The sequence below is a fragment of the Artemia sp. Qi Xiang Cuo genome, chromosome 1 (genome assembly GCF_049724085.1).
Source record: "Artemia sp. Qi Xiang Cuo chromosome 1, ASM4972408v1, whole genome shotgun sequence".
NCBI lineage: Eukaryota > Metazoa > Arthropoda > Branchiopoda > Anostraca > Artemiidae > Artemia > Artemia sp. Qi Xiang Cuo.
This window is the reverse complement of record NC_142794.1, coordinates 52,383,380-52,519,442: the sequence shown is the minus strand read 5'-3', so window position 1 is coordinate 52,519,442 and position 136,063 is coordinate 52,383,380. Positions and strand designations below refer to the sequence as shown.

General features: G+C 35.7%; 2 protein-coding genes across 3 annotated transcripts; both read left to right on the top strand.

Annotated features, from left to right (window-relative positions):
* Positions 1 to 25,908: 25,908 nt before the first annotated feature.
* Positions 25,909 to 85,754, top strand: LOC148956455 (sialin-like). Its single transcript, XM_089108306.1, has 8 exons — positions 25,909 to 26,074; positions 45,232 to 45,446; positions 50,885 to 51,118; positions 57,453 to 57,540; positions 59,651 to 59,880; positions 62,292 to 62,441; positions 72,460 to 72,748; positions 85,214 to 85,754. The coding sequence occupies exons 1-8, from the start codon at positions 26,071 to 26,073 to the stop codon at positions 85,468 to 85,470; spliced, it is 1,467 nt and encodes a 488-aa protein (XP_088964432.1). The 5' UTR covers positions 25,909 to 26,070; the 3' UTR covers positions 85,471 to 85,754.
* Positions 85,755 to 98,528: 12,774 nt separating this feature from the next.
* LOC148956454 (uncharacterized) lies at positions 98,529 to 125,818 on the top strand. 2 transcript variants are annotated; one of them, XM_089095394.1, is made up of 3 exons: positions 98,529 to 98,644; positions 99,204 to 99,356; positions 124,656 to 125,818. In XM_089095394.1, the coding sequence occupies exons 2-3, from the start codon at positions 99,332 to 99,334 to the stop codon at positions 125,789 to 125,791; spliced, it is 1,161 nt and encodes a 386-aa protein (XP_088951520.1). In that variant the 5' UTR covers positions 98,529 to 98,644; positions 99,204 to 99,331; the 3' UTR covers positions 125,792 to 125,818. The 2 variants fall into 2 exon arrangements, with proteins under 2 accessions (XP_088951520.1, XP_088951511.1); XM_089095385.1 differs by lacking the exons at positions 98,529 to 98,644; positions 99,204 to 99,356 and adding an exon at positions 114,940 to 115,012.
* Positions 125,819 to 136,063: the final 10,245 nt, after the last annotated feature.

The following is a 136,063-nucleotide window of genomic DNA, read 5'->3' as shown; positions in this document are numbered from 1 at the left end:
TTACATTTTCATGATTTTTCAAAGCTCATTTTGAATTTCTTTCGTTGAAAAGCAAGAGTTGGAATATTTCACTATTGTTTGGTTATGGTTTACCTTGTAACAGTTAAATTTTATTTATTTTTAAATTTAAATTTGAATTTATTTCGTTGAAATGCAAGAGTTGGAATATTTCAGTTGTGTCTGGTTGTGGTTTACCTTGTCAAAGTTACATTTTCTTTATTTTTCAAAGTTCATTTTGAATTTCTTTCGTTGAAATGCAAGAGTTAGAATATTCAGTCGTGCTTGGTTGTTGTTTACCTTATCACAGTTGCATTTTCCTGATTTTTAAAATTCATTTTTAATTTCTATAGGTTAAGTTAGGTTAGGTTAGCCTACAGACGCTTCACTTAGGTTAGCTTAGGTGAGGTGAGAGACTGGCAAAAAGTTAGGCGTATGATTAGGTTAGGTTAGATTAAGTTAGGTTAGGCTAAGTTCGGTTTGGCATGGTTAGCCGGACGACGCGGGCGGTCGTCGGCTCTCCTAGCCTCACCGCACTTCTCCGAACCTAACTTAATCTAACCTAACCTAATAATACACCTAACTTTTTGCCAGTCTCTCACCTCACCTAAGCTAACCTATGTGAAGCGTCTGTAGGCTAACCTAACCTAACTTAACCTATAGAAATTCAATATGAATTTGAAAAAATCAAGAAAATGCAACTGTGATAAGGTAAACCATAACCAAACACGACTGAAATACTCTAACTCTTGCATTTCAACGAAAGAAATTCAAAATGAACTTTGAAAAATCAAGAAAATGTAACTGTGACAAGGTAAACCATAACCAAACACTACTTAAATAATAAATCTATAGCTTTTCAACGAAATAAATTCAAATTTGATATTTAAAAAAAATAAAAATTAAAATTGAAAATGTAATACATAACCAAAAAATAGTGAAATATTCCAACTCTTGCTTTTCAACGAAAGAAATTCAAAATGAGCTTTGAAAAAACATGAAAATGTAACATGAATTTGAAAAATCAAGAAAATGTAACTGTGATAAGGTAAACCATAACCAAACACTACTGAAATATTCCAACTCTTTAATTTCAAAGAAATAAATTCAAACCGATAATCGAAAAATAAAGAAAATGTAGCTGTTACAAGGTAAACAAAAACCAAACACTACTGAAATGTTGCAAATATTGAATTTAATCTAAATAAATTAAAATTAACTTTGAGAAAACAATAAAATGTAACTGTGACAAGGTAAACCATAAGCAAACACTAGTGAAATATTCCAACTCTTGCTTTTCAACGAAAGAAATTCAAAATGATCTTTGAAAAATCATTAAAATGTAACTGTGACATGTTAAACCACATCAAAACAATACTGAAGTAGTCAAACTCTTGCATTTCAACTAAAGAAATTCAAAATGAACTTCGAGAAATCACGAAAATGTAACTGTGACTAGGTAAACCACGACCAAACACTACTGAAATATTCCAACTATTGCATTTCAACGAAAGAAATTCAAAATGAACTTTGAAAAATCAAGAAAATGTAACTGTGCCAAGGTAAACCGTGACAAAACGTTAGTTAAATAGTCCAACTATTAAATGTCAACGAAAGAAATTAAAAATAAAAATTGAAAAAACATGAGAATGTAACTGTGACAAGGTAAACCAAAACCAAACACTAATGAAATATTCAAACTCTTGAATTTCAACGAAAGAAATACAGATGAACTTTGTAAAATCATTAAAATGTAACTATGACAAGGTAAACCACAAGCAAACAATACTTAAATATTTCAACTCTTGAATTTCAGGTAAAGAAATTCAAAATGAACTTTGAAAAATCTAGAGAGTGTAACTTATGCAATGTCAACCACAAACACAAAATACTTAAATATTACATATCTTTCAACTAAAAGTCATATATTAATAATTAAATTTTAAATATAATGATAATTTAAATGTGACAAGGTAAACAACAACCAAACACTACTGAACTATTCCAACACTTGCTTTTCAACGAAAGAAATTCAAAATGAACTATGAAAAATCAATGAAATGTAAGAGTGACAAGTAATAACACAACCGAACTCTGCTGAAATATTCCAACTCTTTCATTTCAGCGAATGAAATTCAAAATGAACTTTGAAAAATCAAGAAAATGTAACTGTGACAAGGTAAACCACGACCAAACACTACTGAAATATTCCAACTCTTGCATTTCAACGAAAGGTAAACCACAACCAAACACTACTGAAATATTCCAACTCCTGCATTTCAACGAAAGAAATTTAAAATGAACTTTGTGAAATCAAGAAAATGTAACTTTGACAAGGTAAACCACAACCAAACACTACTGAAATATTCCAAATATTTCATTTCAACTAAATAAATTCAAAATGAAATTTTTTATATCTATTTAATTTTACAGTGTCAATTTAAAACAAAAACTGACTCTAGTTACATATTCCAACTCTTGCTTTTAAACGACATAAATTCAAAATGAACTTTGAAATATCAAGAAAATGTAACTGTGACAAGGTAAACCACGACCAAACACTACTGAAATATTCCAACTATTCCATTTCAATGTAAGAAATTCAAAATGAACTTTGAAAAATCAAGAAAATTTAACTGTGACAAGGTAAACCACAACCAAACACTACTGAAATATTCCAACACTTGCTTTTCAACGAAAGAAATTCCAAATGAACTTTGAAAAATCATGAAAATGTAACTGTGACAAGGTAAACAAAAACCAAACACTACTTAAATATTCAAACTCTTGCATTTAAAGTAAATAAATTAAATTGAACTTTTAAAAATCAAGAAAATGTAACTGTGACAAGGTAAACCAAAATCAAACACTACTGAAATATTCCAATTTTTGCATTTCAACGAAAGAAATTCAAAATGAACTTTGAAAAATCAAGAAAATGTAACTGTGACAAGGTAAACCACAACCAAACACTACTGAAATATTCCAACTCTTGCATTTCAACGAAAGAAATTCAAAAGGAACATTGAAAAATCATGAAAATGTAACTGTGACAAGGTATACCATAACCATACACTACTGAAATATTCCAACTCTTTAATTTCAACTAAATAAATTCAAAATGAACTTTGAAAAATCAATAAAATGTAACTGTGACATGGTAAACCACAACCAAACACTACTGAAATATTCCAACTCTTGCATTTCAATGAAAGAAATTCAGAATGAACTTTGAAAAATCAAGAAAATGTAACTGTGACAAGGTAAACCACAACCACACACTACTGAAATAGTAAAACTCTTGCATTTCATCTAAAGAAATTAAAAAAGACTTTGAACATTAACTAAAATTTAACTTTTACAAGTTATACCAAGACAAAACAATATTGAAATATTCCAACTATAGCACTTAAATGAGATAAATTCAAATGTCAATTTAAAAATACTGTAAAATTAAATTTTAACAGGTCAAAAATAAGCAAACACTACTGAAATAATCCAACTCTTGCATTTCAAGGAAAGAAATTCAAAATGAACTTTGAAAAATCAAGAAAATGTAACTGTGACAAGGTAAACCACAACCAAACACTACTGAAAAATAACAACAAGTGACATAAAAATAAAGAAAAACAAAATGAAAATTTAAAAATAAAGAACATGTAACTTTGACAAGGTAAACAACAACCAAACCCTACTTAAATATTACAACTATTTAATTACAACGAAAGAAATTCAAAATGAACTTTGAAAAATCAAGAAAATGTAACTGTTACATGTTAAACCACAACCGAACACTACTGAAATATTCCAACTCTTGCATTTCAATTAATGAAATTCAAAATGAACTTTGAAAAATCAAGAAAATGTAACTGTGACAAGGTAAACCATGACCAAACACTACTGAAATATTCCAACTCTTGCATTTCAACGAAAGAAATTCAAAATGAACTTTGAAAAATCAAGAAAATGTATCTGTGATAAGGTAAACCACAAACAAATACTACTGAAATATTCCAACTCTTGCATTTCAACGACAGAAATTCAGATTGTACTTTGTAAAATCACGAAAATGTAACTGTGACAAGGTAAACCACGAACAAACACTACTGAAATATTCCAACTCTTTCATTTCAGTGAAAGAAATTCAAAAAAAACTTTTAAAAATAAATAAGATTTAACTATGACAAGTTAATCTACAAAAACACACTACTGAAATAGTCCAACTCTTGCATTTCCATGTAAGATATTCAAATGAACTTTAAAAATCAAAGAACATGTGACTGTGACAAGGTACACCACAACACAACACTGCTGAAATATTCCGACTCTTGCATTTCAACGACAGAAATTCTAATTGAACTTTGTAAAATCACGAAAATGTAACTGTGACATGGTAAACCACGACCACACACTACTGAAATATTCAAACTATTACATTTCAAATAAAGAAATTCAAATTGAACATTAAAAAATGCAGAAGATGTAACTATGACAAGTTAAACCACAACCAAACACTACTGAAATATTCCAACTCTCGCTATTAAATGAAAGAAATTCAAAATTAAATTTGAAAAATCAATAAAATTTAACTGTGACAAGGTAAACCAAAACCATACACTACTGAAATATTCCAACTCTTGCATTTCAACGAAAGAAATTCAAATGAACTTTAAAAAATCAAGAAAATGTAACTGTGACAAGGTAAACCACAAGCAAACACTACTGAAATATTCCAACTCTTGCTTTTCAACGAGAGAAATTCATAATGAATATTTGAAAATCAAGAAAATGTAACTGTGACAAGGTAAACCAGAACCAAACACTACTGAAATATTCCAACTCTTGCATTTCAATGAAAGAAATTCAAAATGAACTTTGAAAAATCAAGAAAATGTAACTTTGACAAGTTAAACCATAACCATACACTGTTGAAATATTACAACTCTTGCATTTCAACGAAAGAAATTCAAAATGATAATTTAAAAATCAAGAAAATGTAACTGTGACAATTTAAACCAAAACCAAACACTATTGAAATATTCCAACTCTTTAATTTCAAAGAAAGAAATTCAAAATGAACTTTGAAAAATCATGAAATTGTAACTTTGACAAGGTAAACCACTACCAAACACTACTGAAATATTCCAACTCTTGCAGATCCACGAAATAAATTCAAAATCATCTTTAAACAATATCGAAATAGTAACTGTGTCACTGAAAAAAACAAACAAACACTACTGAAATATTACAAATCTTTCATTTCAATGAAAGAAATTCAAAATTGACTTTGAAAAAATCAAGAAAATGTAACTGTGACAAGGTAAACCACATCCAAACACTACTGAAATATTCCAACTCTTGCATTTCAGTGAAAGAAATTCTAAATAAACTTTGAAAAATCAGGAAAATGTAACTGTGACAAGGTAAACTACAACCAAACACTACTGTAATATTCCAACTCTTGCATTTCAACGAAAGAATTTCAACATGAACTGTGAAAAATCAAGAAAATGTAACTGAGACATGGTAAACCACAACTAAACAATACTGAAAAACAAAATGAACTTTGAAAAATCAATACAATGTAACTGTGACAATGTAAACCACAACCAAACACTACTGAAATATTCCAACTCTTGCATTTCAACGAAAGGAATTCAAAATGAAGTTTTAAAAATCAAGAAAATGTAACTGCGACATGGTAATCGACAACCAAACACTACTGAAATATACCAACTCATGCATTTCATTGATATAAATTCAAAATGAATTTGAAAAATCAAGAAAGTGTAACTGTGACAAGGTAAACCATAACCAAACACTACTGAAATATTCCAACTCTTGCATTTCAACGAAAGAAATTCAAAATGAACTTTGAAAAATCAGGAAAATGTAAATGTTACACCGAAAACAAAAAAAAAACACAAATGAAGAATAAAAAATAAATAAATAAATATAAATAAATAAAAATTGAACATTTAAAAATCAATAAAATGCAACTGTGACAAGTTAAACCACAACCAAACACTACTGAAATATTCCAAATCTTGAATTACAACTAAAGAAATTCATAATTAACTTTGAAAAATAAAGAATATTTAACTTTGACAATTTAAACCAAAACCAAAAACTACTGAAATATTCCAACTCTTTCATTTCCATTTATTAAATTAAAAATGAAATTTTACAAATAAAGAAAATGTAGCTGTGACAAGGAAAACAACAACCAAAAACTAGTGAAATATTCCAATTCTTGCATTTCAACGAAATACATTAAAATGAACTTTGAAAAATCAAGAAAATGTAACTGTGACAAGGTAAACCACAACCAAACACTACTGAAATATTCCAACTCTTGCATTTCAGTGAAAGAAATTCAAAATGAAGTTTGAAAAATCAGGCCTTTGGGGGTGTCGGGGAGACCTTTTTGGGGGGAGGGGCCGGGGGGAAGGGTCGTTCTGAGTCTCAATGCACAAAAAAAATATTAAAAAATGGGGCGGCGCATCCCTGTGGCGCATCCCTGCGGCGCCTCCCTGCAGCGCATCCCCTGCGGCGCTTTCCTGACCCGCGGCGCATCTCTGCGGCACATCCTGCGGCGCTTTCCTGGCCCACGGCACATCCCGGCGGCGCTTATCTGGTCTGGGGGACCTTTGGGGCCGGGGGAGGGCCTTTGGGGCATAGGGAGGACCTTTGGGGCACCGGGAGGGCCTTTGGGGCACAGGGAGGGCCTTTGGGGGGCGGGGGGGGGGCAGTTGGGTGCCTGGGGGACATTTGGGGACCGGTGGAGGGCCTTTGGGACTCCGTTGGTCCTTTGGGAGCTCGATGGGCCTTTGGGGGGCCCGGGGATGGCCTTTGGGGTCTGGGTGGGCCTTTGGGGGCTCCGGTGGCCCTTTGGGAGCTTGGGGGCCTTTGAGGACCGGGGGCTTCCTTCGGGGGTGGGGTGGGGCAGCGGAACTCTTTGGGGTTGGGGTAGAGGACCTCACAACACTGTTCAAATGGAACTTGTGTATTATAACGACCACAGAGTTTCACCCTCAAATTCTCTTCTAAAACCTTTCCTAAAATCTTCTTTCAAAATGTCTCTAACTGTTTCGCCAAAATAATCCCATAAAATGGATAAAACGCTTTCGCCCAAATAATCCCTAAACGCAATTTCAGCGTGTTCCTTTTGTTTGGCATCTCTGCGCTAACACATTTCGAATTTCTAGGAAACCCTTTCCTACGTTAATCTCTTCATCTCATAAATTTTCCTAGCTAAACTATTAGGGTTTCGTTAGAATATCAATTTATCTCTCCGACTTAAAGCTCCGTGAAGCCGTATTTAAAAATAGAATTTCTATCTCTTTAGACTCCCGCATAAGTCCAAGATAACAAGTGATGCCAATTATAATTCCTGACACTAAAGATCACTGAAGCCCTATTTAAAAATTGAATATTAATTTTTCTCTCTGACCTAAAGAACGTTTATCCCTCAGTCCTAAAGATTAAAGAAACCTTAATGTTTCTTAATTCTCCCCTTCGTGAATCAATAATTTCCCCTAGCGATTATGTAAATCAAGTTCTCAGGCCAGGCTAGCCAAACAATCTCATAGCATTCACGTCAAGCATGTCCATTCTCACTGACAATGAACAAACATAAAACAGGAACATAAATTGCTGTTGTCATCCTTAAATGTGAGGAAGTTCCTGTTTTTCCATTCTCACTGACAAAAACCATAAAAACTGACATAAATGTGAGAAAGATCCTGTTTTTCCAATTCTCACTGACAAAAACCATAAAACATCCATAATTTGATGTTGACATCCGTGAAAAACATCAAATAAATCGACCAACACACATAACCATCCATGAAAACAACCATAAATGTGACAAAATTCTTGTTTTTCCAAGTGAGAAAATTTCTGTTTTTCCATTCTCAGTGAGAAAACCATATCACAGACATGAATTGCTGTTGACGTACATAAATGTGACAAAGTTCCTTTTTTTCAAATTCTCACTGACAAAAACCATGAAAACAGACATAAATGTGAGAAAATTCATGTTTTTCAAATTCTCACTGACAAAACCCATAAAACATCCATAATTTGATGTTGACATCCGAGAAAAACATCAAATAAAATGACCAACACACATATCCCTCCATGAAAACAACCATAAATTCGACAAAATTCTTGTTTTTTCAAGTGAGAAAATTCCTGTTTTTTCATTCTCACTGAGAAAACCATAAACCACGTGGTCCTGTCACGAGTAGCACCCCCTCCTCTACTCTTATTTTCGACCATGCCGAACAAAATGGCTATCTCAAAATTTTGATCCGGTGACTTTGGGAAAAAAAAGTAGGGTTCTCTGATACGCTGAATATGATGGTGTGATTTGAATTAAGGTTCTATAACTTTTAGGGGGTCTTCCCTCCTTTTTTCGAAAATCAGCCAAGTTTTCTCAGGCGCGTAACCTTTGCTAGGTAGGACTAAAATTGATAGAACTTATATATTTGAAATCAGTATTAAAATCTCATTCTTTTGATGTATCTATTGGTATCAAAATTCTGTTTTCTACAGTTTCGGTTACCATTGAGCCGGGTCGCTCCTTACTTAGAGTTCGTTACCACGAACTGTTTGATTTGCTTTATTTTGTAATGAGATTAGGCCACGTTTGGTGATCTGTAATTCTATATCAGCTATAATGAGGGGGGGGGTGAGTCATTGTTTTCGTTGGGGTAGGGTAGATTCCTACAAAAGTACATTTTAATGGACAAACAGCTTACTCTTCATGAGGCTTCAGATAAATGTTGGAAGAGGTAAGGGGGAGCAGGAATTAATTAAAATGTTGCTTTATACACCTAATATGTTACATCCCCATATCTGCCAGCACAGAGGTTGAAAAGGCAAGGCAGGTTCTCATCAGCCCCGCCATGAAATTTCTTTGGGGTGGCAAATACTGCTAGCAACTTAGTTTTCAGCAATTTTAAATGGTAATATTTTCTTTTTCTATTTATATGAAGTACTTCAATGTATTCAAAAAACTGTACGTAATGTATTTATTGATAAGAAAATCCTATTGTAGAGGTTGTGATGGCTTCAGTTATGTAGATGATCAAAAGTCTCACAGAATTTCCATCCATGCAAGCAGTAATACTCCTTTTCAACCAACCGAAGTTCTTTAGTAGTAATATTAACAAGACTTTTCACCAAAATTACTATTCATCGCCGATTTTTCAAGTATGTTCAAATTTTATCCAAAATTAAAATTACAAATTTAAACGTAGGACGGTACTAATCAACGTATAATTATTGATTTACACATTTTAAAAGCAGTTAACCAGGTATTTAAGGGATCTTGGATAGGCCTGGGTATGATTTGGAAAACAATCAGAAATTAAATAAAAAAAAGATCTTTTCAACTGAAAACAAGGAACAGATTTGAAACCTATTTGAACAGATTATTCAAGTATTCTCCCGTATTGAATTTTTTTGCAATATAGCATAGAGAAGGTTGTTGATGATGGAAGTATTGTGAAATACACATCCGAGTTTTTTGCATCTGACTTATTCAAGGATGCAAAAAAGGATCTCTGGCAATTTGCTGCTCCTGGTGAAGAACCAAAGCGGAGAAGTGGAGATAAGGCGTCGTAAAGTCACATCAGCGATATGATTGAAAAGATGTGATTCTGTAAATAATCGCAAGTTGACTTGCCATGTTTTGTTATACGATCACCCAGGCACGTACGGAGGAATTTGTTTCGGGGGGGGGGCCAATTTGTTTCGGGGAGGGGCCAAATCCTTCAAACCCATTATTCTGTGAGAAAAATCAGAAAATTATGGGAAAATGAAAAAAAATCGTGAGATTTCGGGGGGGGGGTTCGGGCCCGGAGGCCCCCCTGCGTACGTCCATGCGATCACCTGTTGAAGTTCCAACTGTTCCAGCAACGGCCTATGCTGCTGTCACAAGTTCGCTGAAACGTGTTGAGAATCTTGTATTGACGCTATCTAATCGATTCGATTCGAACGAGACCAATTTCCCGCCGTTGGTGCCCCCTGGAGGTCTGCTCGTGATGCACACGTGACAGTCTCAGTCTCCAAGATTCCTGTTGGATTTAGTGATCCGTTCAAACGCAAAGAATTAATTGATAAGGTGAACAGAAATGAGTGTATCCCTTCAGTGAAGCCCTTAAAGGACAAGTGGCTTATTAATATTGAAAAAACTGCTGCCAGCGATTTTTGTGATTCGTTCAAATTTGTTATAAGCGGTTCCTCAACCAAAGTTCTGACTAAAAAACTTTTCGGTCTGGTTCGTGGAATTTCCTGTGGCTTTGAATTGTCTGAGATTGAAGCCTATCCTGGGGATCTTTCTGCAGTTTGTATCGGATCTTCGAGTTCGATTAAGCTAGAATTTGCCGAATCATTAACCAAAGCTCAAATTTTTAAAGATGGATTAAAAATTGGATATGAAATCTTTCGTGTCAACGAATTCAAAAGCCTGCCGAGATGTTGCTTTAAATGTCGATCTCCGTATCATGTGGAAGCTAATTGTCCAGAGAACTCGCCAAAGTGTGCTTGTTGCTCTGGGGAACACGTTTGTTCAGATTTGGAGCCGTGTACTATTACTCCGAAGTGTGCCAACTGCGGTGGCTCTCATGTATCATAGAGTTTCACTTGCCCGGTCATAAAAAGTTTCCTTGTTTCGAAAAATAAAAGTAATAAATGATGAAAGAAGACATTTCTTTTATTTCGTTTAATATTAATGGGACTCATCATAAGGAATCGGCCATTGATGAAATGCTCCAGAATCAGAACATAGTTTTTATCCAAGAGCATCTTCTAACTGACATCAGTATTAATTTTCTTAAACGAAGTAGTGATCATATTATCTTTCATACCATTGCCCGAGTTACCTGCAGCCGTCCGTCCGGAAGACTTGCAGGCATGTTTAAGAAACATTTGGAAATTTTTTCTCCAACTCTCCATGATTTTAATGATAGTTTTCTGGCTGTCAGATTGGGCAATGCACTTCTCATTAACCTGTATTTACCGTGTGACTATCGTACGGTAACCTCTACGAACACTTTCGCCAAATCCTGAGCAAAGCTAAAAGCTCTTTTAAATGACACCACTGCCAAAGGATTAGAGTTTTTAATCGTAGGTGATTTTAATGCTGACATCAAGTACTATTCGCCCCGATCCGACTCGCTGTTAAGTACTCTGCCCCCTCACATTCTTTCACATTAATCAGTAAATTATTCGTATATCCATAATTCTGGTAGTCTGTCAGATCTGGATCTCGTTGTTCATTCAAGTGGGCTGAAGCCATCTGCTGTTGAAGTGCTCGCTGATCAACAAGACTGTGACCACTTACCACTATCGTTCAAAGTTTCTTTGGACATTCAGCAAGTAAATGGTACAAAATGCAGACAAAATAAGTGGTTTACTGTCAGTGACTGGAAGAGGGGTGATATGGATCTATATTTATTTACATTGAGCAGTTTGTTAACATCGATCCGTGTTCCGTATTACCTTCTTCAGTGCTCTCTTTATGTTGAAAATAGAAAAGCTGAATTAAATGTTTATTATAACCAGATTGTGTCGTGTCTTAAACGTGCGGAAGAATTAAGTGTCCCGAAAAATAGAGTAAAAGTAAACACTCAGAAGCCGTTTTGGAATTCGGATCCTGATTTAAAAACTATTAAAAATAAAGCAAAGTTTTGGCTTCGGATTTGGGTTTGTTACGGTAGCCCTAAAAGAGACGTTGTATTTGAGATAAAGTAAAACACAAAATTAAAGTATAAGAAAAACCTTAGATCTGTTAGATATAAGGGCCTTAATTTTCCGATTTCACGCAAAGAGTGGACAGAGGTGATAACTCCGGAGAAGGTTGAAAATGATTCAGATTCCCATATTCCAGCGCAAACCTGGGCTAAATATTATTCTTCAGATTTTTCTAAGGTAAATTACTCTGTCCATTCTTACATTAGTAGGTTTGTTCATAAGTATTTGCTGCTTACAGTCTCACAGCATAATATCATTACTGTATCTCTATCGTCTGTCGAAACTGCAGTTAAAAAACTAAATCTTCATCTACTGACTGTGCTGGAATTTCCGCGCTTCACCTACAGCCTGATTGCGAACTCCAGATTTCGCACCTTCAGTTGGTTTTTCAAATCTTTTTAAGCTCGTCTCTGGTACCTGATAGCCTTCTGTGCGGGATAGTAACTTCAATTCTCAAAAAATGAGAATCCCGTCTTAATTGTTCTTCGTATCGACACATTACGGTATCTTGCAAGCTGAGCAAAGTATTAGAATATATTCTTCTTCCGCATCTTACTACTGGGACTGATTTTGGAGAGAACCAGCTTGGTTTTCAACCTGGTATTGGATTCAATTATGCTCATCGAATTCTTTCTTCTCTTCTTTTAGATGCCTCACGAAATAAACAATCTATTCACCTTTGTGCTCTTGACATTCCTAAAGATTTTGGTTCTGTTAACCATTTTCAGCCTTTTCACTCTCTTTTTACTAAAGGGATTAACCTTTCTATAATTTTCTTGCTGACGTACTGTTATTCATCATGTTTTCTTAATGTAAGAGTTAATGGTTCAGTTTTTGAAAAACAGATACTCTTCCGAAAAAAGGTCCGACAAGGAGGTGTTCTATCGCCTAACCTATTTAGAATTTGTATTTCTCAAGTTTTAAATAATATACCTCCAAGCTATTTTTATGGGTCATCTAATGTATCATATCTTGCATATGCTGATGATCTTCTTGCCATTAGCAGAAATAAAGATAGCCTTTCTAAATCTGTTAATTATATTTCTGAAGCATTTGTTCGGATTGGTCTATGTCTAAATGTTGATAAGTGGGAGTACCTTACTTTCGGCTCTTCCCTTTCTTCACCTTCGCCTCTTGCATGCAAATCGTTTTCTGTCCCTTCTGTCCAAGCTTTCAGATGGTTGGGCATTAATATTACTAAGAGTCTAAGATCTTTCCGGTCCCGGCTGATTTCTGATTCCAGGTTGAAGATTCATGTTGGTTACTCTAGGATTGTTGGAAACAGAGGAAAATATAATCGTAAAGCCTTATGTAAATTATATTCGATTTTTGTAATCATTCAGTTCCGAACCTTTCTGGTTTTTACCCTCTGTTAAAAAAGAAAGATATCTCTTTTTTGCGTGTCCAGTACTTTCGATTTTGTAAATTCCTTCTTTTTCTCCCTCATTGGTACCGCAATGGGAAGATAATGCCAAAATTCGGATTGAATGATATTTTCGGGAAAGTGGCCGTGTTGAGCAGAAAGCTGTCAGATAAATGGGAATGTTAAGCTGTCAGAATGTTGAGCGGGAAAGCTGTCAGATAGATGGCGGCAGATAAGAACTATCTGCCGCCGTTCCACGGTCTTGAGTGTATATTTTTTTTCGTAGTTTGTGTGTTTTTTTTTTTGTTTTTTCTTCTCTTGAGTGTAGCCTACATATTTTTTTGTGTCTTGAGTGTATATTCTTTTTTTCGTAGTTTGTTTTTTTTTCTTATATATTTCTCCACTATTTACCTTGTTGTCATTAGTGGATACAAAAATAAAATAAGTTATTCTTTGTATAAAGGGGGATGTGTCTTCCTTAGCTCCTTACTCTTTACTGTAAAGTTTGGCTTTTTTCCAAATTTCTTAAGAAAATTTGCAATTGAAAAAAGGATTTTTCAACGCACTAACAAACTTTTGTTTAATGAGCAAGGTGTTGAGAAGGGGGCAGTCCCCCTTATATATAGAGTAATTTATATTTTTTTGAAGTTTTAAACTTGCTCCTTACTTTAGTTGAAAAACGTTTTCTTTTGTTTAATTACATTTCATGAAACTTTAAAGTCTTATGAATATAATACTTTTGGTAACGCAGAAAACACGATCAACATTTCGATGATCTCTGTTTCGATTTTGATGGGCAATCAAACAGTCGTGGTAACGAACAGTATGTAAGGAGCGACCCGGCTCAGTAGTAACCAAAACTCTAAAAAACGGAATTTTGATACCAATAGAGATATCGAAAGAATTGGCTTATTATGCTGATTCCAAATATATAAGTTTCATTAAGTTTAGTCTTACCCATCAAAAGCTACGAGCCTGATAAAATTTGTCTGATTTTCGAAATAGGGGGAGGACCCCTTGAAGTCATAGAATTTTAGTTAAAATCACACCATCAGATTCAGCGTATCAATGAACCCTATTATAGAGATTTCAGGCTCATATCTGCAAAAACATATAATTTTTTTTTATTTTTGCCAGAAGAAAAATCATGGATGCGGGTTTATTTGTTTGTTTATTTTTTTTCCCAGGGATGATTGTTTCGCCCCAGTGGGCCTAGAACCTCGGAAGATGGCTCATTCTAACGGAAAAGAAAAGTTCTAGTGCCCTTTTTCAGAGACCAAAATATTGGAGGGCAACTAGGCCCCCTTCCACGCCACGTTTTTCCCAAAAGATAGATTTTTTATTCAGCATAGTTGAAAGGCCCATTAACAATGTCTTTGGAGAAAAAATGACCTCTACAGCCCGGGAAAGGTTTTTAAGTTATAAAATTTGTCCATTGTTTCATTTGTTATTGAGAAGTATGCTTACATTTTTCGGTGGGGAGGGGAGAACAGATTTTCTGCTGGGAGAATTTTCCATGGAGAGAGTAGTTTCCAGAGGGTAAACTTTTCGAGGGAAATATTACTCCGGGTGAATTTGCAAGAATTCACTTTCTCTTGACCGATTCAATTTTACGCGTGGAGATGTTAAGGGTAATTGTCCGGGATAAATTTTTGACAGGATGGAATTGTCCAGAGGACATTTATATGGGGAGGGAGATTCTTCTGTTGAGGTGGAGCCAGGTACTCTGGCGCTATTTAAAAAAACATCAGAAATTAAATAAAAAAACAAGTTTTTTCAACTGAAAGTAAGGATCAACATTAAAACTTAAAACGAACAGAAATTAATTGGCATATGAGGGGGTTACCCCCTCCTCTACCCCTCGCTCTTTACGCTAAAGTTAAAATTTTGTCCCAATTCTTTAAAAACGACTCCTGAAATACAAGGGTCGTTCGGCACTTTTTTAAAGTGCCGAAAAACTGTAGCATTAAGAGAAAGGTGTTTAGGATGGGGACAACCCCCCTCATATACGTAACTTCTGTCGGTTTTAGGTTTTAATGTTGCTCCTTACTTTTAGTTGCAAAACAAATTTTGTTATTTCTGATCGTTTTTTAAATAGCGCCAGAATACCTGGCTCCACTTCCACAGAAAAATCCCCCTCCCCATAGAAATATCCTCTGGACAATTTATTCATGTCGAAAATTTATCCTGGACATTTACCCTTAACATCTCCACGCGTAAAATTGAATCGGTAAAGAGAAATTGATTTTCTTTTTTTTTGCTCCAACCAATCATATAGAAAAAACGTTTGCGGAAAACTGGTTAGGGGTCACTCAGTCACAAATCAGAACTTATATTTTTCCTTATTGAGGGTCAAAATCTATTGCCAGGCAGTCAACAATGGGGCAACCCACATTTTTCCATGTTTTTTCCCTATTCTGCTATCTTTCCTTCGGTTTCCTTATTTACACTTTATAATCCCAAATTTACAAGGGGGGGATGGCCCTCCTCTATCCCCCCTGTCGGTGCCCATGAGGAACCGTGATTCATTTTTTAGATGGGGGGGGGGGTTGTAGATGCTTCAAATAACACAGTTTAATGCCTAAATAAGTAGTAACCTATCTAGTACTTCTAATTACACATACAATTACACATGAATTGCGCAAGGAAAACCCATGCCTGAGACATTAAACTTACGCGTGAACATTTTAAAAGTTGGCAAGGTTTTTTTTGATAAGAATTGCACAATGAATGTATCGTTTGACGTGGGCATTTTTTATGAACCAATCAGAGGCAGCGATTGTTATTCAATATACGATAACTTGATTTTTGGTTGGGGTTTAAATAAAAGAAATGGTTTTCATTTCAGTTCATATTAGCAACACAATTTAATTCAGAGAGACTAGTCCATTTGAGAAGATATTGGTAAAGAAAAAAAATGAGTGGAGAATCTACATTATTTGAGACTAAGTTAGAGCCGACCGTAGTAGTAACAATTAGTGAGTGCCCAATGTGATTGTTCAAATAAATTCTGGCTGTAGACTATACCTTTAATGGGACATTATGTATGCTAAATATATTATATCGTTAAGCAAGTTTGGGCAGTAGGAGCAGCTAATTTTGTCTGGAAAAGTGAATATTCTCCATATAAATAAACTTTAGTCAGTATTAGATGTCTTATCGAAATATATTGATGAGAACAAAATGCATCAGTGAATATTACTATTGTAATTATGTTCAATAAAATTGTTTCTAAATCAAAGGTATTTTTCTTTCTATAGTAGACTAGCGTATATTTTCTAAAGTATAAGAAATTCTGGTTAGTCTGAAATTGGTTGTGAGAGTGTTAGGACTCTAAAAAATTGATAGATTTGAGAAAGAGCGAATCTTGGGGAATCTAGTGTTTATGGAAAAACATTTGATTCTAGAAGACGATTTTCTAGAGCTGTCTATTCAAAGGAAGATGTTTTCTCAGGGAGTACTTGTCGATATAATGAAAACTGATTCTCCATCATTAGACTATTGTATGAAGTTTTTACGCCAGGTTCCAACTGCATTTACACAATTTATTGATATATTGATCACGACACGGCAAAATGATATTGTGGATATGCTTTTAAACATTAGTTTAGAAATTTAGAACTTTTTTCATGAAAAAGATGTTGCTCAAGGATGATTTACTCCTCTCTCTCTATCTCAGACAATTTTTGTCGTTGCTAGCTCAGATTCATTGTGGCAGTGAGAGTGTCAACACATGAAAAAATGATCCATACATGTCCGCTATGATTGTACACACCGTGCAGCTGGTCATCATGTGAGAATTGCAGAATGATTGATGAGTATGATGAAAAGTGTAGATTATGCAACCCGTGTAAATCGCATAGAGGATATGCTGTACAAATTAAAGATTGTAATTCATGTCTTGAAGAGGTGTGTGACTCATCCTAGAGGCCACCTATGCTCCAAATGTCACTATAAAACATGTAATTAGAATGAATAAGCATACCACGGCACAAATTTAAAGTATATTAACCGTGATTTTATGGTAGTACAATAAAATTGGTATCGTCGTGGTTTTAGATTGTTCTGGGACGAGGAGCCGGGTCAGCGACTCCGCTGCTCGGACGAACAAAGAATATATATTCTACGTACTTACTGTGATGATAATGAATCTAAGTATTATAAGCCTATAGGCTTTTATTTGGCGGTGACGGAAAGTGATTGAACACTTGAGGACACTGTTTGTGAAATTGCTTCAAATAAGCAAATTGAAACATGTTAATTCTATAGAATGAATGAGAATAGTATCATTGACTATACAAAGAGGTATGACAAGAGTGGAGTCACACTCTACTGTAGAAAATGTGAGCCTGACATTGCACTACATCAGGATCAGTACACTGTGAATTAAGATGATATATCTGCACTAGTTGTTGTCGACAAATACCTATACCTAGTAGAAGATGAAATCTAAAAAGTAGAAAAGTCGGTTTATCATGTATATAAATTTTTATTAATAAACAAATTGGAACTGTACATAAAAACAGCAAAGACATATTGCTTTCTAACGTTGATATCACACAAATTGTGTGCATCCCCCCTATATTTACTCCCTCTCGAAGTACTTTCCTGCAACGAATTATCATTATTGAAGATCTTACTCCTACTTTTGTTCCGAGCACAATCATCAATTTCTCACTTGCAAACCCAACACATTTTAGAATTTTTAATGGTCACTATGTCATCTGGTGATAAGAGCATAGGATAGTTTGTGTAAAGAAGGTGCAAAATTGCACCATTCACAGTTTTGATTAGACTGACCAATGCCGAGCGCATAAAGTCTTAAGCGTCACCCGACATCTCAACTACATCAAGCACTTGCATGGTATTATTAGAATCTCGTTGCGCGTGAGCGTAAGAGACCCCTATGGCTTCAGGTATTTTAAAACGATTTGAATTTAACGGATCTCACACGTCTGTCAGATTATCTTTGCATTGCAAAGGGATCTTATTGCTTTACAGGAGCTTGTTTTGGAAATTTTTAAAATATAAGATCGCTCTTTCTCCACTTACCATTTCCAGAACCTGGTATCCATGACGTTTACAGTGTTTCATGTGATTCTCTAACTCTAAGACAGTCCGTAACCTTGAAAGATATGTTGGACATTAATAACACACCACCTCACGGCTAACCTTCCCTTAAAACCCAACGAGTATCTTTCATCAGATTGAAACGACAAATTAAATCAGGGTCTGTGTTTGGAGGTCATAGAAGCCACACCCAATTTTCCACTGATTCAATTGAAGGAGCCCGCACTGGAAATAATACACCCTTCTTTTCGGAACGCTGACCCTCTTCAAATTTGGTTTCATGCTGTATCACCCTGACACCAATCTTTAAATATGCATTAACCCACTCAAAAGTATCTATTCCTTTTAGTATTATGGGAAATTGACAATCTAAACAATTAAAATCTACTTTGGGGAACTTTGAACCCTCCCTACCATTAACTACCATTTCATCAAACTTTGTCCTCGATGTATCTTTTTTAAGCGGTCTCTGTGCTGAAATCAAAAACGCATACTTGAAACACTGTAGCCTCATATCGAAATAGATTCATTGTATCTCCCGAGACCCTTCTAAATATGGCCGATAATTTGTAACTATAGCCCTCTCCCCATGTCCACCTCTTACAATAAAATCCTTTTTAAACCTACATATATTAACATTTAAACTTTCAATAAATAAAACCACCGACCCACAACCCCTTGTATAATAAAGCTTCAGCTTGATTCGAATAATACTAACCGAAATAAGAAAAACAATCTCGAAATTTGATAGAAGCAGGTAAATCTCCCACAAAACTGTTGGCCCGTACTTCGAATGGAGCTCATTTGCAATTTCATTTAAAAAAAATATTTGTAGTGCTATTGATGCTTTTAAACTGATCCCAACCCCCACGCCCCAATCTATTGTTAAAGAATTGCTTGAGTCTTATTATTATATGAATTTTTAATGGCCGAGGGTTCTGTTATTATATCCCCCGACACTAGAGAGTTGAAGGGGTCACCGAAATTTGCGCAGTGGACCTTTGTTTGGTGCAAGGCAGAGTTGGAAAGAAAAAAATCTGGAAGAGGGGATACTTGTGTTGCTGTTGTTGTTGTATTACTACTACTAGTACTAGCTATATCACTAAATGGAAATGTGGGGGGTGACACAGAATTGTCAATAGCACCACCATCCCCAGACATCTGATCGAGCCAACCTGTATTTACCTGTGTTGGAATTTCGTTATGAGGATCCAGTTCAGTCGCATTCGTAACACATCCGAACTGCCCATGAATAAAATTATCTGCCTCCTTCATGTCCTCAATCAGTTTAATATAACAAGTTAAATCGTCTAGGCTAACCATATCCCCAAAAACATTATTAGAAAAAACCCTATGCTACTCCATATTATCCAAAACTAATGTAGAGTCGTCACTGAACTCCGTTGGTGGTGATAGAATTGGTCCAGTAAATGCTGATGTCTCATCACTCAATGGCGGTGCTAAATCATTAATCTATAGAAAAAAGGTTTTATTTTCTATGTGAAATAAGCATTATTTCATAAAGAAAAATCATGTTCATTTTTTTCTATACCACCCATAAAACTCAATTCCTCCTAGAATTATTTAAACTAAATACTTTTTGCTTAAAGCATTATTTACAGAACAAATGCATAATAAATTACAAATTTTGTTAGTAAAATAGACACCAACACACAATAAAATAGTGAAAATCATTACGTTGTTATTGAATTTGCAATATTCATTATACTATCTCCATGAATTATCGGGTAGACAAAAAAATAAGCGGCGCATGCACCGCTCACACACATACACAAAGACACACGCACACACACAAACACACACACACACGCACATGCACACACACATACACACACACACGCACACACACACACACACACACACACATGCGCACACACGCTGAAATATTCTTACATGTTGAAATTATGTTTCTAGCCCCTATATATATATATATATATATATATATATATATATATATATATATATATATATATATATATATATATATATATATATATATATATATATATATATATATATATATATATATATATATATATATATATTCCATTAGCCTATAAGTAATTATGTCTCTGAAGTCAGATAGAAACGCGCTGCGGAAACAAATTATAGGACGTCAGAATTTCTACTTCAAAAATTCTTAATTTTCTCATAACTTTTGATGGATTAAGTTAAACGAAATGATTTAAAGATATTCAAAATCAGCATTAAAATACAATTCAGTTGATATGTACATTGAAAAAATTTCACCACCCGGATGAAACATAAGAAATATTGACTTGTATATATATGCCATTAAATCGTTACGTAGATATTGAATTTACACCATATCAATGAATTATAGAGTAAATGTAGCGTATGTCCCGCTCACACACACAAACACACAGATATAGGCACACACGCGCACATACAACAAAAATTATGCTAATATTGAGTTTTCAATATTCATTATAATGACTCCTTTAATTATCAAGTAGACACGGTGCATGCACCGCACACACACACAAACAAACACACAAACACCCGCACACGCACACACGCACACACACACACACACTGTTGAATTTGCAATATTCATTATACTATCTCCATGAATTATCGGGTAGACAGAAAAAAAAGCGGCGCATGCACCGCTCACACACTCCTTCAAATAGACTTGGGAAAAAGAATCATTAGCGAGAAATAATATTTGAAAACTCATATTTAAATTTGCAGCTTGCATGTTGAAAGTTGTAGGGGCCACATAATTCTCGCCTTGCATTGGTCGTGAAGGGCCCGGCAATGCTTGAGTAGGAGTGACCTCACAATCTTGTTCAGCAGCAGTAACGTTATGAGAAAGCCCATTTCCTCTTGAATTTTCTTCCAGGTTGCATAGTGGTCTGTATAGAGCTGACACTGGCATGAGAGGGTCCCGGCTGATCCAGAGAACTTGTAACAGAGCTAGCATATCTGATGATGGATGGTCTTGCAACTTGCATCGATGTGGTATCACCCCATCCAGGTCTTTTTTCGGGGGGAGAGTGATTGTAGGAATCTTCCTCCTCCTTTAAAAGGAAGAAAAATTTAGTAAGGAAATAATAATAACCTCCCTTTTACAGATAAATTGTCCTCTAAAGTTTATTCTGATGTTTGTAATGCTATAACTATAAGCACTTTAGAAATATTTAAAAAGAAAAGCTTTTAAAGTAAAATTTTGGAAAATTTTTAGTTTGGGGGAAGGGGGATTTCAAAAACATCTCCCCATAATATAATTTGACCTATAAAGTCAATTATGATATTTCTAGCACTCTATATCTATTAGCACTTTAGAAATATTTAAAAAAGCTTCTAAAATAAAATTTTGAGTTTGGGGGGAAGGGGGATTTCAAAAACATCTTGCCATAAAATAATTTGGCCTATAATGTCGATTCTGATATTTGTAGGAGTCTATGTCTTAGCGCTTTAGAAATATTAAAAAAAATACTTCTAAAGTAAAATTTTGGAAAATTTTGAGTTTGGGGGGAAGGGGGATTTAAAAACATCTCCCCATAATATAATTTGCCCTATAAAATCAATTCTGATATTTGTAACAGTTTAGAAATATTTAAAAAGGCTTCTAAAATAAAATTTTGAGTTTCGGGGGCAGGGGGATTTCAAAAACATCTTACCATAAAATAGCTTGGCCTATAAAGTCGATTCTGATATTTGTAGGAGTCTATGTCTTAGCACTTTACAAATATTTAAAAAAAAGCTTCTAAAGTAAAATTTTGGAAAATATTGAGTTTGGGGGGAAGGGGGATTTCAGAAACATCTTGCCATAAAATAGCTTGGCTTATAAAGCCAATTCTGATATTTGTAGGAGTCTATGTCTTAGCGCTTTATAAATATTTAAAAAGGCTTCTAAAATAAAATTTTGAGTTTGGGGGGCGGGGGGATTTCAAAAACATTTTGCCATAAAATAGCTTGGCCTATAAAGCCGATTCTGATATTTGTAGGAGTCTGTATCTTAGCGCTTTAGAAATATTTAAAAAAGCTTCTAAAGTAAAAGTTTGGAAAATTTTAGTTTGGGGGGAAGGGGGATTTCAAAAACATCTCCCCATAATATAATTTGCCCTATAAAATCAATTCTGATATTTGTAGCACTCTATATCTATTAGCACTTTAGAAATATTTAAAAAGGCTTCTAAAATAAAATTTTGAGTTTGGGGGGCAGGGGGATTTCAAAAACATCTTGCCATAAAATAGCTTGGCCTATAAAGTCGATTCTGATATTTGTAGGAGTCTATGTCTTAGCGCTTTAGAAATATTTAAAAAAAGCTTCTAAAGTAAAATTTTGGAAAATTTTGAGTTTGGAGGGAAGGGGGATTTCAAAAACACCTACCCATGATATAATTTGCTCTACAAAATCAATTCTGATATTTGTAGCACTCTATACCTATTAGCGATATGTAAATATCTAAAATGGCTTGTAAAATAAAATTTTGAGTTTGGAGGGCAGGGGGGTTTAAAAAATATCTTTCCATAAAATAGCTTTGCCTATAATGTCTATTCTGATATTTGTTGGAGTCTATGTATTAGCACTTTAGAAATATTTAAAAAAAAGCTTCTAAAGTAAAATTTTGGAAAATTTTGAGTATGGGGGAAGGGGGATTTCAAAAACATCTTGCCATAAAATAGCTTGGTTTATAAAGCCGATTCTGATATTTGTAGGAGTCTATGTCTTAGCGCTTTAGAAATATTTAAAAAGGCTTCTAAAATAAAATTTTGAGTTTGGGGGGGGAGGGGGATGTCAAAAACATCTTGCCATAAAATAGCTTGGCTTATAAATCCGATTCTGATATTTGTAGGAGTCCATGTCTTAGCGCCTTAGAAATATTTAAAAAAGCTTCTAAAGTAAAATTTTGGAAAATTTTGAGTTTGGGGGGAAGGGGGATTTCAAAAAATTAGTGCATAAAGAATTCCCTCCTCCCTCCTCCCTTACTTTCCATGCGATGAAATAGTTTTTTTTTTTTTTTCACATCGTAAAACCTTCTTAATCATGGGATACAATAGAAAATAAAATATATTTCATTTAATTAGGCTAGAATACAATTTTATATCTTTGTCAAGGAACATCCATGCTGCTAATTCATTAAGCATATGCCATTAATTTATGGTAGCAAGAGCGTGTGAAATTTGATTCCCAAAACTGTCACTTCCATTGTAACACCGAAGCTTTCTATTCAAACCGGAAAAAGACAGCACATTTTAGATGGACGATGGGAAAAGGATATTTTTGAACGAAATAACTAAATTAAGGAATTATGGTTATAATAAAGCAATGGAGGAGGGGGTTTTTGTTTTGCATAATAGAAATAAGCATACTTAGCGTTTTCTATCGAATAGACTCTTTATATTTTAAGGGTTTGTATATTTGGAGGGGAGGGGGGCTAAGTCACCCTGAAATTTGAATAACTGGTAAAATACATTTTATCTGGAAATAGATCTGGTAAACTATACTCACATTGAAAATAGAAATATCCATTGTTTCAAAGTTAATAAAATTCAGTGTACTATGCTCGATATGTTAAAACATAATGGGAATTAAATTGTAGTGCATGAACATATCATACAGTATTTCATTGACGAATAAAAACGGATGTTACCTCGAAAAACCACTATGGTTGAGTTACATAATTTCGTGCATGCTCCCAAAACATGTTTGACTACTTTATAACATACCAGTTTTTTAAAAAAAAATTGTGCACGTGAACTCATGATGTACATTCATTGTGCAATTGATAACAATAGCAGAAAAAAACCTGTCTGCTTAAATTATATTATTACGACCATACTCTCAAAACACGTTTGACCACATTATACCGTCCCAAGTTTAAAAAAAACCTTGACTTTAGTTTCATAACATGCATTGTAGTGTGCCAACTTTTAAAATATTCACGCGTAAGTTTAATGTCTCATGCATGGGTTTTCCTTGCGCAATTCATGTGTAATTGTATGCGTAATTAGAAGTACTAGATAGGTTACTGCTTAAATATCTGAACTCTCATTGAGCCTTCAAATAAATAATGAAAGAATTTGGGGAAAGCGTAGGGATGGTCATTTAATCCCTTTTTATTCTTGGGAATATTTTAGGTGCACGCCTTTACTATTGGTGCTATGGGTAATAGTGCCCCTCCAATTGCGACAATCTTTTTCTAAGTAGCACGATGCATTATATTTACCTGCCTACTGGCATAGAGGTAGAAAAGGAACGGCGGGACCTCATTAGCTCTGCCATGAAATTTCTTTGGGTGGGGGTGCTACCAGAAGTTTTGCTTTCTGTGATTTTAAACGGTAATAGTTTTCCTATTCCTATAAAATCTTTCAATGTATTTAATTATATATACAATGTGTACATACCCAGTCGTAGAGACCGCGATGGTTCCATGTAGATGATCAAAAATCCCGCAGAATTTCTGTCCAGATGAACAGTAAGACCCCATTCTGTCTACCCTAAATTTTGTAATAAAAAAATTATTAAAATTTATTCAATAAAACTGATATTCATCGCAAAGTTTGGTTAATTACTCAACTGTTGTCCAAAACTTTAATTACAATCCAACCTTTTAAATCTAAATCAGGAAAATTAAAAAGACAGGACGGCACTAATCAGTTTACAATTACTGATAAACAACATGTATTATCAAGAAATGGGGGCCTAGGCGCCTGGTACCCCACTCAGATCTTGGTTAGGTTTGAGCATGATTTGAAAAAAAAAACTATAAGAAATTAAATAAAAAACACAAGTTTTTTCGGTACTCCTGTATTAAACGCACTCTGTTATATACTGCAATGGACCAGTCACGAAAGAAACTGGTTTTGACGGATTAATTTAAGACACCGCTATAGGGTAATACAATGTATAGCGTGGTTTTCATTGCGTATACGATATTTAAACTGTTGTTTTTTGGGGTTTAGGGGGGGGGACGTACCTAGGTTGGGTTAAGTTACGTAATAATATATACTATGTTTTACATCCCACCCCACCCCCTAATGTGCGAATATATAGCCCAAATTTGTTTCTAAACTATTATATATTCATCCTATTTTATTTTATTTCATTAGCATTAACCAAACTAGCAGTATATAAAAGAGTGCGTTTAATACGTGAGTACCGTTTTTTCAATACTTGTTTTTTTTTTTAAGTTTGACCTTTTGTACAATTTCTTTAAGAACGACCACTGAAACACAAGGACCATTGAATTAAAAAGATTTTTAAAAGTTCCTATAAAGGACTTTAGCGCAAAGAGCGAGGGGCTGTGGAGGTATATATCTATCTTTTTATCTTAAACGTATGCTTTATGATTTTACAATATCTGTTGTAGTGGAAGTGGTCGTGGAGGGAATGTCAAACACGGCATTTGACACTCTTGAGTTAAACGTTATTCCTGAAACTACTGTATTGGTACGTTATTCAATCTTTTCCAAAAGAAAATACTCTTGTTTTTTCTTGAAATAAAATGCCTTCTTTCCAGTTTTTCTTTTTTAAATCTATTCTGTATAGAAAGAGAGTCAGATTTTAAACATTTCCGGAAGCAATACTTTTAAGACGATATTTTAAGATCACGCTTATAAAGATTACTTAAAGCATACGCTATTTCGGAAACCTGTCTATAGACACGCTTTTATTTACTTTCAGATATGCACTTAGCCGTTAGCATGCAATGTCAATAACGATGAGTTCTGCGCCAGTCTTGACTCTTGATGTGTATCAGCTAGAGACAACGAAAATTGCTCCATATTTTATTACTTGTCATCCCAAGATAGAGAGGAAACAGAACCTTATGTTGGCTTCTCATCTATTTCATTGAATATTTTAGGATTTCTCATTAGTGAAAATGAGTAAGTTTTATTTCTATGTTATGTGCTGTTGCTATTATCATTGGTGACGTAATCGTAAAAATCCTTGTGCGGGGGGGGGGGCAAAGTTGGAGCCAATTTTCCCAAGTCAAGTGAAATTGACGATAAAAACTGAAAAATGAGTCATGTAGATCCATAAAGGCAAGGATATACTCAGGCCTGGATTTACCAATAGGCTCGGGCCTAGGGGTGCACAGTGCTAGAGGCGCAATAAATTATCACCGAGTGATTTTTCTCTTTAAAAAAAATAGACTGATGTGATTTATCTTCAAAGTGCCAGGTGCACTCCGTCGCCCCGCTACCTATTCACAGAAAAGTGATTTTTAAACAACACAGTACCTCCGTGGCCACTTATAAACTGTCAAATATCTCCCAGCCCAAGAATGGCAGCTGGGAATTCTGTATCACCTCACTCTTTCATTACTTTTTGCTCACCAGTTGCGTTCTTTTCAGTGCCTCCACTATCCCCAAATATTTAGGGATTTCCCCGAAAATCTCGCCAAAACGAAGCGGTAAAAACGCTTGGGTCTAGAAGCGTTACAGCTTTAAATCTGTCCCTGGACATACTAATGAAAACTAACCCTTTTCTCTGGATGCTTGAATTATGAAAGGTCTTAAGCCAAACTGGCCAGCCATGACAAAAAAAAACAACAAAGCAACTCAAGTTCTCACTGTTGTTGTTGTTGTTTGTTTGTAGCACTCCTGGGCAAGCTGCCCATTGTGCACGTCTCCATGATTTCATCAGACCCAGGAGGGATGAAGGTATTCCACTTAAAATTTTGGGATGTCCAGGGTTTTTTCGTTCATTACCATGGGCAAAATAATTTAAAAAAGCCATCTAGCTTTTGTCACTGTGTTTAGGGAGGGTTTTTTAATAATAACACGGCAAAAAAAAACCAAACACAAAAAAAAAAAAAAAAAAAACAATAAGCCAATATCAGGCTGTATTCAACAGTTCTCACTGTTGCTCTGGTGTTCTCACTAAAGTAACTCCATAACAGCATCTTTTCCCAACGTGGATCAGTTTGCGCCAATGGTATAATTTTTTTTTTTTGTGGTGGTGGTTTTATTGTTTTTTTTAGTTTTAACTTGTTTTTTTTTATCTTGTTCTTCTTCTGTCTTTCGTGCTGAAGACGCCTTGTTTGTGATTAAATAAAAAAAACGAGTTTTTTTTACTGAAAGTAAGGAGCGACATTAAAACTTAAAACGAACAGAAATTATTCCGTATATGAAAGGGGCTGTCCCCTCCTCAACGCCTCGCTCTTTTTGCTAAATTTTTTTATTGTTAAAAAAAAATAGAGTTGTGAGAAAGTCAAAATTTTGCGTCAAGAGCAAGGCGTTGAGGAGAGGACATCCCCTTTCATATACGGATTAATTTCTGTTTGTTTTAAGTTTTATTGTCGCTCCTTACTTTCAGTTAAAAAACTTGTTTTTTTTATTTAATTTTTGAACGTTTTTGAATAAATGCAGGTTTTGATTTTGGCTCACAGTACATGAATAATTAAAACAAAATTTTCATATTAGTTTACTTTTATTAGTAATAAATATACGTAACTTACGAATTAGCTTACGTAACGAACTTCTATATTCATATATTTTTAATACATATATTAGGGGGTTCGCCCCCTAGTCAATACCTTGCTCTTTAAGCGAAAGTTCAAATTTTGTTCCAATTCTTTAAAAATGTCTGCTTAATTACAAAGGCCGTTAATTAGAATAAATAGCTCTTATGAAAGTACTAAAAAATCTCTGGCTTAAAGAGTGAGGTATTGACTAGGGGGTGAACCCAATCATATATGTAATATTTTCTGTTCGTTTAAAGTTTTGATGTAGCTGCTGTTGCAGTTGAAAAACTTGTTGTTTTTTTTATATTTAATTTCTGATCTTTTTTTTAAATAATGCTGGGAAGTCCGACGTCCCCTTCATAGCAATGTCCCTTCCTCCATGAAAACTTCCTTCATGGAAAGATCCTCCTCCATAATCCCCGACCCCTGGCATGTACGCAGGAATTTGTTTCGGGGGGGGGGCAAATCCTTCAAACCCATTATTCTGTGAGAAAAATCAGAAAATTATGGGAAAATGAAAAAAATCGTGAGATTTCGGGGGGGGGGAGGGCCAGGCCTGGAGGCCCCCCTGCGTAAGTCCCTGTCCACCCCCCTCCCCCCACTACCAGGAAAAATCTCCCCTGAAAACGTCTGTACTGTATACTTCCCAATAACCAATACTATATGTTAACATTGGGTAACGTTCATAACTTTCAGCCCTCCTCCCGGGAACTTCGGGGGATTAAGTCATCCTAAAAGACATACTTATAATATTTTCGAACATGCTGAACAAAATGGCTATTTCAAAATTTTGATCAGGTGACTTTGGGAAAACAATGACCGTGGGAGGGGGCCTAGTTGCCCTCCATTCTTTTGGTCACTTAAAAAGGGCACTAGAACTTTTAATTTCCATTCCTATGAGCCCTCCCACGATATTCTAGGACCACTGGGTCGATACGATCACCCCTGGGAAAAAAAATAAAATAAACACGCACCCATGATATTTCTTCTGGCAAAAAATGCAAAATTCCACATTTTTTTAGATAGGAGCTTGAAACCTCTACAGTAGGGTTCACTGATACGCGGAATATGATGGTTTGATTTTCATTAAGGTTCTATAACTTTTAAGGGGTCTTTCTCCCTTTTTTCTAAAATCAGTCAAATTTGTCTCAGGCACGTAACTTTTCATAGGTGAGATTAAACTTGATGAATCTTATATATTTGAAATCAGCATTAAAATTCGATTCTTATGATTTATTTATTTGTACCTAAATAACATTTTCTAGAGTTTCCTCTACCATTGAGCCGGGTCCCAATAACCAGTACTATATGTTAACATTGGGAAGAGTTCATAACTTTCAGCCCTCCCCCTGGGGGCTTCGAGGGATTAAGTCATCTTAAAAGACATAGTTATAATATTGTCGACCATGTTGAACAAAATGGCTATCTCAAAATTTTGATCAGATGACTTTGGGAAAAAAATGAACGTGGGAGGGGGCCTAGTTGCCCTCTATTTTTTTAGGTCACTTAAAAAGGGCACTAGAACTTTTAATCTCCGTTCCAATGAGCCCTCCCACGATACTCTAGGACCACTGGGTCAATATGATCACCCCTGGGGAAAAAAAAAACAAAACAAATAAACATGCATCCGTGATCTTTCTTGTGACAAAAAATGGAAAATTCAACATTTTTGTAGATATGAAGTTGAAACCTCTACAGTAAGGTTCTGTGATACTCTGAATATGATGGTGTGATTTTCATTAACTTTCTTTAACTTTGAGGGGGTCTTTCCCCCTTTTTTCGAAAATCAGCCAAATTTTCTCAGCCGCGTAACTTTTGATAGGTAAATTTAAACTTGATGAAACCTATATATTTGAAATCAGAATTAAAATCTGATTATTTTGATGTATCAATTGGTATCAAAATTCTGTTTTTTAGAGTTTCGGTTACCATTGAGCCGGGTCGCTCCTTACTTACAGTTCGTTACCACGAACTGTTTGATACAGGCGAAATATCCGCGTTGTTTTGCATTTGTCTTTTCTTTTCTCTCCACTGGCCGCAGTCTTGTTTGTTTTTTTTTGTTTTTTTTTTCATTGAGATTTTTCTATTTGTTGGTTTTTTGCTTGAATTATGCATGCTTATGTTAGTTTTGAAAGGAATTTTGAAGAAACCAAAATTCAGCTGGGGGGGGGGGGGTCGGTGGGTGGACAAAATGGGGTATGGGTGCAAGCTGGGGTTGGGAAGTGGGGGCAGCTGCCCCCTGCCCCATATTAGTTTATGCCCCTGATTATCATGACTAATTTTCTTACTGATGAGAGCAGTTTCTCTTGAAGAGCAGGAGAGAGCAGTTTCTTTTCTTAGTGAAGAAGATATGCGACAACGACCAGCATAACGAATAAACAACAAAAGTGACACGTCGTGACTTAAAACTAAAGAATCACGTAATGATTATGTAAATGCATAATTATAGTATCAAATATTTGCAAGCCTGCTGCGAAAGTGAAGAATAAAGAAATATACGGTTACAAGACATGCGACAATGAGGACCAGAACTAATCAAAAACAAAATGGAGGAACAATGAATTATGTGGATAGATAGAATGTGTCAAATGAACGTGAAGAGCAAAGAATTGTATGGTTAGAAGACAAGTGACAGTAAGAATCAGAACGTGTAAAAATAAAAGTGAAGAAAAAAGAATTTGTGCAATTAGTTGACGTACTAAAGTGAGTATCAGAACGTGCCAAAAATGAAAGTGAAAAACGAAGAATTGTGAGGCTAGAAGGCGAGTGAAAGTGAGAATCAGAACGAGTCAAAATGAAAAATTAAACTGTTCGATTGAAGAAAAACCTTAAATAAAGACGTGAAAAAAGACGTAATTATATATCAAGAATGAAGCGGAAGGTGGTAGAACCACATCCAGCACCAAAAGACGTAGAAATCGGGTCAAATGTAACCGAAACACGAAGTAACCGAATTACAAAGTTATAATTTTACAAAGGTGCTACTTCTAATTTAAGGTCCATTTGATTCAACAGAGTACAAGCAACATGACATGATTTAACTGACAATGGTTGGAAATGATACTTCATTTTAACAACAAGAAGATATTTTTGACAAATATGACGAGATGTATCCAAAAAGCAAAGACAAAGGCCAGGGAAAAATATGTAAGGGGTTGCATAATGAGAATGAAGCACAAATAAGTGTTATTAGAAAACAAGCGAAAGTGAGAACCACAACAGCTAAATCAAAAGGCATGGAACAAACGACAACGAGAATCCCATTGAATTTTAAACGAAAATTTTGAACAGCAGTCTGTTTAAAATTTGGAAAAGACGTTTTTTTGTATCTATGACGTCTAAAGAAATTATATAAGATGGTGCATGAATATAAACGGCTAAAGCAAGAGGCGTGGGCAAAATATCTGAGGTAATTATGAATGAAAATGAACAACGAAATCTAGGATTATCAGGAAGAAGGAATTCAATTCACGCAAAAATCTTTTAATTCAATTGAAATTACTGATTTGACATCTCATGACTTATAACTAAAGAACAACGCAATGATTATTCCAAATTCGTTTAGAGCTTTAATTTTGGAAAAAATTCATATGGGTGACGTCATAGTTATGAGTTCCAGAAGAAAAAATATCTTATAAAATGGTCGATTCTTTCATGCATTGCAGAAAGGAGGAATTGATTCACGCCAGACTTTCTTAACTAGATTGTTTTTTATTATTTGACGCCTCATGTCTTAAAACGAACGAATAACGAATACATATACCCCCTTCAAGCGAAAAACTGTGTATTTATTTAGAACATCTTTTTTTTTAAATCATATGCCTTGCTAGTTTTTTTTTACCCAGGGTGGTTGCATCAAATCTAACCTGAAGCCATGACATCAAAAAGAAGTTCACATTATTTGCTGTTAGAAGACAAGCGACAACGAGAATCAGTATATACAAGCCTGCCGAGTGCTGGGGCCCAGCCTTGAAATCGGCGACATAGTTGTTTCCTTAAAAGTGGCCACAAAAAGTGATCCACATAGGTCACAATTTCAAGGAATAATTTGTGTTTTCTGGGCACTCGGCACGCTGCAGGCTTCTACATATAGATTCTCACTGTCGCTTGTCTTCTAAACGTAGACAACTTGAGTCTTTTCTTGATGTCGTGACGTCGAAGTGACTCTTAAGTTAGAAGTGGTATCTTTGTAAAATTACATATGGTTTTTGTTGGACCTTTAACTTTTGCCTCTGCTTGTCTTTTGTCATTATGAAAGACATATCGCCGATTCTTTGTTTCTTTTAATTGTTCAGATGGTGGGACAAAAACTTCTTTTTCTTCCAACGATTTATCTAGTCCAGGTTTTTGATTTTACAGTAAATCCACAATGGGTGAAAGTGACCAATCTGGACAATCAAATGTGACAAGACACAAAGAAATATGAGGCTAGAAGATAAGCGGCAGCGATAACTACAAGGGACAGCGAGAATCAGAAGAAAATGGCCATCCCAATCTTCAACGCCAAAGAAAGATGTCGCGTAAAAACCAGTACAAATCTAAAACATTGCAGTAAACTACGCAACCATCGACTATAAGTCATTGGAACCCTTCAGCTTTGCATTTATTTAATTTGGCGTCCTTCATTTTCTCGAGAAAAGAGTAGCAGACAAAGGTGATTCATTTGGAGGTTGCTTCTTGCTTGGTCGAATTGCATTGCCATCTCTACAATTTTCAAATGCATTGATTTGGCCTTTTATAGAACGTAACTTGCTCTCTAAGGAGTTCTACAAGCAAATTCGAAATTTGATCTCATGTTTTGCTTTAGCTTCATTCACCTTAAGCGATGATCGAACCATCAATATCAATAGTCGTAATGTTTTCAGCTTCAAAGTAGCTTCACAAAATTATCACAAAGTTAATTTAGTGCCACATCGATCACAAACCACTGAAGGTGATTTTGAACCACCTTCATATGGCCAAATGCACTTTTAAAAACCCCGACGAAGCTGTTGAAGAACGCCTTGTACATCCTTTAAATTATAGGATGTCTCGTATCCTAATGGATCTCTTAGAAAAATATTGGGAGACACAAAAAAACTACGTCAAAGGTTAAATGAAAATACGAGAAGTGGAGGATAATGTAAATCAATCTCTCGTAACCTAATGGATCTCTTGGAAGTGAAGAGCAAAGAATTGTGCGGTTAGAAGTCACCAATGAAGCGATTGAAGAACGCTTTCCACACTCTTTAACTTATGAGATCTCTTGTAACCTAATGAATCTGTTGGAAGAAATATTGCGAGACACACATAACTATGCCAAAGATTACATGAAATGTTAGAAGTGTAGGATGATATAAATCCACGTGTTGCTTCACTGCGACAACAGCCTTGGCTAGAAGACAAGCGACAATGAGAATCAGTAGATACATATTATATATATATATATATATATATATATATATATATATATATATATATATATTATATATATATATATATATATATATATATATATATATATATATATGCCACAAACAGGAGTTGGGCTACTGCCCCTAAACTTTCAAAAGACCAGAGAGTCATCTGCACTTTCCGAAACGGATTTGTATTTCGAGTAGTGTGCTTCTGTTTGTCAAAACATCGACGAAAGAAATAAAAAAACAATCATCATAATAATCAAGATGACTGGAAATAACTAAGGGAATTAGACTGATTGTTTAATATATAATGATGTTAATTCCTGCAAATTTCAACATTTTTTTTTGTTTTTCAGTGTCATTATTATAAAAGAGAAAGTGTTTAAAATATGTATTGTTTTCAGTAGAGTGCGAATGTTACAATGGTCTTTACAAGTTTTTTTTTTTGGGGGGGAGGGGGTAGTCTACTCCTGTTTGTAGTGAATTTATTGTTCATTTGGAATCTAAATTTTGTTCATTTTACGATGTGCCTATTCATTATGAGCAGTGTCTTCTCTCTTAAGGGGAAAAACAAACAGGACCAAACTAAAGTGCTGCTTCTGCAACACAATAATAAAATGATGGTGTTTTTTTGCCTTTCTTGCTTTTATGTCTTTTCAGTACGCAGTCAGAAAGGACAGGTTGGCAGCAAAGATTTTGAGGAACTAATTAAGAGGTGGAACTCAAATTCGTTTCTGAGAGAACACCAGATAAAATTTGTTCCCTTTCCTTCGAACATAAGTTCTCAAGTGTACCATAGAATCCGTGCAAACACTACTGGCCTAAAACTCCATGCATTTTTGTATAAAACGTCTCATTCAATGGGATATCCCCTTCCTTCCTATACTGCCGATCATGTAATGGATTTTTTTCACACTTTTTATTTGAGTGCTATATATCCTCAAAACAGCTTAAAAAAGGCCTTCTCAAGCTACTAAAGATGTATCATAAGCGATAACCTACTAACACGGTTTTGGTTGGCCTAACCCTTTCACTATTAACGACTGTAGAGCTGGAAATTTTGAGTCTGATACTTGAATGCCTAGAGGCACAAGGGTTGGGTCAACTTCCATAGATTCGTTGCTAAATAGTGTTCCGGTATTTGATTGCAGCAAGAGAAATGAAATAAGAAGAGGGTACATTACATAAACTGGAAATTCCATAACCCTGAACAAAACAGGATAAGACAACCGTGCCATCTTGCGTTGTTCAGACGCATCATAAAGCTAATCAAAACACCTAAACGAAATTTTATTCGTAATTATTTTGTATTCTTTTTTTTTTACTTATGCTTTTTCATTGACCTGAAGGAAAGATAGCTGATTTTGCCATAAGGGCAAAAATGGTATATTTGTCTACATTTTTTACGCTAGCCCCTTTGTCCATACAGGTATAACCATTCACATAACTTGAAAGCAAAAAGAATTGTATCATTGCCAGCTCCTTTAAAGTGAAGACTATATTAATTACAAGCAAGGCCTTTTTTAGCAGTATATTTGATTCGATTCAATAGCAGAACAAATGTCAGGGGCAACGCTCCAGTGTTGCCTGTAATAAAAAGCCATAAACCTTCAATGTATTATGGTTTTTCCCCAGAGCCTTTTCATATGAAAGGGATGGTCCTAGGGCTCTTTCGATTGGACATGGAAACTTCTAGTTTCCTTTTTAAGGGTTAAGAAGGATCGGAGGTAGCCATCCACCTCTAATGCCCTTTTCAGCTGTCCTCTTACCAAAGACATCTTATTAAGATTTTGAAATAACCATTTTTTCAAAACAGACGAAAGGTCAAAGAACCATGCCCCGGGGACAACATGGCCACCCAAAGGCCATGGTGAAGAGCGTATATGCTACAATACTAGTCACTCCTGGACTATTGCGTCTTTGCAATTTTTTTTTTTTGAAGTGGAAATTTCCTTTTGTTTTCTCTGTTTTTGCGTACTCTACATTTTTTTTTAACGGGTAATTTGTCAATAATAATAATAATAACAATAAATTGTTGATAAGTATAATTTTATAATGCTTTATTGAAGTGTGTTTCTTTTTTCTCTTTTGTTCTATGTTCAGTCTCCCTTATCATTCTTTATTCTAAAATAGAATCATGTGTTTCAGCGAATTCGATATTGCCAGTTTGATAGTGCAATTTTAATTTTGTAAATGTTGATTATCTTACAAATTGGAACTTTTAGACACTCACTCAAATCTTATCTCCTTTTAAGTAGTTTTTTTAAACTTTAAATATATTATTCAGATAGATAACAAATGGTTTGACTGAATATCATAACCGAAAATATAAATTCTTTTTTGCTCCGATTTTCAGCCCACCTTTAGGTGGTTGTAACCTTCAGCCCACCTCTGATTGGAATAAAAATAATGACCAACGGTGTGTTAATAGATGTATTCCCCTGATTTCTCGCACTGTCCAAATTATGAATTTTATGTCAGCTATCTCAGGGAATACGGCCCTTTTTAAAAAATAATTCCTCTAAAGTACCTGCTTGTAAACTCCGATTTTGTTCAATGCTTAAAGATATATCATGCAAGTTATATTCAAAGTTAGAATAATTTAATCCTTAAATTATATTTATGAATTTCTTGTTTGGGTCTTTCAAGAATAATTAAGAGAATGATTTACTTGAAGATCAAAAACCTATGATAATTTAGATTAGACAAATTTGAGGTTTTTTCTCTTGAAAATTAATCGATTTAATTCTGTTTTTTCTTTTTTGCTAGTTTAAATAGGTGACGTGGTTATACGTATGGGAAGGTGTACGTGTGACTCAACCCTGGTTTACTCAACCCTCATTCAACGCAACCTCCATTAAACTCAACGCCTATTAAACTCAACCCTCATTAGCTCATCCTCATGCAACACAGCTCTCATTCAGTTTAACTCCTGTAGAGTTCAACCCTCGTTTAACTCAACCCCAGTAGATACCCTCGTCTGGACGACGGGGAGGCACCGTACCTGGTCTTCCCCTAGAACATGAGAGCAATGCACTCTTACATGGTCCATATATTTGCTGACGAAGAGAGCTTACTCGGTGAAGGTCATTAAACACTATTAAATTTGTTTATTTTGAATCATCGTCTTGAGAAACAAACCAACGGGTTCCTTTTGCAGACATATAAGGCCACGGACCAGTATAATCTCAATAGTTCTACGAGGGGTTACTTTGAGCTAACTCGTTGAAGGCCATTACACGCATATTTAACCCACCTTTCATAACTGGATCGACATTTGAAGTTTAGAATCCCATCGTGTTTTTCTGACTTTTTAAACGTTGGTTGCATGTTTCTAACGCTGTTCTTGTGTTCCTGACTTTTTGAAAATACTTTTCGTATGTTTTCGACCTTTTCAAGATTTTATTCGTGTTTTTCTTAGTTTTTGAAAATTCTGTTCGCATGTTTCTGACTATTTGCAAAATATATTCATGTATGTTCACATTTTTCTGACTTTTTGATAATTCTGTTAAGCTATCTCTTAGTTTTCGGAAATAATGTTAACGTTTTTCTGACTTATTTTCGGTTCATGGTTTGACTTTTATGTGTTACATGTGTTTTTGTGTGTTTGTCTGTTAGCTTTGTTGGTGTTTCCTTGTCTATTTTGGTTGAAAAGTTAGGGTTTGGCAAATTTAGATAAGCTGTACTGTAGTTTGACGTGTGTGTGTGTTAATTCTTTCTGTGCTAGGTTTCTTAGATATTCGTAGGTGGGTGTTGTCTGATGCTTATGATTTTGAGTGTTTAGTTTGCTATGAACTAGATTTTTTAGCCTTTTGTAAGTGTTTATTGTCTGAAACCTGTAGTTAGGATGTTGAGTTTGGTTTTTCGTTGTTTGACTTGTCTGAAACTTATGATTTGGGATCTTTAGTTTGCTAATTCTGACTTTTCTGAGCTAGGTTTCTTAGGCTTTCATGGGTCTGTTATCTGAAGCGTATGATTTGGGAGACTTAGTTTGCTATTTCGGAACTTTCTGTGCTTGGATTCTAAACCTTTCGTAGGTGGGTATTGTCTGAAACACTTGATTTGGGATGTTTAGTTTGCTATTTGGAATTTTCTGAGCTAGATTTCTTAGTAAATAATTTCTTAGACCACACTGCTTTTCTATTAAAAACAAAAAAATTTTTAAACAAGAAAAACGGGTTTTAATTTTCTATGAAGCAGTAAAATACAAAACAATTAATTATGCACAAAAGCTCCGAATATTTCGGCCCCACATCCGGGAGCCTTTCTCAACGGAAAAAAATAAAATAAAATAAATAAATAAAATAAACAAACTTAACTTACATCACAATAAAACATACTAAACACATAAAGGGAAAGAAAAAAAGAAAAAATATAAATAAATAAGAAAAAACAAAACTCACATATTAAATAAACACTTCCATGCACTAAATGTCTATAATGATTCAACTCGCCTCCTCCCAGTATATAAATGGAAATCTATCAAAAATGAAGAATATATTTATACTTAGATCAAAACAATAAAAGGTCAACTAACCCCCGGCCCATAACCCCTAATTAAATTTCACAAGTTCATCAACCAATTTATGAATTATAAATTGAATGGATTCGTTTGGTTGCAAGCTTAGCTGCAGTTCGTTTACTTTTCTCATCATTTAACCCATTCTGACCTTTGTTCGCAAGGTCATATTTCGTTTCAGAAATATTATTAAAATCAGTACTGGTTGAATATCTTGCCTGCATTTTAATTAAACTATTATAAATTGAATTGATCCTAAATTCCCCTTCATCTTTATTGATACTAGTACCCCCATATATTATCTTTTTTATTTCTATAATTTTCCTGAAGCTTTGTAAAAGTCCTACAGACGTATCTACTATTTTTGTTTGATCAAATAAAATACTGTGATGAGGAAAATTATAAAGATGCTCTGCAACAGCTGACTCAAACGTTTCTGGTGTTTTGTTTTGTTTTAGAGCGCAATCTATTGCATTCTTGTGTTGTTGTAGCCTATTTTCTAAAGTTTGTTGCGTTCTTCCCACATAAAATTTACCACAAGAACATGGAATTTTGTATACTCCCTTTTGCAATTTTCTCGGTACCTTGTCTTTCCCTTTATTTAGCAACGAGCTTATATAATGTCCTGATTTAAATGCTGTATTTACATTATGTTTTTTTAATTCTCTTCTTAATTTTTGTGATAAAATTGGTATAAAATGCATCTTTATGTAATGTGTTTCTCGATTTGACCCATCTTCTTATAATATTTTTGGTTCCGTCAACTATTTTTTCATTTTTCCAATTATTTGAGATATCATATTTTTCTGAGAACCATTACCTATTATAATATACTTAATAAAAATTATTTCATTGCTTATGTATTCTGGTGATGCTAATTTTAATACCCTATCAACTAAAGAAATAACCACACCCCTTTTTACCTGGATCGGATGATTTGATGTGAAAGACAAATAACGGTTGTTACTAGTCGGTTTACGGTAAATTGAAAATGCTAGTTCGTTATTATTTCTATGGATCAAAATATCTAGAAACGGTAACTTATTCTCTGTTTCCTTTTCAATTGTAAAAATTAATTCTCCTCCCAAATTATTTAAATGTTCCAAAAAACCTTCAATTTCTGATTCCCCGTAATTCCATATAACTAAAATATCATCCATATATCTGCCCCAAAATTTAAGTTTTAAAAAATATGTTTCTATAGCTAAATTTTCAACATACTCTACATAAATATTTGCTAACAACGGACTTAAAGGCCCTCCCATTGCTAAACCCCTAATTTGATGGTAAAAATTATCTCTAAACTTGAAATAGTTAGTATACCTGCTAGTTATTCTGACTAAATTTGATATAGTTTCCAGTTCAATTCCCAAAGATAATTCTTCTATCTCATTTTTTCGTTCCTCCAATTTTTTGGATAAAATACTAAATGATTTATCAAAAGGAATATACCTATACATGGATTATATATCGAAAATGTACAATCTAGATTCTTCTGATATTTCTACACTTATAAGTTTATCTTTTAAAAATTTTGAGTTTTTTATATACGAATTTTTGAGATATAATAATGGTTTAAGTGTCATTGCTGCCCATTTCTCGATTTTTACCGTTGGTGAATTGGTTGTTGAAACAATAGGTCTTAAGGGGATGCCTGTTTTATGTATTTTTGGCAAACCATATATTCTAGGGCTAACCAATTTACCGTAAACCGACTAGTAACAACCGTTATTTGTCTTTCACATCAAATCATCCGATCCAGGTAAAAAGGGGTGTGGTTATTTCTTTAGTTGATAGGGTATTAAAATTAGCATCACCATGATACATAAGAAATGAACTAATTTTTATTAAAGATATTCTAATAGGTCATGGCCATCTTGAAAATATGATATCTCAAGTAATTGAAATAAATAAAAAAAAGTTGAAGGAACCAAAAATATTAGAAGAAGATGGGTCAAATCGAGAAACACATTACATAACTTTGCATTTTATTCCAATTTTATCACAAAAATTAAGAAGAGAATTAAAAAAACATAATGTAAATACAGCATTTAAATCAGGACATAATATAAGCTCGTTGTTAAATAAAGGGAAAGACAAGGTACCGATAAATTTGCAAAAGGGAGTATACAAAATTCCATGTTCTTGTGGTAAATTTTATGTGGGAAGAATGCAACAAACTTTAGAAAATAGGCTACAACAACACAAGAATGCAATAGATTGCGCTCTAAAACAAAACAAAAAACCAGAAATGTTTGAGTCAGCTGTTGCAGAACATCTTTATAATTTTCCTCATCACAGTATTTTATTTGATCAAACAAAAATAGTAGATACGTCTGTAGGACTTTTACAAAGCTTCAGGGAAATTATAGAAATAAAAAAGATAATATATGGGGGTACTAGTATCAATAAAGATGAAGGGGAATTTAGGATCAATTCAATTTATAATAGTTTAATTAAAATGCAGGCAAGATATTCAACCAGTACTGATTTTGATAATATTTCTGAAACGAAAGATGACCTTACGAACAAAGGTCAGAATGGGTTAAATGATGAGAAAAGTAAACGAACTGCAGCTAAGCTTGCAACCAAACGAATCCATTCAATTTATAATTCATAAATTGGTTGATGAACTTGTGAAATTTAATTAGGGGTTATGGGCCGGGGGTTAGTTGACCTTTTATTGTTTTGATCTAAGCATAAATATTTCTTCATTTTTGATAGATTTCCATTTATATACTGGGAGGAGGCGAGTTGAATCATTATAGACATTCAGTGCATGGAAGTGTTTATTTAATATGTGAGTTTTGTTTTTTCTTATTTATTTATATTTTTCTTTTTTCTTTCTCTTTATGTGTTTAGTATGTTTTATTGTGATGTAAGTTAAGTTTTTTATTTTATTTATTTATTTTATTTTATTTTTTTCCGTTGAGAAAGGCTCCCGGATGTGGGGTCGAAATATTTGGAGCTTTTGTGCATAATTAATTGTTTTGTATTTCACTGCTTTATAGAAAATTAAAACCCGTTTGTCTTGTTTAAAAATTTTTTTGTTTCTAGATTTCTTAGCCTTTCATTGGTGGTTGTTGGCAGAAACTTATGATTTCGGGTTTTTAGTAGGGTATTTCGTGATTTTGCTTTTCTGAAATTTATTATTTCGTGTTTTTAGCGTGCTATTTTGGGCCTTTCTGTGCTAGGTTTTTAGTCTACTGTAGTTTTGAGTAGTCTTAGATTTGTGACTCGAACTGTTTAGTTTGGTAGTTCGTAGTTTGACTTGTCTGAAAATTATGATTTGGGATATTTGTTAACTTAAAACCCATATTTTATTGTTTCAATGATAAATGGGTTTTATTATTATGTATTTTTTCTAACGTGTTCAGAAGTAGTTAACTAACTATAACAACTGTTGTTAAATTAACTTAATGTAAATAAAGGAATTAAAATTTTAGAGATATACTCTTTGGTTTTAAGCTTTTTTATTCAAAGCTATATACAAGAAAAAACACAATTGTAGCTATTTGCTATTGATTTTCAATATACGACTCAGTCCAGTTTCCTTCCGTGCGGCTGACAATTGCTTTTAAACCATCCTATATGGCGGATTGTACCAACATTTTTTGTTATTATATTTATTGCTATTACATATCTAATATAGCTTTCAATTTTCATCCTATTCGAATATTAACCTGATTTATTTTGCTAGTTCTGCTATCAGGTTTGTTGTTCCTATTTTCAATTTACCATCTTGTGCGTCAGTGTTCAATTGTGTCAAATCATACATTTTTTTTTAATATTTAACTGTAAAAAATTATATCTTCCAAAATCTGTTTTTGAACTGAGATTTGAATCAAATTCAAAGGAGTTCTATGATTAGAACTTCTTTGAGGTGCTAAATGGGTGTCTTTGAGCATTTTATGTCTCTTAAAATGCCTTTCTATATTATGAATTGAAGAGTGTGGGTTATTATGTTCATCATCATACGCAAAAATTTTCTCCCTCTATCTCTTCTTTCGATCATTCTCCTTGGTTTCCTTTATTTTGTACATTTGTCTCCTGATTGACGATGTCTTTGTGAATTTTTTGGCAATGGCGTTGGTGCCCTTTTTGTCTTGAGCCAGTTGTAATGATCATCCTTCTATTTTGTTGCACAGGCCATAGAGTTTAATTTCATTTTTTTTTGTAAATCAGTAAAATTTAAATCTTTTGTCTCTTCTGTTTAGTATATTCTATACTCAGAGTTTCCAGTGTTCTCGCTGAGTTTGATTGATATTGATTATTCATTGAAGATGTATAACTATCATATTATCCATTCCATATATTAAATTCACAGATAATGAATATTTCTAATTCACTTCTTTGATTGCCATTAACTGTAACTTTATTATCGTTACACTATGTTTCGTTTTACTATTGATGTAAAACGGCGTAGAACATCATTTCACTCTTGCTTTGTAAATTTAAACCACAAGCTATTTCACGAACAATGCAACTATTTCATATGTTAGGCCAGTGCTTGAAATTGGGGATGCAAAGAGTCATGCTATTTGCCCCTTTTATGAATCTTTATATGATTAGATAGCATGGATTTATGAGGAAAAGCCGTAGTACAGATATTGCGATTACACACCTTTTCTCGAGTATGAACTCTCCTATGTGTGTATAAGCTGGAACTGTGCTGTGAGAAAACAGCTTAGCACATATTTTGCACACCTAAGGGTTTTCTCTAGTTTGAGCTTTTATATGACTAGACAAGTAAGAAATGTGGGGAAATGCTTTGGCACATATCTTGTTTGTATAAGGCTTTTCTTTAGTATGACATTTCATATGATCGTAGAAGCTAGAATTCTTTGAAAGCTCGTTGTTGTATATTTTACATCTGATTGGATTATCTCCAGTATGGACTCTCATATGCGCGGATAATTGTTATTTATAGAGAAAAGGTTTAGTAAAGATGTTGCAAGTATAAGGTTTTGTTTTTCGTATGAATTTTCATATGCCGTGATATGTGCATTTATGAGAAAATGCTCTGGTACAGACAATGAAAGTTTGAGGTTTCTTCACCAGTATGAACTCTCAGCTGATTGTATCTAAATCCTTCCATCGTGGCAAATATGTCATCTTAAACAGCTAAAATCGGGATTTACAAGTCCGATTTGCTAAATTGATGGCTATTAATATTATTTTGAAGAATTGAAGTTTTGATATTGCTTTTTACTTTCCATTGAAGGTCGAAATTGGAAAGAAATTATGGATTTAATTTCGAATTCAACGCCATAGCAATCTCTGTGATCTTCAACTGTTTCTTTTAAGAAACTAATTTCCTTCAAACAATAGGAATAAATACGAAGACTCAACAAAATTAGAATAATACTAATAGTGGTAAAAGTACAGCCCACATCAAGCTTAAGTTTGGATGATTTTCGTCAGAATCTACTAACCTATATTTTGCATTATCTTTTTGTACCATTAAAAATTTTCAGGTTAGAGCATCTTTTGAGAAATTAAAATACATATCTGTAGTATTGATATTAGTCTTTACTTTTCAGAGAATGTCTAAAGTCGAAAAAATCTGTGAATTAATATTCTCTTAACAATCTCTGAAAGTTTAGTGTCGATAAGTACATTCAAACTAGTGATATCAATTGCGTAATGGTAGGGTCGGAGTTAATTTATGCTAAGTCCTGAAAAAAAGGACAAAAAAGAGTAATAAAATGAATTGTTTTATATACCAATCGGAAAATTTATAATCCAAAAATAATATTTTGAAAATGTATCTATTTTTTTGGGGGAGTTACTCTTTGAAGGAAAACTAAAAATATTCAGAATCTAAAATAAATGGGATTGGTCTTAAGGGCTAGCTTCGGAAACTTCTCGAAGGTTTTGCTTATACACTCTATAGATTTAAAAATTTGTCTTTATTCTGCTCTGAAGGTTCAAGTGCAAGATAATCCATGGATTGAATTCAAATTAGTCAACAAGTAAGCTCAAAGTAACCTGTCATACAACTATTGCTAATATACTGGTTCGTGGCTTTGGATGACTGCCAAAGTAACTCGTTGGCTTCCTCTTCCAGACGATGATTCAAACTAAACAAGTTAAACACGCCTGTGATGACTTTCACTTAGTTAGCTCAACCTGTTAGCTGATATATGGGCCATGTAAGAGTGCACTGCCCCCATGTCCTAGTGGAAGAACCGGTAAGGCACCTCCCCGTTGTCAAGATGATGACATCTACTACCTCCATTCAATACAATCCTTTTTGAGTCAACACTCATTCGAATTGCCCTGTGAATAAGTTTGAACTAGGGCTGATTTGAATCTCAAAATTCGCTTGTCGCTTCATCCACAGTTTCCAACCTATATTAATTAACAGGGTTTGAGCTTTAGTTCAAATCAAGCCTTTATGATGAGATGAAAATGAGAAACGTATATCATCAACGATTCAGCTTTGTGTTTCTTTCATAAACAAGGCAGTTTTTTCAAAAATGTTTCCCCCGCTTGCAAAAGAGGATGGAAGGGGGATTATTTAAGAGGGAGATTTTAAACACCTGGTTAAGGGATTTCGACCAGGAATATTTTAATGGTAGATAGTTAATGGTTTTGTACCATTATACTCCTGAATGCGAGCATTAGTTTTCAAATGACCTCTTAAACACTCTCCGATGCTCTGTGTCATATTTGCCTGTTATTGTGTCTTTTATATTTGCTTGTTGGAAAACGAAACAAACAAATGAAACTCAGAGAGGAAAGAAACTAACAAAATGAAAAATAAAATCAAAAAGGGTGAAAAACGAGGATTTTGTCAGCCAGTGGCGAACCATGAAGAAGAAGAAATAAGTAAATATTTCGACAAGGACCTCCACCAAGTCGTCCTCAGTGCTAAACAAAAAAGAAGAAAAAGAAAGAAAAAAGAAAAAAAACACGAAAATCTAACCTTTCGAAGTTTACCTTACAAAAACAGAACAGACTGACAAAAAAACCCAGAAAGACAGTCAAAGACAGAAAGACTTTGAGTGTCTGTTCTGTCTTTGTAAGGTAAACTTCGAAAGGTTAGATTTTCGTTTTTTTTTCGACTTGGCGGAGGTCCTTGTCAAAATATTTGCTTATTTTTTCTTCTTCATGGTTTGCCACTGGCTGATAAAATCCTCGTTTTCTCACCCTTTTTGATTTTATTTTTCATTTTTTTAGTTTCTTCCCTCTCTGAGTTTCATTTGTCATGTATAGCCAGTGTGGTCTAAGAATGTATTTACGAAACAAACAAATATTATATTTGGCTCAAAGGGCAAATATCATATTTTCCTTGCCTCTACAAGACAAAAGAATAGATTGTATTGCATTAAAGCAGCATAAAATATAAGACAGTTCCGTAAGAATTAATCATTGAATAAAGGCCATTTCATTCGGGCCAACTTTTTACCATTATCGACAAAACGGGCTGTGTTATTTTCTCTATTTACATCGTCTATTTAAGGAGGTTTGATTCTGGAAGGATAAGGAGGGCTAAATTTACAGTGAAAAAAAGGAAGTTACTTTTTCAGAAATAGATTCTACTTACTATGCTTACATATCTATTTTTGATTAAATGTAAATTCTGTTGTGTACCTTAATCTTTATTATTTCTACGATTTATTGTCTTTCTTCTTTTTTTGTGATTTCTAGGCTGCATCAAGGCCCGCGTTCTTTTCACGGTCCTTGCTTCTGTTGGCCTTGCGATTCTTTATGGTCTCAAAGTAAATTTGTCTGTTGCCATTGTGGCAATGGTAAATCATACAGCTCTAGCTGATGCTCATCAAGGTGACGATGAAGATGCTTTAACAGATGTAGCTTTCACATGTGCAACACCGGATAATCAAAACTCAACTCATGTAGCTCAGGTAACGAAATACTTTTTATGAGTTTTTGATAAATATATATTTTTTTTCTGTTCCGAAGTAGCTATATGATATGCTTATAGTTCTTACTCTTTTTTTTGAAAGAATTAAGTACTCTGACTAAGTATTAAATGTGGCATTTGAAATTGTTATTAAATGCTTTTATGCTCTAAGAATGCATTATTCGGAAGATGAGTGGGGGACATTTGATTAAACGATATATCGATATATCGATATTTTTAATTTTGATATTCGATGATCGATCTGTCAATTTCGATATTTCTTATCATTTTTTTTTCTCAGATTAACTTTAGGGTTTGGTAAAGTTCAATAATAAAGCAATTTAATAACAAAAAGAGTATTTTGCACAATTTTTTTTCCAAATTTTTTGAATAAAATACAGAAAAACTTCTGTAACATGAACAAATATTACAAAAACCCTGATTTGGAGTTCCTCAGGCTCAGGATAAAAAAATAAGCTACTGGCTATTTTTAGCTATTCAAATCAGCAACATGTCAATATTTTCCACTGAGAATTGCTTCAGCGTTTTATTAATTAAATAAATAAAAAAAATGTTTTTTTTAACTGAAAGTAAGGAGTAATTGTCTCAGCAACACTAAAACTTAAAATAACAGAAATTTTTCGGTATATGAGGGGTATAACCACTCCTCAATACTTTGCTCTTCACGCCAAAGTTTCTTTTTGTATTTTAACAATCTCCTTATTATAATTAGACGGCTCTGTTTTTCAGGAGTTGTTTTTAAATAATTAGGACAAAAAGTAATAATTAGCATAAAGAACGAGGTACTGAAGAGACGGATTTGCCCTCATATACTGGATAATTTCTGTTCGTTGTAAGTTTTAATATTGCTCCTTAGTTTTAGTTGAAAAATTAGTTTTTTTAAAATTAAATTTCTGATCTTTTTTCAAATGATTCCAGAAAACTTGCCTTTTCTGTCCATGGAAAATCCCCCCCCCCCTAAGGAAATTCCTCCTTGGAGAGTATCTCTCGCGTGAGATCCCCAATCCCCCAGACAATTGAATCCCTGCTAAAAATTCACCCACAAAAACTTCTTGCGGACAATTACGCCTTGAAAATTATTTTTAGTCTACTTTCGTTTGAAAAAAGACTTCTTTTTCTTCTAATTTCTAACCGTTCTTCAGAATTTGTCGGAAATTTTCCTTCCGTGTAAAATTTTTCCTGGGAATTCTCCCTTCCCAATGTCTCAATTTAAATTTTGTCCCCGTGAAATTCTCCCAAGAAAAATCTACCGCAGAAAATCTCCCCCCCCCCCACGGAAAAATCCCCCAGATAATCGCAAGTCCTTTAAAAATTTTCTCAGGGCAATTTGCCCGGAATATCTCCACATGTAAAACCAAATTTGCAAAGGGAAAGTAAATCAAATAAACAAAAAAATCGTATAAGAATTCTGGTAAATTTCCCCGTGTATAGTTTCCCTTTGAAAGTTCTTCCTCAGACACTTCCCTCCCCATGGAAAATTCTCTCCTTGGAAAAACCCCCAACAGGAAATTCCCCCGCATAAAGTTCACTCTCCCCAAAAAATGTCTGTTTATTTCCCAATAACAAAAACTATAAGTAAACACTAGACAAATTTCATAGCTTGCAACCCTTTTCTACACGGCTTTGCAGGGTCGGGTCATCCCCAAAGGCATGATACTTGACCTTTCAACTATGCTGATCAAAATGGCTATCTCAAAATTTTTATGGAAGACTTTGGTAAAAAAAAAAGTAGCATGGGAGGGAGGGGGAATCCAGTTGCCCTCAAATCGGTTTGGTCACGAAATGTGGAACTAGAACTGTAATTTTCGTTCGAGCGAGCCCTCTCCCAATTTTATATGACTATTAGTTCGATACGATCATCCTGGCAAGAAAACCCAGAATAATTAAAACGCATAAGTGATCTTTTTTCTGGCAAAACTTTCGATTTTTCACATTTTTTCAGATGGAAACTAGAAACCCTTACAGTATGGTTCTCTGAAATGCCGAATCTGTTATTTTTATTAATATGAATTGGCTTTTTAAGGGCGTTCCCGTCGTTTCTACAAAATCATACAGATTTTCTCAGGCTATAGCTTTTGAATTTTATATATCAGAAATCGACATTAAAATCCAATTCAGTTGTTATATCTATTGCTATAAAAATTCCTTGTTTTACAGTTTTGGTTGCTATTTGGCCGAGTTACTCCTTACTTACAGTATGTTACCGCGAACTATTTGATTAGCTGATCAGGCTTGGAATTCACTCAGAAAGGACATTATCGGTGGGCATGGACAATAATGTTATGGCAACTTTTATAGGTATTTCTGACACCCCTATTACAAGACCTCCACGACTTGAGTGGATCAGTTTTTCTTGGAACTAAAGACTCCCTACTGAAAATCTGGAGAGCCGTGACAGATGCAGCTGCTGACGAAGCTTGTCTTGCATTGACTACTAGAACTTCATCATGTGATCCCCAAAAACTGGCTTTATTCTTGATTTTGCACTTGTACCTACTGATACAGATTCCATTAAGGCTCAATCCATGTATCTTGCTATTTTACCCTCAACTTGGAGAAGATTGTCAGGGGTAATATACAATCTCTAGAAACGCGGATTGAAGTATGTGGCAATCGTGAAGAGTGTGACCTGAACAAGACCTATACGCTTAGAAGGTATTTCATCTAGCCAAGCTAGATAAGCTTCTTCTCGGCCATTTTCGAAACAAATTTCTATGTTGGATCTTTTCTGCTCGACGTTCACTGGTAGATAGCAGAAAAAGCCGAAATAATATCGTTTTCGATAACAATATTTACGTTTTGGTATTCGATATCGATATTTTGTGCGATATATTGATATCCGATATCGCCTAACATAGGGACTAAATTCTCTCCAAAAGGGTTGCAGTCTTTATGGAAACAATGCAATGAAATTGAACACTCACGAGAAACCTAATCAGCCTTTGCCGAGCTTGATTAGTTTTTCCAGTGAAGGATGGTCACGTATAAGACCATCAATAGTCCAAAGGTCTAAATTATTAAAAGAGGGTTCACTCGAATGAAAATTTAACGATTTAGTGCTCTTTTTTTAGTAACAAAAGAGATCAAGCGACAGGAAATTGCCAAGTTCTAGCATTTTACCCTGTAAAACAATAATTTTGACGCACCAGGGCCAAAATGCTATTAAGCAATAGTTTTGAGAACCATTGTAAAAGGGATTTGTCTAGAACTCTAGTCTCAGGGCAATACTGGCGTGTATTGTGGCGCTGATCTCTAAAAATAAAAGCAGAGATTATAGCATACTTTTTTTTTTATAATTTATTAGGATGTTGGCCAATGAATTTCTGGTGCTTGTCCATTATTCAGAAAACACCCAAGTTGATTCAGTTTACAGGTACACGGGTTGAAATAACTGAGATACTTGGGAGATAGATAGAATATCAATAATTTGAGCTGCATATTTGCACATTGGGGGTGGGTGGGTAAGTATAGCGGGGCTGCATGCAAAATGTAACCTAACCTGACCAAAATGCCAGCTAAACATTTAATTAAAATATAGTTTTAGTAGTTAGAAAACTACTAAAATGTAGTTTTCTACTAAGTCGAAGCTAATTGTCTCCGTATACAGACAACAATAAACCGGTTTATTGTCTGATCTTGCATATCCATATTCTTGATGTTTTCTGAATAATGGACTAGTACTTTTTTTATTGGAAGGAGGGCTAATTATGTCCACAAAAAGTATTGCAGACCTATGGTTTCAAACTTTCTATGAGAGTATGAATGCAATTTTCTTATGGTCAATTTTCTTGAAGGATTGTTCTGCAAAAGTTAAACGTTTATTATAAGAATCGGGTTTGAGGTGGCGGTAGCTCTTCTTACATTTATAATATTCACATTTATTACTCTGAATATGGTACTAATTACAAATAAAAATTAAATACAACATGTTTTTTCAAATGAAAGTAAGGAGCAACATAAAACTCACAACGAACAAAAATTATTCTTTGTATGAGGGGGACTTCACCTCCTCGCTCTTGACGCCAAAGTTTGACTTTTTTCTCTCAGAAGGGCTGTTCAAGCATACGTTCGGTCATAAATTCCTTCAGCATAGGACTATAAAACTTAAGTGTAAAGAGCAAGAGGTTGGGAAAAGGCAGCTCCCTTCATATACATAATAATGCATGTTCTTTTTTATGTTTTATTGTTTGTCTTCACTTTCATTGATTTTTTTTTATCATTTAATCATGATTGGAGTGATAGCTTTAACCTAGTAAAGAGCAAACCACGGCTCATCGTAACCATAAATTAAAAAACTTTTTTAAACTGGTAATTAAGAAAAAACTTCCATTTGAAGCTGATTTGGGAATGGTAGCTAACATCTCGATTAATATGAATGGTAACTAACATCTCGATTAATCTGAATGGTAAAAATGTATTGCGAAACAAATTTATTGGAATTCTGAAAGATAGCCTAAAAACCTTCGGAAATTGTGTCTGATTGAAATGAAAACTACACCATTGAAATTGACCTTTTCGTAAATCCTTTAAAGAAAAATGCAGATATGAAGTTAGTCTGTAGGTCCATGTCTCCTCTAAATGTGGCATACTACAAATACTTTTTTGCTAGCATCGATCATGACAAAGACCAACCGCCCACCCATCGCAGTATAGACAACATGCCTGAAAGAAGAAAGGGAATTCCTCTTTCAAACATGTTAGGGAACAAAATCAAAAATGTATTGGTTCAACGTGGCAACACTGAAAAAGAATTACTATAACTTCGTAATCTTGAAACAACTAAACGAGAATCTTAAAATATTGCGGTTTTCAGGTAAAAATAGAGTTTCTGAAATATTAGGTCTATATATCTTGTCTCTTTTCTTTCTTAACTGTTATCTATCTTGTTTATCATATATTTGGTATTTGTTACTTTTTAAGTTTTTTCTTTTTTTAGTGCTGTAAGTGAAACCTAGACAGCTTTATTTTTCAAAATAAATTTAGCCAGGTTTTTTTATACTATAGCGTAAACAAAGACGAAGAAAAACTATTTGGGAGAAGAGTTTTATCTCCATCAGGATTTAGAAATATGGACTTATACTTATTTGGTAAACTATTCTAGATATTTTCTGTCACAGATCAGCTCTCAAAAACAAAAAATGTAATGACAAGGTTTTGTTGCCATTTCAAAGTTTTTCATTTTCAAAGTTTCAAGGTGATTGTTTTTACCCGGTTTGCTGAATTTTGGGTAACGACAAATCGTTTGTCATTTCAAATAGTTTCTAAATACAATTTTGTTTTTGGGGACATTGGCAATGGTTAAATATCCTGGCTGACTCTACATATTAGATGCCAAACCTTAATAAATTTCACCCAGCATTTACGTCAAACTTCAATAGAGTTTTGGCACTAATGTCATCCTGTAATTATATCTTTTAGGATGGACCATTTGTTTGGAATGAACTAACTCAGGGATATGTTCTAGCTGGATATTTCTGGGGCTACATATTCACCCAATATCCTGGTGGAAGAGCAGCAGAAACACTTTCGGCCAAATGGGTTTTGTGGACCTCAGTTTTTGTCAACGCTATCTTCACTTTACTCACACCACTCGCTGCAAAATATCATTATGGTCTAGTCATCACAGTCAGAGTCATTGAAGGACTTGGAGCAGTGAGTTCGTGAGGAATTATATTTCATGCGCAATAAATACCGCCCTATCGGTACCATATAAAAAGATCAGGAGTTATACAGAATAAGATAAGATAAGATTTATTGCAAAAAGCCTGTGGGCCATAGCAACACAATACAGTCTACAAACAAAGCTCAGGAACAAAATACAACTTTGGATAATAAAAATCAAAAAAGAAAAAAGAATGACAAAAAAGAAAGACACCAAGGTTCAACATTTTAACCAACAAACACTAATCATAATAAAATTCTAATCCAAAAACCGTAACAAGCTATCCACTCAAACATGATTACCTAAGTTTAGTTCCTAAGCGAAGAAACTTGCACAACTATTTAGTAGTACATGCGTTCTTCTCACCCATCCGCTCAATTAACCAGTATTCAATTCCAAAAACTCATCCAAAACATTCTTTCAGCAATTCAGACAGCTCTTTCACATTCGGACACAAAATGAAATAAGTTTTCATTCACACATCCACACATTGAGCAAAAATAAGAGCCTGTCACCAACCTACAGTCTCCCAAAAATTTTGTTCTCTCGCCTAAGTCCTAAATACCCCTTCCTACCAACAACAAATTCTTCAAATCCTCTTTATTCAACCAAAATTTAAAATAAACTTCTCCCCCCCAACCGTCTTTGGCTTGGGAGTAAACCCTCAAAGGCATAGATTGGTCCTTATGAGCTTGCCACTCTTGGATTTCTTGGTCATTCAGGGTTCGCTGGACTTCCTTCCATACTGACATGGTTTCACCCATAGGACCTTTTCCTTCATTCCACATCTCCGAAAGTCCACAAAGGTCCAGTATTTTCTTGACCTGATTTGGCCAAATCACGTCTACCGTCCTTCAAGCTCTCCAAATAAGCTGACTTAAGAAGCCGAACTCTGGGTAGCCTAATTATCTTCTCCCAGAATGTTACCATTCTAACCAATCTAACACTCCTTAAAGAGAAAAGCCCCAAATCTCCTTTCAGTACCACTGAACTAAATGAATCCTTCAAGCCTAAAATTCTCTTAAAATATCTTAGCTGAACTACTTCTAGCTTAGGACCTTTCCTCCAAAATTAAAATGAGCCTCTGAATCAACATCTCCTTTGCTCCTAAATACTAATACTACTGATTTCTTAGCGTTCAACTCTAATTCCTTCTTTTCTAAGTAATTTTTTATTATATCTAATTGCTTCTGAAGATTATCTCTGCTATCCGCCACTAGAGCTATGTCATCCGCAAATAACATGCATGATGGCCTAAACCAATCCCATAATATATAAGGGGCTCCAATATTTTTCATAAACCTATCTAAATCATTAACAAACAAGGAGAAGAGCTTAGGAGATAAAGTACATCCTTGTTTCACACCCACATGAGACGTAACCAGCCTGGAAAAATTTCCCATAACCTTAACAACAAATTTCACCCTCTGATACATATCTGCTATTATTGCTACAAAACAAGACGGCAAGCCAATTTCTAACAGACTTTCAATTAACAACCTCCTATTTACCGAATTTAAGCACTATTCAGGTCTAAAAAGGCTACGAATAGCCGACAATTTTTTCCTCTAGCATATTTCCTTCTCAGTTTATCCAAAGTAAAAATATGGTCAACAGTGCTGAATGTCGATCTGAATCCCGCTTGCATCGGGCTAAGTATTTCCTCCTTATCTAACCAATCTCTTAGCCTAAATTCCAGAACCTTACAAAACAATTTACTTACCACATTCCCCATAAAGATAGACCTAAAGTTTTCGCGTAACTTCCTATTACCTTTCTTAAAAAGAGACACTGCTACAGAAATGTCCCATGAGCGAGGCCAACAAGCTTTCTCTATTACAAATGAGAAAATTTCAGCTAACATGGGTATTAAAGTTGCCCTTCCTAACCTCAGGGCCTTTGTAGATATACCATCTGTTCCTGGACACGGATTTCCATTCATCCTTTTCAACTGATCCCAAATTTCTTGTTGAGACACAGGCCTAACTAAATCGTAATCATTTTGTCTTAAAGGATATGTTACCGTCCCTAGACCTAACTCTCTATCCTCTGAACCATTCTACTCATTCGCCCTAACATATCCTGACTCCCTATTCTCAAAATAATCTGGCCATGTCTCAACTGGTGGGACGCCTCCTCTTATTCCCGGGCCCTGGATTGAACATTTAACTACCGACCAAAACTCTCTTGGGTTATTCACACTATAAGCCCTCTCAATTTCCTCATTAATTTTCATCTGTCTCTCTCTCTTTTTAACTCTTTTAATCCTATTATAATCTGACCTTAGTTTCCTATATTCAGCTAACCTGCGCAAATTTGTTTCTTGATCCAATGGGTCTGTTGCTTTAAGTAGCCTGAAAACCCTAATTACCTTTTCCCTTTTCTGCCTACATTCCTCATCGGAAAAACCCTCATCTTTTCTGGCCGGATGTTTCCTATCCTGAGATAAATGCTTGATTCTCTCATAAATTCTATCTGTAATTACCGAAACAGTTTGATGAAATTCAGCTGGTTCTGAAAAATTCAAAATCGAATGGCAATCATTCTGAAATTCCTCACTTTCTTTTCCATTTTAACCAGTTCTTCTTTCCATAAGTCTTCGCTGAGCCCGTCTCTGTTTATCCAAGTTTTTTTCCAACTTTCAACCCTATCCAGGGCATGTCCAGAAAGGTTTTCAGAAAGAGCAGGGTAGGGTCTAGATTAAGTTAGGTCCAATAAGTTAGGGGGTGAGAGAGAAAGAATTTTGAAAAAGGTTTTTATTTGACGGAAAAGTGTGACTTTTTCTTTGTGAATATTGAAGAACTTTATTCTTCTTGTATAGTCTATTTATTCTGTATCTTAAAAGAAGGCATAGTAGACGCATTGGCCTACACCCCTCCTCCCCACCTTCTGAGGGTGAATCTTTCACTTTAAAATAATTCTAACTATCTTAAATACACTCTTTCATACCTTACGTGCGTAGGTATTCGCATAATATGCCATGGGAGACGGGGGGGGGGGATTTATATCTTCAAAGTTACCGGAGAAATACTGCTTGCTTATGTATTTTCGGTGTAGAATCATAATTTTCCAAATATTAGAAACATTCGCTTGCACTGTCCATAGTCCATATCGAGCAACGCTTTTTTTCGTCATTTTAACACGGCCTACTTAAATTCCATATTTGGTGAGGGGTTATGATGTATTCGGTAGTTTTTGTATTAGTGGTCTTTACAAAAAGAAAACTAGTTTAACTAGTTCTAAATTATGTTCTGATTTTTAAATAACTGCAACGTAAACTATGATTGGCGAAAGGTGTGCTAACATCTGATAATTTTCTGAATAATATCAAAAGTAAAAAAATTGGAACTGAATACGGTGACACTGTGATCCACTGTGAGAAAAAAAAAAAATCAAATAAAAACCAGAGCTAAAAAAAACAGTGTAGATATACTGGCTATGGCGTAAGGCCATTTAGATGTACTTCAATCTACCCTTATTTTAAAATTCCTTATTTCGAGTTTTAGTTAGAAGAGAAGCGAAAGCGGGATATAAAATAAAACAATTTTGCAAATAACTCAATAGGCTGTCTGTATTTCTAGGTCGAAATGTAGAAATATGTATTTCTGGTTTGTATAAAACGTATCAATCACGTGCCATCTTGTAGGACTAATTGTGATTTCATTAATTGCTAAATCTAGCTAGTATATGTTCTAAAGAAAAGAAGCGATCTACTTTCGTTGAAAAAAAAATTATACTAGAGTGAATATATTTGATACTTTGGATCAATAACAAAAATAATTTGGTGGTTCGCGAAAAAAATTCTTAAGGACCATTTTTGATGTCTTCAGGAGTCCCTAGGTTTGCCAAATCTTTTGGCTTCACTTTGTAAAATGAAAAATTAATAAGGCAACCAGCCTTCCTCCCACGCCTATAAATTCCCCAGAGAAATCCAATCCAAATTTTGAGATAGCCATTTTGTTCAATATAACTGAAAGGTCCAGTAACTATGTCTCTGGGGATATCAACCCCCACAGCCCTCGGGCAAGGACTGTAAGTTGTGTAATTCACTCATTTTCTACATTTAGTATTTGTTATTGGCAAAGAGGGCATGTTTGACTTTTAGTTTTCAAAAAGACTAAGGGCATACCAGTGAAGCTTTCTGAGAATGACGAGGGAAGTGCTGAACCAAATCAAAGCACGTTATATGGATACAGGCTGTCAACTTCCAGGGCATGAAGAAGGGGATGTTCAACTGACCGAAATGCAATATATGTACACTGCTACTACTACTACTACTATTACTACGGCTACTACTACAGCTATTGCTACTACTGAAGCTGAGGGTATCAAGGTGAAGATTTCAGGAAATGTTTAGAGGGATGTTCAACTAAATCAAAACACACCATAAGCATCTAGATTTTTAACTGCTGCTACTACTACTACTATAGCTATTGCTACTCTACTACTGAAGCAGAGGGTATTAAAGTTAAGATTTCAGGAAATATTTAGGAGGACGTTGGACTAAATCAGAACACACCATAAGCATCTAAATTGTTAAAAGGGCATACCAGTATTATCGCTGGAACAGCTTAGATTTTCACGCTGAATTTTCAGGGTATGTTGAGGCGAATTTTCAATTAATTAAAAGGCACTATGTGCATACTACTACTACTACTACGATTCCTGCAACTAGTGAGGCTAACGGTATTAAAGTGAAACTTTCTGGAATGATTAAGGAGGTTTTAGCTAAACCAAACCAAATTATATGTATGCAGGTTTTCAAAAGAGTATTGAAGCAATGCTCAAAATACAAATACAGCTAGCTGTGCGCAACCCGGTTATCGAAAGCTCGTATATGTAATATACCGTATGAGGTTCGTTTAGCTAATGGTATTTAGTTAAAATTTCAGTTAAAACTCATGTTTGTAGAGCTTTTGTTCGTTTTAAATTTGACTTGAATGTTCAACTTTATTTTTACTTGTTTTAAGATAAGTGTTAAAATAAACCAAAAGACACTAATTAGAGCCAATTTATTACAATCGTATATTGCAATTTTTACGCCGGAGACATAAAATACTGAATGAATGTTCATTATATTAATTAATAACAAAACTTAGGCAATCAAAACGAAAAGAAATTAATTAAAAAAGAAAAATCAGAAAAAGAAATTTTTTAAGGAAAGTGAAGAGCTATATTAAACTTAAGATCAGCATAAACAAGTTTCTATAATAATTCAAACCCAAAACGACGAGAAATTAATATTCAAGAATAAACGAAATCCAAAACGAACAAAAATTAAACAAACGGTCATAGCAAAAATAGAGATAAGAGGTACTAATATAGATGATTGAATAAATCTTTAAACGTAAAAATTATACTGAATATTCAAGTCAAACATAAAACGAACAAAAATTACTACGAACAGGATTTTGGCTACTACCCCTTTCCCTCCCCTAACCATACAAGTTTAAAGCCTGTTGTGGAAGTTGCGGTCTACTCGAAACAGATTGTATTACAAATATTTTCTTGTATATATTAAAACATTCTCTAGTATAAAATTAGAAACTACGAAGAAAAAAAAAATCTTGAATTGCTGTGCTTCCAGGAATTAATATCATTATATATTAAATTTTCAGTTTATGTTTATTAGTTCTGTCCAGTCATCTTGATTAATACAGTGGGTTTTATTTATTTGATGCCGATATTTTGAAAACAAAATCAAACTGTTTAATTTTGGTTCTTTTTAAGTTTGACTGGAATATTGAATTTAGTTTTTGTTCGCTTTAAGATTTATTTATTCATCTACATCAGTACCTGTTATCTCTATGTTTGCTATTGTCCTTTATTTTAATTTCTGTTTTGTTTTGGATTTCATTTATTCTTGAATATTAATTTCTGGTCCTATAGGGTGTAAGTTATCATAAGAATTTATTTCTTTTGATCTGGAGTTTAATATGGCTTTCGAAAAATTCTTTTTTGGATTTTTTTTTAAATTAATCAATAGCAAAAATCAAAAATATTTTGCTTAGTAAAGATTTTAAAAACTTCAGAGGAATTTTCCCCTATACCATTTCTGGACTACAGACCACTGATGAGGATTAGCAAAAAAAAACAAAAACAAAAAAAACACGAAAGCGGTTGCGCTGCTCTGCAACACAACGACTAAAATTTGAAATTATTGCCAAAAATTGGTTTTAACTGAAAATTGGTTGCAAAAACTTTACCCATAAAGCATTTTGATAGTAATAGAGAAAAATTGTACATACTCTTTTGTTCATTTTTCTAAGACAAGTGGAAGTTTGTCCGTTTTTAGAAGTCCGATTTTTTTTTTCTTTTTTACAGGGTGTGTCACTACCGGCTCTGCATGTTTTACTATCAAAATGGGCCCCACCAAAGGAAAAAAATAGGATATCATCTTTCGTCTACGCAGGTAGGTTTCGAGTCATTGGGGACATTTATTGAAGTAACTTTCATGGTTTTTATTATTCTTGAAATATACTACAGTGTCAAAACGATATGAAGTATTCCTATGTTGATTTCATTAAGTCTCCGTCTTTGATTTTTGTTTCCGTTTTTCCTCTTTCTTTTTCTTTCTTAAAGAACTTTCAACACATTGGCATAATAAAGAAAAATTAATAGGAATGATACATGTTTGTGAGTAAATCTACTACTTAGTTTATGATTTGCAACGATTCATCAACTGTGATACTGAAAATATTTGGCAATATAAAATGGCCAATTTAAGGTAGTAACGTCTATTTATTGACATCTTTATCTGTAACTAGGAGCTTTTGACTTATAATTATGTGATGAAAGCAATGCATATCCATTTATGATTTATCATGGATAATAAATTTTTTTTTTTTCCATTTTCGTTTGCTTTGGTTTTGAAGAGATGCTCAACTTAACCTTTTGGTTACATTTTCTTCAACAACATTGATTAATATGAAACTAATAATAATCCGATTTTAAAATTGGTGGTGAGGTTGACGCTGATTTTGCTTGTCAGTTAGGCTTCATGAAAAGAGGAATTTCGTCGAAGCCAGTTTGTCGAAAATTATCAACTTTCGGCGAGAAAGAAAAGCACAGTAATCAACATAACTCTTTTGGCTATGAGCTTGAAGAAAAAAAAAACAGAAGAAAGTATATGGCATAGTGCATGGTCGTATTTTCATATTAAGAACACAAAATAAGTAAATGGGGTGCTGGGATGTTTGGGGGCATTTTCCTAAGGCATTTGCATATGCTATATCATTTGTGCAGCTTTGGAGACTGGACATATGGCTGCTGTAAGCAACCCTCATGTAACTAAAATGTTCAGGACACCAAAATATTTAGTTTGTTTACAAATATTTAAGTAAGGAGATGTTTGCTTTTTTCTTATCGTTTAGTTGAAGAAAGTATTACCGGACGTGATTTTTGCAACAATCTAACGGAAGCGGCATAAAAAAACAGTATCGAATTGACCTGAAAATGTGTTTTTCTAGTTTATAGAGACAATAATCTGTAAAGCTATTAGGTATAGGTTCATATTTTATATTCATGCTGTTATACAGAATATGCAGTTATGCCAAGTAGTCATTGAAAAGTTAATGAGACTGTTTTGTAAATAGTTCAACCAGGATTGCTCTTTCTTGTTTAATATGAATTGGATTTGCAAGGGGACCAGACAAAACACTCCCTCTAGAAGTATTTTAGGAGCAGGATGATACATGTCCAGACATGTCTAAGACCTATCCTTGTGTATTTGGTGCTACAATATTTTTTTTTAAGGACGACGAGCGCAATACACTGAAGGCAAAATATTGAAACAATACCAGAAGTTTTAGAAACAATACCACTTTGGAATTTAATTGCTTTGACTTCTTTTTTCTGAAGAACTAAAATTTGTATTTTCATTAGAACTGTTAGTTCTCAACTTAAAAACGTAACCATAATTTATCCGTCAATGACATTTTTTTCGAAGACATTTTTCTGTTTTTTTTTTGCAAAATTTGCTTTTTCTCATAAGAAAAAAAAAACACTTCTCTAAATTTTACATCTGCCTCTCTGGTAGTCTTATTTTTAAGTTCGTTTTCTATAGGATGGATTGTGTTAAGTAAATACAAGCTTATGTTCAGTTTTATACAAAAGTTTACTTTCAGTATACTGACTTGGCTGTCAAACAGTTAAAACACACAATGTTGATTCTTTGCATTTTTTTTATTAGATGGAAAATCCCATGTTGCTATTGGTGCTCCTTCGATCAAATTATTTTTCAATGCGACTTGTGTGACTCTGTGACGTGATCTATCCGATTTGTCTTCATAGTAAACAGGACTTTATATAACCTAGTAACTTCCAAATACGCTTGATGATTATCCTTCAAAATTCTGGTAATATTAATTTTCTTTAATTAAATTTATTATAGCTGTATTATTACGTTGTAGCGTAAGAATTGCACGGCTTGGCTATATTTTCCGAATTTTACATTATTGTTCGAACTCTTCCACTCGTTATTCTGATTCAGTGTATTTACTTCTTGCTCTTTTTTAATTCAGGTATGACGCTTGGGACCGTTATTTCACTGCCATTCTCTGGTGTTTTAGCTTCCACCATAAGCTGGGAGTCAGTTTTCTATATTCAGGGAGCGTTGTCTTTAGTCTGGTGTCTCTCCTGGCCGTTTCTGGTTTTCGACTCACCCTTGAATCATCCTTTTATTGGTCATGATGAGAAGGGTATGCTAGTCAGAGAGCTGAAATTGGACAGAAATGAAAATGAGGAATCAGAGGTATTTTCGTTGAGATTTCGGGTCTTATTTTCATTTATTAAATCAAAAATGGATGTGAAATAACCTTCTTTTAGACATTGCTGGCCTCCAAAGTCATTCTGAGAAATTTTGGTAATGACCAAAGTAAAAGAGGAAATTTTAACAGACAATCATACAAAAAAAAATCTGTTTAGGAACAAAATACTTAAACCGTTTCGAAAGAAGTTTTGCTTTTCCAGATTATCATATTTTATGTTGCCTAGTTAAAAATTGGTCTGCACACAGGCAAACACTCGGTTCGCTTCCGTTTCGGACCAGAGTCGAAAAATTTGTCCATTTGGCGTAAGACGATATTAAAGCTTATTACTAATTAAGCTCATCCCTCAATAACTTTATTGCTGCAATTGTTCATGAGAAGATCCAACGCCAGTAGTTGAGTTCTTTACCCCCATGAGTCTTTTTGAGTCATTGAAAAGGGTTATTTACTAAAAACCAGTTCAATCAAACAGACTATCCTTAACTTCACAAAGACCAATTTTGAGCATCTCTACTGGCTCAGAAAATCAAGAAACTTTGTTTAACGAATAAGTATATGGCTCTGCTCATGAAATTACTTTCTTCCGATGATGATCTAATAGCTAGGAATCCAGAGAAAGGAAATAAGACATGCAGAATATACATATAGCATTTATGTAGACTATTAAAGTCTGAATAAGATGAAGAACCTTTAAAAAATGTCGAAGTAAAAAAAAAAATTGTTCTTATTAACGAACATTGGAAGAGATTAGATGAAGAAAATCATTTTTATTTTAATTTAGATTCAGTAGTTTATTTTATAAACTTTATATAGAATATTAGGCAAAATATGTTTACGTATTCATTTTTTATTTGTTCTAATCGATTTTTAACAGCATTAAACCAATCACTGTATGCAGTAGCTTGGTTTTTTTTGACCTTTTTTATTTCTTTACTAAATTTCAGAACAATTATGTCAAAGAACGTTAAAGAACGATATTAAAACCTGAGACAAGTAGAAATAAATTCAAACAGTTCGTTGACAAACGGTTACATTCAATGGTATCCCAAGCTCTACAAAAAGAAGTTTTTATTGCAACACATATATTTCGAAATAATCTGTTCTCTATGGTAATTCTAAACATGCAAAGTCCGTTAATTTCCAAAAAAAGAATAAACACCTCCAAAAAGGAAGGTGACCTTATTGAAAAATATATCATGAAATTCAGTATTTCGGAGAAACTAGTCATAGAAGTTTCACTCCTTCATTTGCAAAAACACAAAATTTTGTATTTTTTTCGCGAAGGATAATCAGTTATGGGTTTTTATTTGTATGTTTCTTCCCAGGGGCTCACTCGAACATACATTAGAAGTTCTAGTGCTCTTTGTAAGTAAAAATAGAGATTCATAAAAAAATCTGCCTTTTTGTGGCGCTAAACAATAGTTTTGGCCGAAGGAGGGCCAAATATATAACCCTCTGGCTCAAATATATGTAACTTTCTAAATTTAAAATATCCTTGAAGAACGTTTCTTCCTGATTAATGCACTAAAAAAAATTGACCCGAAAGTTCAATTTTCGGATCTTTTCAGATCCGAAAGTTCAAAACAAACAAAAAATATTTTTCACCGAAGTTCTGTTGATTTTGTTTAGAATGTTGTGCAGTGTTATTATTATTTTTCTTTACTGATCTTGTCGTATTTTTTTACGTAAAAAGCAATGGATCTATTTTATTCTATCATCGAATGAAAATTTCAAAAATATGTTGGACAATTTTAGCCCAGTCTACAGCTTTCCCCTTTTTCGTACACGATTTTTTATTTATTTTTTTTTTTTTTACTGCTGACATAGAAACGAAATGTGTTTAAAGGATTTTTTCCATCATGGAAAAAATTTTTCATGGTTTGATCATTTTTTTTCATGGGTTTGAAATTTGAATATTATATACGGGCTTATCGTTTATTGGTCTTCTTATATATATTTTTATTTATTTTTGTGCTATATAATTTTGTGCTGTGGGGCTGAAAGTGTAAAAAAACAACTGAAAAGAAATCAGATATTTATTGCAAGAAATTAATATCCAATGCTATTCGGCCCTGAAGGGCCGAATTTGAATTTTGGAGTCTATAAATAAAAACATGGTAAACAAAAAAAAAAAAAAAAAAAACTGGCAAAGAATACCGAAACAAAGATATCACAATGCAAAATCATTCGTCAGTCAGTAATTAAACTGGGAAATGTCAGAGCAAGTTAAATAAGGTAGAACTCAATAAAAAAAAATATAAAATAATTTAAAAGGGACATTAAAAAAAGAAGGGAAAAGAAAACGAGAGAACAAATACAAATTTTGGACGACACCAGAAACTGAACTTGAACCGTCTTTACAAGAATTTGATTTGTTTCCCTTTTTTTGATTTAGTCGTTGTCATTCCCTTGGCGTAGTGTTTTGACGTCAGTACCATTTTGGGCGATCTTGGTGGCTCACGTTTGTAACAATTGGGGATGGTACATGCTCCTAGTTGAACTTCCTACTTACATGAAGCAGGTTTTAAGATTTGAAATTAACGAGGTAAGTAAAGTGAAAATAAAACAGGATTCAGATAAGGCGCTAGCAAATGATCCTAGTATACAATTGAAGATAGAATAAGAAATACTGGTAAAACAATGAATAAAATGCCTAGTAACGATAATAAGTTCGAGTTTTAATGAAAAATTAACGCTAATCAATTTTTTCCTAAAATAGATTTTTAGAAAAAAAAGAATTTATAGTAATAATTTTGGTATTAGAATGTTGATGTTCAAAACCGAGAAAAATGCTCAAGACCGCTCTTAGGATATTGGTATGTGTAAAGGCCCCCCCCTTAGGGGTGTTTATTAATTTGAAGAAAAGAAGTCTTTTGCATGGAATCAGAATCTATAGTCAGTTTGATATCTATTTTTTTGAATTTCATTTTTTAAGTTAAAATTAATCGAAAGACAACCAGCCCACCTTCTCACGCTCTTTTTAGCTGCCATCTCTCCAAAGACATTTGATAAAAATTTTCAGACAGCCATTTTGTTCAAAATAATCTAAGGGTCCAATAACTATGCCTCTGACCCCCATAGTCCTTTGGGCAAAGGCTGTAGATTATGAAAGTTGTCGATTGTTTGCATATAGGGTTTGTTATTGGGAGAGGGGGACATGTTTGATCCTGTGTCTCCGTAAAGAATATTAAGGTGAAACTTTCGAAAAATTTTGAGGGGCACTTATTAATGTGAGAAAAGGGCTCTTCCGCATGGAATTATTATCTATAGTCAAGTTATTGTTTTCTTTGAGTTTCATTATTTTTAGTCAAAATTGACCGAAGGGCAACCATTCCCCCCCCCCCTCATGCCTTTTTTTGCTGCCCTCTCTCCAAAGACATTTGATCAAAAAATTTTAGACTGCCATTTAATTTAAAAATAGCCGAATGGTCAAATAACTATGCCTCTAGGGACGGCCTGACCCTCACAGCCCTTGAGGCAAAGGCTGCAAATTACAAAAGCTGCAGATTGCTTAGAAACAGGGTTTTTGTTTCCAAAAAGGCTTAGAATATTTAGGTGAAACTTTCAAGAATTGTCGAGAGGGACGTTGAACAAAATCAAAATACTACATGTATGTTGGTTTTCAAAAAGGCGTATCAGTTATGTAGCTGAGGGATTAAAGTTAAAACTTTCCTTAAAAAAAACACCCAGTTAGGAGTTTTAAAAAACCTGATGTGATAGCTAGCTGACAGGTAGGAAGATGACATAGGACCTTTTTCTTTTGTTTTGTGCGTCCCTAAGCTTCTGCAACCACCAAAATCTTTTTGAATTCGTCCTAAAAACTGTAAAGGTTAAACTAATTCCCACACCGTACTTCATTATTTGATGATGAAAACTTGTGCGCATAAAAGTAGCTCATTATGTTGACAATACAATATACCCCTAGTTTTTAAACAGTTTACGGCTATCGGTTGCTTTAGATTACCGGCTACAGATTCCACAATTTAGCGGTTGTTACAGAAGGATAAGGACGCACAAAACGAAAAAAGTACTGTTATCCAGGGTTGCCACCGGTGACACTTTAGTGTCACTTTTGACACTTTTTTTTTAAAAAATGGCACTTTTTGGGACACCTGACACTATTAGGACACTTTTTAGCAAAAGTGGCACTTTTTTTGCTAAGTAGCACTATTTTACAAAAAAAGAATTTTTTCCGACAAAAAAAACGGAAGGAAAACTCTCAATGTAGATATGCATCGATATCCTTTTTCTGTCAGTTAAGATTCTTATCTTACCTCCGCGCTCGGCAATTATTGGATGCAAGAATCTTTCTTTGCGGCGAAAACATAAACGTGTTTGTCTCTATCTGTGTGTGAGAAATTTTTATATTCTTATTCTTATCACTGATAAGCGAAGATCATCCTGTGATCTTCGAGTACGAAATACTTGGCAATGGAGAGGACAGAGATAGACATTTAACTGCAATGTGATGGAGAAACCTTCAATTGTTTTCAGTTGTTTAGTTCAACTATTTTGTGTTGTTGCAATAATTTGTAGGCTCATAGACGATAAGTCAGTCAAGCAGTTTGCAATTCTTGAGTGGGTCCGAATTCAATTTTTATGTTTCATTAGTTGAGTGTTGACTACAATTCAAAGAAGAAAACAGAAAGAAAAGCTAAGAGTGTATTTTTGCGCCACTATGTTAATAGCTGTTACTAATGTTAACCAGTCACTGGGCCAGTGACTGCTTAACTTTATGTGTCTTTTCATCGATTTCCGTCACTGGAGCTCTTGAAGCCCAGTGACTGAAAAGCTCACTGGTGACATTACACAACGACTGAGCAACGCAAAAACATCCACTGAGCTCACTGGTGTCTCACAAGAATATCTAGTGACCTCTTCAGTGACTGGGCCAGTGACGCAAAATGTGCTCTAACATTTCCGTTCATATTTGTCATATTTTTCTTTGAACTCTTGGCAATGGACGAATGAATATTAATACATACCATCAAACTAAAAACAAAATTGATACCAAAACTTCCATTATCTTTAATCCTATGCAATCATTAGCAAAATCACAATCTAATTTCACTTTTTTTCTTACTTAAATTTTTGAATTTGGACGACTTCCTCATTTTAGTTATTATATTCCCACTAATATTTGATTGTAAATGTGCTTTCACGCTGATACACTAAATGCTAATTTTTATTATAAAGGTGCTTTCATATTGATACTTAAAATGCTAGTTGACTGTTCCTATGCCCTAGTCCCTGGAGACATCGTAAAGAAAAATTTACTGGGAGTGGCGAGAGTTCTCGTGAAACCTATTATATTCAGGTTGTGATAAATAGATCAGATTATATAGCTGTTTTATAGTTTCTCCACTAGTTTTTGAAAAAAAAGAGAAGAAAGTACTCTGTGGGACGAGTTCCCATTTTATACAGTAAGCACCATTTGTGTTTTAGCGGGTTTTTAGGAGGGGGGCTGGAGAGTTGACAAGAGTGTAAGTGCTGCACAAAGCCGGAAATCAGCACTGACTCAGTAAAATCCAAATTTCTTTTTTATAGTTGATAGATGGCATCAGATCCGACGTTTCATGTTGGAGAATTTAAAGATATCGGAAACCACGCGTGGATGATCCCAAGCCGATTGGCCTATATTTTCAATATAAAAAGCTTGTTGATATGAGCGCGAGCAACGTGAAGCGTCGCGAGCGGCAAATTTTTGGAAAATGACACTTTTTACACAAAATTTACACTATTTTGCCACCCAAAGTGGCACCAAAAAAACCGGCCGAGTGGCAACCCTGCTGTTATCACCTTCCTGCCTGTCAGCTAGCTATCACGTCGGGCTTTTTACAGTTTCTAAATGGTTGCTTTTTATAATACATTATAAATCAACAATTTGGTAGTGTTGTATGTTAGGACAATTTATTATAAAAATAATTTTTAGCCTAATTAGTGGTTGCATCTATATTTTTTTTCATATATTTTTCTCCGCTTTTTTTATGTAAAGAAAGGTCATTGTACACTGACTGTCAAATAAAAAAAAAATCAACTGAAAGGAAGGAGTGACATTAAAACTTACAACGAACAGAAATTATTCAGTATATGAAAGGGGCTGCCCTCCCCTCAAACCTCGATCTTGACGCTAAAGTTTGACTATTTGTTATAACTGTACTTTTTAGAGTAATAAAAGACTTAGCGTAAAGAGCGAGGTGTTGAGGAGGGGGAAGTTCCTTTCATATACGGAATAATTTATTTTTATTTTAAGTGTTAATGTCGCTCATTACTTTCAGTTGAAAAAAACTTGTTTTTTTAAGTAATTTCTGATCGTTTTTAAAAATTGCTGGGTAATCTATGAAGTACAAAATGGTGTACACGATTTTTGAAAGCCGTCTGACAAAGCTAATCCATCAGTAAGTAATAAATAAAATCATAATTTAACATGTGGATAATGCAAATTAACTTGTTGTTCTTGAATTTCCCAATTTCCTATGTGCATTTGGTTGTTTTTCTCCCGTTTTTTTACAGTCAAGGACTGTAATATTCCAAAAACTACTTTTAAAATACTCAAATATGAATGTTAATTTTCTGAAGTTGGCATCCCAACATAGTTAAAAATTTTGGGGAAAACTCTTTAAGCTTTAGACTAGACTTTAAGGATTTGGACTGAGCTTTAAGCCTTAAGGATTTTCAGGAAAATGAAAATTATGTTTTGAAACAAGATTGAACCAGAAGTCAAATGAATCCACTCTTTTGTTATCACACTGCTTGTTTCATATTTGGGATCTTGGTTCAAGGTCACCTTCTTGTCTAAGATATAGCTGCATCTTTGAACAACAGAAAAGGCATTCTTATTTATTGGACATAAATTAGATACAAATTAGAGAAATGTACCATTTGATTTCCAACTTAATTTTTTTTTCAATTATAATACACATAATGACTGCTGTTGCTAGCTTAGCCTATGTATATTTATTATCTCGTATATTAGGGGGGTTGTCCCCTCCTCAATACCTCGTTCTTCACGCTAAGGCCCTTTGGTACTTTTAAAAGAGCTACGTATTCTAATTTTTTTTTATTTTTTATTAACAAATAGGTAAAAAAAAACAACAACCTACAAATCTCCATATAATGCTAACAAAGCAAAACTGCATACAACACTAACAATATCAAAATAGATCCAGACGCATATTAGCGTGTTTGGGATGACCCAAAAAAAGGAACACTTCAACTACTTATACACTAATACACTTCGTCGGGAGAATAAAACTCTTTGACTCCTCCTCCCCCCCCCGACTAAACAATTAATCAACATTCTAAAGACGATATTTTTTTTTACAGGGAATTAAAAGGAATCCCACACTCATATTCTATGATTCATCATGCTTCCTTTCATATACCGACAATCACCTCAATCAACAGACACAAAAAATTCACTCACAAGCATATACTCACTCCCAGATCAGTCACCTAATCCATGGCTACAATACTGGTTAAAACAAATACATCGCAAAGAAGCACGAAATTCCTCAAGAACCTGCTTACCTTTTACTTCCGCCAGAAGCCTGTTCCATACTTCAGGACCAATATACCTAATAGAAAATTTAGATATGGTAGTAACTGGAACCGGCGTTCTAACTAATTCAACATTTCTAGTTTCATAACTATGTTCCATTTCATCATAAAGTTCCGAAAATCGTGCAGGTAACAAATTAGAAAAAAATTTATACATTTAAACAAAATTTAAACAAATTTAAATAAAATTTAATTTAATTAAATTTAATTAAATGACCCTTGTGTTTCAGAAGTCGTTCTTAAGGAATCCAAAAAAAAAGTCCCGAGCCCCTGATATTCGTGACATTCTGAGCCCTCCCCCTAAAGAAAATCTTTCTATTGGTGATAATAAACAAATTGTTTAAATAATCGTACGCGTATTAAATACTTTCAAAAAATGTCGTTACTGCAATTCTACAGCCGTTTTCCCACATCATAAATCAAAGAAAATGATTAGTTAGCAATTTTATTAAGAATTTAATTTTCTCAAGGTAAAATAAAAAATATTAAAAAGCAATGTTTGAAAATCCCTCCCAAAAAATTTAATCATTCAGGATCATTTTAAATAATTCCTAAGATCACACTGGCTATGCATGAGAAAGTGAAGAAAATTGGAAGAAGAAGAGTGTTTGAAGAGTTGGATGCTGTAAAGCGTTATTGTCGAAAATAGACAAAGGAACCAGGATGAACCAGCAAGGCCGTACCCAGGGTTTTTCTTCGGAGGGGGTTTTACTCAAAGATTTTTTTTTGTGGGGGGGGCTACGCAAAAAAACTCAAAAACGCATACAAAATTTGTTTATATCCATTTTTGTTACGTTTTTACGAGTCAAACAAACACTTCGGAGGGAGGCGGGGTTCAAACCCCCCTACCCCCCCTCTGTGTACGGCCTTGTGAACCAGGGTGACAAGTATCCTACAGCCATTGATCACGTTTCAAGCATGTATTGATTGATTTCAAAGTTTTTTAGTATTAAAAAGAAAAAATCTTCTTATTGCTCTAATTAAATGGCCCTTGTGTTTCAGGATTCGTTCTTAAAGAATTGGGACAAAAATTAAAATTTAATGTAAAGAGCGAGGTTTTGAGGAGGGGGCAACCCCCTAATATACGTAATAATTTCTGTTCGTTTTAAAATTTGATGCTGCTCCTTACTTTCAGTTGAAAACGGTTTTTTTACTTAATTTCTGGTCGTTTTCAAACAATGCCGATAACTCCGGCTCCCTTTCCATGGAAAATTCCTTCTCCCCACGGAGATTCCCTCCGTGTAAATTTTCTCCTACGTAACATATCCCCGCCAGGAAAATTTCCCAGGACAATTCGATTCCAGCTGAAAATTCCCCCTTGAAAATTTCTTGCGGACGATTCTGGCGGAAAGTTTTTTTCTTAGCACACTTTTATTTCAAAAAGACTTTAATCTAAATTGTTTTTAATAACATTCCGGAGAATCATTCTCCCGCAGAAAATTCCCCTGGAGAATTTATCCCATGAAAACCTCCCCCATGGAGAATTTCTTCCGTTGAAAATACCCCCTACGGAAAAATATGCTATACAATTCCCACCCGGTTATAATTTTCTCCGGGAAAATTCCCCTGGACATCTCCACATGTAAAATTGAGTTGGCGACGAGAAAGTAAGATAAATAAAAATAATTTTTATAGAGATTCTGACAAATTTTCCTAGTGTAAAATATCCACTGGAAAACTAACCAAACGAAACTTCCCTACCCACGGGAATTTTTCCCGTGGACCCCTCCCCCCAGCTGAAAATTTCTCCAAATACAAAAATACCTATATACTTATCAATAACTAATACTCTACGTAAACATTGGGCAAATTTTATGACTTACAGACCTTCCCCCTGGGGCTGCGAAGGGCCATGTTACCCACAAAGCCACGGATACTCTTTGCAACTATGCCGAACACAATGGCTATGTCAAACTTTTGGTCGGACGACTTTGGGGGGAAAGGAGATATGGAGGGGGTTAGCTGCCTTCCAATGTTTTTGGTCACTTAAAAAAGCACTAGAGCTTTTAGTTGCTGTTCGAATTAGCCCTTTCCCCATATTCTGGGACCATTGGTTTGTCGTGTTCACCGATAAAAAAAAACAAACAAATAAGTAAACACGCAACCGTGATTTTTATTCTGTCCAAAAATTCAAAATTCCACATTTTCGCAGATGAGGGCTTGAAACTTCTACAGTACGGTTCTCGGATAATGGTATGATTTTTACTAAGGTTTCTTCACTTTTAGGGGGTGTCTTCGCTCTTTTTCGAAAATCAGGTAAATATTCTTGGGCTCGTAGCTTTTGATGGGTGACACTAAACTTGATGAATCGTATATATTTGGAATCAATATAATTCTTTGGATATATCTATTGATATCAAAATTCCGTTTTTTAAAGTTTCGGTTACTATTGAGCCCCGTCGCTCCTTACTTACAGTTCATGACAACGAACTGTTTGATAAACTTCCATAGTAGGTCATTCGCTTCATTGTCTTTCCTTGTATAATGCTTTACAGCTCAAAAATGACTCTGCTATTTTCCTTGGACATAATAAACTTTCCGGCAAAGTTATCTGGATTTAAGCACATTTTACCGTTTCTCACGATGATCATAGACTTGTGTAAGCATTTGCTTGTTAGAAGGAAGAAAATCAGACCAGGTTTCCTCCCCCCGTCCGTCACTTGTATTAAGACCATTCGTTTTAAAATATTGTAAAAGCTGGGGGAGGAAGTGAAATTTTTGACAAAGGCCATTTTCTAAGCCTTGACCCTTCCCCTAGGAAACTTTACCATCTCCTTCCCCTTAGAGTAACTTGTTAGCGTACTGTTTGACACAGGAATCTCCTCCCTCCTTAAGTGCACATGTCAAGAATTATCTTCATTTTTTCTCTTTCTTTAACAAGCTATATTAAGGAAAATGTCTTATGAGATCGTTTGGTACATCTTATCAAACAGTTCGTGGTAACGAACTGTAAGTAAGGAGCGACCCGGCTCAATGGTAACCGAAACTCTAGAAAACGGGTTTTTGATACCAATAGATATATCAAAAGAATCAGATTTCAATTCTGATTTAAAATATATAACTTTTATAAAGTTTAGTGCTACCCATCAAAAGTTACGCGCCTGAGAAAATTTGGCTGATTTTCAAAAAAAGGGGGAAAGACCCCTAAATATTATAGAACCTTAATGAAAATCACACCATCATATTCAGCGTATCAGAGAACCCTACTGTAGAGGTTTCAAGCTCCTATCTACAAAAATGTGGAATTTTACATTTTTTGCCAGAAGAAAGATCACGGATGCGTGTTTATTTGTTTGTTTGTTTGTTTGTTTGTTTGTTTTTTTTCCCCAGGGGTGATCGTATCGACCCAGTGGTCCTAGAATATCGTGGGAGGGCTCATTGGAATGAAAATTAAAAGTTCTAGTTCCATTTTTAATTGACTAGAAAAAATGGAGGGCAACTAGGCCCCCTCCCACGCTTATTTTTTTCTCAAAGTTACCTGATCAAAATTTTGAGATACCCATTTTGTTCAGCATGGTCGAAAATAAGATAAATATGTCTTTTAGGATGACTTAACCCCCCGAAGTTCCCCGAGGGTGGGATAAATTTTTTTACCTTTACCAATTTTTAAAATTTTGTTTGGGTTTTTGGTATTTATACCTAATTTTTCAGTTGTTTTTTTTTCTGGTCGTGGTAGGTATGGGTGGGTCGGTGGTTATGTTGGAGGATCTGTTCATGAAGGAACTTTTCATGGGGGCAGGGAAATTGCCATGAAGGGGGCGCCGGACTTGCCAGCATTATTTATTGGTTATTGGGAAGTATACAACCATTTTCAGGAAGGATTTTTTCTGGAGGGGGGGGGGGCTAGAGGAGGGGATTACTCTGGAGAATATTTCCGTGGAGGATGTTTCTTTGGGGTAAGGGACATTTCTATGAAGGGGGCGCCGGATTTCCAAGCATTATTTTAGAAACATTCAGAAATTAAATTAAAAAAAATAAGTTTTTTCAACTAAAATGTAAGAAGGAATATTAGAACTTAAAACCAACAGAAATTATAACGTATGTGAGGGGGTTCTCCCCCAAGTCAATACCTCGCTCTTTACGCTACAGTTTTTTTTATTGCTTTCAAAAGAGCTATCTATTCTAATTAAACGGCCTTTGTGATTCAGGGGTTTGTGAATCAAAATTTGTTTTAACTTTTAACGTAAAGAGCGTGGTATTGACTAAGGGGAGAACCCCTTCATATAAGTAATAACATATACGTAATAAAAAAAACAATAAAAAAACAAGCGATACGGCTCAATAGTATTCGAAAATTTTAAAAACAAAATTTTGATGTCAATAAATGTATCAAAAGAATGTGTTTATAATGCTGATCCTAAATATATAAATTTTATTAAGTTTAGTATTACTCATCAAAGGCTACGAGCCTGAGAAAATTTACTCGATTTTTTAAAGAGGGGGAAACATCCCCTACAAGTGAAAGAATTTTAATGAAAATCACACCGTCAGATTCAGCGTATCAGAAAACAATATTACATAGGTTTCAAGCTCATATCTGTAAAAATCTGCAACTTTGTATTTTTTGTCAGAAGAAAAATACACGAATATAGAAGTTAGTTACGTAAGTTAATTTGTAAAGACACCCATTTAGCAAAAGAAAAGTAAAATTGTTATGCAAATAAAAGCTGAATTAACTAAAAAACGATCAGAAATTAAATAAAAAAAACAAGTTTTTTAAACTGAAAGTAAGGAGCGACATTAAAACTTAAAACGAACAGAAATTATTCCCTATATGAAAGGGGCTGTCCCCTCCTCAACGCCTCGCTCTTTACGCTAAAGTTTGACTCTGTCTCACAACTTTGTTTTTTAAAACAATAAAAAACTTTAGCGTAAAGAGCGAGGTGTTGAGGAGGGGAAAGCCCCTTTCATATACGGAATAATTTCTGTTCGTTTTAAGTTTTAATGTCGCTCCTTACTTTTAGTTTAAAAAACTTGTTTTCTTTATTTAATTCTCTTTTAAGAATGCCTTCCTCTCTGCTTTACCTTATCTGGTAAGCTGGATATTCAGCTTCATTTTGAGCACAGTTATGGACAAACTTAGACAGAAGGAGCTACTCAGTGTTGTTCAAATCAGAAAGATTTCAACAGGCATTGCTTCGGTACTACCTGCAATTTGTCTTCTTGGTGTGGCGTTTGCTGGATGCAGTCGAATAGCTGCAGTGACTCTGATGGTACTGGCAGTCATGTTTATATCGGGAATGTACATAGGATTCTTGACGAACCATGTAGATATTGCTCCAAACTTTTCCGGTAAGTTGATGAAAAAAATATATGTTTTGGATTTATTTTTTCTATTGGTTTTTGAATATATATGTTTGATTTTGAAAACAAAAAACGGAAATTAAGAAAACCCTAGCGGGGTTTTCACATATAATAAGGTACAAATGACGTACATGTCATAGGCAGCAGTTGGCTGTGGTAAAGTTTTGAACATTGCTGTGAGTAAATTATTAATTATGTTTATTGATCTGTGGATTCTATGAACTAAATTTTCTGTTTCAAAGAAACAAGAAATATTACACAAATGAGAGTGTGCTTCCGCTAACTTGAATCCTCTAAACCAGGGGGTTCCCAACATTTTTGTACTCTAGAGCAGATTCTAAAATATCGGTAGGACGACGGGTACCACCTATTTTTAATCGACACACTCGATAGATTCTCATTTCCATAATTTATTTTCTTATGATTATAATTTGTTAACATATAATAAACAAAAAAGTTTCAAAATAATAATTATTATTCAAATAACATACATTCAGAGAAATATATTTGCGAAACTTAAACAAAGTAAACAAAAAACACAAATACAAAGAATATATTTTATAAAAACTGTACTGTGGATATGTCAATGCGATGGTTTATTTTGAACTGTGAGATAACTAGTTTCCTGATTAAGTTACTTGAAATATACTTTCTAACTATAGAATGTAGTTTGAGATATGAAGGTACATTTTTTCTCAAAAGTGAAACCTAAGCATCTAACTTACTTAATCCTCATGCCGGGGTGGCGCTGAGAGTGTCGCCAGCCATTTTCATCTGGGGCAGTCTGCAACAAGGGCCTCTGCATCAGACACCAAAATTCCATCCTCGTCCAAAAATTTCCGGAGACTATCGTTCCACCGGAACTTGGGTCTTTCTCTTGGGTGTTTGCAGCCTCTTCTGGTTAGCTCAAAGTCGTAAGGAATCCAAGCCGGACTGTGGAGTGGCAGTTTCAAAAAATGTCCGAACCAGCGAACCATCCGCTTGGCAACTAGGTGTGACAAGGGTGAATGGGAAGTCATACTTCGTAGGTGGTCATTGCTGACAAAGTCTGTCCACCTGATTCCTTTGATCTTCCGAAGTCACTTAGATTGAAGAATGTCGAGACTGCGCTGGATAGCTGCAGTTGCGGGCCAAGTTTAAGCTCCGTACAACAGGATCGAATAGACTGACCCTCCAAGGATCTTCATTTTGGTGGCTCATTCGATCCTTGGCTTCTTCCAAATATGGCTGAGTCTCCCTATGATAGGAGACGCCTTGACTGCATTGGTAACAATTTTATGGTCGATGCAGCCGTTTTATGACATGATAGAACCAAGATAAGTTAAAGGGTCAACCTTTTTCTTGGATTTGTTTCCCAGTGACCAAATAATTAGAATTGTCGACGTCAGACTTTGGCTGTACTACCATGACTTTCACCTTCTTCTATTTAATGGAAGGTCAAGTTCTGGCAGCTTCTCCTAGAAGCGTGTTTAGAGCCATGAGCAGCTGCGACTTGGAGATGGTGACTAGGGCTGTGTTATCAGCAAAGTCACAATCAGTGACATCTCTGTCCTCGTACTTGAGTCCAAAGCTTAACTTGCGGGTTGTGCAAGTCATAGTATAATCTAAAATATAGTTTAATACCTCAGGAGCAACTCAGCAACCTTGCCTGACTACTGTTCTTATTGAAAAGAGCGTGCTACGTCTACCTTTCACACGCACTCAGCTTTCAGTTTCGTGATGCATGACCCTGATTTTGTAGACTTATTCTGACGGAAGGCCAGTATTAAAAAAGATATTCCATAAAGAAATCAACTGAGTTGAATGCTGCCTTGAAATCAACATAAGGAATGAAAACCTGCTAGCAGAACCCTTTTCCCTTCTCGATGATTTGTCTTATGGAGAATTTCTGCTCTGTCGTTGATCAGCCGAGCATAAAACCAGCCTGCTCTACTCTGCGCTTTCGTCGGAGGTGTGCAAAACATCGCTGCAACAAAACAATAGAAAAGAGCTTGCCTGGTACTGAGGGAAGTATTACCCCTCTAAACATCCTGCACTCCCTCTTGGAACTTTTTCTCTTCCACAATGGTAGAATCACTCCTGTACCCCAGTTTTTCGGGAAGATCTCCGAGTCTCGTATTGCATTGTATAGCATTCGGAGCCATATAAGGATAGTGCCGCCGCCATTCTTAAGCAGCACTGTGGACATTCCACAGATGCTAGGAGCTTTACGTTTTTCAATTTCTTCACAGTATTTTAATTGCATTTCCGTTTAGAGCTTAACGTTTTTCATTTTCTTCACAGTATTTTTAGTTTCTACTGCTGAAAGCTGTTTAATGTGAGCATTAACGAGGTCATTAGGGATCATAGTTTGGGAGACGGCAGGAGTCACTAAAGATGGATAGAGAGGGGATGCATTAAGCAGAAAATAGAAGTCTTACATTGCACCTTGAAAGGTATGAAACTATGTCTTCAAGGAGCTCCCTGTTCACAGATAGTAAGTTTTCTATTGGTTGAGTACACTGGCCCGAGAAGTCCTCGTAGCAGCTTCTTGTAGCTCATCAACTTTGGCGTCAACGAATGACTTGAGATCTCTGTGTATCAGCTTAGTCCTGACGCTTTTGAGATGTCGCTAGGTCTTCATATCCCCCCGCAGTCTGCCTGCCACCGAATGTAATGAGGTTCGCAGCTTCCTGTGATAGACAAGGGTTTTTGACCTAAACTTGCTAGCCAAAAGTTGTTCCAGCTGCGTCGGTGACTTCAGTTTTAAACGAGTCCCACATGACTTCAATATCCGAAAGCTGGGACAGGCTTTCAAAACGGTTTTTAGTCTCGACTGCGCACCTGCAGTCTGCGCACCTGGTCATGCAATCTTTGATTGCATGAGTATCAAGATTCTTGAGATCTATCGTTGCAATGTACATATCGACCTTCTTGAATTTCAGGGTAAGACAAATTTTTGTAACTACAAGTCGGTGATCAGTATTACCAGGTCAGCACCACGAAACGAGCCGCAATTAGAAACTGACGACCTCTGTCGCCGAGAAATGATGATATAATCCGTAATTTTCTTTGTTTCAGTTTTGAACTCCCAAAGAAAAAGAAGTATACCGCAGAAGAAACCAGAAGAAATGAGTTGCGGGAGGTCTGTGTGAAATAGGTCCTTAACATTGGGGTCAGCCTAATTTGTTGGTGCATAGCATACAGCTACAAAGAATCTTCCATGAAGAAGTCTCAGGTGGCCTGCGAAGAGACGCTCTGATATGGCATTATGGGATATAAGTGTATTTCTAGCTCTCTTGTGAAGAACCAGACCAACACTAGGTCTCCTTGTGTTAACAATACCAGACCAAATTAGACTGTAGTCGTCGCTGCTGAATTTCTCACCTTTCCCTGGCAAATGCTCTTCTGCAGTGCCAGCAATAGCAACAGAACACTGCTGGAGTTCAGAATATTCCAAATGGCAATTTTCATACCACTATTTTCAAGGAGGTTCAATCTTCGGGGGGTTTGACCACTGTCGTCAGGATATACGAGGACATGCTGGGGTCGGTATCGTAAGTGGGAAGAAATATTCAAGGTTTGATTGACGCTTTTTGTTCCAAGATGGTTTTCCTTACCGAAGCAAGTCCAGGGGACAGTTTGCAGGCCTCTCGCCCAACCCTCCTCACTTTATCCAGACTTGGAACCGACAACAGTGACCAGATGGTTCACAGCAGGTGGGGTACGCAGCAAGTTTGCAGAGGCTGTTTTCCATGAATATGGATCCTACGCTCTGCCCTAATTGTCCTCCTATAAAACATCCTCCCACAATGATGTTCTGCTTCACCATGCAATCTGACCCATTTCCGGTACAAAGTTTGTAACTCACGGGACGTGTCCACTTGCCGGTGGGCCCCGCTGAATGATCATTCACCTTCTTCCTCCTCCACCTGTATTTACGGCCCCCCGGGCGAGGGTGCCCAAGTTTATATTATGGATGTACTAAGGTTCTAACGAAATTAATAAAATCGAATATATCTTAAGCGGTGTTACGACGGCTCTATGAGAGAAATGACACAAGCCCACACTTTTTAGCTTGTCCAAATGTTCTTGACTGGTTTATTTTGAACTGTGAGATAACTATTTTAACTGGTCCAAATGTGCTTAACTGGTTGATTTTAAGTTTGAGATAACTAGTTTCCTGATTTAAGTTACTTGAAATTTACTTTGTAGCCATAGAATGTCGTTTAAGATATGAAGGTACATCTTGCTCAAAAGTGAAACCTAAGCATCTAACGAAATTAATAAAAATCGAATACGTTTCAATGTTACAATGGACCTATGAGAGAAATGATACAAACCCCAAACGTTTTTAATTGGTCCAAATGTGCTTGTTCGGTTTATTTTTAATTGTGAGTTCTTACAGAACAAAAATAGTTATAATTAAATTCAAAATGTTTCCTACAAAACACAACATAATTCTTATAAAATGCAAAATAGTTCTAACAAAATACAAAACAGGTCTTACAAAACAGAATAATTCTTAAGAAATACAAAATAGTTGCTACAATAATTAAAATGACTTGAATTATTTGACTTATATCGCATCTGGCCTCTGTGGCTGTATTGGGGCTTCTTCTCTTCTTGCCAGTCGTTGAATGTGGCGACGGTATTTGGTTCTAGTTGGTGCTAAACGCAGGAGCTGGGGGAGATTCTGGCCGCTGAATTTGTCGTACCATCTCTTGCGGGGTCAGCCACGAGGTTATGTGCCCTGCACCCGTTCTTCAAACGTGATTTTTGGGAGTTGATTTGATGACATTCGTTGCATATGACCAAGCCATCAGAGTTGCTTACTTCTAATTCGGTCCATGATAGTGTATGAGCAATGGAGGAGTTTACGGAGATCGTCATTGGCTACTCGGTCAATGTAGGTGATCCCTGCTACGCGACGGAGGCATTTTGTTTCAAATGTGGATATTCGACGTTCATCATTAGCTTTAATTGACCAAGTTTCACTTGCATACATAGCAATGGGGATTATGACAGAGTTAAAGAGTCGGACCTTCAGTAATTGTGATAGTAATTTACTTTTCCTAATTGATGATAGTTTCTTGAAGCTGTTGGTTGCAAGTCCCAATCTACACCTAATCCATTTTGAGCAATCGTTTTAGAGGTTAAAAGACTGCCGATGTAGACGAAAGATCCTGTATTTTCAAATTCTCTCCTTTTATGGTTAGCTATATGGCTCTGGGTGCAGAGTTTCTAGATACCCGCTTTACTTTCGTTTTTGCTGTGATGACAACCCTTCCGAGGACGTCGGTTGCTGACACTATCTCGTTTGTGTCTGTTTGGAGGAAATGTTCATGACTGTTTATTTTCACTATGTCGTCTGCGCACGCTAATTTTTCGACAAGTTTCCTCCAAGGGATGCACTGTCTGTTGTTTTACCAAGTGATAAAGCTGCATTTATAAACATATTAAACAGATGAGGGGATATGAGGCAGTTCGGGAGAACACCTGTTGATATCTGGAACTCTTCTGTTAATATTTCAGGCGTCTGAACCTGGCGACAGAAATTCAAATACATGTCTTTGATAAAGGTTACCATGTTTTTGGGGATTCTATAATGCAGAAGTATGTGCCAAAGCCCGTTGCGCCATATTAAATCGAAGGCCTCGAATCGAAAGTCAATATTAAATCGAAAGTCAATAGAAAGTAAGAGCAGCTCTTTTTTAATCTGTATAAATTTCTTCGTCAGTTGCCGGATGGAAAATATTTGATCTATAGTAGATCGTTCTCTTCGGAAGCCAGCCTGATATTCCTTAAAATGTGAGGTCTGTTAGGAATTTTAGTCGGTCAAGTAAGATTTTGTGAGGATCTACGCCAATTGGTTTGTCATGCTAATTCGTCTGTAGTTGTTACAGTCGCCTTTTCCCCCTTTTTGTAAAGGGGACAATCATGGCTTTCCTCAGGACCTGGGGAAGTGGTCCGTTTCCCAGATGCCTATTGTGACTTTATGATAGATGTCTACCAGTTCTTCTGAGTCTTAAGTAGCTCTGACTGTATACCATCCGGGCCAGGAGCTTTGTTTGTTTTCTGGGACTGTATAGCTGCAACTACATCTTATAGTTATGATGGTGAACTTGGATCTACTGGGTACTCCGGTAGTTGAAAAGACAGTATGATGGATGGATCAGGAGTTATTGTGGGATTCAGTTTCTGGCAGAACTGTTCCTTCCAGCGTTCTCGTCTCTCCTGAGAATCTGTCATAAGTGGTCCATGTTAATTTAACTGGGTTGTTGCTGCCGTGGGTTTCATTTTCGATTGTTTCCATACTTTTTTTGTACATGTTGTGTCTGTGAGTTTTTTTTATAGGTGTCTTCACATTCATGCCAATTGTAGTAGCGGAACAATCTTATTTGTTTCTCTCCTAGACGTTTTAGCCTCTTGTATTCATTATGTCTTTGTTGGTCTTGTTTGTAAGCGTGATTACGTTTTTCAGCACAGATATGTATGATTTCGTGTACGATCCACGGTTTATCAGAGCGGGACTGTACTCCTTAGATTTCATTGGCCGTTTCTCTGTTGATTGAGGCGCTGGCTGGGTCATCTGTGAGTTGGATGCTTGACAGCTTATTTGAGAGAGCAGTTTTATGCTTGTTTATTGTTTCAATGTTTTTCAGAAGATCGACACGGTATCTTCGGTAGTTTTTCTTGGGTGGCTGGGGCTTTCGGATGCGCATACGGAGTTCTGACATGACTAGAACATAGTCTGAGTCAAAATCACCACCGACTAAAGATACTGTATTCAATTCTGATGACTTCCAACGCTTGCGGATTAGTATGAGGTCAACCATATTTGAGGTTCGGCCGTCTGGGGACCTCCGTGTGACTTTTCTCGAAACAATATGTTGGTAATGAAAAGCTCATTATCGTGACAGAAATCTATGAGCATTTCCCACTAAGGTTTTATAGCCCTTGTCTGAACTTGCCCATTACGTCTTCAAAACCTGCATTTGATTGTCCGACGATGGTGTTAAAGCCCCTAATCACGAAAAGAACAACCTTCTTGGGCACTTGGTCTATGGTGTGCTTCATCTTGGTCACTCCGGGAGGAGTCGGGGGCATAAAAGTCGATGATGGAAATATTAGCAATGGATCCTTTAGAACGTGTGGTGATGATACACTCATCACCATTGGATTTATGGCAAGTAGATTTTTTTGCACGTTTCGAGAGTAGAATGCCAAAACCTCGACGATGAACACCGTCGCTTTATCCCTTGGTGATGAGGGTGTTGCCGTTTATGGTTTGTATTCCAATTAAAGGAAGGTGTGTCTCTGATATTCTATGAATATCCCAATGATAGCGGTCGATTTCATTTAAAATTAATTCCTTTTTTCCCTGTTTAGCAAGTGTTCGTATGCTTAGCGTTCCAAGCGAAAGTGATGTCTTTTGGGTAAACATTGGTGTCTTCTCTCTCTGGAGAGTCGTCAAATCAGATATATAGTTGTCGGTTGCCCCGGACGCGGTAGTGAAAACATTACCATCATCATCATCAATATCATCATTTCTACTATTCCTAACTCTAGATATCAGACCGTTGGTTGTTCCGTACGCGGTAGCATAAGTTCTTATTCTATTTTTTGCCATTTCCTTACTATTAATTAAAAAAACCTTTTCCACAAAATAAGTTTTTCAAAGAAACGTAAAGAACTCCATTAAACCGAAACGGCACTATCCCTTTGAATTTCCAATCGAATGAGCCCTTTTTGAAGTTTCTACGACAACCTTTTCTATAAAAACCTTATATTCCCCAGGGCATAACTTACAACCCTTGCCCTGAGGGCTATGAGAGGGTTGTAATCCTCAAAGACATAATTTCCGAACCTTTCAACTACGTTGAGCAAAATAGTTATCTCAAAATTTTATTTGGATGTGTTTGGGAAAATGGTAGGTGTGAGAGGGGGGTTACTTTCCCTCCAATCACTTTCGACTATTAAAAAGGTCACTAGCCGTTTGAAATTCCAATCGAATGATTTCCTTTTGAATTTTCTACGACAAGGCTTTCCATAAAAAAATTCCCGAGGGCATAACTTACAACCCTTGCCCTGAGGGCTTTGGGGGGAATATCATTCTCAAAAACATAATTTCCGGAATTTTTAACTACGTCGAACAAAATGGCTATCTCAAAATTGTGATTGGATGTGTTTGGGGAAATGGTGGGTGTGAGAGGGGTGTTAGGTATCCTCCAATCACTTTCGGCTATTAAAAAGGAACAGGCCCTTCTAATTTCTAATCGAATGAGGCCTCTTTGAAGTTTCTACAACATCATTATCTATAAAAATCTTATATGCCCCCAGGGCATAACTTACAACCCTTGCCCGAGGGCTCTGAGGGGGTTATCATCCTCAAAGACCTAATTTCTAAAACTTTTAACTACTTTGAACAAAATGGCTATCTATGAATTTTGATTGGATGTGTTTGGGGAAAAGCTTGGTGTGAGAGGCGAGTAAGTTGCCCTTAAACCACTTTCGACTATTAAAAAGAGCACTAGCCCTTTGAATATCCAATCGAATGAGCCCTTTTTCAAGTTTCTACGACAGAGCTTTCAATATAAACCTTACATGCCCCAGGGCATAACTTACAACCCTTACCATGAGGGCTGTGACGGGAGTGTCATCCTCAAAGATATAATTTCCAGACCTTTCAACTAATTTGAACAAAATAGCTATCTAAAAATTTTGTTTGGATGTGTTTGGATAAATTCTGGGCTTGGAAGGGGTGTTAGTTGCCTTCCAATCACTTTCGACTATTAAAAAGGCCACTAGCACTTTCAATTTCCAATCAAATGTGCTTTTTTTGAAGTTTCTACGACAACGCTTTCTATAAAAACCTTATGCTTAAACCCCAGGGCTTAACTTACAACCTTTGCCCTGAGGGCTGTGGGGGGTTGTCATCCTCAAAGACCTATTCCAGAGCTTTCAACTACGTTGAACAAAATGGCTATCTCAAAATTTTGATTTGATGTTTTTGGGGAATAGGTGGGCGTGAGAGGGGGTCAGTTTCACTCCAATCACTTTTGACTATTAAAAAGGGCACTAGCCCTCTTGAATTTCCAATCGAATGAGCCTCTGAAGTTTCTACCACAACACTTTCTATAAAATCTTATAAGCCCCCAGGGCATAGCATACAATCCTTGCCCTGAGGGCTGTGGGGGAGTGTGCCACTCAAAAACATAAGTTTTGTCTGGAAATCAACTACGCTGAATAAAATGGCTATCTCAAAATATTTATTGGATGTGTTTGGGGAAATGATGGGCGTGGAAGGGGTGTTAGTTGCCTTCCAATCACTTTCGACTTAAAAAGGGCACAAGTCACTCCAATTTTCAATCGAATGAGCCCTTTTCGAAGTTTCTATGACAACTCGTTCGGTATGGAGTGCCTGGTCTAAACTACTAAAGAAACAAATAAATAAATAATACATTGTGCCAACATCGTTCTTTACTTTGGCCGCGCGATTGCGCTGCCTATGATATAAAAGAGAAGGAGTTTATTGCTGATTTGGCAGGATATTGGCATGCCATTTCTCTTCAACCTTAGCAGAGGCCATTGTCCTGGTTTCTGGATCTTCTACCCTTCACAGTTGTCCCTCTAGGAAGGGATATTCCTGTTAGGTGTTCTGCAGCACCGAGCAATTCGACCCATCGCTGAAGGAAGGCTTCTAACCGTCAGGAGGTGTCAACACGCCGGTGGTCCCTATACGGTGTACGCTTTAAGGGCCTTCCTACTCATACGCCTGTATTTTTGACCCCTGGGCTAGGGTGTCCCAGTCTCAATTATGGACGCCCTAGAATTAGGTCTATCCTTTGTACGTGCCTCCTATGGAGATGCCCTAGATATCTGTAGGGCGTTTTCCTATCCGACAGCTTGGGACGCGCTGAGTTGCCAGGGGCCCCCACTGAGGATAGGAACTCAGATAGCTCTTGGAAAATAGTTCTTAAAAACTTCAACATAGTTATTGCAATTAGAAAATAATTCTTAAAAAAACGAGATATTGCCTGCAAAATCTAAAAGTACTTTTAGAAAACATAAAATAGTTCTTAGAAAATACAAAAACTTACGAAAAAATATAAGTGATTCTTACAACATCCAAAATAGTTCTTACAAAATATGAAATAGTTCCTACAAAACAAAAAACGTAAATAGCTCTTACAAAATTCAATATAGTTCTTACAAATACATAAAAGTTGTAACAACATCCAAAATAGTTCTTACAAATAGAATATACTGCATACAACATCCAAAATAGCTCTTACAGAATACATAATACATCACTCAAAATATATAACAATTCTTACAAAGCAAAAAAAGTCCTTAAAAAAATACAAAATAGTTCTCACAAACACAAAATAGGACTTTCAATACAAACATAGTTCTTATAAAATACAAATAGTATTTACAAAATTCAATTTAATTATTGTAAAACACAAAGTTGTTCTTACAAAATACGAAAAAACGTTCTAAAAAAATACAAATGCTTCATACAAAATACAAAGTATTTCATAGAAAATAGTTCTTACAAAACACAAGTAGTTCCTAGACAATACAAAATAGTTGTTAAAAAAAAACTTATAAAATACACATAGTACTTACAATATTCAATATAGCTCTTGCAGATACAAAACGGTTATTACAAGATACAAAGAGTTTTGAAAAATACTTCATACAAAAATGCAAAACAGTTCGTACAAAATACAAAATAGTTATTACAAAACAAAGCTAATTCAATTGCAATATACTTCCTACAAAATCCAAATACTGCTAACAAATTACGAGATACTTCCAACAAAATACAGAATAGTTCTTAGAAGTGATAATAATAGTAGCATAAGTAGTAGCTATAGTACTAGTAGTCACAGTTGAAGTAGTAGATGTTTCAGTAGTAATAGCAGTAGCAGTAGTAGCGATAAAATATACCTTTTGCCCTTCCGTTAGTTCAACATTCCCCTCAATGTGACTGAAAGTGTCAACTTAACACTCTAAGCTGTTGCTAAGACATTGCTGACATGTCCTCGTGACAATCTGCATTCACATATTGTTTTCCTGTTTTTGTTTAGTTCAACATCCAACTCAAAATTTCCAGAAGATTTCAGCTTAATACCCTTATCTTCAGTAGGAGTAGTAGACTAGCAGTAAAAGTAGTAGGAATACCTTTAGGTCAGTTTACCTTTAGGTCAATTACCTTTTGGTCAGTTGAGTGTCCCCTTCGAAATGTCCTGAAAGTTCCGACTTAATGCTTTTAGCCCTTCCCAATACAATGCTGATGCACCCTTCTGTCAACATGCATGCACATAGTACGAGTAAAATTAAACTTAGTACCGTATAAGTAAATTAAATATAGTACGAGTAAAATTAAAGGAATTTTCGAGGTAACAACAAACGATACAATGGCGGAACAAATTGGAATTACTACATGTAGGAGTTTGGCTTGGCTGCTAAGCCCTTTCCCATCCCCAAACCATAAAAGTTCTAAAGCATATTTCGTCATTCGCGTTTTATTGAAAAAAAATTGAGTTTTAATTAGGATGGGTTTAAAGTTCGCGTTTTATTGAAAAAAATATTGAGTTTTAATTAGGATGGGTTTAAAGTTCGCGTTTTATTGAAAAAAATATTGAGTTTTAATTAGGATGGGTTTCAAGACCTGTCTAGCAAAAGTTTATACCCTGGCTTGTGATATCTATAGTTCTTCTCGCTACCCTTCAAACTTAAAACTGCATGTTCTAAGGTTAAGGAAACGAATTTGAGAAGAAAAAAAAAAAAAAATTCAATTTGAGTTACTGCGCCAAGCCTTTATAGCTAATGGAAAGAATTTTTCTCTGGTACATGCGTGGATTTTGGAAAAATTTATCTCGCTTTGAAACATAGTGTTCTCGGAACAAGAATGTGGCAAAATGTGAAGATAATTACGACTCTAGATGTGGGCCAGAAACAAGGAAGAATTTAATAGCTAGGGCAATAGCAAAGTGCAAAGATAGGGAGATATGTCCGGAAATGGCTAAAGATAACTACTTGCGACTATAAAAGTCAGAAAAAAAATCTTTCTTTAGCTGTTTACAATAAATTTTTTACCATGTTGGTGTTGATATTTTTTCTAGTTCATTCTTCATATATTTAACCCTCGATCAAAAAATATCTACTAATGTGCATACTCGTGATATGTAGCAGGTTTTTTCCAGTAATTATTGCTCCAAAATATGATTTCCTGCTGCTTCAATTGGGAGAGGGGAAGAGGGATGGAATATTTCATTCCTTATAAAAATGAGGTTGGATTACAGAAGTGAAATTCTTTTCATTTAATGAAAATTGCCTAGAAAAACTAGTTCTTACCTCTTTATGCCTAAGCTTCTTGGTGTAATTCTTTATTAGAGAAATCCACATAAATAGACCTATGAAATAATAAGCTCCTTTAATTAGATTGTTTCTATTTTACAGGTACGCTTATTGCACTAACAAACACTTGTGCGACCATCCCAGGTTTCATTGTTCCCGCATTTGTCGGTGCCTTGACGCACGGTAACCAATCCGTATGGCGATGGCAACTTATTTTCTCCATTACAGCAGGTATTTACGTGATCGAATTTATATTCTACACAATTTTTGCCTCAGGTGATGTTCAGACATGGAATCAACCTAAGTCAGGAAAATCAGCCCCAGAAGCAGCAAGATTGACGATAGATACTAAAATTTAGAGACAAGAAGACTAATATAATGGGTCATAGGACCATATAGTTATTTATCATGGTTTTCGAGCATGCTGAAAAGTTTTGTTGTTTTTTTGCACAAGGATAAGTTCCTTTAGAAGAAATTTTCGCTAGGTCCCAAAGACCTGTTCAGTGATATGCTGTCTTACTTGCTGTCTTACTATAAAATTTTAGTGCAAAGTATTTGAAGCGAAGTCTGTTTTAAAACTTAGATCAATTGTTAGATTTTTATTTGAAATATTTTTCTTGAATAAATTCTAGATACTTGGAAATGCTACTACAACTAAGTGATTTTTCTGAACTAGATACCTCGCTCTAGTGATATATAGAACGTGTTTATATGAACATAGTTAGATTTCGAAAATTAGAATAAATCCTTTCCCTAAAAGTGAAACTTTAGTAACAGATGATTACTAAATATTGCCTTCAGAAAAAAAACAGCTAAAAGTAAATGCATCGATGTTACTACAACCATATCACCTTTAAAACATTGTATAACTCATCTACTTGGAGTCTTGGTTTCCAATTTTGTTTTAAGTTTTCACATAATGATCAGTGCTTTTCTCTCTAAAATATTAATTATGAAAATCTACCGCATATCCATCCACAATTTTCTTTCTTGGGCCAGTTTAAATCAGTTAAAATAATTGATTTCAGAAGTGTATTCTACAATGGTGGTAACACTATGGCGGGATTGTCCAAGTTCAGATTTTTCATTTTATTCCAATAAAAAATCAAGGTTTTTTTCTATGAAAAGAAAGGGCTAATGTGAAACTTAAAACGCACATAATTAGCTTTTATAATATACAAAGTTCAAGTCAAACAGAAATTAATATGAATTAATAAATGAAGTCGAGAAGAACCAGAAATAACAATGGCGTCGTACTTAAAGTACCCAGATATCACAGCAAATATGTGTGGTATTATCACCCCAAGGGCTAGAGTTTTATTCAGATCTTTGCTTTGTAATTTCTATTCACTTGCTTTCGTAATAGCGCGAACTAGATGGTAAAACAGTCTAGAGGCTGAAATCGTAAGTTGCAGGCAATCTTACTATCTCGTTAGTTATAACTGAAATGATGTAACTACACACAGACTTGATGAAACAAACAGAGGGTTTTTTGGTGCTTTTTATTTTTCTTACAATTCAGTCAGGGAAAAGAGGTAATTCTTTGGAGTTGACTATCTCGGAAAAGGAAAGGTTTGTCTATACAGTTTTACCACGATTTTCTTTTCTGAATAATTTAATACACCTTTTGAGAATGAAGGGCAGATGTGTTTTATTTTCCTTATGTTAGAATCCCACTCCATTTTAGCTGTATCTTATCTTTCCCCAGTTAGTGATGCCCAGCGATGTTTTACGAACCCTTAGCTGCTTTAATTGAGTTATATCAGAGTCAAAGCAGTAGGGTTGAGTGTACAAAAAGTGATGTGACTTTCATGTATTTTTTATCTTGTTACCTTACAAAGAACAAATGGCTGTAGAAACTTGGAATTGAGCTCGTTCAATTGGAAATAGAAAATCTTAGTGTACCTTTTTAAGGACGGGAAGGGTCTGGAAGTTAACCAGAGTAGAATGGGGGGTACCAGCCCCACGGGGACTCCTTATATGGGCATAGCCTCCCTAGGGAGAACACGTGGTTAATGGGGTCAATGACCTAAAAATCAAAGTGTGTCAACAACAACAACATCGACCTTGACATTCGCTGAGAGCGTGCACTTACAACAACAACAACATCGACCTTGGAACACCTGTGCTGTCGACCTCAATTCACCTATCGTGAATCAATAATTTCCCTTAGAAACAACAAATTAATTCCCCTTTCTTGACAGATCAATCAACCAATGACATCATCTGTCAGACTTTAAAAATTTTCGCCTAGAAACGATTTTCCAGGAATAGATCCAAGTCATTAATGTCTTTGCCTCGGAAACAACGCTTTTGGTCGAACTCCAAAGGATATTAATAGCCAAAGGCCATGGAAACAATTCTCCAAGAAACATCTTAGCCATGAATTGTTTTTGCGCGGGAATCAGGTTTCTTATTAATTTGAAATGCATTAGCGCAGAGATGCCAAAAACAAAAGGAACACGCTGAATTACGTTTAGGGATTATTTGGGCGAAACTGTTTTAGACAGGTTATGGAACTATTTCGGCGAAACAGTTAGAGACATTTTAAAAGATGATTTTTGAAGAGATTTTAGAAGAGAATTTAATGGTGAAACTCTGTGGTCGTTATAATACACAAGTTTCATTTGAATAGTGTTGTGAGGTCCTCTAACCCGACCCAAAGGGTTCCAATCCTCCTACCCCAACCCCGAAGGAAGCCCCCGGTCCTCAAAGGCCCCCCAAGCTCCCAAAGGGCCACCGGCGCCCCCAAAGGCCCACCCAGACCCTCACAGGCCATCCCCGGGCCCCCCAACGGCCCCGCGAGCGCCCACAGGCCCCACCGGGGCCCCAAGGCCCTCCCCCGGTCCCCCAATGTCCCCCAGACCCCCAAATGCCCCCCGGATCCCCAAAGGCCCTCCCTGTGCCCCCAAGGCCCACCATGTGCCCCAAAGGCCCTCCCCCCGCCCCCCAACGTCCCCCCGGCCCCAGAAGCATCGCCCGGATGCGCCGGGGGGCAGGACCGCACCGCAGGCTGTGCCGCAGGGCTGCGACGCGGGTCAGGAAAGCGCCGCAGGGAATGCGCCGCAGGGAGGCACCGCAGGAAAGCGCCGCAGGATGCGCCGCAGGGATGCGCCGCAAAAAAAGTAAACTAAAAAGTAAAAATTTCGAACGGTTATGCACCACACACCCTCCTCCGACCTCCCCAGGCCCTTCCCCGGCCCTCAACGGCCCTCCAGGCTCCAACAGGGCCACCCGGCCCCCACGGGTCCCGCGTTACTCCAAACGTCCTCTCCAGGTCCCCACAGGTCCCCTGGGCTTCCAAAGTCACTCCCACGGTCCCCAAAGGTCCCCCGCTCCCCCCACCCCCACTCAGGGACCCCAAAGTCCTCCCCCCGGCCCCCAACATGCAACCCAAAACGTAACCACACACCAAAACTTACACACACACAAAAAAACTTAAAAACACACACGAAAAAATGCACACACACACACAAAAGCTTGCACAAACAGACACAAAAACTTACACACACACATACACACAAAAACTTACACACACACACACACACAAAAACTTACACATTCACAAGAAAAATTACAATCACAAAAAAACTAACAATAACCAAAAAAAATACAAACAAACACACAAACAAAAAACTTACAAAAAAACGCAAACAAACGACAACACACACACACACTCACAAAAACAATCACGAAAACAAACATAAACGAAGACCAACACTTAAACACACGCAAAAAAAAATAGACACCCACACACAAAAAAATACACACACACACACACACACACACACACAAAACTTACACACACACACACGAAAACTTACACACACATTCCAAAACTGACATTCAAAAAAAATTACACACACACACACACACACACACAAAACTAACACACAAACACACTAAAAATTACTCACACTAGAAAAAAATACCACACACAAAAACTAACACACACACACACACACAAAAAATTACACACACACACACAAAAAACTTACACACACAAAAACTTACACACACAAACACAAACACACACACACACACACACACAAACAAACACACAAAAACATCCACACACACACACACAAAAAATAATACCCACACACAATACCTCATACACACAAACACTTACACACACACACACACAAAAACTTACACCCACATCCAAAAACATACATCCACACAAAAACTTACATGCACACAAAAACTTACATTCACACAAAAACTTACACACACACAAAAACTTACACACACGCACAAAAACTTACACACACACACAAAAACTAACACACACACACACACATAAAAACTAACACACACACGTCAAAACATACACACACACACCAAAACTAACACACACACACATACACAAACTTACAAACACACACACACACAAACACTAAAAAATTACCACTAAAAATAAAATGAACACAAAAAATAACATTCACACAAAAAATTACACACACACACACACAAAACTTACACACACACACACACACACGAAAACTCACACACACGAAACTTACACACAAAAAAACTTACACACACACACACAAACACACAAAAACTTACACATGACACAAAACTCACACACACGCACAAACTTGCACACACACACACACACACAAAACTTACACACACACACACGAAAACTTACACACACGCAACACACACACACACACACACACACACACACACACAAAAACTACACATGCACACGAACTTACATGCACACAAAACTTACATGCACACAAAAACTTACACGCACACACACACACAAACTTACACACAAACACACGAACTCACACACACGCCAAACACACACACACAAAACTTACACACACACACACACACACACAAAAACACACATGACACAAAACTCACACACACGCACAAATACACACACACACACACACTCAAACTCACACACACACACGAAACACACACACACGCCAAAACTACACACACAAAACTTACACATTCACACTAAAACTTACACACACACACACACCAAAACTTACACACACACACGCCAAAACTTACACACACACACACACACACAAACTTACACACACACACACACACACACAAAAACATACACATTCACACGAAAACAAAAAACAACACAAAAACAAACAAGCACACAAAAACTTACACACACACACACAAACAAAAATTACACACACACACACACACACGAACAAAAACACACACAAGCAAAATATTACACACACACAAAAACTTCCAGAAAAACACACAAATACATAAAAACAAACAAAAAAAAGACAACAAAAAAAACTCACCCAAAATCGCAAACACACTAGCAAACATACATACACAAACACACAAAACTTAAACAAACACCCACAATAAAACATACACACACAAATCAAAAGTTACACACACACACACACACACACACACACAAAAACTTACACACACACACACACAAAAACTGACACACACAAAAACTTACACACACACACACACGAAAAATCACACAGATACGCCACAACTTACACACACACAAAAACTTACAAAAACACAAAAAAACTTACACATGAACACAAAAAACTCACACACACACGCACAAAAACTTACACACACACAAACTCATAAAACTAACACACACACACACGAAAACTAACACACACACGCAAAAACTTACACACACTAAAACTTACACAAACACACGAAAACTTACACACACACACCAAAACTTACACAAACACCCCAAAACTCACACACACACACACACACACACACAATCACACAAAAACTTACACATTCACACGAAAACTTAAATGCACACAAAAACTTACATGAACACAAAATATTACACACACACACACAAACACAAAACTTACACACACACACACACACACACGAACACTCACACACACACGACAAAACTTACACACACACAAAAACTTACACACACACACACACATACACAAAAACTTAAACATGAACACAAAAAAAACTCACACACACACCCACAAAAGCTTACACACACACACACACACACAAAACTAAAACACACACACACACGAAAAATAACACACACACTCCAAAAATAAAACAAAAAAAAAAATACACACACACACACACACACACACACAAACTAAAAAACAAACACACACAAAAAATAAATAAAACAACAAAAAATTAAACACACACACACAAAAACACACAAAAACTAAAACATGAACACAACAAAAAACTCACACACACACGCACAAAAACTTACAAACACGCAAACACACAAAAACATACACACACACGCAAAAACTTACACACACAAAAACTTACACACACACACACGAAAACATACACACACACGCACAAAACTTACACACACAAAAACATACACACACACACAAACACACACAAACTTACACACACACAAAAAAACTTACACCCACACACAAAGGCTTAGACACACAAAAACTTACACGCACACACAAAAACTTACACCCACACGCAAAAATTTACACACACACAAAAAATTACATTCACGCAAAAACTTACACACATTCACAAAAACATACACACACACAAAAAAAATTACACACACACAAAAAAACTTACACACACAAAAAAACTTACACACAAACACACACACACACACAAAAACTTACACATTCTCACGAAAACTTACAAGCACACAAAAAACTACACACACACACACACACACACACGAAAACTTACACACACACACTACAAAACTTACACATACAAAAGCTTAGACACACAAAAACTTGTATGTTATTTTGTGTGTGCTTGGATTATTGTTGGGGGATTTAAGTGTTCTTGTTCTTGTTTTTGTTTTTGTGTGTGTGTGTGTGTGTGTGTAATTTTTTTTGTGTGGAATTTTGTGCTTGTTTGGGAAATTATTCGTGTGTTTCAGTGTAAGTTTTGAGTGTGTAAGTTTTTGTGCGTGTGTGTTTGTGTTTTTTTTTGTTTTTTTTTATTTTTGTGTGTGTGTTTTTGTGTGTGTGTTTTTTTTTTTGTGTGTGTGTATGTTTTTTCGTGTGTGTGTGTGTGTTATTGTGTGTGTGTGTTTGTGTTAGTTTTGTGTGTGTGTGTGTGTGTATTTTTTTGTGTGCATTTAAGTTTTTGTGTGCATGTAATTTTTCGTGTTCATGTGTAAGTTTTTGTGTGGGTTTTAGTTTTTGTGTGTGTGTTTGTCATTTTTGGCGTGTGTGTGTAAGTTTTGTAGTGTGTGTGTCATTTTTCATGTGTGTGTGTTTACTTTTTTTGTGTGTGTGTAAGTTTTTGTGTGTGTGTGTAAGTTTTTGTGTGTGTGTAAGTTTTTGTGTGCATGTAAGTTTTTGTGTGAATGTAAGTTTTTGCTTGTGGGTCTAAGTTTTTGTGTGTGTGTGTAAGTTTTTGTGTGTCTAAGCTTGTGTGTGTGGTTGTTAGTTTTTTTTGTGTTTGTGTGTAAGTTTGTGTGTGTGTGTGTGTGTGTATTTTTGTGGTTGTTTTAGTTTTTTTTTTGTGTGTGTGTATTAGTTTGTGTGTGTTTGTGTGTGTGTAAGTTTGTGTGTGTGTTAGTTTTTGCGTGTGTGTGTTAGTTTTCGTTTGTGTTTGTTTTTGTTTTGTGTGTGTGTGTGTGTGTGTGTATGTTTTTGTGTGTGTAAGTTTTGGCGTGTGTGTGTTAGTTTTCGTGTATGTGTGTGTATGTTTGTGTGTGTTTTTTTGTGTGTGTGTTAGAGTTTGTGTGTGTGTGTGTGTGTTTGAGTTTTTGTGAGTGTGTGTAAGTTTTGTGTGTGTGTATGTGTTTTTGTGTGTTTGAGTTGGTGCGTGTGTGTGTGTGTTTTCTTGTTTGTGTGTGTGTGTTTGTTTTGTGTGTGTGTTTGTGTGTATGTTTTTGTGTGCATGTTAGTTTTTGTGTGCTTGTTAGTTTTGGTGTGCTTGTGTTAGTTTGTGTGTGTGTGTGTGTGTGTAAGTTTGTGTGTGTTTGTGTGTGTGTGTTATTTTCTTATTGTGTTTGTAATTTTTATTGTGTGTGTGTGTGTGTGTAAGTTTTAGTGTGTGTGTGTAAGTTTTTGTGTGTGTGTGTGTAAGTTTTTGTGTGCATGTGTGGGGACCGGGGAGGGCTTTTGTGTGCCAGGAGGGCGTTTGGGGTCCGGGGACCTTTGGGGACCGGGGAGTGCCTTTGGGAGCCCTGTGGACCTTTGGGGACCGGGGGTGGACCTTGGGGGGCCGGGGGGACCGTTGGGGGCCGGTTGGGCCTTTGGGTGTCGGGGGGACCTTTGCGGACCTGGGGAGGGCCTTTGGGGGTCTGAGGAGGGCGTTTGGGGGATAACATTTCGAAATTTTTACTTTTTAGTTTACTTTTTTTGTGGCGCATCCCTGCGGCGCATCCTGCGGCGCTTTCCAGTGGTGCATCCCGGCGGCGCATCCCCTGGGGCGCTTTCCTTACCCGTGACGCATCCCTGCGGCACATCCCGCGGCGCTTTCCGGGTCCCCGGTACATCCCGGCGGCGCTTCTCGGGTCGGGGGGACGTTTTGAGACCGGGTGTTGGCCTTGGGGGCACTGGGTGGGCCTTTGGGGCACAGGGTGGGCCTTTCGGGGTCCGGGGGGGCAGTTGACGGCCTGGGGGACATTTGGGGACTGGTGGAGGGCCTTTGGGACCCCGTTGGTCCTTTGGGCGCTCGTGGGGCCTTGGGGGGGCGCGGGGGTGGCCGTGGGGGGTGGGGGGGGGCCTGGGGGGGCTTGGGGGGCCCGGGGGGCGCTTGGGGGGCCTTTGAGTACCGGGAGCTTCCTTTGGGATTGGGGTAGGAGGATTGGAACCCTTTGAGTTGGGTTAGAGGACCTCACAACACTGTTCAAATGAAACTTGTGTATTATAACGACCACAGAGTTTCACCATTAAATTCTCTTCTAAAATCTCTTCAAAAATCATCTTTTAAAATGTCTCTAACTGTTTCGCCGAAATAGTTCCATAACCTGTCTAAAACAGTTTCGCCCAAATAATCCCTAAACGTAATTCAGCGTGTTCCTTTTGTTTTTGGCATCTCTGCGCTAATACATTTCAAATTAATAAGAAACCTGAGTCCCGCGCTAAAAAAATTCATGGCTAAGATGATTCTTGGAGAATTGTTTCCATGGCCTTTGGCTATTAATATCCTTTGGAGTTCGACCAAAAGCGTTGTTTCCGCGGCAAAGACATTAATGACATGGATCTATTCCTGGAGAATCGTTTCTAGGCGAAAATTTTTAAAGTCTGACAGATGATTTCATTGGTTGATTGATCTGTCAAGAAAGGGGAATTAATTTGTTGTTTCTAAGGGTAATTATTGATTCACGATAGGTGAATTGAGGTCGACAGCACAGGTGTTCCAAGGTCGATGTTGTTGTTGTTGTAAGTGCACGCTCTCAGCGAATGTCAAGGTCGATGTTGTTGTTGTTGACACACTTTGATATTTAGGTCATTGACCCCATTAACCACGTGTTCTCCCTAGGGAGGCTATGCCCATATAAGGAGTCCCCGTGGGGCTGGTACCCCCCATTCTACTAACCAGTGCCCTGCTATACCCTTTTCCCATAGTACCTTAAACCTTCATGGCATTGGATAACCATTTTTAGATAGGTATTGCAGTCAGAATAATAAAGTAAAACAATGTGTCTCTAAAGGAATATAGGACCCGAGCAGCCCCAAGAGCAAGGGTCCCAGATCATGCAACTGACCTGTACTTCGTAGACGCATTTTAATATAAAAAGTGAGCGTGTTGCTTCTTGTTCTAATCAGAATTTTAACAGGAATTTAAACATGAGTTGGAGTTGCAAATTAGGCCCCTAATTTTCCTTCTGAACGTCTTGTTTCATGAACCCTAACATCGAAGAAATGAAGATATGTTGCGTATGTCACATAATACAGGAATTCTCAATTCTAGCTTTTGGTCACGGACTTCCTTCTGTATACAACTAGGTAAGTCCTGACTTGGTGCAAAAACAAGCTAAGTCAAAAGAATTGATCCACTAGTCTTGCGTAGACTTATAGTCTTAGCCTTCTCTCTATCGGTCTGTATAAAGGTCCCGTCTACATAAATGCAAATTTTCACATTTTTCCAGAGAATACAGATTTTTCAAAGAGTTACGCTAAGCAGAGCGGTTTTTTCTGCATTTTCTGGATCAAAATGACAATTCTAGCCCGATGAGTACTAACAGGAGCCGCGAGGGGGGTAGTGGCCTCTCTCAAATTTAAGAGAGTCCTTGTTCATACAGTTCATAACAAGAAACTTTAAGTAAAGAGTTACCTTGTCATTACAAGCAGAAAATTTAACAGACAAGTTTTTGATTACAAAATGTGCATCAACATAATGTTCTTTTTATGTCGTATTAATTAAAAAAAAACTTTCTTCAAAATAAGTTTTTCAAAGAAAAATAAAGAACTCCATTAAACCAAAAATGCACATTCATTTGTATTTTTTTCAGTAAATTTCAACTGCGTTGAAAAAAATGGCTATCTCAAAATTTTGACTGGATATGTTTGGGGAAATGGTGGGCGTGAAAGGGGGGTTGGTTGCCCTCCAATTACTTTCGACTATTAAAAAGGGCACTAGACTTTTCAGTTTGCACCCTTTTTGAAGTTTCTACGACAACGCTATCTATAAAAACCTGACATGCCCCGTGGGCATAACTTACAACCCTTGCCCTGAAGGCTGTGGGGAGGGGGGTCATCCTTAAAGACCTTGTTTCCAGTACTTTCAACTACGTGAAAAAAATGGCTATCTCAAAAATTTTATTGGATGTGTTTGGGGAAAAGGTGGGCGTGAGAGGGGGGTTAGTTGCCCTCTATTCACTTTCGACTATTAAAAAGGGCACCAGCCCTTTGAATTTCAAATCGAATGAACTTTTTTTGAAGTTTCTACGACAACGCTTTCTATGAAAATCATATATGTCCCCAGGGCATGGCTTACAACCCTTGCCCTGAGGGCTGGGGGGAGTGTCCTCCTCAAAAACATAATTTTTATCTGGAAATCAACCACGCTGAATAAAATGGCTATCTCAAAATTTTGATGCGATGTGTTTGGGGAATGGTGGGTGTGGAAGGTGCGTTAGTTGTCTTCCAATCACTTTCGACAATTAAAAAGGGAACTAACCATTCCAATTTCCAACCGAATGAGCCCTTATCAAAGTTTCTACGACAACTCCTTCGATACAAAGTGCCCTGGTATGGAAAAAAATTAATACATTGTGCCAACATCGTTCTTTATTTAGGCAGCGCGATTGTGCTGCCTATGATAAGTAGTATCCCCTCAATCTATTCTGGAAGTCAGATAGGAAATTAACATGGGGTTTCTGGAAGTCAGATTCGCATAGGATTTCTGGAAGTCAGATAGATAATCAACGTGGGATTTCCGGAAGTCAGATAAGTGAAGCTCTTAGCCCCTCACTCCTGTGCAATGCGGTCAGCTGTTTCCAGGTGTTCCACTATTTTTTATGATTAATCGGAGTGTGGTTGGGATATTTAACAAGTACCAATAATAGGAGTTACTAGCCCATGTATAATGTGGTCACCGGTTCTATTAAACGGGACACAGCTGGCGACGCAGCCTCGCAATTTATATAGGTCCATAGAAAAACAGCATGGGCTTTTAAACGCACAGATAGGAAAATAGCATAGGATGATAAAATCATGCCCTGTGACGTCACGACACCCCTGGCAAGATCCCCAGGATTCCCTTGACATCCCTAGGAAAAATAGCATAGAATATCCATGACACAAAAAGGAAAATAGCATAGGATTTATATGACATGACATGTTTCTATCTGGCAGACTCCCCATGACACCCCAGGTGTTCCAAAATTTACCCTAGCAACCGCCATTTGTCTGGTTTCGTAGCCATTTGTGGCATATTGTTTTTCTGGTAGATATTCCTCCCTCTAAAAATAGAAGCCCCCATTTAGGATTCTACTTTCCTTCCCTTGTCCCAGGATCTCTAAAAAATAGAAGCTCCACGCAAAGCCATTGTGTCTCGGGGTGCTATAAATAGGTGCCAAAAGGTGATTTTCCATCAGTTATGTTTTGATTCTAGAACGTGACACAACTATCTAAAAAATAATGGATAATTTTCGTTATCCAGAGGTAAGTCTCTTTTCTCTATTATTTCCTAGCCCCCTCCTCCAAGCCCCATCGCTCTCTCCATCACCTCATCTTGTCTATACTCATTTTTCAGCTCATAATATCCCCTATTTACTATGTAGTAACCCCAAATCCCATCCTCCATCAGTGAAGAATTAATATATTCAAAAGAAATTGTTCCGTTTGGTAATAACGTTATTCAAGAGCAGTTTTTCCCCCTCATATGTTTATATATGAAGTGTCAAATCTATTGAGCACCCCTTTGTCTAAATTAAGGAAAACATCGGTGAACAACAAGGGTGTTATTTCCAGTCATGATTCTCTACAATATTGACGGAATAAACCTTACGGGGACTGACCTAATTTTAATCAACTTAGGTCAGTAATTCTAGTTTTATTTCTAGCAAGTTGTGCAATAAAATAGCTATTTGGATGATTAATAGCTTAATTGGGTTCCATAAAGAAATTATGCTTTCCTATAAATCTTGTTTTCTTTTCTCTAGTATATTTATAAAAAATTCTAGTTTAACTAATTTTTGCTATATTGGAAAGGAAGGTCTACCTACTAGCCCCGAGAAGGTATTTTGAGGCATGTACCAAGTCTATTTTACAAGCATTTAAATAAATAAGTGCGAAGCCCTGTATTCTCAATTGCGATTTAGATTTCAAATTATTCGCCTGGAATTGAAGCACTTTTAGCCTCAGAGGGGTGAATAATGCTAGTTTTTTAAAGCTTTTCTTTTAAGCCTAAAACACCTGCATATAAAGTTGACAATGAATTGCGATATTCCAACAATAATAAGTGAAAATGGCTTAGCTATCACAAATTCACCCTCAGTAAATTCTTCTCAAGCAAGATTGTATCCAGGGGGGCAGGTTTGATCCCCAACTAGAACATCTTTTACCCCTATGTTATTACGTAATCCCCAGGTATGGGAGCCCCCTCCCGTTGAGACGGGTAGAGTTGTTTCATAAGATTTATACCAAATCCTGTCTTCTTTTCTAGGAATTCTCGGCCCTCCCCCCTCCAAGCAAGAGGGCTAGGGTTAAAGAAGTGACTCCTGTGAGGGTGTCAAAACCATCTGTCATTAAATATGATGGCCCTTCCTCGACCTCAAAACCCTTGGAGGCTTCAAGACCGATAGTCATTATGTATTCCAACCGTTCTCTCCTCTGCAAGCGAGATAGGGAAGTTGCCGGAGCATCAGGACCTGTGCCCAATGGCAGTGAAGCTGCCGCCCCATTAGAGCCTTTCCTTCCCATGCAAGGCCATGATGCTGCCCCTTCGAGCCCAAGTCATTCTTCGGAGCCTTTGAGAGCTGTTCAGCTTGTGCAACCTCCCACCTATCGAGCTGCAACCTGATCTGACGCCCATGGTCCGTCTGCACAAGACTGTGATGTCGCTAGCCCGCCGGCACAAGCCGATGATGATTTAATTGTAAGCCAAACTATTCTTTCATAAAGATTATTTATTAGTGCGATAAAAAACTTACCGCTTTTTTCTAGCTTATGTATATTCTTGTTCTTAAACTAATCCATTCTTTTCATTCTTTTTTTCCAACCTAACTTCTTAGTCTATTAGAGAGAGCCTAATAAAAGTATTTATCACTAAATTTTTAAGTTGTCGAAAAAACCGCTCCTTAGACATTAAAAGTATACTTCTCCAGCTTTTACCCTATCATAAAATTCTTTTGACTGACGAATCTTCAGTTTTATCAATAGTTTTGAAATTTCATTAATTCTTATTTGTTAGAAAATTTAAGCTTCAGGTCAAAGACCCCCATGGCTCTCAAGAGATGTCTGAAAATAAGACATTCTTTTCAACCTATTTTTTTAGTCTAATTTCACCTTTTCTGTCTCATAAAACCATTTTATTCTAAAACTAATCCATTCTTTTCGCTAATAAAGGCTTACTTGTTAGTTTTATCAATAGTTTTGACTTTTCGCTAAAACATTCCACCTGCCCTTCATGGTTAAAAAGGAATATTCTTTTTCAGGTTGATATCGACATTGACTTGCTCGTCGTCAAGTTCTTTGTGATGGAGCTGTACCAGTGGAGGAAGCCACTGACGAAATTTTCTCACCAATTCCACCAAAATTTTCTCACAGAGGATTTTCTCACCAGATGGCCAGAAGCAAGTCCCCCCTCAGTAAGGTTTAACATTCTTAACTGCTAGTAGGGGTTTTATAACATTTATATCAGTAGTGTGGCTCAACGGACGTCTTTACATATATGGTCAGTAGGAGTGGGTCTACAGTAACCGAGAGATCCCCTGTACCCTTTTATGGGTCATAATACAGTGAATGCATTCCAGCATGTAGTATGGTATCTACAAGGGCTCATAGTACCCTTATACGCTCATTCTTGACTAGTCTCTCTTTTTGTAGAGCAAAGTGTTCAAGTGAGCCAATATGCTCCTATTATTGTTCTAGGTTCACATACCGTCATCTCAAGGAACCTACAACCTCTATAAGGATATTGAGTCATTTATGGACATGCAAGAGGTCCCGCAGATTAGTGAATGCGAGGAGGGTCTGAGTGTGGGGGTGAGTCCGGCTTGTGTAGCTCCCGCTGTGTTTATTTAGACATTTTTGTGCGGGGTCTCGGTCTTGAAATTGACTATGAATGGATAGATCAGTTGCCACCTAGTGAGGTCGAGACAGTGCCCGCACCGCAAAGAGATATAGAGAAGCAAAGTGGTGCCGGCTCACCCCTAGTATTGCCTGAGTTGTATTTAGCATATACTGTTTTCCGCAGTATTCATGTTTATAGGGGTGAGTTCGGGGACCCATTCAACTCCCTTACAAGTGGTGGTATCCATACGGATCCAATTGACCTAGCGCACTCCTATGTCAGCAAGATTTGGGCACTTCTTGAAAACCATATGCGGGAGGCGGGGTGTAGGGACAACATTAAAGCATCCATCACGCCTAAAATATTTTTTTTTATTCATGTGTGGGTGATTTGCACCCGTTTCACATACAAACTAAGATGCAGACGCTTCATCCGGACTAGCATAACTTTGAGGGTGTTTTTTGGATTGGGTAGTGGAAATTTTTAATAGGATGGAGGGTTATAATGAAAACGGTAGTGCGTTAGATGTTTTATTCATTAAATAAAATAGAGGGAAATATCACTAAATTTAAAAAAGAATTTGTTGTAAGAGGTGGGAGAGGGGGACATGGGGTGCAAAATATAATGCAAATTTGAGAGGTTGTAAGGGTATACAATGATTCTCTTTCGATTCGGGCTTGGAGTGTTTCAAATATTCAGTCCTTGTCGCAGGGCATAAACCCCAGGCAATGGCTGCTACTAAGACATATTTGGACATGGTTTGGCAGTTAATGGGGTTGGGAAGTGGTCAGAACTTCCTAAGGTAGATTTTAATTGTTTAAAGGCACATTATCCTGTACCGCTAAAGGGGATTGATACTTTTGAGAGGGCAAATGAACATTTAATTATTGGGGTTACAGTGTTGTAGTTTGATGAAGAATGTGAAGAGTGGGAACTCAGTAATAAAAAAGGGTTAATATATTTTGTAAAAACTCCGTCCATTAAATCAGTGAAACATTGGGTGTGGCTTCTTTACGAACCTACCAAAGATCCTCATTCAATTGGACATTTCTTTCCAATTCCACATATTAGTCGGCTTTTAAGTGAGGGTAAAGGGAACAAAGGGGGTACCTGCTGTTACTGTCCAATGTGTTAGTCTAGATTCCGTAGTGAAATAAAATTTAAAAATCACTTGAAACACCGCAAGTGTCATGGATACCAGTCCGTGGAGACGGTTTCAGGAGACAATGCCACCTTGCGGTTCAAAAGTTTTCAGAAAATGCCCCTAAAGAGCAACAGGGTAACGTTAGACATTGAGGCTGCACCCATGGATGTGTATGATCCATCAAATTTGAATCATGTTAAAGAACACGAAGCCATTTCAGTCTCTTTTTCCAATGCGCAAAGAGATTCGGGTAATACCTTGCAATTAGTAGATGTAGTTGAGACTTTGGGTGGGGAAAATTGTGTTGGCACAGCTAAGGTTGCACTTATTAAAGCAGCAAATAAGGCAATTTCAAAGCTGCGTAACACACATTATCCAGTAAATCTATCACCAGAAGACGAGTTGGCTATTAAAAACCCAGATATATGTTGGGTTTGTAAGAAACAAATTATTGAGGTTAGTCGGGATGCGAAAGTCCGCGACCTTGACCATTTATGGCAAGAAATATCATCGGGAGGGAGTTACTTTTGGGGGGGTTGCGAATAAATCATAATGTAATTGTTAGGCAGCAATACTTTCTACCGGTTTACATGCAAAATTCCAACTACAATTTGAAATTCAAATTACCAGCGTTGGCACGTTTGCAGAAAGGTAAAGTTGTAGATGGCGCAAGGGTAGATGGTTCTTTTTTTTACATAAAATCATCCCCAAATCATCTGAAAAGTTGCTAGTCTTAAAATTTAAATGGAAAACAATTGAAAATAGTAATACGTGCTTGAATAAAATCCGTTTCTTAGATTCCTATAGCTTCTTCCCCAAATCCATAAGTCAACTCATTCAAGTACAAAAAAGGGTGATGATTTTAATAGTTTTCCCTCCTCATACAACACTTTTCAAATGTTGAAATGTATAATTTATTAACGTGTAAGGGCATGTACTCGTACTAGTAATACAGCTCCGAGAATCGGAGAGAGAATCTCCGAAAGAGAATCGCATCAAGCATAAAATTCATACAAGGACTTGACGGGTTTAATAGTATTGCGTCAAACTCATGGTTCATTATTGACGATTTAGCTGAATCTATTGAAGAATGGTCTCAGGAAATGTTACAATTACTTACGGTCCGGTCACATCATGAAAACATTTCCGTAATTGTTGTTCTCAAGAATCTTTTTTATTAGATTAAATGTGTGAGGACACTTGCTTTGAATTGTACCTAATATATCATCTATAGAGTTTTTCGCGATTCAAGTTCTCTTATAACTCTAAACAAACAAATCTACCAAGTTTTTACTTTCCGCGTACAATCAGGCTACTAATAAATCTTATGGGTACATTTTATTGGTCCTGAATCAAAACACGTCCGAAGAGATGCGTGTAGTCACAGATATTTCCGATAATGAGATTACTGTGTATCTACCCTTAAATAGTAAAAAATACCATTAGTTGCCATCATGACGCTGAAGAAACTACATGAAAACAGACATTTATTTTCCGTGTTAGCCAATTCAAAACCGCGGCTTAGGAAAGATATACTCAAACATAGTATTGACAAGGAATTCTTTAATCTCTTATCTGAACTATGTTTAAAGTAAAAGGAAGGTAATGTTCAACTTTCAGATGGTGTTAGACAAAAGAAAAAGCAACATCGTTCGCGTGTATGTGCACTAGTCAGCAAAAAGAAACTAAATAGTAAAAGAAAATGCCTTGTTCAAGCGGGTGGTCGTTTATTTTCCTTGTTACTGCCGATAATCACTGAACTTGTAAACACTATTCTCTATAGAAATAGTTAAACCCTATAAATTGAAGCCAGTTGAACTTGCTCTTTCACCAAAAGACCAGTTTGAAGATAATCTTGGTAAATTTATTAACAATGAAACTATTGCCGATGATTAAAATTTGATTTTGCTTCAAAAGGCTCTGATGTTTCAACAATCTTAAACCTTATCTTGAAAAACCGCTCAAAGTAAATGTCAAAGTAATTGATCAACCTTCTGAAAGTACTGAAAGTTTTGAAACTTTTAAAAAGCCGAAAAAAGAAGATTTATTAACAAGTGTTGTAGACATGTTGCCCCCATCCTATCGTGAGCAAAGTAAATAACTATTGACTTATGTCGCTGGTAGTAAACAAATTGACGAGAAAAAGAATGAACTTATAATCCAGGGCAAGATCTACAGTTTAATTGATTTATAACGAATTAATATATAAAGAATTTTAAAGTCGTCAAATTTTCCAAAAAGTCTTATTAGAAATAAATATGTTATAAAACAATTAAGAAAATTTGAAGAAATATCACGAATATTTCATTGGATAGTACGCCGAGTGGGCCTGGTAAGGATATTAAACGAACGCGTCTTTCCACATCATTTAGTACGCAAAAGGGTAGCGAGCGCTTCACACCACAATTATGTTCAAAATGGATCAAGTTTTGAAAAGTGATCATGAAAATATTGGGAAACTAGGACGTTTAAGTTCTCGCACTGCACTTGCTAAAGGTACCAGAATTGCAAAGGAACTAGTAAAAGAGTATTTGCAAAAGGAACCCAGTTACACTCTTCATCAAAATCATAGGACCAGAGGTCGTGACTATCGAAAAACTGAAGCCTTTCACCCTCTGCATATTTTACAGGCAGATCTTTTGACTCTAGATGCGATTCAATGAGGCCATAATAGACCGTATAAGTATATTTTACTTGCAATAAGTATTTTTACTCGCTATGCATATGTCATTCGACTGCGGTCAAAGAGAGGCGATGAAGTTGCTAAAGCCCTTGAATCCATCCTTGAAAAAAATTCATATACAAAAATTCAAATAGATCGCGGGAGTGAATTTGTTAATCCACGTGTAAAATGGGTTTTATTGAAATATTATACAATACTCTATGATTGTCATAGTCCTATGAAGGCGGCATTAGCTGAACGTTTCATACGAACTATTTGGCTTTTAATTTCAAGATAGTGTACATTGGGAAATACTGCTGCATTTATTCAAGATTAATTAAAAAAACTTTCCGAAAAATAAGTTTTCCAAACAAAAGTAAAGGCCATTTTAAACTTAGGCTCAGCAGAAACAAATACCTGTTAAAATTCAAAACCATAATGACCAGAATTACTATTAAAGAATAAATAAAACCCAAAACGAACAGAAATTAAATAAACAATCATAGCAAAAAACATACAACAAGTAATAATTTAAACGAATAAATAAATCTTAAAACGAGTGAAACTTAAATTGAATATGCAAATCAAGCTTGAAACGGACAAAAATCATTACAAACAAGAGTTTGAGTATCTTTTCCTTCTCTCACTGTAAACGTCTTAAAACTACTGCGTCATTGGCGCATTACTGAAAACCAATTTTATTACAAATATTTTCTTTTGTACTTAATATTGAAGATAAACATTAAAATTATAGTAAAATTTTGAACTGATGAGCTCTCAGCAATTAATATCATTATGCATAAAATTTTCAGTTTAATTTTTTATTTATTTCTCACGTTGTTCAAGACGCATATAGTTTTACTACCAACAAGAGTTTGGTTGCTTCCGCCTTCCTTAACTGCAAATAAAAACCAAAACCCTACTGCGTCATTGGTGCTTAACTGAAAACGAAGTATGTTACAAATATTTTCTTTTCCAGTTCTTACAGCATTGAAAATAAAAATAAAATTACATTGAAATAAATTCTTGAACTGATGGATCTTTCAACAATTAATATCATTAAACATCAAAAATTCAATTTGGTGTTGTTTATACTTTCCAAGACTGTTCAAGACGCATATAGTTTTCAGTAAAGCGCCAATGACGCATTAGATTTTAGACTTTTAAACTCTGGGGAAAAAATAATAAATAACAATGAAAGGCAACGCTATAGCGTTGCGTGTAGTAAAGGTCAGACGGCTCCAATGCTTTTTTATTTATTTATTTATTATTATTTTTCCCAGAGGCACTTCATATGGAAGGGGTCGTCCAAAAAAACTTCAAAGGGGGCTTATTCGATTGGAAACCGAGACTTCTAGTGCCCTACTTAAGGGTCAAAAGTGACTGGAAGGCAACGAAAACCCCTTCCACGCCCACTATTTTCCCAAACACATCCAATCAAAATATTGAGATAGCCTTTTTGTTATACGTAGTTGATTTCCAGATAGAAATTATGTTTTTAAGGACAAAACTCCCCCCACAGCCCTCAGGGCAAGGATTGTAAGTTATGACCTGGGGGTATATAAGATTTTGATAGAAAACATTGTCGTAAAAACTTCCAAAGGACTCATTCGATTGGATATTTAAAGGACTAGTGCCCTTTTTAATAGTCGAAAGTTATTGGAGGGCAACTAACCCCCCTCTCATGCCAACCTTTTCCCAAAATATCCAATCAAAATTTTGAGATAGCCATTTTTTTCAACGTTGTTGAAAATTCTGGAATGACAATCCCCTCCCCTAGCCCTCAGGGCAAGGGTTTAAGTTATGCCTTGGGGGCATATAAGGTTTTTATAGAAAGCGTTGTCGTAGAAACTTCAAAAAGGGCTCATTCGATTGGAAATTTAAATGGCTAGTGCCCTTTTTAATAGTCGAAAGTGATTGGAAGGCAACTAACACCCCTTCCACGCCCACCATTTCCCCAAACACATACAATCAAAATTTTGAGATAGCCATTTTGTTCAACGTAGTTGAAACTTCTGGAAATTATATCTTTGAGCATGACATTTCCCCAAGGTCTTCAGGGCAAGGGTTATAAGTTATGCCCTGGGGACATATATTGTTCTTATGGAAGGAATGCTCGTATAAACTTCAGAGAGGGCTCATTTGATTGAAAATTGGAAGTTCTAGTTAACTTTTTAAGCGTCAAAATATATTGGAGGGTAACAGCCCTCCCTCACGCCCTTTTTTCCCAAATGAATCCGATAAAATTTTGAGATAACTATTTTGTTAAAAATAACTCAAAGATCATATAGCAAAACTCCGGTGTCAGCACAATCCCCTGGGCCCGGGGGCAGATGTTGAAAGTTGTTCCATGGTGTCATATACTTTTCTTATGGAAGAGATGCTCGTATAAACTTCAAAGAGGGCTCATTTGATTGGAAATTAAACTTTCTAGTTCACTTTTTAAAAGTCAAAAGAGATTGGACGGCACCTAGCCCCCCCACGCCCTTTTTTTCTCAAACCCATCTGATATGAATATTGAGATAGCCATTTTTTTTTACAAATAGTTCAAAGACCATATAAGGAAATTTTCGGTGGTCGACACAACCCCCCAGGGCCCGAAGGCAGGTGTTGTAAGTTATGCCCTGGGAGAATATACGGTTCTTACAGAAGGGATGCTCGTAAAAACTTCAGAGAGGGCTAATTTGATTGGAAATTGAAAGTTCTAGTTCAGTTTTTTAGAGTCAAAAGAGATTAGAAGGCAACTAGCCCCCAACGCCCCCTTTTCCCAAAAATATCCGATAAAAATTTTGAGATAGCCGTTAATTATTCAAAAGTCAGATAAAAAAACTTAGGTGTTGACGCAACCTCCCATGGCCCGGGGGCAGGCGTTGTAAGTTATGGCCTGGGGCAAGTATGGTTCATATAAAAGGGATACTCATATAAACTTCAGAGAGGGCCCAATTGATTGGAAATTGAAAGTTCGAGTTCAATTTATAAGAATCAAAAGAGATTGGAGGGCAACTAGCCCCCCCTCCTCTACACCCTAGATGCATCATATAAAAATTGTTAGATGGAAATGTTGTTAAAAATAGATCAAAGTCCAGATAACAAAAACCCCAGTGTCGTAACAGCCCCCCAGTGCATGAGGGTAGGTACTGTAAGTTATGCCCTCGGGGTATATCTGGTTGTTATGGAAGGGATGCTCGTATAAACTTCAAAGAGGGCTCATTTTATTGGAAATTGAAAGTTTTAATTCACTTTAAGAATAAAAAGAGATCGGAAGGCAGCTACCCTCCTCCCACAATCCATTTTTTTTGCCAGACGCACTTCATATAGAAGGGGTCATTGTATAAACTCCAAAGGGAGCTCATTTCAAAGGTAGCAAACTTTTTTCACTTGTATACAGTTACTTTGATACCAGTTTTGATACTTTGATGAAGATTGGATTTTTTAAAAGTTTGATTTTGAAATAAGGAATTTTTAAGAACTTGAAACTTTTTGCAATCAAAAACGAACAAAAATAAATTAAAAAAAAACTTCCCGAAAAATAAGTTTCTCAAAGAAAAGTAAAGGCCATTTTAAACTTAAGCTCAGCAGACACAATTACTTGTTGAAATTCAAACTCAAAATGACCAGAAATTACTATTAAAGAATAAATGAAATCCAAAACGAACAGAAATTAAATAAATAATCATAGGAAAAAGATACAACAAGTAATAATATAAATGAATAAATAGATCTTAAAGCGAGTAATGCTTAGATTGAATATGAAAATCAAGCTTAAAACGAAAGAAAATGTTGTTACTGAAGTATAAATGAAACTTGAAACGAACAGAAATTAAATAAACAATCAATGCAAACAGACACACAATAGATATTAATGCAATGAATAAATAAATCTTAAAACGAGTAAAACTTAAATTAAATATGCAAATCAAGCTAGAAACGAACAAAAATCACAACAAACAAGACTTGGGGTATCCGCCTCATTCTCTCACTGTAAAAGTCTAAAACCTACTTCATCATCAGCACTTTACTGAAAACTGTATGTGTTTTGAACAGTCTTGGAAAGTATAAACAACATCAAATTGAATATTTGATTTTAACAATATTAGTTGTTGAAAGATCCATCTGTTCAAGAATTTATTTCAATCTAATTTTATTTTTATTTTCAATGCTGTAAGAGCGGGAAAAGAAAATATTTGTAATAAAATTCGTTTCAGTGAAGCGCCAATGATGCAGTAGGCTTTCGGTTGTTATTTACAGTTAAGGAAGGCGACAGTATCCAAAATCCTGTTTTTAGTGAAACTATATTGGTCTTGAACAACTTTAGAAAGAACTAATAAATTAAACTGAATATTTGATTTATGATGATATTAATTGCTGAAAGCTCATCAGTTCAAAATTTTACTTTAATTTTAATTTTTATTTTCAATATTAAGTACATAAGATGATATTTGTAAATTGGTTTTCAGTAAAGCGCCAATGACGCAGTAGGTCTTAGACTTTCCCCGTGAGAGAAGGAGGCGATACCCCAAACTCTTGTTTGTAGTGATTTTTGTTCGTTTCAAGCTTTATCAGCATATTCAATTTAAGTTTCACCCGTTATAAGATTTATTTATTAATTTACATTAATATCTATTGTATATTTGTTGGCATTGATTGTTTATTTAATTTCTGTTTGTTTTAAGTTTCAGTTATACTTCAATAGCAAAATATTTTTTTTGGTTTTAAGCTTGATTTTCGTATTCAATCGAAGCATTACTCGCTTTAAGATCTATTTATTCATTTATATCATTACTTGTTGTATGTTTAATCCTATGATTATTTATTTAATTTCTGTTCGTTTTGGGTTTCATTTATTCTTTAATAGTAATTTCTGGTCGTTTTGTGTTTGAATTTTAACAGGTATTTGTATATCCAGAGCTTAAGTTTAAAATGGCCTTTACTTTTCTTTGAAAAACTTATTTTTCGGAAAGTTTTTTTTTAATGAATAATAATAAAACATTGGAATCCTATGGTCTTTACTATAGGCAACGCTATAGCGTTGCCTCTGATTTAGATAAAATCATCTTGATCCATAACCAACGTCCTCATCTTTCTTTGTCCAATGTTAGCCCTAATGAAGTTCATCATAGTGACAATACACTTTTTCTTAAACAATATTCTAATGAAAAGGCACGGAATAAAAAATTTAATGCTGGTGATACTCTTCGAATTAATCAAACAAGAAATATTTTTAAAAAGGGGAATTACTTGTGGTCCACTGAACTTTTTCAAGTGTCAAATGTCCTGGACACTAAACCTATGACGTATCGTCTTCGTGATATGAAAGATGATGAGATTCCTGGTGGTTTTATGATTATGAATTGCAAAAAGTTGGAAATAGCGAAATCTATCAAATTAAAAGGGTGTTAAAGACTCGAACTCGCAAGGGTAAGCGGCATTTGCTTGTTCGCTGGCTAGGATAGAACTCTGATTTTGATTCCTGGGTAGACGTTGAGGATATAAACAATGTCTAATGATTTTTATGTGACATTCCTGCTCAATGTTTCTGGCCCTCTCTATGACGATTTGAATAAAACGAGCTATTTTTGAACAAAAATCTCCCCTGTCATTAAATTTGATGGAAAGTATGAAGTTGCTCTTGTAGATTTTATTCTCAAAAATACATATGGTATCCTAAGAAAGGGTCGTACATATGATGTAAAATTAGGCCACATGATTGGCCAGTCGTTAACGATCAATATATAGTTGAAAAGATCAGTTCATATGAATACCCCTTTGTCGCATAATCATACAAGGAGTTTGGTAGTATGAATGATGTGTATCGTGCTATTGAAAGAAGAATTTCCGCTCGTAAAAATGGTGCCTTTCATTTCAACTATTCAATGGAAAGGGGCAAGATCTGCATCAGCTCACCCATTGACAAAAAAAAGTTATTCTCAACGATAATCTAAGAGCTGCTCTTGGTTTTAAACATAATATAATCAGTGGTAAAAGTGCTGGAAGGGTTAGTGGCATGTATCGTGTCATTTTCGCAGGGTATTCACCTGCCTTCTCCTTGGACAGTTGTATATTTCTCTACGCATCCTTTGTCGAGAGATCAAAAGTCGGTAATAGCAACGTTCCCCTCCTACGTGTTCTTAAATGGAAGACCTCTAGTGAACAAATTCACCAATACAACATAAAAGACCTTCAATACATTCCAGTCAACACTTCCTATTTGGAGCTCTGTCCGTTAACATTAAGAAGTGAATTGGGCGATCCTATAGCAGTAACAAAATGTTTGGCTGTAATAACATGTCATTTTCGACCCATTAAGTGAGATGGCTGATAGAATTCATGTTGTTTGTCCTGATATGGATTGCTATGTTGCTACTTTTGCACCACGACAAGTGGGTCATAGAATGGACTATTACAGGATTTGTTTGTCAATATCCGGTTACTGTCTTGGAAATTGGATGGCTAAGCTGTTTCGCTCTGCACTACCCCTGGCCAAAAAATATATTGCACCGGTTGCCGCGGATTTTGCGTCCTCTACATTACATGATTGGGGCTTTGGGAAGTATTTTGAAGAAATTGTTTCACAAAATCTGAGGTTCAGCGTGCGATCCCTTAGCGAGCGATTGAAATCACGGCAAATCGGAAAAGGTTTAAAAAGGGTGCGAAAGACTTCATCACTCAACAGTCTCAGCCCAGCCAGGAAGCGTAAAAAATCCAAAAAGAAAGTAACACGATCGAAAAAGGGTTTCTTTTCCTGTAAAATGGCATATCTACCACAAAAAGAATCTCATCCTTCAGTCAACTCATCTCTAAATCTATTCAACGCAAAAAATGTAAATGTCAGTATAAAAAACGGATACTGTGAACAATTTGGCCTGCAACAGCCGCTCTCTGAAAATGTCCATTTTCAAATTTATTCCAGCGAAGATTATTTCATAGGTTTTACTTCAAAGTTTATAGATTTACATGTCATTGTTAAAAAAATCAAACAATGAAAAACCAAGTTCGGCCTAGGTGTTATCCTATGAAAATTGTGTACTACACACTTTTGTTTAGACCAATAAGTGTCTACATAAATGGAACGTTGGTGAGAACAAGCAATAATCGTTCAAATTATTCAAGTTATACACAGTTTTGTATTTTTGAATCCAATGTCTTATAAGCTTTTGAGAAGTATGGATATTGGATATGAATATAAAACGGATATTGCCACTACCAATATACTTAGAGATACGACAACTAATGGTTTGCATTTAGTTGGGAAAGCAAATCATGAGATATTTAATATACTTTTATGGTTGCTCCCCAATGTAAAGATTGATATAAAGCTACAAGTCGCTGCGTCCAATTTTATTTTGTGGAAAGTACATGGCACTGCACCCGATGTAATAGTCTATCTCACGTCGGCAATACTTCACGTACGAAGCAGCAAGCTATGAGTTCTGTTACCTTGGCAATTGGAAAATAAGAGCCTCTGGAAATAATATCAAACTGCTCGTTCCTTATACAATCACGAATCAACGACATATTGCTACAGATACGCGGACCTATACTGATTCATCACTTATCAATGGTGAGATTCTTTCGAAACTTGCTTTGGCTTTTATAAAAAGTACTATCGGTGTTGGATCATGGTCAAATTTCCCGTGTAAATTTTAACTGTTTTGAATTTCATCTCTTGTGTGTAAAGTAAATGGAATTCTACTCTACAATTTATCCTTTGGTATATCCTACAGGATCCTATATGAAGTGACAATGCAATCCCTAGATCGAGACTCACAATTATTTGAAAATGGTATAACTGAAGAACTGTTTGCGAAAACTCACGGTATCATTAAATTAGATTTGACCCTACTCAAGATATGACTATTGACCGAACGGGTACTGTACGTTTAGAGTATACCTTTGACGAGCCATTGGAGGAAAGTATTACAATAATCTCTTTACATCAATTTGAAACTACCCCTGATGGGATAGTTTCCTATTGGGAAACTACCCCTGATGACAGTGTTCTATTAGACTTGGCACCATGAACAAGAATCAAATAATCTGTATGTATTCAATTTGGATCCTTACATGTCCAAATATAAATCTTATTACATACCTTTGGATTTCTTGGAGCATAATCAACACGTTAATAATTCCATTATTATTGTTAATAGCAGTCCATCAAGTGTAAAGACGGGGCATTAGCTACGCATCTTTCAAACAAGAAAGAAATTTCATAGTGGCCTACCGTATACATTCTACACGTCTCACATTAAAACTTTTCTCTGAGCAAAGTGGAAAATCCATTATTAAAAATTGTAAGCGGGTACAGGATTTATCAATTAAACGCTATGGTTTTCATGCACTATTATATTTTGTTTTCTGATGTCGCGGACATACTAACAGTCAATTCCTCAAGATTAGTGGGGTCAATCCTCGATTGAACGACTTTCAAGCTGAAAATACCCTTCCTACCTTTACAATATAAAGTTTAGTGTCCTAAGAGTGAAATGCTTTAAAAATATATGTAAATTTGTTTGTTAATAAAATTTTGTATGTACAAAACACTACGTCCTATTTTTAGATTTCTTCTTCTACGCATAGGTAATCATCAGCAACGATAAGTGGTAGGAGCTCGTCAGGATTCAGGTTGTACTCATTTTGGCAAGCAAAGTCAGGATCACATTTTCTCTAATATATTGTAACTTCATTTTTATTAAATCTCTTTGTAAAATCAATAACACTATTCTGATTCATGTTATAAAATTCACGTGTTACAATTTGCTTATTTGAAGCAATGTCACATACAAAATTCTCATATGAAGAATCACTTTCTGTAACAGCCAAATAAAAGTCTGTAGGTTTATAATCATAGTAGCCAGTTTCTTACAGCGATGACGCAAGAACCATGCTCTTTTATTATTCCAGCAATTGAAGGACAGACCAGGTTCTTCTTTCGAAAAAAGTTTAAAGCCGCGACGATACCAGTCTCTTATAAATCAATTGAACTCACGTTTAGGGTTTTTTAAAATCATGCCATGGTAAGTATTATCCCATTGATTGCATTTATCATAGTGACAATTGGAGCATAGGAAACCTCTAGTATGAGAGTCACAAATCTCTTCAAGACTGGAATTACAGTCTTTAATTTGCACAGCATATCCTCTATGTAATTTACACGCATTACATAATTTACACTTTTCCTTATAGTCATCAGCAAAAGTACAATTCTTACAGGATGACCAGCTGCCCAAAGTATACAAGCATAATGGACATCTGTAAAAGATTTTACGATGTTGACTGCCTCACTTTCAAAAAGAAATGACTCGCAATCAATAAAATGTCTTCTAGGAGAAGTGACGTCGTAAAGCTTGTTTAGACAGCATTTCTTACAAAATCGCCGTTTAAGTAGTGGATAAAAGCAAAACCACAATATCATTTTGTCTCGATTAATATATCTAAAAATTGAGTAACAGCAACTGGGCCACGACGACAAAGTTTTACAGTTCAAAGATGGGGAATCAGTTCCCGTCATATCGTTAAGCATTTCTCGAGAAGCTTTCGTTGACCAGATAATTCTAGAAAATCATCATCTAAAATTAACCACTTTTCCAATTTTACTAGATTCCGTAAGATTCTCTGGCTCTCAAATCCATCCATTTTAACACTCTCATTACCAATTCTAAAATCTCACTAGTAACAAACCGTTTTTTATTGATTATTCTCTTCAATACGTTTCGCTAGCGTATTTAATCCGTCTCTTAGTATCTGTGTATGCACTATTTTTACTATAGCCGCAAAGCATAATTGTTCTTCAGACTTGAACATATCCTGCATACATCTTGTCCCATTCTAGTATTAGTCGGCAACCTCTTGTAATTTCCACTGCTACTTTAGGCACTCTAGGTTCCATTTTGCTAACACTTTCAATATCCAACAATTTTTAAGTATACATTACAGTATCTATGATGTTGACACACTGAACTCTTTTAATACTGAAAAAAGATAGCATCATCTGGTCGCTGGAATCCTGGGCATCTTCCAGAATAGACGTCTAGACTCCTATACGGGAGCTTCTAGTTTTGGAGGGAGGAACGTCCTCCAGAAAACCAATTTGCCAAAAATGGCTACAAATCGAGACAAATGGCGGTTGCTATGGGAAATATTGGAACATCTAAGGGGGTCATAGGAAGTCTGCCAGCTAGAAACATGTCATGTCACAGGAATCCTATGCTATTTTCCTATCTGTGTCATGGAACTCCTATGGTATTTTTCCTAGGGATGTCACAGGAATCCTGGGGATCTTGCCAGGGGTGTCGTGACGTCACAAGGCATGACTTTAAAGTCCTATGCTATTTTCCTATCTGTGCAATCCCCTGCAATTTTCCTATGGACCTATTTAAAGCTTGAGGGTATGTCATCAGTTGTGTCCACTTTAATAAAACCGAGGACCGCATTACACATGGGCTAGTAACTCCTATTATTGGTACTTGTTAAAGATCCCGACCACACTCCGATTTATCATATAAAGATGGTGGAACACCTGGAAACACCTGACCGTATTGCACAGGTGCGAGGGGCTAGGAGCTTCACTTATCTGACTTTCAGAAATCTTATGTTAATTTTCCATCTGACTTCCAGAAATCCTGTGGGAATCTGACTTCCAGAAATCCCATGTTAATTTCCTATCTGACCTCCAGAATAGATTGAGGGGATACTACTCATATACAGGATAATTTTCTCTCATTTTGAGTTTTAGTATTACTCTCTGCTTTTATTTCAAAACCCTTGCTTGTTCTATTTAATTAATCATAATACAAACACAAATGGCAATGAATAAGGAAATTAGTCTAAAAATGAAGAGAAATTACCAAAAAGTGTTGGGGATTTATTGGCGCTTTATTTCAAACTAAATTCAATGCTTCAAATATTGTCAGTTCATTTTTAGCTACCGGTTTTTTATGTGTTCAGAAGGAAACGATTTAAAAGCAAAAATTTGCAGATGAGAATCAGTGTCATATACATAGTCAATTTATATCGAGAAATCTTTGTTTTTAAAAACAGACTAGTATTTTTTAATTAAAAGGAAAAATAATTAAATTAAAACAATGTACAAATATATTTCATTTTCCGTGATGGCAAATTTAATCTAGTGTTGAAGGGTCAGTTTGTTGTATTTTTTCCCCCACTCAAAACTGATGCTTATCGCTCTTTTTGGCGTGGTTCTGGCATAACGTTTTTGTCTTATCCCATTCCCAAGATTTTACAAAAAAAAAGTCAGACTAATACCAGAGGCGCAAGCTTGTCTGATATTTTCCACAAGTATCATGGACGGAGATATGCTACTATTCAGTGCAAAGAGATGTTTCCTTAAAGATGTCCAGAAAAGCGATCTCATTCTGTTTGGAGATTTTCTTTTTTCACTGGTTTTGTGGGAAAACTTTATCAGGTTGGTAATATTTCAATTTTAGTTAGGAAACGTCGAAATTAATTTGGTAAATGATATGAACCAGGCCCTGAAATGGCGAGGGTGTTCCCATAATGTCAATCTACGCTTTAGTTTTTTAATGGCAGGTTTGAAAGAAAAAAAAACAAGATGAAACTGCACAATTTTAAATTCTCAAGTTAAATTTTTTGAATACAATACAGATCTGTGTTCTTTTTTTTTTCAAAACGCATCACGGAAAATGCACGTCACAAAAACACAGAATTGTTCATTTCAAATTGGTCACAGCACTGTAAAGATTTATTAATGTCATTCATATATAGTCTTTTCTTATGTTTATAAGATCATACTATCATACAATCGTCGATGATTGGTAGGAGATGATTGTCACAAAGATGATTAGAAGGAAGATCAGAAATACGAGTATAAGGGAAGAGTAAAAAGCCCAAACAGACTGACCTGTCGGCTGAAAAATACTTCTGACAAGTCGTTACGCAGAAATAAAATGAAACAGAACTCCTTTGACACGTCAAGATTGGTTGATACTTTATTTTATTTGACTTATTATAAAAAGGCGACATTTTCACGCTGAACTTGCAGCAAAAACCAGTGGAGTCGGAAAAACCCAAATATCTGTCTTGGGGTTAGAAATTTTCAGATTGTCCAAAGAGCCCTTGAAAAGATTCTTTGGGTGTCTGACCTCCCCCCACCTCTTGTTTGCAGGTATATAATGCATAAGTCGCCAGTAGATCATATCACCTACCACGGTGTTCCCATTGGCTTGTCAATAATGCACACCCGACAACTATTAATTGCTCATATTGAACATAGAGTTGGGTTATTACATGCTTCTTTTGTAACGAATAAGTTACGCTTCAATCACCGTCTTCTTTCGAAACTTTTCAACTTTGTCACTCTACCATATCATCTGTACATATCGCCATTTTTGAAAATGCTCACAAAATCTATCAAGTCAAAAATTCGTTCAGTCTTCTTCCGGTTCGCAAAATATCTTTTACGTTTTCCCCCATTGGACCCGTAGCTCTTATCTAGTTAGAAAATTTAGCATTGCTGATAATTCATGCTTATAATTCCCGTTTGACAAAGTTGAACCATCCTTGGTTGTCGGTACTGGCCCTGTAGTTAAGGTGTATTTGTTGTATTTTTTGAAGTGTTTGTTTTTTTTTGCTTAGTGTCATTGTTGCAATTTTAAACTGATTGATGATTTAGTCTCTTTTCGCATGAGTCCAATTTAAGTGACGCTGGTTATTCTCAATCTTATTTCAATTTTTCTCTGTTAATATATGGCGAAAATTACTAATAATTTAACTGTTTATTAATTATCCATTCTTTTAAGCATATTGTTTTAATTATAGAAGTAAAATTCCGTGATTGAATAATTTCCTTGTTTCTGATATTTATGTATATCAGAGTAAATGAATCATTTGTTGAGAGTGATCTGAATTCAAGACCAGTGAACGAAAGTGCTGTCTAATTGTGTTACCGTTTCTTGTCATACTTAGACTATTTGATATGATTATCAACTGTATATTTTTAATTCACTGATGATTATTTGGGTTAATTTTTTTATCAGTTGCGGCTTGATGTAACGATGCTCATATTGCTTATGTTATTTCAGTACTTAGGAGTTAAAAAACAAAAACATGTCACGTACCTGCAGTGCAATGTATAATTGAGTTTTTCTTTCTCGTCTTTGTAATTTGTTCTAAGAGCTCATTTAGATCTTAGCTCCAGCGTTCGTCACTAAGTTTATTATCACTGCTAAGTTTATGTGTGTTTCTTCTTTTTTTTCGTTTATTGCTCCGTCTTTTCCTTTTTTGTATGAAGGGTTATCCAATAGATAATAATAATAATTCTAAGAAACAGGGACTTTTTTCTACTAAGATCTTTCGTCCGGTCAGTGTCCCTCCGGTCTGAATACAGGCATGCAAGTTTTTAAGTAACAGATTACCTGCCCTCCTCAAGAGATGAAGCCATTTGTTATCCTCTTAGAATTTTGGGTCAATCCACCTAGGGTATCAATATTCAAAGCGGCTACAGTAATTCTAAATACTAAGCTACCTTAGGATACAAGCTTTGCAGGAGAGTTGAACAGATTAGAAGATTAGTACTGTTAATATAACTGTTGTTTCTTTGAAAAGATCATGCTTTTAAAAAAGGATAGTTTTGTCGTAGGCATGTTCATTTCGGAGCAATTTGTCAAGCGAAAAGGGACAAACAGCGGATTCTGGGAGAAATAAAATTGCCAATATCTTAAAGCCTAAATTGGAAACAAGATACTAATTCCACTAATCGATTCTACATTCTCATTTTAAGGCTACTGAGTATGGATCAGCCTTTAAAACAATTCCGCTACCATCTTTCGAATTAATACAGCCAAATTGAGGTTTGTAAAAGACTGCAAATGCAGCTTACCTGCGACTTGAAGGAAACAATGTCAAAGAAGGAAACAATAATACGAAATAAGGACATTGTCTTAATTTCAAACTAACACATTTTGTCTTGTAATATGACAGAGATGTATTACCATTTTTGGAAACAAAACTAGTGCTTTATCCTTCAGGAAACAACAGTCAGCATACTGTTTTGCGCTGAGTTGGCCTTAGGCCGTTTGGGAATGGAATGAGTTGTAAGTAATAATAGTGGCAGTTGCTTGACTCTAAATAGACGAATTCAGAAAAATTAGTGCTAAAACTTTTTCAGTAAAACTGTATTTTTCTTTCAATAGTGACAAATAAAGGACCTTATGTTACGTATTTAAAATACAAGGAAACAAAGAAAAATGTACTGCCTTCACCTTGGAGATCCCCTCTTAATTATCTGCTTGTGACATTTGATCATTGATTCAGCTCATTTGCTATCATGCCTTTAACTTTTTCTAGCGAATTTATTGTGGTAGTTTAGTTATCAGGTGTTGTTTCTACAGTTGTTGGTCAAACTAAAATGAGGACCAGAGGGTTCAGGGTTAGTACCCTTAGGATCATAAAGTGAGGAAGCAAATCTCTAATTTGCCTAGCTCTTCCTGAATAATTCAGAAATTCGAAGAAGCCTGAGAATGATGTTTCACATGCCCACTGAAACCTCATAGGGGAATACCATCCGAAATTCTGAAAAAAAAACCTAAAGCCAAGGTGAGGTTAAATGCTGTTTTCGTTATTAAAAAATATGTTCTTTAGAAATAATTTAGACTATCGAAAAATCACGGGGTTTTGAGGTGATCGTGGTTTAATGACTGTTCTGTACATGTGCATCGACAGCAAGTCTATGGGACCGTACTTCAGTAACAAAAGATAAATAAAATTCCAAATCATTTTTCCATCCAGGCGGAGCACCTGCGCTGATGTTTACCATTTGATAGAAATAAAAATATACTGAATTGAAATACTATTAAAACTTTCGGAATGTTAGGGGAAGAGGCATTGGGAACGTTATATTTCTAATATAACGCAGATATACTATTTTGCTGGACTGAATACATGTTTACTTTCAGTTTACCCTTTCCCTTCCCCCTAAGTCTCATTCAAGGTCAGCTTGAACCTGTAGTACGCTTTGAAAATTTTAAATTAATCCCCCAAGCTGTTTTTTAGAAATGGAGAATACCCCGTTTTGTTAATTCCCCAACTCAGTTGGTCTGAAAGGCTAATTTATTTATTTTTTTGATTAAGCTGAACGTGTTTCACTGCATTCTAATATGTGGGGGGGGGGTCATAACATTCACGTTTAAATGGTGTTTTAAATCAAAAGACACGAATTGTTTTCAGGTTAACAAAATAGGATATCCAGCATATCTCAGGAATGGCTGGGGGATAGTTTCGGAATTTTGAAAGGGTGCTACAGGGTCAAGTAGACTTTGAGTTTTACTTGGGTGGAAGCGAACGGTTAAATTAATAGAGACAATGTATTCAGGCCAGCAAACTGGTATATCTGCAACATCTTCCGAACGAATTGAGAAGCTCCCTCTAAAACTTTCCAGGCGTTAGGGAAGGAGGTATTGAGGACTTCATATTTTTAGCTTAGACAGAAGGTACATGAGGTCAAAAAATCTATTTTTCCACTTTGCCTAAACGTTTTGACATTATTAGTAAAAGTGGAATTTTGAATCTATTAACGGTGAAGTACTGAGGTAAATCAAAAGACTTTACTTGAACCCTACCTTACCTTATACCTTCCAGAACCATTGATGGTTCTGAACCACTGCCATAAATTTCAGAATCACTGACTTTTTGTTGCCTGCCTATACTTGTATTCTTCTCAAGCACATACCAGCGAATGCAAGAATACTCTTTTCGAGTTGCCAGTTAATTTTTCAGTTCCCACTAGTATTAAGCAGCCTGGAGATTACTTTACTATTGAACAGGCGTAACATCAAACATAGAGAATATTTTTTACTCCTCTAAATGGGCTTTAATTTATTAAAGACTCCAGCTGACTGCCCAATTCAGCGTTTGATCTCGGTCATTATTTAATCATCACCGTCAATCCAGTTACTCGGTAACTCGATCTCCTTGACCTGCTCTAAATTCTTGTTCTTGCAATACAGTCCTGTATTGCAAGAATAGAAATTTAGAGCAGGTCAAGGACTTCAAGATCGTGAGTAACTGGATTGGCTGTGATCATGAAATAACAAACGAGATAAATGACTGAAGAAGATGAAGTTGTCCAAAAAACACTTTATGTTGAACTTATTACCAAAATTTAAGAATTTCAACGCTTGTTCAAGCGTTGAACTTGTAGTGGTCATGCTCCCTTACTAATTTAAGTTAATAGTCAAACAAAAAGTTGCAACTCCTGCCCCTAGTTGTTCCCTGGATACTGAAGATGTGGTATTTTGATAACCTGGATACACACAGTGTCTTTCATTTGGTTCCAACCTCTGCCCTACTCCCTCCTCATAAGTCATAGTTCAAATCTACTTGTTCCCTCCCGTAACATTCCCCTTAAGTTTCAACTTGATATCCCAAGCCATTCCCGAGATACTGCGGACGTACAATTAAGATAATCTGACAAGCCTCAATCTAATTTTATTTACCTCGCTATTTAACTGGACATACATCATTTAGTCCCAAAAGAGCTTTTGATGTAAAAATGTATTTATGAATCAGAGAAAAGGTTTTACTTTCTCTCGTATCCAACAAAACTTTGAAGTCCTCTTGCCCCGCCCTCCCCCCTTCTTCCCCAACAGTACCTGAAAGTTTTAATTTCTTGCCCAAGCTGTTTCCTAAATTTTATGGAAATGCTATTTTGATAAACCATATACCCATAACGTCTTTTAATTTATTCCCCGCCCCTATTGCTACAGATTTTTTTTTTACACCAAAATGCTTAGAACAATCAGCTGAATTACACAAAAAAAATCCACCAAAATCCCTCTTGTACAAGTGTCCCAAATTTGCCCTTGAAGGGGGGAAATGAGGGGGGAATCGATTTTTATCTTTATAAGTGTTTTGGAGTTTAAATAGTCGTTTCCTTTGAAATCAAGCATGACGAATCCGAATACGACGTCAGAAATCCAGTATTCCGAATCAGGGTATCAATTTTTACCTTCATGGAATGGAGCGGAGGGGTGGGTAAAGTACGCAGATCATTATTTGACGGATTCCTGCGACTAAAGAATCATTCTATATCAAATAAAGTAGTGTATTGCCAAATATGAGGTCAAAAAGCAGTTTTTTTTTACTGTTCAACTGATTTCCACCTCTGAGGACCCCGTAATATAAGGGGTTGACAAGTATAACTTCTTGAAAACTAATTCTTTAAGCGGGGTTAAAACTTCAGATCAATCAGTTATGAAAATGAACGTTCAGAACTCAGGTAAATTAATACCAAAAATATTTTGATTTTAAAGCACAGTCCAAGGCTAATTCTTCTTCCTACTGGTCTTTTTTATCGTCCCCATCCTGTCTTGCTGCAGCATTAGCACATAACGCCCCTTTACACTCCCCGCAGGCAAAGCTGCAGGATAGACTGTTCCGACGGCAGCTGTATCTGAGAGACTTGCACCTGCTAGTGCACTGGCACTGCACCGTCATAAACAGATTTTCTGGTGCTGGTGAAGCATCTGTCATAATGTGAAGATACATATTCCTTGACAAAGAGAAGTGCCAATCTATTTCTTCAGGCCTTAGCGAAATGGACGTGTCTTGCCTCTTCATTATTTGCAAATAGCATCTGCAAAAGTGGTACTTTCCGACAGCCAAAGTTGGCGATAGCCGCTCCACCTGAACGAAAGCATTTGAACTTGCAACCAGCATAGTAAACAACCGCACCCGGATATGCTTCAGGGTGTCCTTTCTCTTGTATTACTTTTCTCTTTGTATATGCGGAGCAAAGCTTTCTCTCCAGCTTGGGTAATCTCCTGTTGCTGGAATCCTGGTGTCATTAAGATCTTTCAAGCATTCTTAAAAACATCATCTTTAAGTGATAAGGAAACCACTGCCGGTTTTCCTACTTCGTAAAGTCGAGATGTTGTATCGCAGCCAGACATTACGTGGTAAACGAATAGATTTTCTGCTGCTTCGGCTCCAAGTTTGTTCTTGATCCTTTTTATGCCATACACTGGTCGTTTATTTTCATGCGTGTCTGTATGCATAAAGATATAACATGCAGCAAGCATGGCATGGTACAGTAAAAGGACTAATAGATCGGTATCATTTCCAATCAAAGTGGTCGACAAAGTTTCAGCACAACTGACAGCACTTTGTACAACTAAGACATCGGCATCATCCTGAGCATGTATAACTAGACATCTGGAGTTCGGCAGCCTCGCAGTTGGTAGGTCGATGAAGCGTTCTTTATTTTTGGGACTGCTCAAAAATTCCTCCTTACTTTTGAAGATCTTCATGTTACTAAAGAATTCCATCGTTGGACACGACAAACCTTTGGTTCTATTCAGCTGTGTGCAATTTTTCGTCGTTGGTGTATCAGTGTAAGAGTGAAAAACTCCCACTGCCTGGCCGAAATGTCTTCTAACATAATCTACGATTTTGCCACCTTAGAGTATGTGGATCAGGCAGTCACGGTATTTTGTGGGCTAGCCAGCCACCGTCAAAAACGCTCTGGGAGGTTGACAATGTCACTGGATCATCGATCCCCTCAATTTTCATTAGTGCATTTGTTAGAGATGCTTTATCGGCTGTCGTCATCAGCTCGAACGAAGTAAAGAGCGATGGTGGAAAAGTACAGAGCTCTAACGACAGAACATCGTTCAAGTCAGAACCACTGGTACTAGCCAATGTGGCTAGACGTTGGAAGATTAGAGCTGGTTCGACAAGTTCTCTTTCGCTATATATCACCACAGATGACTTCTCAGCCATAGTTACAGCTTTCTCCTTTCTCTTGGAAACATATTTGTCAATTTCTTTCGCTTCCATGTCCTTCAAAATCTTTTCTGTCATAGATTTGGTATCCTCTATGTTTACAGATGAGGAATGCGGACACCAGTAACCACGTTCAATAGCTGTGAATCTTGCCTGAAGAGTTCTAGGGCTCATTAACGTTTTTTCGATCACCAAGTCAGGAGAAATTGCCACCCAGTAGTTGTCAGTCCTCCAGATGAACAGTTATTCCTGTAAGATTCTGTACTGCTTTGGGTTGTTTTTCCTCAACTGAAAATCGACTACACGAACAGCCAAGCAGACTTCGTGCAAAGATTGTGGCTGGAAGCAGCAAAATACGGAAGCATTTCTAACAAAAACTGTGGATAAAGCTCAAAATTGCCACTTTGTTCAACTCCCGGGTTCTTTCTCAAGATTCTAAGCAGGTCCATATACTGAAACCAAAGACGGGCAGTTCTGGACTTGGACAATCGTTCTTTTACACTATGAAATATTTTATGGATAAGCTCTACTGCTTCCGACACTTTGGCTTCGTCAATGGTATCCCCCTGAAGGAGCGACTCGTACGCCTGTTTTGCTTTTCAAGGGGTTCTGGTAGCACGTCATTGCCATCAAAAACTCTTTTATTCAGTTTTGCACAGCACGAGATACAGCTTTGCCATGTAATATACTTCGTCCAGTGTCAGGCACATATACTTGACTTTTGGTTTCCAAAAGTCCCGAGTCAACCATAAGGAAGCCAATGGCTCCTAGGAAACTTCCGCGGGTGTGAGTTCCACCTAGGACAACAATAGCATTTCTTAAAGCACTTGTGGCAGGCTCTGCATCGACGATACACTTTGCCTTCCAGTAAATCGGTTGGTCAAAGGTAATGACTAGAGTTTTTCCAGCTCGACTAGCGCGCTCGTTAGCATGCATAAGTGCAGAATAAACACAGGAGATCAGAAAATCGCTGAAAATCAGAAATGATTATCCGCTTTTTTCCAAAATCGGAAGCATAACTCTAAACAATATATCACACAATATTTCTACTCAATACTCGCAGATCCCAGTTTATTCTTTTGTCTTTTTTTTCTGAAGTAAATAAAACGGCACCAATCTTTCATATAGCCTTGAACCCAGTCGTTTGGCAAGTACTATGGTAAATGGCTCCAGTGATTAGATCCGCTAAAGAATGATACCAAGGAATGGAAAACGGAAACTGGAGGAGGAGGGGATTCTAGAATACTGGTTCTAAATTAAATTATTTGAGATTCTTATTCTCAGGCGCCATTTCTAGCTTGGTAAGAAATGGTGAATTGACCAAAGGTGATTAAAATAACTAATTCATATGGGTCAATTTTCACAACTGTTTTAGGTAAAATGAGGTACTTGACTACGTAAAATCAAGTTTTTAACTTTACTTTCGAATTTTGTACCACTAGGGAACGCTACATAGGAAAGGATCAAAAATACGACTACCTCTAATTTTCGAGTTTTAACACCCCTCCCCTTCTTTTAGGGTGAAAATGGGCATAAGGGTGCGGAAAAAATGGAAACCTGAATTCAGATTTGGAGTCATCATGCTTGATTTGATAGGAAGCGACTATTTAAACTCCAAAATATTTATAAAACAAAAATCGATTTCCCACTTTATGGGCAAATTTGGGACACTTGTGTAAGGGGGTTTTTGTTGAATTTTTTTTGTGTAATTCAGCCGATTTTTCTGAACCTTTTGGTGTAAAAAAATTATGAGGCAGTTTCCCCTAGGCTTGACCATTTTTTCCCGTATCTTTCCTCCACTACTGCCTCTGAGCGCTTAATCAGAACTAAACACTAGTAAGTGATGTGTTCCACTTGATTGATTTTGTTGTTTTCTAGAATCAGCACTTCACCTACTATTTTAGAACTCATTTATTCATCTATCTTAATATCAGTTATATTTTTTGGTTTGACTTGACTATTCATCTTAATTTTTTTTTTAGATTTATTCATTCATTGATAGTAATCTCTTTGTTTTAAGTTTGACTTATTATTTTAACTTCTTTCTGTTCTTTTCAGTTTTTAATATGCTCCTGTAATTTCCTTTCAATTTTTTTCCCCTTTTTTTAACAAAAAGTTATAAAATCAATTTCGACTAAGATACGACGTGGGATAAACATATGCAAAAATGAGAAACATTCAGGAACAGTTAAAATGAAGTTAGTTTCTTTTTGTTTTGATACAAATAGGCTGACTGAGTCTTAACCCTAAAATTTAACCTCAGATAAGATCAAGTTACTCCATACTATATTTGCTTTCATTTTTTCCAGCGGAAGACATTAGCAGAATAAGAAATATCCCTTCTGTTCGCTTGGAATATTCAAGTTGGTCAGATGAAAAAGGAAACTTTTGGATTGCAGGGGGAGCATCAAACGTATTCTCTTTTAATGACATTTGGCACTACAATGGAAACATTTGGGAAAAGATTTATTACCTAGATGCAGAACATCATCGATCACACCCTAACATTTCTAGTGGAACCATTCTCTGTGCAACAGAACAAATCCTTGCTCTCTCTCTTTCTAAAAAGGACATAAATCGAACAGAAATTTGGGTCTTTAACGGAAAGAGCTGGACAACTTATCTCTGTTTGTCGGGAAATGATTCTTCTGTTTGTCCCTACACGAAAGCTGTGTTTACTGTTTGTGACTCATCCAACTTGCGTCTTTTGTTTATTGATGAGACTGACATCAACTCTGTTAAGAGAAAAATTTGGAGTTTTGATATGCGATTCACCTCTTGGCAACAGGAAAGAAATTGTCTTATTGGAGTTCAGCCTAAATTTACGGAGTGCATAAGACGGTGGAATAGTGTTGATGGTACTGCTCTTTCTTGTGGCACAAAAATATTTTGGCTGGACTTGAGCTTGCTAAAGTGGTATGAAATTACGGATCATCCATTTCAAGAAAAATGCATTATTTTCCTTATGAAATATAATGAATTTCTTTTGATTATATTTAGTGAAGACGGCCGATTACAGTTGGGAATAAAGAGCTTGGCAATGGGGCCTTTCCAGGTCATTAATAGTGAAGTGTCTGTTGCAGATGGAGTTATTCTATCTTTGGAAGAAAGAATTTTTTTTATTCCAGGAAACATCTCTAGCAGCATTAAGCTTAATATATCTAACAAAGTTGTAGTAAGGGTTCAATACTCTAAAGACCGAGGGCAGAAATCAATTTTCAAGTTTGATAAGCAACTAAGTAGCAAATCAAAGGATCAGAAGGATGATTATTCTCCCGAAGGATTTTCTACTAACTTTTTCTTTATTTGTGGCATATTGACCTTATTCTGTTTTACTTCTGTTATTTTATTTACATATGCTTATTATTACAATTCCTTTAATTGTCGTACACCGACATCATTTGTTAGATATACGGCTATCAAACACGAAACTTTTTTACATTGATCTCGTTTAAATCTATCCGAAGTCTTCCTTTAAACTTATGCTTTTAGTTTCTTTATATAGTTGTGAAAATATATAAATCAATTTCAAAATTGTATGATGGTCTTTCTCAATATGTTTTATTATTCTCTAGAGCTAAGAAAAAAAAAAATCTAGAATTAACCCTTAGAGGAAGATAAATACAACAAACAAATGTTAAATGTTTTTTGGGGGGTAGCTGAGGAATATTTAAGTCCAAATGTATACTGGCTTATGACTTTAGATTTATGACTTGTGCAATGACTTACATAGGCTTTAGATTTCCGTGGTTCAATGTTGGAAGGAAGAGCGAAAGTAGAGAAAGGCTCCCTCTTACATCAGGTGATGTTTTCTCCGTTTAATTTTTAGGCTTAATCTTTATTAGACTAAAAACAGTAAAGATCATTCAATTTTAAAAGAGTATTATCAGAAATTTTGGCTCAAGCTATTTCAAAGAGCAAGCCATCTTCCTAATCATCAATTTTTTTATGACAAATCACTGAAGTTTACGTTTATTTTAACTTCTGGCTCAGTTTCTACAGTAGCCTGCTAATTATCTCTGGTATAGGATCTAAGAGAAGTATTGAGTATAATTTCTTAGAGATTTAGGTATTTAAAACATTACATCACACATGCAATTGAAGTTTTTAAACAAGAATCAAAGAAAACTAATAAATTTAAACTGACACCGAAGTATATTGTACAAGAAATTTAAGTTCAACTTCAAAACAGCAGGGCTTTAACTTTTAAATTAACAATTTTGCTTCTGATTGTTGTACAATCTATTTTTAACTTACTATTAAAGTAATTTTTTGACATAATCGAAGTTTTTGGGCAAATTCTATATTTGCCTGAAAATTTGCAAAATTAGTAACATATGGTACATATGATCATGACTCTCCATTTAGCAGAAAGCATACGTATGATCACAACGGCTCCAATAGAAGAAGAAACCCTACGTATGATCATGACGACTCCTATAGAAGAAAACAGGCAGATATAGAAAGAGATGCCGATGTTAGAGAAAGTGGGAAATACGTCTGATTACAAATCCTCACCAACTCCTTCTGATTACAAATTCTGACAAAAAAGTTTCCCGGTGACAAAGTCTTTCGGAAGCAAAGGGTTGGTATAAATTCTATAAGTAATCTCTTTAGGGATTTTCTATATATTCCGTATTAATTATGATGAATTATCATAAAAAAAAACTGCATAAGCAATGCCTGAATTATATAACTTAAGGACCTTTCCCCTGGGGCTTTGGGGGGATTTTATATCCAAGGGCATAGGTATTGGGCCTTTCAACTATGATGAACAAAATGGCTCAAAATAAGGTTAAATTTTCTAAAAAAAAAAACTGAATTGGCAGCAAAAATCGCTGACGATCCAAATTTGCTTTGGAAGTCTTGCCCCGGTTGATGTACTGATTTTAATACTTTAGAAATATCCGAGTCTTAGTGGGTGGCTCATTTTTCTGCCCAGTTTAAAGCCCCTGATGATCCGCATGCTAAAAAGTTTGATGATGAAATTAAGAGTTGTTTTTGGAGCAATCGAGCTAAATCTGAGCAGGTAATCGTTGGACGTAATTTCATTAAAGAGGTTATACCGAAGATTAAAAAGAAGTTTTTTTGTGGATTGGAAGATATTTGTGTACGCCATTTTGAGTTTGCCAGCGATTACCTTTTTTACCATATCGCTTTACTGTTCGACATTATTTTTACAGTAGGAGTTGTGCCCGATCGCTTTTGTGCTGGTGTTGTAACTCTGGTTTTGAAAAAAAAAAAAAAACGCTTTCTGTATGTTCGTCTTATAGGCCCATTACAGTTTCTAGTGTGTTTTCAAAGATTTTTGAGTTGTTGATTATTGATCATATTCGTCAGCAGTATTTCATGCCTCCTTTTCATTTTGGGTTTCAACCGCGTCTCGGTTGCTACCACGCTATGAGGAGTTTATGTACAATATTAAAGAATGCTGAAAGGTCAGATAGTTCTTTGGCTATTGGCGCATATGACATTACTAATGCTAACGGATCTCTAATTCATTCTCAGGCTATTAATGAGATATTGAAAAAAGGGGGGGGGTATCTGTTGATGTAGTTCGACCTCTTTATTGTATGTATAGACACCTCCGTGGACGTTTAAAGATTATATCCTCGCTTCTTCCTTCAGAACTGCGTGTGAATTAATCAAGGGGCCATTACCTCTCCTACTATTTATAATAACTTGACCCTAAGAGCCCAGGGGATTTGCCGCCTAGCAGTATATTGAACGGTGTTAGTGTGTCTTTTTTATGTTAAGCGGATGACGTTCTTAACCTAAGTAGGGTTGTGCTTAGTTTGGTTACTAATAGTACTCTCAAGGGGGCTACCGCCACGCAGGACCTACCCGGGGCGCCACCATGCCGTTTTGTCTCTTTTGCATCGCACTGTATCGCTTGGGCCGCTTCCGGGGAATGCTTTTCTTGTCTTGACTAATTGCACTTCTAAAAGTCTTACAATTTAAATCATTACACATGACTAGAATAAAGTCATGTCATGCATCGAAAATCAAAGTTTAACATATGCATTATATCCCCAAAAACAACAAAGAAGTTCATTTCATCGATACCAACTTAAAGACTTATCCCATTGAAGTTGTCTAAGAGGGGTAATTCCATCAAACTCATTTTCATTAAATATTCTAGACTTTAACAAAATACAAACATAAGGGTTACTCACCCTGAGAACATAAATTAAATATGTGTTTTCATATTTCTTGGGTGAACCAGCTTTTTCCCGATTAAATGTCTTCGAGGGTATTTTATTTTGCTTCAGCCGCAAAGAGGGTTGTCCCATCTAAAAGAGGCTAATTCATGGAGAAGCCTCTACTCATGGAGCTACGCTTTATAATTTCTTATAAATAGTTTATTTTCAATCAAAATACAAGCGCAGTTGTAAGATTGCCCTGTTTTTATGACTAGAAACTCAGTCTGATTTTTGCTCTAATTAGGCTCTGGGCACACTTATCCCTCTATACGTCCCTTCTGAACTTTTTAAATTTTATTTATAAGCCTTTCTACCCAGAGTTCTTAAGGAAACAATCAGTCAGTTGGTAGCGTGATAAACTGAAGCAATGTAGTTGGAATCGGTACTCAAAATTCGGTGACAACCAAAATTATTAGTAAATTTAATAAAATAGGAGAAACGTTGAACGGTAATTCTAATAATATTAACTGAAAGGGCTACTGAAATTCTATCTGAATGAATTACAGTTGGTCAATTAGTTAAGGCTTGTATTTATTGTGTTAGAGTTTTTAGGTCTAAATTATCAAATTAGGTAAACCCTGGTAATGTAGTTAGAAATGGAAGCATCAAAATTACAAGTTTTATTTGTTTAGTTAATGTACTTCAAGATGGTAAATCAAAAGGGTTTGAAATGGGCAAAACTTGGAATAACCATATCAATTGTTTACAAATTTCGCAGTAAACCAAAACAAGGTATTTTGCAATTATTTCTTGTAGAAGGAATCAGCGTTCCTTGGATCTTGGGCAAATCTTAAGCTTCAACAGGAAAGATCACGGGTTGAATTTGTCTCGACTGGAAAGATCTTAAACTCTCTGTCTGTCCAATAGCACTCCTTTTTCCATAGTCTCTGTATAATATCAGTACCACCATTTGTATCTATAGCCGGAAAAGGATTAGCAAGATAAAGGACAGGTGGAATACAGGGTTCTCCTCTTGGATTCAGACTTCCGTATAAAGTTAGCAGGATCCAAGTAAGGGGTACGCAAAACTGGAGTCCAGGGATTTCGAATTTCTGGGTGTAAGATCAATTATAAACACTAAGCTTAAATTCCAAGAGCCACTAGACTGGAAAAGGGGATGCGCAAAAGCTCTTATAGCTTTTACTCCTTGTTGTGGGTTTTTTCACCTAAACCTTAGGCTATTCAAAGCTTATTCCACAAAGCTTTCTGGGAAGAACCTATTGGAATTCTTAAATTTGAATAATCTTATTTTATTTTATTCTTTAATAAAGTGTATCCCTTATTCAGACATACCCAGCCTAAACAAAAGGGAAATATACGACAATATGAAACCAACCACCAAAATGAAATGAACTCTAACGAAAATCTTGAGTTATTTACCAGGGTGATCTCCGCCCTTTTCTAATCAATTTTAATTAGATCACGTATCTCTTAATTAATCAGAAAAAATCCAAGGGTTACCTTGAACTATTCGTAAGGCTCAAACCTTTAATAAATCAACTGGTAAGTTTCGAAGGGGAAAATGTCACTCTGACTAAAGTTAGAGCCAAAAGGGTTCAAAAGATTTAATTGTTAAGTTAATTCAACACGAAAATAGGATCTTTGGGTTTGGACCAAGCAATAGATAATGTTTAACGGTTTCAAAACTTTATCTAAGTATTATATTCAAAGGAAAGCTTGACAGAAGAGTGGTAGCTATTATGCAGTTAAAGAGAAATTCATTTACTCATTTCCTAGTTCCAGAAACAAGAATATCCTTAAATTTTGTTAATCTTTGTCTTTTATTTGCTTAGCGTCGTTTTCATTTTTGACTGTCTTTCGCTCGAGACAAGTTTTTTGGGTCGTCCCTTCTTTGAATTTTGGCAAATTCCCAACCTTTCTGTTTAAAAGTAGTTTTTTTCCAGTATTTTGGGCTCTTGATTCTTAGGCTTGAAATACCGTAACCCCTTAGGACATTCCACTCTCTTTTATACAAAATGTGTCTAGATTTGGTCTTCAACTATTTATTATCGGTTCAAAATGTCGTTGGATACTGAAACAAAGAAATGTCTTTTCAAGATTTAAGACTAGGTATACAAAGAGAAGTTGTTTTCAAAATTACGCTAATTTGAAATAGTTGGTATACTTCTGATCTATTGGAGCAAAGGGGATTCCAACTTTTGCTGAAATTGATGTACTAAATTCACACAAAAATAAGACCACCTTACAATCTCCCCTACTTCAGATCTTAATGTAATTTTTGTTTTAAAAGGGATAAAAGAAAAGAAACACAAATTTACTAAGAATGCATTGTAACTCAATTTCTCCTTGTGCTACTTCTATATGGAACCCCTGAGACTTTTGGTCTCAGTAATCTGATCATAATTTCTTAATCTTTAGAATATCAGTCCTACTGAAAAAAGGCCTATTACAGATACAAAGAGCTTAAAAATATTGAATGTCAATGTCCAATATGTTGTTAAATGTTTCCCTTTTTCCTTCTTGCAAGGAAACTCGTATTCACCTCACTTCATCCAGGCCAATGGTTTAAATAGACCTATTCTGAAAGTAACTAAAAAGTAAGAATTCAATTTCGTCTTTCTAATGTAGTAGAACGTATGCAAAGTTCTCAGCCCGAATCCTTATAAATTGATGTGGAAATTTTTAACCTACGGTTTCTTTCCTGTCGTTTTCGCGGCATCCGAAATCAAACTCCTGGTCCTGTGTTGCCAAACAGAGATCAATTGACTCTGCGATTACTTTATGGTTAAAATTAAGCATAGCTTTAATAAAATTAAGATATACTAATTGACCTTTACCTTTAAACCCCTAGAAGCCTAGGGGTTTTAGTCCTTTATTCTAAATCTGGCAAAATTTGTTAAAAAATACTTGAGTTCAACTTCGTCTTAATACAAGCTTTTCAAACTATGCTTAAAAAGTTTAATTTTTTCGCTTCTGTAATCATTAAATCATTTAAAATGACGGCTGAGTCATAGCCCTTGCCTTTTATTGATAGTTGTGACTGTACTTCAATGAGGATATTAGAGACATTTTTCTCAAATTGTAATTGAATGTTTGAAAGAGTATTTAAGGATGCCAAAATGTCCAGCAACAATGGAAGACTTGAAGAACCAAAGGCAAATAAAAAATACATTCTACAAGGAAAAAATTTTGTACCCGTTCTCTATTTGAAAAAATACGAGTTATGAATATCAGAACTTTTTGTACATTTTGAACTCATCTCTTGTCGGATAAGGAAAAATTACAAATTATTACCAGTTTAAGTTGGTGTGCGACTACATTACAAGAAGTAGCCTTATATAACTTGCATAATCTGTATCCTATATTTGACGAATATTCTCCTATGGGTAGTGTGTTTTAATCTCAACAATATTCTAAATCCTATAGGCACTGTGTTTTACTCTCAACAATGTTGCTTAGATGATGCCACTACTATATTTTTAACAATGTGCATCGGTCAACATTCGCGCTAAGTTGCAGTTTTCCTTTGGTATCAATTAAACGAATATGAAAGGGGTCACTAGGGATAATATTCTCTCTAAGAATAGGTTGACAATCTATCGCTTTATCTCCTCTCTAACAGAGGTTTTAATTCTTTACTGCCTCTTAAGCCTGGCAGTACATATTTTCAAAGACACCACATTGTCTAATTTTGATTAAGGTTTTGACAGCTCCTATCTGTGCCCCAACAAAAAAGACTCGAATGCAGGAAACAGATGACTCCATTAACTAATTTTTTTGGTAAAATGATCGCTATTCATATTTTTAGAAGCCCTTTTAGTAATGTGCTTGTTTCCTTTGTCTCAGTTTTTAACCTGGGAGACTTCAATCCAGGCTCATGATCATTAATACTCTGTGAGCATATGCATATGCAACCTTTACGTACCGGTATGCAACCCTTTTTTGCATCCCTATGGACGGAAAACTGTTTTGCTTCCTGAAGAAGTGGACACAACCCTTTTTTGCATCCTTAAGAGGTGGGCACAATTTTTTTTGCATTCTTAAGAGGAGGACTCAACCCTTTTTTGGAGCCTTAAGAGGGACCCCATCAACTTCCCTCTGAAGTACATGACTCCCTGTCATGAAATGTTCGTGACTCCAAATCACACTAGGCCTAATCCTAATGCTTAACCTATTTCTACAACTATCGAATCTGGACCTCTGCTTTCCGATGGCTCTCCAGCCATTTCCCAGAGTTCGTAGTACTTTCGGCAAAAATTGCCCTATACATTTTCTTTGGGGTTGATTTTCAGGTGCTGGAGCTAAACAATATTTTGTTTTGTGTCCTGTTTCACCATAGCGGACACGCGTTGGAGGTTATTCACATTCTAATTGTCTATGTGGACCCCCGAAAATCCAGCATTTTAAGTGAGCGTTTTTTCTTCCACTAAAATTATTCCAGGAATTATTACCCCTAGTTGGTCTTGACATATCTATTCTAAAATGGCCGGAATCTCTACAGTTAAAACATTTCTTTACGTTCTATTTATAATTTGCTATGTTTCGAAATTCTACTCTGGAGTTAGCTTGTTTGTTCTCCAGGGGAAGTCTTGTCTCTTGAGTCAACCACCGCTGCTCCCACAGACATGTCTGAGAAGTCCCTATGCATTAAGTCAACCAATCCGAATCTCTTTGCCAGTGCTAACAACTCGTCCTTGTCATCTGATGCTTTAGTTTGTTCTAGTACTCTCCTTCCGATTGAAGTAGTAGTAGTCTTTTAGTAGTCTTTCTAAATGATATAGATCTCTGATTTTTGAAATATCTAAACTTGTTGCAAATCTTTGAATTTCTCCTCGTGTGTAGCCAATAGTTTGATTAATCATAGCAATATCATTCTTTTCTAAACTCCTTTGTATTTGCTTAAGGGATGTAATTTATGAGTGAATCTCATTTGGGTATGTTAGTAACGAGACGGGAGGTGCCTGTTCTACGAATAGATTTTGAAACCTACTTGTGATAGGGCTGACTCTATATTTCTCTTCTAGAGCGTTTATTCTAGATTGTGCACTCTCTTCTACTCTTATTTTTCTGTTTTTGTTTCTCTTTGATTTTGTTTTCAGTTGAACTCATGATGGTTCTAGCTTTATAAAGTCTTACTGTGGGAAACGTTTTGAACCTTTAAATTGTTTTATATTACTATAATGAGTTAGTTTATAAATTGCTTAAGAATTAGCTCAATATTTCGATTTAAATTAACTCTCAAGGCTAGTAGTATGATCACACACTCTTAAAGATGATTAACCTATGGCACTAGTATTAAAAAAGTTTTAAGGAAACTACAGATGATATGGATATTGGAACTTGTAACAAAGAGAAAGAAAAAGGAGAAGGGGGAACAACAAAAAGATTTAATTGTTAACTTAATTCAACACAAAAATAGGATTTTTGGGTTTGGACCAAGCAACAGAAATGTTTAACCGTTTAAAACTTTGTCCAAGTATTATATTCAAAGGAAATTTTGATAGACAAGTTGTAGCTATTATGCTAGTTAAAGAGAAGTTCACTAACGCATTTTCTAGTTCTAGAGACAAAACTACCCTTGAATTCTCTTAATCTGTGTCTTTTATTTGCTTAGCGTTGTTTTCCATTTTGACTTTCATTTGCTCGAGACTAGTTTTTTGTGTCATCCCTTCTTTAAATTTTAGCCAATCCCCAACCTTTCTGTTAAAAAGTAGTTTTTTACAGTATTTTGGGGCCTTGATTCTAAAATTTTGAAATGTCGTAACACCCTAGGACATTTGACTCTGCTTTATACAAAACTGGTCTAGATTGGCTTGGGTCTTCAACTATTTATTATGGGTTCGAAATGTCGTTCAATACTGAAACAAAGAAATGTCTTTTCAAGATTTACGACTAGGTATACAAAGAGAAGGCATTTTCAAATTTAAGCTAATTTGAAATAGTCGGGTATACTTCTGATCTATTGGAGTAAAGGGGATTCAAACTTTTGCTGAAATTGAGTTACTAAATTTACAGGAAAATAAAGCCTCCTTACAATCTCCCCCACTTCAAACTCTTAACATAATTTTTGTTTTAAAAGGGATAAAAGAAAAGAAACAACAAATTTACTAAGAATCACTGTAACTTAATTTCTCCTTGTGCTACTTCTATACGGAACCCCGGAGACTTTTGGTCTCAGTAATCTGTCCATAATTTTCTTAAATTTTTGAATATCAGTCCTACTGAAAAGAGTCCTATAATACATATAAAGAGTATAAAACTATTGAAAGTCAATGTTCAATATGTTGTTAAATGTTTCTATTTTTCCTTTTTTGTAAGGAAACTCGTATTTGCCTCACTTCATCCAGGCCAATGGTTGAATGTAAACCTATTCTGAAAGTAAATAGAAAGTAAATATTCAATTTCGTCTTCCTACTGTAGTAGAACATAAGTAAAGTTCTCAGCCCAGAATCCTTATGAATTGATGTGGAAATTTTTAACCTAAAGTTTCTTTCCGTCGTTTCCGTGGCATCTGAAATCAATCTCCTGGTCCTGTGTCGCCAAGCAGAGATCAATCGACTCTGTGATTTCTTCATGGTTAAAATTAAGCATAGCTTTAATAAAATGAAGATATACTAATTGACCTTTAAGAAAAGCAGAATTTTGATTTTCTTGTTTGGGCTATTTCAACCTTTATTCTCAATTTTGGTGATTGACCATTCAAAGTGAAGTATTATGGCAGATATTTTTTAAATTAGAAGAGATGGAAGCCTAGTGGTTTTAGTCCTTTTATCCTGAATCTGGCTAAAGTTATTAAATAATTACTTGAGTACAGCTTGGTCTTAATACAAGCTTTTCAAACTATGCTTCAGGAGTTTCATGTTTTTCGCTTCTGTAATTCAAATTTGGTCGTTAGATCAAGGAAAACTGACGGCTCAGTTATAACTCTTGCCTTTTATTGATAGTTGTAACTTGTGCTTTGATGAGGATATTTGAGACATTTTTTTCAATTTATAAGTGAATGTTCAAAAGAGTATTTAAAGGTTCCAAATGGTCCAGTAACGATAGAAGACTTGAAAACCCAAAGGCAAATAAAAAATATAATCTATGAGGAAAAGATTTTGTACCCGTTCTCTATTTGAAAAAAATACGAGTTATGAATAATTGAACTTTTTGTACATTCTGAATATATATATATATATATATATATATATATATATATATATATATATATATATATATTCAAAGTGCTAGTACCCTTTTTAATAATCGAAAGTGATTGGAGGACAACAAGCCCCCCCCTACGCCTATCATTCCCCCAAATACATCCAATTAAAATTTTGAGATAGCCATTTTGTTCAGCGTAGTTGATTTCCTGATAGAAAATATGTTTTTGAGGAGGACACTCCCCTAAAACTGTCGGAGCAAGGGTTTTTAGTTATGCCCTGGGGGCATATAAGGTTTTTATAAAAGGCGTTGTCATAGAAACTTCAAGAAAGACTTATTCTATTGAAAATTCAAAGGGCTAGTGCCCTTTTTAATAGTTGACAGTGATTGGAGGGCAACTAGCCACC

Coding starts and splice junctions, on each gene's coding strand:
- LOC148956454 (XM_089095385.1), top strand. CDS start 114,940: ATGTCCAGAAAAGCGATCTCATTCTGTTTGGAGATTTTCTTTTTTCAC. Junction 115,013..124,655: donor TTGTGGGAAAACTTTATCAG/GTTGGTAATATT, acceptor CATTTTTTCCAG/CGGAAGACATTAGCAGAATA.
- LOC148956455 (XM_089108306.1), top strand. Junction 45,447..50,884: donor ACTCAACTCATGTAGCTCAG/GTAACGAAATAC, acceptor TATATCTTTTAG/GATGGACCATTTGTTTGGAA. Junction 72,749..85,213: donor TATTGCTCCAAACTTTTCCG/GTAAGTTGATGA, acceptor TCTATTTTACAG/GTACGCTTATTGCACTAACA.